At 60.7% G+C, this 119,050-nt stretch overlaps 32 protein-coding genes across 32 annotated transcripts in view; all 32 read right to left on the reverse strand.

The window, feature by feature from the left end:
* Positions 1-1,938, reverse strand: part of LINJ_29_0200 (conserved hypothetical protein) — a gene marked incomplete at both ends in the record, with an annotated part of 3,048 nt that extends 1,110 nt beyond the window's left edge. The window contains one exon of the mRNA XM_001466504.1: positions 1-1,938. This exon is cut by the window's left edge and continues 1,110 nt beyond it. Coding sequence (XP_001466541.1) covers positions 1-1,938 — 1,938 coding nt within the window.
* Positions 1,939-3,195: 1,257 nt separating this feature from the next.
* LINJ_29_0210 (conserved hypothetical protein) lies at positions 3,196-7,941 on the reverse strand (the record flags this gene model as incomplete). Its single annotated transcript, XM_001466505.1, has 1 exon — positions 3,196-7,941. One exon carries the CDS (start codon positions 7,939-7,941, stop codon positions 3,196-3,198), a length of 4,746 nt encoding a protein of 1,581 aa, XP_001466542.1.
* Positions 7,942-8,991: 1,050 nt separating this feature from the next.
* On the reverse strand, positions 8,992-9,795 carry LINJ_29_0220 (conserved hypothetical protein; the record flags this gene model as incomplete). Its single annotated transcript, XM_001466506.1, has 1 exon — positions 8,992-9,795. One exon carries the CDS (start codon positions 9,793-9,795, stop codon positions 8,992-8,994), a length of 804 nt encoding a protein of 267 aa, XP_001466543.1.
* A 1,310-nt stretch (positions 9,796-11,105) lies between these two features.
* On the reverse strand, positions 11,106-14,006 carry LINJ_29_0230 (putative protein transport protein Sec24A; the record flags this gene model as incomplete). Its single annotated transcript, XM_001466507.1, has 1 exon — positions 11,106-14,006. One exon carries the CDS (start codon positions 14,004-14,006, stop codon positions 11,106-11,108), a length of 2,901 nt encoding a protein of 966 aa, XP_001466544.1.
* Positions 14,007-14,981: 975 nt separating this feature from the next.
* On the reverse strand, positions 14,982-15,629 carry LINJ_29_0240 (conserved hypothetical protein; the record flags this gene model as incomplete). The annotated part of the gene is made up of 1 exon (XM_001466508.1): positions 14,982-15,629. The coding sequence occupies one exon, from the start codon at positions 15,627-15,629 to the stop codon at positions 14,982-14,984; it is 648 nt and encodes a 215-aa protein (XP_001466545.1).
* A 1,366-nt stretch (positions 15,630-16,995) lies between these two features.
* Positions 16,996-18,612, reverse strand: LINJ_29_0250 (conserved hypothetical protein; the record flags this gene model as incomplete). Its single annotated transcript, XM_001466509.1, has 1 exon — positions 16,996-18,612. One exon carries the CDS (start codon positions 18,610-18,612, stop codon positions 16,996-16,998), a length of 1,617 nt encoding a protein of 538 aa, XP_001466546.1.
* A 5,173-nt stretch (positions 18,613-23,785) lies between these two features.
* On the reverse strand, positions 23,786-24,745 carry LINJ_29_0260 (putative thymine-7-hydroxylase; the record flags this gene model as incomplete). Its single annotated transcript, XM_001466510.1, has 1 exon — positions 23,786-24,745. The coding sequence occupies one exon, from the start codon at positions 24,743-24,745 to the stop codon at positions 23,786-23,788; it is 960 nt and encodes a 319-aa protein (XP_001466547.1).
* Positions 24,746-25,487: 742 nt separating this feature from the next.
* Positions 25,488-27,341, reverse strand: LINJ_29_0270 (conserved hypothetical protein; the record flags this gene model as incomplete). Its single annotated transcript, XM_001466511.1, has 1 exon — positions 25,488-27,341. The coding sequence occupies one exon, from the start codon at positions 27,339-27,341 to the stop codon at positions 25,488-25,490; it is 1,854 nt and encodes a 617-aa protein (XP_001466548.1).
* A 929-nt stretch (positions 27,342-28,270) lies between these two features.
* Positions 28,271-29,575, reverse strand: LINJ_29_0280 (conserved hypothetical protein; the record flags this gene model as incomplete). The annotated part of the gene is made up of 1 exon (XM_001466512.1): positions 28,271-29,575. One exon carries the CDS (start codon positions 29,573-29,575, stop codon positions 28,271-28,273), a length of 1,305 nt encoding a protein of 434 aa, XP_001466549.1.
* Positions 29,576-32,186: 2,611 nt separating this feature from the next.
* Positions 32,187-33,662, reverse strand: LINJ_29_0290 (D-lactate dehydrogenase-like protein; the record flags this gene model as incomplete). Its single annotated transcript, XM_001466513.1, has 1 exon — positions 32,187-33,662. One exon carries the CDS (start codon positions 33,660-33,662, stop codon positions 32,187-32,189), a length of 1,476 nt encoding a protein of 491 aa, XP_001466550.1.
* A 1,316-nt stretch (positions 33,663-34,978) lies between these two features.
* Positions 34,979-36,130, reverse strand: LINJ_29_0300 (hypothetical protein, unknown function; the record flags this gene model as incomplete). Its single annotated transcript, XM_001466514.1, has 1 exon — positions 34,979-36,130. One exon carries the CDS (start codon positions 36,128-36,130, stop codon positions 34,979-34,981), a length of 1,152 nt encoding a protein of 383 aa, XP_001466551.1.
* A 1,203-nt stretch (positions 36,131-37,333) lies between these two features.
* On the reverse strand, positions 37,334-38,347 carry LINJ_29_0310 (conserved hypothetical protein; the record flags this gene model as incomplete). Its single annotated transcript, XM_001466515.1, has 1 exon — positions 37,334-38,347. The coding sequence occupies one exon, from the start codon at positions 38,345-38,347 to the stop codon at positions 37,334-37,336; it is 1,014 nt and encodes a 337-aa protein (XP_001466552.1).
* A 3,411-nt stretch (positions 38,348-41,758) lies between these two features.
* Positions 41,759-42,130, reverse strand: LINJ_29_0320 (conserved hypothetical protein; the record flags this gene model as incomplete). The annotated part of the gene is made up of 1 exon (XM_003392634.1): positions 41,759-42,130. One exon carries the CDS (start codon positions 42,128-42,130, stop codon positions 41,759-41,761), a length of 372 nt encoding a protein of 123 aa, XP_003392682.1.
* A 1,437-nt stretch (positions 42,131-43,567) lies between these two features.
* Positions 43,568-44,626, reverse strand: LINJ_29_0330 (conserved hypothetical protein; the record flags this gene model as incomplete). The annotated part of the gene is made up of 1 exon (XM_001466516.1): positions 43,568-44,626. One exon carries the CDS (start codon positions 44,624-44,626, stop codon positions 43,568-43,570), a length of 1,059 nt encoding a protein of 352 aa, XP_001466553.1.
* Positions 44,627-45,382: 756 nt separating this feature from the next.
* LINJ_29_0340 (conserved hypothetical protein) lies at positions 45,383-46,552 on the reverse strand (the record flags this gene model as incomplete). Its single annotated transcript, XM_001466517.1, has 1 exon — positions 45,383-46,552. One exon carries the CDS (start codon positions 46,550-46,552, stop codon positions 45,383-45,385), a length of 1,170 nt encoding a protein of 389 aa, XP_001466554.1.
* Positions 46,553-47,714: 1,162 nt separating this feature from the next.
* On the reverse strand, positions 47,715-49,001 carry LINJ_29_0350 (conserved hypothetical protein; the record flags this gene model as incomplete). The annotated part of the gene is made up of 1 exon (XM_001466518.1): positions 47,715-49,001. The coding sequence occupies one exon, from the start codon at positions 48,999-49,001 to the stop codon at positions 47,715-47,717; it is 1,287 nt and encodes a 428-aa protein (XP_001466555.1).
* A 1,618-nt stretch (positions 49,002-50,619) lies between these two features.
* On the reverse strand, positions 50,620-54,594 carry LINJ_29_0360 (conserved hypothetical protein; the record flags this gene model as incomplete). Its single annotated transcript, XM_001466519.1, has 1 exon — positions 50,620-54,594. The coding sequence occupies one exon, from the start codon at positions 54,592-54,594 to the stop codon at positions 50,620-50,622; it is 3,975 nt and encodes a 1,324-aa protein (XP_001466556.1).
* A 1,177-nt stretch (positions 54,595-55,771) lies between these two features.
* LINJ_29_0370 (conserved hypothetical protein) lies at positions 55,772-56,296 on the reverse strand (the record flags this gene model as incomplete). Its single annotated transcript, XM_001466520.1, has 1 exon — positions 55,772-56,296. One exon carries the CDS (start codon positions 56,294-56,296, stop codon positions 55,772-55,774), a length of 525 nt encoding a protein of 174 aa, XP_001466557.1.
* Positions 56,297-59,917: 3,621 nt separating this feature from the next.
* LINJ_29_0380 (protein kinase-like protein) lies at positions 59,918-64,570 on the reverse strand (the record flags this gene model as incomplete). Its single annotated transcript, XM_001466521.2, has 1 exon — positions 59,918-64,570. The coding sequence occupies one exon, from the start codon at positions 64,568-64,570 to the stop codon at positions 59,918-59,920; it is 4,653 nt and encodes a 1,550-aa protein (XP_001466558.2).
* Positions 64,571-66,278: 1,708 nt separating this feature from the next.
* Positions 66,279-69,206, reverse strand: LINJ_29_0390 (conserved hypothetical protein; the record flags this gene model as incomplete). Its single annotated transcript, XM_001466522.1, has 1 exon — positions 66,279-69,206. One exon carries the CDS (start codon positions 69,204-69,206, stop codon positions 66,279-66,281), a length of 2,928 nt encoding a protein of 975 aa, XP_001466559.1.
* A 1,642-nt stretch (positions 69,207-70,848) lies between these two features.
* LINJ_29_0400 (putative RNA binding protein) lies at positions 70,849-71,631 on the reverse strand (the record flags this gene model as incomplete). Its single annotated transcript, XM_001466525.1, has 1 exon — positions 70,849-71,631. The coding sequence occupies one exon, from the start codon at positions 71,629-71,631 to the stop codon at positions 70,849-70,851; it is 783 nt and encodes a 260-aa protein (XP_001466562.1).
* Positions 71,632-72,515: 884 nt separating this feature from the next.
* Positions 72,516-73,016, reverse strand: LINJ_29_0410 (conserved hypothetical protein; the record flags this gene model as incomplete). Its single annotated transcript, XM_001466526.1, has 1 exon — positions 72,516-73,016. The coding sequence occupies one exon, from the start codon at positions 73,014-73,016 to the stop codon at positions 72,516-72,518; it is 501 nt and encodes a 166-aa protein (XP_001466563.1).
* A 618-nt stretch (positions 73,017-73,634) lies between these two features.
* LINJ_29_0420 (conserved hypothetical protein) lies at positions 73,635-75,371 on the reverse strand (the record flags this gene model as incomplete). The annotated part of the gene is made up of 1 exon (XM_001466527.1): positions 73,635-75,371. One exon carries the CDS (start codon positions 75,369-75,371, stop codon positions 73,635-73,637), a length of 1,737 nt encoding a protein of 578 aa, XP_001466564.1.
* Positions 75,372-76,422: 1,051 nt separating this feature from the next.
* LINJ_29_0430 (conserved hypothetical protein) lies at positions 76,423-77,637 on the reverse strand (the record flags this gene model as incomplete). The annotated part of the gene is made up of 1 exon (XM_001466528.1): positions 76,423-77,637. One exon carries the CDS (start codon positions 77,635-77,637, stop codon positions 76,423-76,425), a length of 1,215 nt encoding a protein of 404 aa, XP_001466565.1.
* Positions 77,638-78,946: 1,309 nt separating this feature from the next.
* On the reverse strand, positions 78,947-80,641 carry LINJ_29_0440 (conserved hypothetical protein; the record flags this gene model as incomplete). The annotated part of the gene is made up of 1 exon (XM_001466529.1): positions 78,947-80,641. The coding sequence occupies one exon, from the start codon at positions 80,639-80,641 to the stop codon at positions 78,947-78,949; it is 1,695 nt and encodes a 564-aa protein (XP_001466566.1).
* Positions 80,642-85,685: 5,044 nt separating this feature from the next.
* LINJ_29_0450 (conserved hypothetical protein) lies at positions 85,686-86,825 on the reverse strand (the record flags this gene model as incomplete). The annotated part of the gene is made up of 1 exon (XM_001466530.1): positions 85,686-86,825. The coding sequence occupies one exon, from the start codon at positions 86,823-86,825 to the stop codon at positions 85,686-85,688; it is 1,140 nt and encodes a 379-aa protein (XP_001466567.1).
* Positions 86,826-87,845: 1,020 nt separating this feature from the next.
* LINJ_29_0460 (conserved hypothetical protein) lies at positions 87,846-89,795 on the reverse strand (the record flags this gene model as incomplete). The annotated part of the gene is made up of 1 exon (XM_001466531.1): positions 87,846-89,795. One exon carries the CDS (start codon positions 89,793-89,795, stop codon positions 87,846-87,848), a length of 1,950 nt encoding a protein of 649 aa, XP_001466568.1.
* Positions 89,796-93,062: 3,267 nt separating this feature from the next.
* On the reverse strand, positions 93,063-95,258 carry LINJ_29_0470 (conserved hypothetical protein; the record flags this gene model as incomplete). Its single annotated transcript, XM_001466523.1, has 1 exon — positions 93,063-95,258. One exon carries the CDS (start codon positions 95,256-95,258, stop codon positions 93,063-93,065), a length of 2,196 nt encoding a protein of 731 aa, XP_001466560.1.
* Positions 95,259-99,251: 3,993 nt separating this feature from the next.
* On the reverse strand, positions 99,252-100,598 carry LINJ_29_0480 (conserved hypothetical protein; the record flags this gene model as incomplete). Its single annotated transcript, XM_001466524.1, has 1 exon — positions 99,252-100,598. One exon carries the CDS (start codon positions 100,596-100,598, stop codon positions 99,252-99,254), a length of 1,347 nt encoding a protein of 448 aa, XP_001466561.1.
* A 1,584-nt stretch (positions 100,599-102,182) lies between these two features.
* On the reverse strand, positions 102,183-103,139 carry LINJ_29_0490 (conserved hypothetical protein; the record flags this gene model as incomplete). The annotated part of the gene is made up of 1 exon (XM_001466532.1): positions 102,183-103,139. One exon carries the CDS (start codon positions 103,137-103,139, stop codon positions 102,183-102,185), a length of 957 nt encoding a protein of 318 aa, XP_001466569.1.
* A 1,398-nt stretch (positions 103,140-104,537) lies between these two features.
* On the reverse strand, positions 104,538-105,632 carry LINJ_29_0500 (conserved hypothetical protein; the record flags this gene model as incomplete). Its single annotated transcript, XM_001466533.1, has 1 exon — positions 104,538-105,632. One exon carries the CDS (start codon positions 105,630-105,632, stop codon positions 104,538-104,540), a length of 1,095 nt encoding a protein of 364 aa, XP_001466570.1.
* A 5,448-nt stretch (positions 105,633-111,080) lies between these two features.
* On the reverse strand, positions 111,081-114,671 carry LINJ_29_0510 (hypothetical protein, unknown function; the record flags this gene model as incomplete). Its single annotated transcript, XM_001466534.2, has 1 exon — positions 111,081-114,671. One exon carries the CDS (start codon positions 114,669-114,671, stop codon positions 111,081-111,083), a length of 3,591 nt encoding a protein of 1,196 aa, XP_001466571.2.
* Positions 114,672-119,050: the final 4,379 nt, after the last annotated feature.

Raw genomic sequence — 119,050 nt, forward strand, 5'->3', positions numbered from 1 at the left:
ACCGAGCCCGCCCTGGAAGGCGGATGATGAGTTGAAGTACGCTTGGGTCCGCGCGGCCGCAGACACGGTGCCGGCGGTGAAGTGCGAAGCTCGGCCGTGCCCCCCCACGCCTCCTCCGTGAGCAAAAGTGTCGGCCGTCACCACCTCGTAGTGGGGTCTCGCCGCCTGCCACGACGATGCCGCCGTTGGGCGCTTCGTCGACCTGACTCCCTCCTCCTCGTACTCACCCGCGGAAGAAGTCCCGGTGCCCCTTGCACGCTCCTGTAAGAGGCCGAGCACGCAGTCCAGCACGGCACCTTCGGCCACGCTCTCGCTGTCTTCTCGGCGAGGGGCAGACACCAACGGCAGCGAGGCGGCGGCAGCCGAGGTGGAGGCAAGAGTGGCCGCCGACGCCACTCCAGGTGCACGAACGCGCGATCCGCGAGACCGGACAGTGTCGCGCACCTGCACAGTGGATGCAATCCTAGCCTGACGAGCAGAGGCGACGACATCGGCTGCCGCTTTCACTGAGGCCGGTACACCGTCAGCGAGGGGGCGACTTCTGCTTTGCGCCTGCTCGAGACGGTTGTATCCCTTCAGCATCGCGAAGGCCTTCACTAGCCTCTCCACCGCCTCCGACGCCTCGCGGAGCGAGGATATGCGCGTCTGTTCTGCAGTGGGCCGAGGATGCTCGTACGGCGGGGGCAGCGGGGGTATCTGCTGAACCGCCTCCTTATCTGTGGGGCTGGTGCGGTACTGCACACCACCAATCATCCACCCGTGTTGCATGTCCGTCGCTTCCTTCGCCGCCGCCGCCGCGGGTAGGACGGTGAATGGCGTCTCCATACCAGCGGTGGCATTGTTGGGAACAGTCGTAGAAGACCATCCCGGTGGCGGCAGAGCTGGGAGAGAAAGAGAAGCGCAGGCTTGCGGCGCTGGTGACGTTGTCGGCCCTTTAACGGAGGCAGGCGGCATTGTGGGCAGGGCGGTTGCAGGCGTTGGTATTGAAGGGACCACTGGCGCCGAGTTGACCGCTGGCGCTGGCGCAAGGGTCGTTTGTGGCTGCTGTCGTTGCGGCTTCTGCTGCTGAAGATGCTGTGAGAGGGTGCTGAAGACGCTGCTCGCAGCCACGGAGGCCGCCTTCGACGCCACAGTTTTCTGTGGCAACTCCGCCTGCTGCGCCGATGTTGACTGGGAAGCTAGAGAGTCAGCAGCTGGCCGCAGTTCCTCTCCCTCCCTCGGGCTCTCGCCTTCTGCCTCTCTCTTGGCGGTGAGCATCCTGCCCAGCGGGGATGAGAAGCCTTCCACTCCCCTTCCGATCACGGAGCTATGCCGATGCGACGTTGGCCCCGTCGTGCTGTCGGTGCCGCTGCCACCAAAGGCCACAAAGTGGGAGAGGGCCTCGAAGTCAACGCCGTTTAGCCCTCGACGACTATGGTCGGCATCGTCGCTGGGGGTCCCTACGAATTCTCCTTGAGCAGCGCACGATGCCTCGAGCGTGGTGGGGTGTTTAGCCCCGGCGCTGTCAGCCAGACTCGCGCTCCGCTCCTCGCTCTCTATTGCCCCGACCGTCGCGCATGGAGCGAATCCAAGCGGCTTCTCAGAAGCCAACGCGTTTTGCACAGACCAAATGGACGACGCGTGCAAGCCGCTCTCGCTGTCGCCCTTCAGCGCCGATGCCGGCGAAGAGGTGAGTGTCGGCACAGGTACCGGTACCGGCACTGGGGATGCAGGCAAGGGTAGAGCCAGATACCGTGCTGTCGGTGACAGTGTTGCGGCGGAGCTCAAAGTCAACACGTCGCTCATTCCCTTGCCGCCAGAGACGGCATCACCTACGCCGCCAGCGTCGACAGAGCCACCTGAAGTGGCGGTCGTTGAGCTGGTGCGCACCGACATGGTCTCTTCTTCTTCATCCATCATCGTGGTGGTACTCTCGAAGGAATCCTCGTAGTGCTCCATCGGCGCAATCGGCAGCAGCGTCGATATTCGCAGCGTTGTCACGGTATCCGTGGTTGAGTCACTCCCTCACCCAGCCGCTACGCCTGGCGCCTGCGCAGCGCGCGCAACAAGCGAGCAGAAGGAAGCGCAACCTCACAGGTTGGCCGAAGGCGCCCACTACGCCGCTGCGAGAGAGAGAGAGAGACAGTGATCTTCGTTCTCAGATGCAGCGCTGCGAGGGGAGGGTGTGCACGTCAGCAGCTCTGTCTCTTCCAGAGACACCGCGATCGCGGCAGCTTCTTGTCCTCCTTCAGCTGAGTGCCTCTCTTCTTCGCCGTCTGCGTACACGCTTGTGAGGGAGTCTGTGCGTAACTCCGTCTACGTCTATGGCAAAGATGGGCGAGGAGCGAGAAAGGGCAGGGGAGTTATGTGAAGCTAACGCACGCCCCGTCCCAAGCCTCTCTCGCGGCCCTGTGGTGGCGCTCTATGTGGCGAGCGTGCGCTTCTTTACTGTGAGGACGTGCGAGTGTACGTCTTCCGGCACTTCAAATCTGCCGTCGACTCGTGTGTGCGCAGGTGCAGCGATGCCGCGCACGTGTGTTCAGACCCAACGAAGTAGTCGAAACTTGAAGAATGGACGCGAGGAGAGAGGAAGATGAAGGATGGGTTTGCCCCGCTGCCGCCGGTGAAGCCCCACGCAGAGACGCGCACAGAGCACCACAACAGTTGTGGGCCTTACGTGCTGGTCAAGCAGCAGCACAACGCACGGACGCTGCAGCCGTGATGATGCCGACCTCACTCATAGGCGCGGTAGATGAGACAGACGAGTAGGAAGAAGTGGCACGGGCAGCCAACCACAGCGTGCTTCACAGCGGTGGCACTGAGGTATAGAGCCTTTCGAACCCTGTCCCGACGACGCGCTGCGCGTGCGAACAGGAGATTCTGGCACGGACGCCTTCGCTGCTCAGTCTCCCAGTCGCGCTTCTACGCAGATGTCTCGTCTCTCCGGCCTCCCCCCGCGCTCCACCTCGCTTGACGCTCTGCTCCCTCTGGCTTTCAGGCATTCTCTCCTTTTGCATGTTACACGAAGTGATGTGAGTCGACGCGACTGCTCCTTAGGTGCCGAACCGGTATGCGCACACGGGGCACCGCGCGCGCATGTCGCTCAGCGCCGCCTCGCACTCCCCTTCCCCCTTTCACCGACCCATCCACCTCTGTCGAAAAGTGTATGGAGGCCGCTGCCACACACACACACACAGGGTCCATCAACCCGCCTTGCTACGATATGACGCGCACCTGCTGAGATAGCTCCAGTAACTTCTTAAAGAAGATGTCCAGCATGTCGGTCATGCGGTAGCCGGTCATGGTGGTGTGGGCGACCTGCGAGATCCAACAGGACAGCGGGGGCGGCGGCAGCACCTTTGCACCACTGGCCGCGTCCTCGATGTACACGGTGAGCGTCTCCGCGCTGTGTGTGCCATACACTTCGCAGAAGGCGATCCAGTACTGGGCGGACCGTTGTTGTTGCACCGCCTCGCTCTCCAACTCCTCCGCCGTGGGGGCGGCCCGCTCCAGCGTGTTGCCCGCCAGCTCCTCCAGCCACGTCAAGGTGCCATGCTGGCCCCGCGTCACCTCATCTCGCTCCTCCGCGTCCGACTCGCCTCCGTCAGGGAAGCTTGCGCGATCGCTGGAGTAGACGGAGCTGAACGAGCTGGACGAGCTGTGTTGAGCCGAGAAGGAGGACGACGAAGAGGCAGAGGCGGCGCGAGAACCGCTACCGCTGCTGCTGCTGCGGCTGCTGCCCATCAGGTACGCTAGTGGGTCCCTGTGCGCCCGCTGTGTGCCGGCGGCGCTGTCGCTGTGAAAAGACGACGATGACGTGGACGCGCTAGACCGGCTTCGGCTCCCAGACGAGGAGGAAGCCGCCATCAGCAGGGAGGTCAGAGAGGCAGCATCGTCGGGATCGCTGCTCACAGCGCCCTTCTGCCGCGCGACCGCACCGGACCCCAGCGCCGCACCACAGGCCGCCACAGACATCGAAGAGGCATACGAGGATGGTAGAGGCTTCTGACGGCAGTGCTTCAACAGCCGTTCCACGTAGAGAACCTTGACGAGGGCATCGCTGGCGAAGCGCAGAAGCTTGCGCCGTGGCGTCGGGCACTCATCCAGCAGCAGCTCGTGTGCGTAGGTCAGTCGTTCGCAGCGCGCAAGGTAATGCAACGCCGTGGCAATGAGCATGAGGGGCATAGCCACAAACTGCGTGAGTGTGCTGGGGTGCACAAAGTCGGCAAACGCCTGCGCAAGGCGCTGTCGCAGGTGCTCGCGCACATTCGTGTGCGACGCGAGTCGGCCGTTGGCCAGCAACACTCGCCGCAACGCCTCAACGTCACCGCCGGTTCCCATCTGCAGCCCGAGCAGCCGTACCAGTCGCGGCGGGTACTCGCTCAGGAAAGCCTGCACCCCCTCCTCCATGGTGCGGCGCACGAACTCGAATACGGCCTGTGACGTGTGCACCTCCCGCAAGGCCGCACTGACATCAGCGCACTCGGCCGGCGAGAAGGACACGGCGAAGCTCTTGGTGATGGAGAAGGCATCGAGCAGGTTGGCCACCACGGAGAGCTGGTAGAGCACGGTCTGCTGTTGCGTGCGGGGGTCGGCACGCACCTCGAACTCGGCGTTGTAGTGGCAGCGCGGGCACTCCAGGTGCGTCGCGTCGAGCCGTTGCAGCAGCGGGCTGCGGCACCGCGCACAGCCGTACATGTGCTGTCCTTGTCGGTAGGAGGGCAGTCGGAGAAGTTCCGCCACTTGGGCGAGCGGCAGCAGACCTTCCATGTGCGCCCTCGACGCTGCACTGTAGGCGCGCCCCACGCGCATTTCTTCGCGCTCCAGCTGGAGATGCTGCGGCGGTAGCGCGAAGCCCTCGTAAGGGGGCCACTGCTCCTCAAGACAGCTCGTCATGGCGGTCAGCACGGACTGCGCCAACGCCGCAAGCGCCTCAGCGAATGCGCCGTCGTCGTCCCACCTCGAGGGCGCGCGACCACCGTCCTCTCCCTCAGCCGTCCCCTCGTCCTCCGCGCTGTCGCTATCGTCGTCGATTCTGCCTGGCGTGATGCCCAGCAACGTCGCCAGCGCTTCCAGGGCGGCCTCGCTAAGGGCGAGGCGCCCATCCACGAACCACAGCTTCTGCAAGCCGCGCAACAAGCAGAAGCCGACAAACGGGCGGTCGCAGCCCAGCTCCGTCGCGACGTACGTTGCCTCTACGGACGACATGGACTTGAACAGGGAGACCGGAGTGAAGAGCAGGGCCTCCTCGAGAGGGCTTCGAGTGGGCAGAGCCGTGTCTCGTGTCCGACGTCGGGTGGCAGCAGGAACACGACTGGCAAGATAGGTGCGCAGCTTCAGGTACGAGCTGCTCTGCAGCAGCGTGCGGAACAAGTCGGCGGCGCCGGCCTGGTAGCAGAGCAGGAGCACCTCCGCCAGGAACCGCGGCGGCGGACGTTTTTCCAGCACCGGTGCGAGAAGCGGCTGTAGTCGCTGACACATGCTCTGGTCCAGCGTGCGCACTTCCGATACCGTATCGCTTTCACTGACCGCCTCCTCACGGGCGCGCAAGACGTGCGTGATCACGAGATGGGCTGCCTGCCGCGCCGCGTCCACGAGCTCTGCCTCGCACGCGTCCAGCAGACTCACGTCCTCCCGCGCGTGCGCGGGAGGAGCACCTCCGCTGGGCATTTGCAGCGGAATCGCAACAGACGCGCGCGACTTGTGCGCTGCGTCCTCAAAGCGGCGCCCGCGTTCGCGAATCACGTCATCCTCGTTATGAAGCAGCAGCACCGACTGCGGGATCACAGTGTAGAGGTAGGCCTTTTCCTCCGGGTGCGCGCGCAGGACACGGGCCGCGATCGGGCACTGGGTCTCGCACACCTCAAGAGCGTACTCCAGCCGGCGACTGCTCGCCAGCGTCTCCTTCAGCGCCGGCCGCGACTGCTGCAGAGTCGCCTGCTCATCTGTGGCGAGGCTCGACCCATCATCCGGTAGAGGGACTGCGCACGGATAGCGGAAGTAGCTGCGCGTCTGATGGCGCTGCTGCCGGCGCGGGTCGCTGATGTCGGCGATCTTCTTCTGCAGCCACGACCTCTGCAAAGCGTAGGCAAAGACAATGTGCTCGGACGTGCCCCACGTGGCCAGCCGGTAGATGTTCACCGGCCGCAGCTGCCCGTAGCGATATAGTCGGTACGTGGCCTGCACGTCATCCGTCGGGTTCCAGCTCACGTCGAGGAGGATGCAGTGACTGGCAGCGGTGAGCTTGATGCCAACGCCACCCGCGCGGACGGAGCACAGCAACACACGACACGCGTCATTGCTTTGAAGCTCACTGATGCAGCGGCACCGCTCTGCGTCAGAGGCGGCCCCGGTCAAGGATGGCGCCGAAATCCCTTCGCGTGCCAGCAACTGCCCCATCAGTCGCAGGTGACTCAAGTATTGCGAGAAGATGACGACCTTCTCGCGCTGCTCGCGCACAATGTGCACGGTAAGGTGGAAAGCGAAACTCAGCTTCGGGGACACGGAAACATCCACGCCGGTGAGGGCCGCCGCGGGCAGGGTCGGAGGGGCCGCTGGCGTTGCGTCCTCATCCTCGTCGTCACCGTCCTCCTCGCCGTCCTTACAGGAGGCAAGGGTGGTGCTGCTGCTCGGCACCTCCAGTTCCGATAGGACGGGATGCAGGCATATGTGTGACGCGACGTGGTGCAGCCGCAGTACCGAGTCTCCCTTTTCTCCAGCGGCGACCTGCGTGTGGAAGTACTTCAGCATCGCCCTGTACGCCGCCTCCTGCGCTGCGGAGAGCCTGAAAAAGAATAGGAACTCGCGTCGCGGCGGCAGGGTGGCTGCCAGCACCTCCGGTCCGCAGTGGTGCGCCGAGTCGGCGAAGTACCTGCGCAAAGACGCCACGCACCGCTGCATCTCGAGAAACTGCGGGTACGTGGCGTCCACGCACTGTCCTCTCTCGATCGGTGCGATGAAGTGCTTGTGAAAGAGCTGGGTGTCAAGCTCGCGGCCGGTGATGATGGACTGCATCGTGTTGTACTCCTCGAGGTGGTTCTGCAGCGGGGTGCCCGTGAGTGCCAGCCGAAGCTGGATGTTGCGGATGTGCTGCGTCAACGCCGTCACCAGGTTCGAGCTGCTGCGGCGTAGCCGATGCGCCTCGTCGAGGATAACGAGGTCAGCGGTCTCAATGATGTCCAGTAGCCGCACCTCCTGAAAAAGCGGAAGATGGAGTCGCAGGCGATCCAGCAATGACCACACGCGGGGCCATTTGTTGGTGGGGTTGCTGCGATACTGCGTCTGTGCGTACTGTAGAATGCGCTGGTACTCCTCGTAGCCTAGCAGCAGCAAGCCTCCCTCTTGATAGAAGGAGAGCAGCACGTCCTCGATAGAGCGGCCGCTGGTGCCACGGTGCGTTGCACTGAGGGAGAAGCCCATCGCACTGGGCACGTAGGAGTTGATCTTCATAGTTCCCGCATACCGCGGCTGGATCCACTCCGAAATGGATGCCTGCCAGTGCAACACGCAGCTGCGAGGGCACAGGACAAGCACACGGAGTGCAGGGCACACGGCACCTTTCAGCGCGACGCTTGAAGCGGCAGCGGCAGAGGCGCTCCCGAGCTGCTGCTGACGCACTCGCTCGCGCTTCATTGCCATCAGCAGCGCCTGTGCCTGGAACAGCAGCACGAAGGAGAGGGAGGTGAGCGTCTTACCAAGACCCATCGAGTGCGCCAGAATGGCGCCAAACACTTCTTGATAAAGCCGAGTGCGCTGCTCGATCGTGGAGGAGAAGGTTCGAGCAGCCATGCGCAGCGCGCCGTCCAGCACGAGACGCCTCCAAATAAATTCCAATGCACTTACCTGGTGAGGGCGCAGCACGCTCTCCATCACCGGGGGAAGCTCCAGCGCGCCATGTGGAGGCCTGCTGCCGTCGGCGCCGCCGCTCATGCTGCTGCCAGCATCGGTGTCGTTAGCGCTCATGCCAAACTCGTGGCCCACGCCCTCTTCGCGGATCAAGAGATCGAAGATGGGAGAGGCACAGAGCAGCAGCCATGCACGAGCAACACACAGAGCGAGGAAAGCGTCGGCCAAGTTCGCAGAGATTTAGTGCAGTCTTACTTGGCAATGAGGAGAGGAGCGGAGCGGAAGCGAGGGAGAGTCGGAAGGGGGGAGGGGGGGGGGGGGTAGAGAAGAGAACAGTGAACAGCGGGAGGCACAGCCGCCCAAGCACGCATGCGCATGGCGGAGCCCTATGCACTACCTACACAGCAAAAGAGAGGGGGGCAGCATCTATTCGGAGGGGGTCGAGTTCCGCCTGCTTGAGGAGCTTAACGGGAGAACATGGCAGTCAAGCGACAAGGTCGCAACGCACACATGCGAGCGGGCGCGACAGAGCCGTGAATCGCCGCCGTCGCCGTGTGGAAGCATGGGCACACGCGTGCGGTGAGGCGCTCGTTGTGTCGTCTGCGCTTCGGTCTGTCGGTCTAACCGAGAGACCGACAGAGACAGCATGTGCAGGCCCATCCCTTCCCAAACGTGTACACGCGGCTTATGCGTAAAACTCAAGGCACCCCCGAAACACAGCAATAACGAAAGAGAGAGGGAAGGTGGAGCGCCTATGCACAGCGTGCGTGCGTTCATCGGGGACTGTGGGACAGCGACAGCGAGAGACAACGTGTCTGCGGAGGCGGAGGGGTGAGAGGGGAAAATGGGGTGCCGCAGTCCATCAGCGATGGTATCAAGCACGCCCACCTCTTGCGCCCATCCACTCAGCCTTTGGAGAAGCGGCGTTTCGCCGTCCATCACACCCTCCTCATCTCTCCCCACCCCACCCCCGGGACAAGTCGGCAGCTTCACAGGGACGTTCCAGATAGGAAGCACGGGAAAAAAGAAAAACAGAAGCGTGAAGCGGCTACACCGCACACGAGCACCAAAGTGTTCGTTGACCCCCTTCTGCAAGCTCATTCGTTCTTACGGGCCCTCCCTCCGTCACGGGTCGACAGCCCTGTACATGTTCTTTACCGATACGCGTCAGTCCTGATGTCGGCGCGCCTGTGCTTGCTGCGCAGCCGCCTGTAGCTGTGGCCCGTAGTGCCGAATCAACAAGTAGAAGGTGAGCGCAAGAACGATAAGAGGCAGACACATCACCACGACACATGCGGCGTAAGCGACGGCGCCAGGGACGAGGTCTGCAGCGCCAGCGGTGTACTCGTACACGCTCCACGGCGCGGCCCACAGCGCGTAGTAGAGAACCGCGAAGGGGTAGAGAATGACGAAGCCGATGACCCAGTTTCCAATAAAGCCCATGATGATGTCGGAGAAGCTCTCCGCTTCGCCGAGGCTGAAGAGGGAGGAGTACCACGCGTTGTCGTAGCTGAGCGATTGCACGGTCTTGATAGACTCCGAGATGGTGCGCTTCTGCTCCTGCGCAAAGTGCAGCGAGACGACGCCGTAGAGCGGCTTCAGCTTCGCCATGATGAGGCGCTCTTGCTCCTTTAGGGCCTTCACCTCCACCAACGTTCTGCGGTAATCCTCATCAAGCAAGCGTATCGTCGCCTTGTCCTGTGGTCGTGTGTAGAAGAAGCCCTGCTTGGCACGGGCAGACTCCAACGCTGCCTCCGCCTGGTAGAGTTTGTTGTACGCCCTCGTCAGCTCGCCCTGGCGGAGGATGTTGACCTCACGCTCCCAAAACTGGATTTGTTCATGCTTCGCACGCTTCGCCATGGCCTTGGCGTCTTCGCTGCTATCCCACGCGTCGACTGAGCTTGCGCTTGCCAGCAAGCAAAGCAGCAGTAGCAGCGTCGCCACAGTCGTCGGTCGTTGTCTGGCCATCATCGCGCCTTTCCTGTTAGCCTGTGAGTGGGCGCCTTTCCGATGGTGTTTGCTATCACGTGTGTGTGTGTGTGTACGCTCCACAAAGATGTACGCGTTGTTGCGGGCACTGCCACGGCTCCTCGTGCATCACGCGCTCGTGAATGCAACTTGGTCGGTTGTTTTGCGGGGTTTGGATTTTGGGTTTCCCCGACGTGCATGTTTAGACGCGGGTGTGCGCATGGCGGCCAAGTGCACAGAAGCGGCATGCCCCATCGTTGGGAGAGAGAGAGAGAAAGGGTCAGAGCAGCAAGATAGTAGGGGTGGTGAGAGAAGATATGGTGGCAGAGAACAGGCGTGCAGCGTGTTCCGTATAGCTGAGCATGTCGATCGATGCCGCACATCTGCGCGTGTGCTCGTGCGCATCACCGAAAGCCCTCCAACGGGCTCAACTTCACGCACACGCGCACATGTAGTCCCTAGTTGTTAGCAGTCGCAGTGCACGTGAGAGAGAACAAACAGGTGGCGTGCGCAAGTGCGCAAGCCCTGCACGAGACGTACGCACACCATCACCGATGGGACTGTCAGGTGAAGACAACGGCGCTATCACAGATGCTACGCAGCCGCAGCTCCGCTCGGCTACCACGTGCCACCGCACGGTAACAGCGCGTAGGCGCTCAGAGGCAGACGCTAGTCCGCATCTCTCGTGAGCAAGCCCCACATGCAACACCTGGATGTACTGTCTTGCTCTCGCAACGTTACATTTACTCCGCAGCCTCCTGTCGCAGAGCTGGTGCCTCCGTGGGGATGGATCGTTTCGAGCATGCAAGCGTGTGCGTTGTGCATGTGTGTCCGCCAGTGGGCCTGTACGCCGTAGCACAAGTGCCTCCCCTCCCTCACCCCAATCAGAGCACAGGACAAGCCCATATACAAGAAAGAAGAGAGGGCAAGACGCCTGCGTATGTATATATAAAAAGAAAGGAAAAGATGTGCCCGAGCGCATCCATCACACACAGACAAACACGCACGCACCCGTGAGAGAGGGGGAGAAGGCTCACTCCTGGGCGCGTGCCCGACGTCCGGTACACGAACCGGTGCGCTACAAACGTCATGCGCCCATCGCGAGAAGAAACGGAGAATCGGCACATCCGACACACCACGCCGATTTAGCCAGCACCCAACACTCTACGACATACTGCCCATCCGCAGTTGCCGTCTGACAAGGCGGGTTCGCACCGCCTACGCTTCGGCTCTGCGCGCCTCCGGCTTCCACAGCGGGGCGTTTCATATGCAACTTTCTACCTCTCGTGAATGATGTGTACTTGAGGAGGAGTCTACTTGCCGACGCTCACAGCGTCCCACACCTTGCGCAGGTAGGACCCGTAGGCGATTAGGTTGCGCGTGTTGTCCTCCCCCATGCCGCGCTTCATCATCGGCTCGTACGTGGCGTTTCCTTGCGCGCACGGCTCCATGACGGCGGTAAAGACACTACGGTTGATTTGGCGGTGCGTCCAGATGAGGTCTTCGACACGTTGCCGCAGAGCCGCCAGTTGCTCTGGCGACACGCTGAGCTGCTCCTGCTTCTCCGCCTTTTCCGGTGTCATCTCGCCGGGGTCCACCCCGAACAGCTGGCAGATGGTCGGGTGAACGTGCTTGCCGAACCACAAGACGATGACGGCACCGACGTTGATGAGGTAGACGCCCTCGCGGTGCACGCACTGCTCGGATGAAAAGATGGAGGCCGGCAGCTGGTCGACGTCCTCCTCCGGCGCGTACACAACGTAGGTCCACGTCACATACCATGGCACCATCGCCTCGATGGGGCACGACATCACCGAGGACATGGAAGCAACGCGCTCGTCCGGCGGCAGCGGGCGCACCGTCGCGAGGCCAGTCGCCGCGCACCGGAAGAAGCCACAAAGCAGTTGCGGAATGAAACGCATGCTCTCCGGGATGAGCAGCTCACCAGCACCCGGCCGCACTCCCTGAGCCGCCATTTGTTTCAGGGCCGCCTTCCACGCGGTGGTCAGCTTCTCGGTTATCTTTTCCTGCGCCTGCGAGAAGGGTCCGTTGACGGCCATGTCGACGCACATCTTCGAGAGAAAGCACGACATGCCGAGGGAGTTGATCGAGTTGATGACCGGTCCAATGGTGGAAGACACCGGGATCTGGACCGTGTGCACGCGAATGCGGCGCTCCCGCGAGCGCGTCGTGTAGACGACAGCAAACTGCACGTATGCGAACTTGGCGGCGTAGTTGGGGCCCATCTTGAATTCGATCGAGTAAGAAGAGTCCTCGTCGGCAATGGGCAGCACCAGCAGATCTGGCACCCGCACGTGGCAGTGGCCATAGAAGTTCGGCACAATGAGCCCCTTTGACGTGCGCACCCGCAGCGTGCAGTCGAAGGCGGTGAAGCGCAGCAAGGACCGCTGCACCTGATCCGCCAGGCCGCTCATGGTCACGGCCGTTGCGCGATGGATAGAGCCGGAGGTGAAGCGCGAGAGCGGGGCGATCGTCGTCAAGTCCACGTCCTTGTTTGCACCAACGAAGAGGTCGACCGAGATGGCACTGTTTGAGCACGCCAGTGCGCGTTGTTTGTACCAGTCGTTGGCCGCCGCACACATCGTGTACTCCTTCGGCTGATTCGACAGCTTCGCCGCATCGAAGCGGTGCTTCAGCTTGCCATCCCCCTCCGATGGGATGCTCGTGATGCTGGCAAGAATTTTGCCGCCGTTCGCATCCAGCATAGTCACAGCCGCCGCCAAGGAGGGGCCGAATGCGCAGCCGACCTCCTTTGTGGGAGCAAACACGTTTGGAATGGACTCGAGCGCCATGCGGAGGAGGTGATACGACTCCTTCACAGACACCACCAAGTCGCCCGTCGGGCACGGGAGCTCGACCTTCTCGAGCTTGAAGTCGTCGTTCACGTTGGCGATATCCTTGACCGTGTCCGGGGACGCCATCATGCGCGGCGCGCGCAGGGAGGAGCGCAAGTTGAAGAAGTAAACAGTGCTGTCGTAGCCCATGATGCCCATGTACAGCGCGTCGTCATCCTTCATGGAGTCCAGAGCCGTCAGGGCCCCGCGGCACATCGCCTCCAACAGGCCCGAGGCCACAGCAGAGAAAGAGCAGTCCAGCATCAGCAGGAAGACGGGCCGGCGCGGCGGACGCTTCAGGAACTCCGGCGTCGCGTAGAAGTCGACACTGCAGTTTAGCAGCTCCGGGCGGCTCATGATGTCCTCAAGCTGGCCAGTCTGCGGGTCGACGTGGCTGAAGTAGGCGCGCGGCGTCACGTTTATGTGCTTGCACAAGATGCACTGCCACCGCGAGCCGTCGTTGGCTTCGGTGAAGGTGGTGAAGGGGTTGATGTAGGCGCCGCAGGCCTTGCAGCGGATCATGGCGTTGCCCTTGTCCGACAGGTCCACCTCGTTCAGCCGTGGCTCGGCAAAGGGACGAAAATTGATGCCGAGTGGGAGGCCGAGGGAGTCCGCGAGCTGCTGCGTCTGCGGGAAAGTGCCCATCGTTGGTCGAATGCAGAGGCGGTGGGTTGGCGTGATGTGCACCGGCGCAGGCATGCGCTGCTGAAGGTCCTCTTCGATGTCCTGCGGCATCATACGCGGCACGCTCGGGTGGTCGTAGAGGGCCCCGGGTTTGTTGCTGCTCTTGCGCAGCTGCACCTGAGTCACGCGAATAAAGTCCGGGTTCAGCTGCTGCGGGTAGCCGGGCATGCCGTACGGCTGCAGCGGCGGCGGCGACTGATGCATCTGTGGCTGATGGCCATACGCCGCAGGCGGCTGGGCATAGTTGCCATACTGTTGCTGCGGAAACTGAGGCGGCGCGTTGTACTGCTGCTGTTGATGCTGCGGAGGGGGAAGAGGTGCGTACGAGGAGTAGCCCTGCTGCGGCGGCGACGCGGCGTAGACGTTCCCATACGGATTTGCCTGGCTGTACGAGGACACAAACGACGGCTGCGCCGGCTGCTGGCCGTAGGGACCGCTGCCCCCCATAGGGGGGCAGCCCGCAGGCGCACCTTGCTGCTGCGGTGGATGCGAGGATGGTGGTACCGGTGGTTGTTGGCCGTACCCCAGGGCGGGGGCCGTGTGAAACTGATTGGGGTCCTCAAAGGTGTGGTGGAGGTTTTGGGGAGGGGCCGGCTCCTCCCTCGGCTTGGCGGCCGCGGCGGCCGCCTGATTTCGGTAGATCTCCGCGTACATAGCACCGGCGGAGTACATCATTCTCTCAAAAAAAGAGGGGGTGCACGTCGGTTAGGGGATGTCTGTGTGCGCCCCTCAAGGATACGCCTGCGCGTACGCGTGCCTGGCCGAGGTGTTGGGAGGGAGGGGGCACGAACGGTCGCTGGGTGAGCGCCGATAGGCGAACCTGGGCTTATGTCAGTCACGCGCAGGTGAGGATGTGAGAGGCAGTGCGCTTGCGGCGGGCCTGCACGGCAAAGAGGTGGTGGTGAGGAGGAAACGAGCCAAGACGCAAACGCCAAAGACTCGCCGACTGCGAAGGCAAGCAACGCCGAGCAACTAATACACCAGCTGAGATGTCCCACACGTACACGGAGCGAAAAGCCCCAAGGAGAAGACGCGCATGTGGGTGCGTGTATGCAAGTGCATCCCAGGAGCGTGCACGCAGGGGAAGGAAAGGGAAGACACCGGGGCCGCAAGAAAGAAAAAAAAATGAAGGAGAAGGCCTGCAACGATGGAAGGAGAGACAAGGTCGCGCCAGTTGTTACTCTCAAGGCATGTCCGCCGGAGATGCCCTCTCCGTGCAGAGCACCGCCCGCGTGGATTCGCCTCGGCTCCCCAGACGAGCGTGCGACCGCGGTCCTCGATGCAACCCTGCTACGCACACCCGCCACCAAGCGCACCCGGCACGGTGCGGGCAGAGCGGGCAGTAGAAGGGGTGAAGAAGACGCCGTGGCATGCATAAAGTGAGAGAGTGCCGGGGTGGCAAAGAGCAGGCACACAGGCAACGCCCACCGATCCCCTGTAGATCTCACGCACCTCGACTCCTTGAACGGGCACGGGCTTCGCTTATGTTTGCATGCGCGCCGATGTGAGTGTGAGAAAGAGAAGCGCAGCCCCGCTGTGAGGCGCAAGTTTGCCGGCGCGCAGGGATCACTGGAGAGGGAGGGAGGGAGGGGGAGCAAACATCGACACGGCCGACATTTGCGCAAAATGCCGCGGAGAGCACGACCCTCGTCACGATCGCGGAGTGCGTCCGAATGGGTCTGCCGTCGCTGCAGCCGCAGCCTTCCTTTGTCTCTGCACCTCGCCAAGAGGGCGTCCAAGCGGGCGGGCGTGGACGCGACGAGACGCGCCGGTCTTCAGCTGCTCTATGGTGAGACTTGCAGCTGGGGGAGGGCGGAACCAGCCCAGCTTGCGATACGCTGGAGCCAGCACGTAGGCGAAGAAGGGGTACCGCGCGTAGACAGACAAGTCGTACATCACCAGTGCGAAGAATAGCTGCCCTGCCAACACAACAGCCCAGTTCGAGAAGGACCACATTCGCACGTAGTGGTCGTAGGGTACCAAGCCAGTGGGAACGAGGAGGTAGTACGTTGGCTGCAGGTAGCCCGCGACCAGCAGTACAACGAATGGGACGAAGACAATGCACGTAATGCCGTTCTTGACGTGACGGAAGGACGGATGAAGCTCCTTCGTGACGGGGCCGTCAACCTCGATGGCCAAGTAGTCGATCGGGCGACGTCGGCTCATGAAGCGCATGAGGGCGTTGTCTTTGCGCTCGAGGTGCCGCATCTCGCTGCGCGTCTGGGCCAGCACCTCCGACCCGAGCTTGGTCTGGCTCAGCCTGTGAAACAGAAGCCGCTGAGACGAGAGGCGGAACATTGCCACGCTGCACGTGACTCGCTTCTACAGAGACCGCCTTCTTTTTCCTTGTGTTCGGCGGTGCTTGTGTGGTTGAGCGCGAAGGAGGGCTGATAGAAGAAAGAGATAGAGAGACGACGTCGCACGTGCGTTGGCGGAGGCCTTTGGCCGCTCGAAACGCTGTCGTCGACTTGCCTGCCTGCCTGTGCGTGCGAGGAGCAGAGGAAGGAGAGAAAGAGAGAGAGCAGAGCTGCTCGTGCACGTTCTGAGCACAGGCAAAGGAAAGCAAAAGCCAAGCGGCCGACCCGACAGCGCATGCATGAAAGAGTTGCACAGAGGGTGAGAAACTGAAGGCACCCATACGACAACGAGCTAAAGCAGCACTAGACGCCGCTGAAGCTCCCAGACTGTGGAGGGGGGGGTGGGGAGGAGGCAGAGCGTGCAGGAGCTGCAGTCCGGCCAGTCTGAGTGCCGAGCACGCGCGCACACACTTCCATGCAGTTGAGCAGTTACGCAGATGCGCACGTCCTGCTGAAGGTCATATGACGGGGGCAGGAGGCGGAAAGTGGTAAGGGGGAAGTGGGCTGGTTGGTTTTAGAGCAAGGCCGTCAATCGAACAGAGAGGGAGCGGGGGAAGGACATGGGGAGAAGACAAGCTGCGTTCCACCGAGGAAGGTCACGCAGGTCGGCAGTGCAGATGGGGGAGGAATGGACAAAAGAAAAAGAGGGACGGCGGAAGCGGAGGCGGAGGCGATAGGCGGGGGTAGGGCGGAAGGAGGGTGCCTGGTGCGCGCCTTTTTCTCGGCTCCTCTCGTTGCCTCCCCCTCGTGACGCAATCCCGCCGCCTTCTTTTTCCTTCGGTATAACACGACATTCACGCGGGCGCACGCGCACGCGCGACCTCGCGCGCAACTTTGCCCCCCCCCCTCCCTCGCTCCCTCCCTCTTTCCTCCGCACGCCACGTTGTCGCTTCATCGATGGTCCCTCTTTCCGATTTTGACGCCTTCGGGAGGCGCGCGAGTCTCATACGCGCGCGCACACGCACAGAGACACAAACACAGGATTGCACCCACTTACACGAATGAAAAACACTTAGACAAACGGTGAGGGACCAGCAGCAGGATTGGGAAAGGCGACAGCACACAGCAGCGAGCTCACATCCGTGGCGGAGATGCGTGCGCGTGCCTCGTCTCCTCACAGCGGCACACGTCCGGCACAGCAGCAGAGATGTACACAAGCGATAGCGAGAACAGTATGCGAGAAACACAAGCTGACCACACCGGCACCGTGCACAGACAGAGGCGGTGCGATGCCAGCCCCGAAAGCGTGCGAGAGTTTGGCGAGATGCTCCTCTTCCCCTCCGTCTCTCTCCCTCGGTCTCCTCGTGTTACTTTCGCCCCTTTTTCTTTCTGTTGGCGTTGTTCTTCTTCTTCTCGGCACGCTTCTCGCGGTTGGCCTCCTTCACGGCCTTCCGATGCTCCTTGCGCTCCTCCTTGGTCATGTTCGCTAACACCGCCTGCGGAGCCGCCTTCGCCTTCATCGGTGAGTCGGCATCGTCCGCCTCGGAGTCCTCGTCGTCGCCATCTCCATCGCCTTCACCGTCGGCACCGCTGTGGTCCTCTGTCTGTGCAGCTGCAGGAGCGGCCGTCATGCCCTCAACAAATACGGCAACCTCCTTGTTCGGTCCGGCACGGTCGCATATCTCGTTGAGGGAGCGCGGCACTGTGATGTTTAGGAAAACCTGCTCATCCACCTTTGCCTGCTCCGCATCGACGGGCACGGCCCCGCCTTCCCCGTAGTCGTCGCGGATTTCCTTCAGTCGTGCCATGAGCTCCTCGTCGTTCGGCGGGCCCTGGCAGCGCTGCCATCCCGACTTCGCCGGATCTGCCGTAATGAAATGAAAAAGGTCCTGCAATGTGAACAGCCCCGTCAGCCCTCGCGAGCGGAAGAAGCTGTTCACGTTGACGATGTCGCGCCGCAAGAAGCTCATGGAGCGCGGGTGGTCGTACTCGACCGACTGCGATACGTCAATCACCACGACGCGGCCGCGGTACAGCAGCAGGTTGTACTCGGAGAGATCACCGTGGATCAGATGACTGCGCGCGTACATCTTGCGCATTGTGCAGCACAGGTCCAGGTAGCACTTGTCTAGCGCCTTAGCGGAGGGAAATGTCACCTCCTTCAGCCGCGGCGCTGGCCATCCGTCCTCGCCGAGGAACTCCATGATCAGCACGTGCTGCCGGAGCAGCTTCACTGCCGGTGCAAGGACACCGCCGTCTTGCAGGCGGATGAGGTTACGTGCCTCCTTCTCGGCCCACGTGCGCACCATCTTGCGTGGGTTACTCTTGCAGTAACGCTGAAAGCGGAACTCGCCTGAAACATACTGGTCGCGGTCTTTGAAGGACAGAATCGACGTCTTATATACCTTCAAGGCGGCTGGACTGCCGTCACCGCTCACGGCGTAGTACACGTTCGCCTCCTTGCCAGTGGAAACGCATCCGTTGATCTCGCTTAGAATGCCGGAGTTAACGAGCTTATATAAGATGAGGCGGGTGCGGGGGTCGAGCACGTTTTCCACCGTGGCGCGCTCGGAGCGGTCGACGTTCTTCGACGCGGCATTCTGAGCGAAGCGACTAGACATGGTCATATCCCGCAGCTCATTCAGGACGCGTTGGTTGGACTGCGCACCACCGCTCGCGCCGCCACCGCTGCCGTGTCCGTCGTAGTAGTCATCGATGTGTATTCTGCCGAGCACCTTCGCATCCGCATTCTTGTGCTGGGCGGGCTGGAACTTGGAAAGCGACGTCGCGACACCTTGCGCGTTCGTGCCGGTCCCAGCGGAGCCTTCACCCGGCACCACGCCGGAGACCCCTTCAGCTTTCGCCGCGGGTGCGTCGAAGTACGCGTCGTAGTCGTCGGCATCCTCCTCAGAGGACACAATATCAGCAAGTGTACTGCCGGGCACCATGTACTGGAGAAGCTCAGCATCCTTGGCGAAGCGCATTGTCTTGCGTGCCAGTGAGGGCCAGCAGGGGCAAGATAAGAGTAAGGCAGGGCGGAACGCCGAAGGAAAGAAGGGGGAAAGGCCCTTGCGTCGTGCAGTCGAGTAACAGAAGACGCTGGGGGATGGCACCAATACACAACCGTGCACGTGTTGGGAGAAGCGCGCACGTCGATGCAGCGCTCGCGGAGAAGGAAGCGGGGGGAGCGAGGGATTGTGACACAAGGAGGAGGGCAGCAGCAGAGGTGTGTAGGACTAATTGAGAAGAAGGGAGCGCGTGCGTGATCGCGCTGATGGCGGGCTCGGCGACCGCGCACATGCGTGCGTATGTGAGCATCTTCGTCTGCGCCTGTTTTGAACGACTAGCAGCCTCGTGTAGAGTTTGGACGTAGCCGGAAAGCGCACTCTACATGTCCTTTGCGGGTCACATTCGGGTGCACATCAACGGCGCGCTAAGATGGACAGAAAACACCCTCGGTGTAACTCGATGCGCCACAGCGTCGCCAACCCCTTTTCATGTTGCCCTCTTTTTTGCCTAGCGTTATCAGCCCCGCACGTTGCGCGGGCCCCGCAGTGACGGAGAACTCTCTGGCGGCATTCGCTACGCTCTTTACCGCTTGAGATGGCCCCGCTGCCTCGATCTGGACGATCCGCACGTCGACCTTTCACCTTCGGGTTGGGGCAAAGACGCGTAGAATGGGGTGCCCAGCAGCCGAGCCTGTAGCCACCTGCCTAATTCCAGACCTCACACTCGAACCCGTCGGTAGGGCACTGGAGCTGCAAGATCCGACCGGTGTCGGCCTGCAAAGAGAAAAGCGGTCTCAACTCCACTGGGATAGGCACCTGGAAAGGAGAAGCCTGTAAGGTTCGTGACCCCCCGTCCTGATCCCATGCGGGGCACGTTCCCATGAGATGGCGTTTAGATCGAGTCCGGCGCCGCCGACCCTCAGACGCCATCCACTTCTTCGTCGGGCCAGAGAAGGAGCTGCCTCGGTAGACACCCATGTTTCTCATCGAGCACCGTGAAGGCGGAGCCCGCCACTCTGAGTTCTGTTGCGGAGGGCTCCGAGACGTCCGCAGGCGTTAACGTGGCGGCGTCTGCAGCGGAAAGGGGCGCGGAGGCATTCGTCGGCGAGGCTCAGAAGCTCCTGAACGCTTTTTTTTTGTTGTTGGCTTTGCCGGTTCCACTGCTGCAGTTGCACGCAACAGGTTTGGTGCACTCTTCTTGTGTCCCCGGCGACCGTAGGGGCTCACGCCTCGTCCATGAAAGGGGGCGGGCCAACGACTCGATCCCGAGGTGACGCGCCCCCAGCAGCTGCTCCCCGGCGTATCGCTCTGCCCGATCCCTCACGAAGCGTAACGTTAGGAGCGTGCGTTTCGAGTAGTGACACGATCGAAAGAAGGGGTCGGGGCTTTGGGAGGATTTGCAGCGCATGCATGAGCACCCGCTTCACTTGATCCTGTGCGCTGAGCAGTCGCATGGGAGAAGGAGCTCCCAGATCCTTGCTGTTGGGGACGGAAAGATGGACTCATCCCGCCTCTTTTCCCGTATCGTCTCTGCGGTCCACGCCGGTCAGTGCTGCCACACCGTCGCCACACACGCCGCCGAAGACGTCTGGACGGAAGGGCCGCACCCCGACTTGGCTTCGCCTCCGCCCCCTGGTTAGGCGCTACTTTGGCGCTAGAGACGCTGAGGAAGCTCTGCGGGGTCAGACGGCAGACTTCGTCCCAGCTGCTGGCCGTCTTCCCAGCGAGGAGACGGCGATGATTCATGAAAGGTGTGACGTAGCGGGAAAAAGGGTAGCAAGCCGGACTGCGTCATCCGCCGTGCTGGACGCAGCGGGAGGAGAGCCCCTTCGGCCCGTCATGCCGTGTTGAGGGGCGTCCGTTCGCGATTAGCCCCCCCCCCTCAGTTGGCGAGGCAGACGGATCCAACGGCGCGCATATTTATGTGTGTGTGTGTGCCATACTGCGCGTAGGCCGATAAGAACGAGCCAAACTGACGCCCCAAAGCCCCCAGCNCNCNCNCACACACACACAAGGGCAGAGAGAACTAAAGAGAGCCACGCTTCTTCTCTGGGATTTGAAGGCGTTGTGTTTTCGATGATATAGAAAGCAAAGGGAGGCGCCTCTGCAAAGGCAGAGAGAGCAAGCGCGGGGTGCTCTCTCCGTCCTGCGTCGTATGCTTCACCGCAGCAGGGAGGAAGCATAAGGGGAAGAAAACCGACAGCAGGCAACACGAGCATTCGGCAAGCACTGAGCTGGCACGCACCGAGTCACGAGATGCGCGCACACATACGCCCATCCCACTATGCCGGTCGCCACCGGGTGCATCTCCCCCGGGGTGGCACTCCGGCGCCCCACACCAGCCGTCGGCCCTGCGAGGGGCCGGGTGGGACACACGCTCGAGTCACGCGGGCACTCTGCCTATCAGGTGGGTGTGGCACAGACCTCTTCACGGTCGCGGGGCGCTCCGACGCCACCCCACCCAGGACCGGGCCGCCGACGTCAGCAGCGATCCATCGCTCTGTCCTCCACACCGTGTCGTGGGTGCCTGGCCCTGTCACCACCAGAAGTGGTTCGGCGTTGGCAGCGATGAGGGGGGATAGAGGAGGGGCTGCCCAGCCCCCCCCTCCCCCCGCAGACAGAGTGGGAGGTGCACTGGGCCCTGCGATACCGCGCACGGGGGCGTCCTCCGTGATCGTGGAAAACAAGTATTGGCATACAACGAAGACGCATGCCCTCCTACACAGACGTGAAAGGAACTTCCAGGAGAGAGAGAGGGATGGGCATCTTCACTGAAAGACGCGAAGCAGATGAGGGGATGGCGTCACACTGTGGCTGCTACCGAGAAGAAGAGGACAGAGAGGCAGAGCCGCGGGGAGGTGTGTACGAGGGTGCGGCGATGGACAGAGGGGGAGAGGGAGGGGAGGAAAGAAGGGGGGAACGAATTTGTAGTGAACGGTGGGGATAAAACACCTGGGTGCCTCCCCGCGCCGTGTCTCCTTAACAGATACGCACGCTCAGACAGTCGCTCATTGTCGTACCTGCCCCTCTTCCCGCATGATCTCTACGATCACCACTCCGCTCCGCGAGGTCGCCTCAGAGATCTCTGTAAACATCTCTCCCAAGGCTCACCGACCAAGCAGTATGGGGTGGAGGGAATGGAAGCAGACACGCACAAGCAAGCAGGCAAGAGGTGTTCCACGCTGCAGCAGAGGTCATGCAGACCTCTCTCCCACACTTCTCTTCTCTGCCTTGTGTCTGTCTGTCCGCTTTTATGGTTTCTTTTCCTGTGCTGCGTATCGCTGACGAGCCAGCACACCGCGCGGCCTTCTCCGTCGTGTATGTTCTCTCTCTTCTGTGCATCGGTTCGCTCTTCATGCCGCATGGAGGCAGCGAAGAGAGAAGGAGGCGGGGCAGGGAGAGGGGGTACGGGTAGCAGCAGCATGAAGGATGGCACTGAAAGTAAAACGGAGGGGGTAGCTGGTATGGCTTGTCCACGCGCTTTCTCTCCCACCACCGTCTTCTTCGTTCTACGCCCACTGCACAGCGTGCCGTGAAGCTTTCTGAAAGGCCCCCTTCCGTGGCACACACACACGCACTTGGTGCGCGCCCCTTCTAGTAGACTTCTTAGCCGCTAGATGAGCAACGGAAGCAGCACGCACTCTCCCTCCGATGTCCTGTCACCTCTTGGAGAGACACTCGACATGGTAAGGGCACCTAGGAAGAAGAGCAGCTCATGAGAGAGAGAAAGAAAGAGCATTACGGTGTCCAGACGTGCGTAGCAGGGCTGCGGAAGCGGCCAGGCGACAACGGCCGCAAAGTGCGGCGGAGGTGTGCTCCGAACCGAGAGAAGGCAGAAGACATCAACGTCTTCGCCTCCCTCTGAAGAATGTAGGGAGAACAGTCCCATGGAAGATACGGTTGGGGAGAGGAGGAGGGGGAGGAGGGCAGGAGAAAAGAAGAAGGGGAAGCGGAAGGGGCAGAGCTGCAGCTAAGGGGGGATTCAACGGCTGCAGCGCTGCTTGCAAAGAAAAGATGCATGCAATGCACGCTTCAACCAAGCAAACGTATATATATGCAAAAGACAACGACGATGTGTCACAAGCGGAAGCGCCGCAAAGCAGAAGGGGCACACGCCTACCCAGGCACACAAGCATGATCGTGTGTGTGTGTGTGTGGGGGGGGGGGGGCATGAGGAAAGGGCACAAGAACTCAACCGCGACGAGTAAATGGGGGGGGGGGGGTGAGGCGCAAGGGCTAGGTGCATGGGTAAGGGGAAAGGAGACCAACAGCACCTTCCCGACCCCTTACTCGCCTCTTACACCGATGCACGCATGACACGCACAGCAATACCGAAGAGAAAAAAGGGGGAGCAGCGTCACGCTCCTGATGCCTCGCAGCACCCACGCACGTCCTTTTTTTCGCTTTGCCTGTCGCTCTCCGTCTCGTTGCGTGCCTCACGTGTGTCCGTCGCTTGAGAACCCCGCGACCGTCGAAGCGGGATCGATGCCCTTTTCAGGTTCTGCGAGCTCGTGGCGCTGTACTACTTGTTCTTCGCGCGCATTTGCAAACATGTGTGTATATAGATAGAGATGCACGCGTGGATGTCTGCTCATCGCCAAGTCGGAGGGAAAGGAAGAAAGGGCTCACCAGCACGCACAGCAAAACACGCGTGGCCCCTCGGCCCCGCGGCTCTCTTTCCTTCTTTGCAGAGGAGGGGGCGAGGGGAGAGGGAGGGAGGGATGTGATGGGAGACGAGGCAGCACAATGCAGGAGGGCATCGAAGGGGCAGCGCCTTGTGTTTCTGCCTCCCTCTTTCCCGCCGTTTTTTTGTTTGCTCTCCATTCCATGTTCTCCCACAACCCGTCATTGGGCCTAGCGTGTGCCTGCACGCGTTGTCCTGAGCGTCATCGCAGCGGCGGCGCAGTCGCATTGGCCTTAATATCATTAGAGTGGTCAACAGGGGACGCGTCCCTCGAACCTTCAGATCTGCGTGCGTGGGCGTAGCGGTGCCATCACCCCAGCGCTTGGCAAAGGACGCGAAGAAGGGGATGGAGCATCCAGCAGCCCTGCACGTGAAGTGGAGCGGGGGGTGGGAGAGAGCAAAAGGGGGCAGGCGGACGTGCGGGTGGGGCGTCGGCTGAGTGTGTCAGTTGCTCCACAGCCCACCCTATTGCGACTTCAGGTCGTCCGCGCGGTAGGCATACGTCTGTTGAAAGCGCTTCAGCAGCCAGTCGGCGGCCTTCACGTCCGGAAACTTCGAGGGGTTCGCCTCGTCGAAACAGTTCGGCAGGCAGGAAATCGTTGTCTCGGGGTTCGGCTCGCAGAAGAATGGCATCGAGATGCGCTCCACGCCTTGGTTTAGCACACGGTGCGGCGTGCTCTTGTACCGCCCGTTGCTCCACATCGCCATCATGTCGCCGATGTTCACAACGTAGCTACCCTCAAGTGATGGCGCGTCCATCCACTCGCCCTGCAGGTTCTGCACCTGCAGGCCCCCGACCTTGTCTTGGTACAGCAGCGTCACGATGCCGTAGTCCGTGTGCGCACCGCACACCACACGGCCCTTCTCTTCCGGCAGTGCGGGGTAGCGGATCATGCGGAACACGCTCAGCGGCTCGTGAAACTTAGACACGAAAAAGTCCTCGTCAATGTCGAGTGCGAGTGCCAGCGCACGCAGCAGCAGCAGAGCTAGGCGCTGCATATCGCTGTAGTGCTGCTCCATCAGCTCCGTCCAGCCCTCGATCCACGTGGGGTGGTTGTTCGGGCCGCGCAGCGGCTTGCCGGCAACAACAGAGGGGTGGTCCAGAGGCAGGTGGAAGCCCATGTCGAAGGTCTCTTTCCAGTCACCAGGCTTGCTGGGGTCGAGCTGCTCTGCAGCACACGTGCCGTAGCCGCGGTGGTTCGAGGTCTTCTCAATGTTGATCCGCAGCTTCTCCTCCTGCGGTAGAGCAAAGAACTTGTTTGCCATCTTCGTCAGCTGTTCGCTGCGGTCCTTCGGAATTTGGTGTCCGGTGATGTAGAAGAAGCCCCACGTGCGGCATGCCTCGTCGATCGCGTGTGCGACGCGCAACAAGTCCGCCTTGTTGTCATTGTACAGCGGCGCAATATCGATCACTGGCAGGGGCATGGTGGCGAGGGGGTGGTGGGGGCGAGCGAGAGAGTGTGAGGACAGCAGAGGTGGGGTGCAAATGAATGGCCTGCGAGGGCGTTTATGTGTGCGCTAGTAGCGGAGCAGTGGCAGTTGGCGGGAAGAAGTGGGCAGGGGAATAAGCAGAAAAGGCCGGCAAGGGTAGATCGCAAGAGCAGGGAGGAGTCATCAATGATGGGATTTGTGTGTGGGTGTGTGTGACTATGCGTGTGTGCAGGTGCGAGCATCGAATGCGGCGAGGCAGACGGGGGTGGGAGAGGGGGAGGAAGGGTGCTACAGGCGCATGCGATACCGCCCTTAACAGCACCTGTCTCACCCTTACCGGCCCTGTGCCCCTCTCCTTCCGCACCCCTCGGTGCCTGGCACGGATGCACTCACGATGGTGCTGGAATCAATTGCAAGCGTAAGGGCAGCGGGCATTGTGGCGACGGCGAAGAATGGAAGGAATAGGCGGGGTCTGATCTTGCTAGGTCTTGCGCAGGTGCATGTATGCATGTGTCGCTGAGAGGAGGACAGCTCCACGTAAGTGCCGCCAAGGGTGTGCCAACGCAGATGGCACGGTGCTCAAGAATGCGCTTCAGTGTCTCCCTCCCCGGTGGGCGGCGCACAGGAGACACAGACTCGCGAGGGTGGTATTGCCGTGGGCGAGGGGAAGGGGTCGTGGATGGAGTCGAGCAGCGGCAGCAGCAGCGGGGGTGGAGGGGGGGGGGGAGATGCGGGCTCAGGGCAGTCGCCTCGACAACTCCACCATGCGCTGCTGGGCCGCTCTTTCTGCTGGCAGCCAGTCATCAATGTCCGCCCCGTCCCCGATCCTCTCAGTATCACCTGTACCGCAGCCCGCACTGTAGTGGGGGAGTAGGCGGCGAAACCCGAACGGTTCCGCGGCAGTCCCGCGCATTAGCATATCCGCTCGCTCCTCCATCCATGCTTTGGCATCGCCTTGCATGCAGGCCTCGTACCGCTGCGGATTGCCCTCGTGCTGCCCCCAGGGGGGTATGTGCGTCTCCAGCAGCCGAAAGGTGTCGCGCAAAACGGCACTCTTTACGGCAAAGTCGAAGGCTGTGTCGCAGAACAGCGACGGGGAGTGGTTCACCTCCATCAAGACCGGGTGCAGGTCCGCCTCGCGCAGCATCACGTCGAAACCCAGCAGCTCGAAGCAGCTGCGACCATCGGCACGGTAGCCTCGTGTGCCGCCAGCGCCGATCAGCTCACGTCGCAGCACCTCGACACCAGAGAGAATGGTGAGGGTGATGCACTCATCTAAGCTGCGTCGCACACGCGGCCACCCGCCCGGGACTTGGAGAGACTCGATGAAGGAGGCGAACGCGGCGAGGCTCTGCTTGTTGCTATCCTCCCGGTCAGCTGGCGCCCTTGGCTGCCCCGGAGAGACGCCCACATCGACGTGAGGTTCAGCGCCGTCGTCGTGAACGGCCGGCACGTACAAGGACGATGTTCTGTTCACTGCGTAGTTCGTCAAGTGCCGCGATGCGTCGCCGCAGTTTCCGTCGGTCGGCGCTGCGTAGGGTTTGGCGCAGACGCGCACAAGGCCTTCACGGTGCACGTACAGCTCCACGCCTTGTACATCGCGCGGCACCGCTGTTGAGTTACTGTAGCTCTCGTTCACTGCGGGTTTGGAGATAGTCGGCACGTCACGGGAAGCTGCAGGCGTTGCTGTCGAGCGGCGCGACTGCTGCCGGGGCACTGTCGCGACAAGCAGCACATAAAGACGCAAGTCGAACTTCCTGCCGCCCATCAGCAACGGACGATCCACGTACAGCTGCACGACGCACTCCCTCTTCTGGTCCCTTCGTTCCGCCTCGGTCAGATCCGCCTCTGGGGAGGTGGTGAGACGGATGCCCCTGCCCTCGCACCCTGTGTTGGGTTTGATGATGAAGAACACAGGGCGGGCTTCGGAGGAAGGGCTGGCGTGCTCCGCCAGCTCCCGTCGAAACGCTGCCAAGCGGCCGAGATCCGTGAGGCTGGAGAAGCTCGCTGGTACCGACAGCGCAAGAAACCGCTCTAGAGTCGATTCGGCACGATTCGTGCCGTCCACCGCCGCACCGCCACCAGGACGCTTCGGCCGCGCGCAGTCCGCCGATTGAAGCCGCGACAGCTGCATGAGACGGCGAAACAGGAGCGCCTTTCGGGCAATCACGTTCATTGCGGCATAGTGGTTCAGGCGCTGGTAGCACGCCAGTTCTGCCACGCGGGAACGCACAACGCTCTTGTCTACCCACAGGACCTGAGGTACATGCGGCGGTGTGGCGACTCGCTCTGGAGACTCGAGCGACACGCCATGAAACAGGGGTGGTGGGTGCTCCTCAGTATCGGTATCGTACACCGTCCACTCGACCATGCGCGCCGCGGCACGCACGACGTGGTAGCGTGTGCTTCGGCAGTCAATGACAACACCGCCAGATGGCTCCCTCAGCAGCCCCCCAGCCGATGGCACGGGTGGCGGATGTTGCGCATGGTGCATGTGGGTATGCTTCTCTTCGTGCGCACGCATGCGCTTGTGCAAAAGTACGAGGTGGCCACGACAGCGAGAGAGGCAGGGTGAGGGAGAGAAGCACATGGGCAAGGTTCGCCGCTTGAAGGGGAGGCAAAAACAGCTGCGGCCACGTAGATCAGCGCATTGCCATAGCGACCACGCGAGAGCTGCACCGTGGCGTGTGTTGCAGGCACGCACACAAGACCACGGAGAGGGATATATGCCGCTGCAGAAGAAGATGAACCGGTACACAAGGCGGAAGACCGCCTCCCCATGAACTGCACTAGCGCGCTGGCGCGATGAGTGGGGTGGCCAGAAGGGCTGCAGCATCCACCCCACCCCCACCCCGTAGCGCTCTCGCACCCTCTCCTCCTCTCCCCGCATGTTGCTCAGGTGTGCATGTTTGCCGATTTGGCAGGCGTTTCCTTGTCTTCTTCGCCCTTTCTCGCTTTCTAGGGGACCCCCGCGGAGAGGCTCATCCGTGGGACTGATAACAACAAGTCCGGTCGGAGGGGGTTCAGTTGGGGGAAGGGGGGGGTAGTGCACCCACATCTCCCGTGTTGGCCCGGATACGCTTCCGTGCATGCAGAGACACGCGTGCACGGGGAGAACGGGATGAAGAGCACAAGCCCCATGAAGGGGTGGGGAGAGGGAGGCGGCGGAAGGGGGTGGTGAAGGATGGCCGATGCAGGCGCACCGCCCATCCACCTATCCAACTGCCGAGCGCCGACGAGAAGGAGCACGAGCACACAGTGGAGGAAGAGGAGGGAAGACGAGGATCTAACGTACAAAAAACAAGAGAACAACACACAGCACAAAACACACACAGCAGCATGACGGGTGGCTGTCCCTCTCTCTATGCGGGTTGGTGGGGCATAGAGGGGGTCAACCGGCACATGCAGTGTGCACAGAGACGACGGCGTCTGCCACCACCGTCACGGCCCTTCAGACTCTCTTCATCGCAGCACTGCAGTCGAACGCTACTGACCAGGATATCGGTCTCGCTGCGCGCTCTACGGGGAGCCGTTGATGGCGCTGAGGATATCAGCCTTTGTCTTGACCCCCTTCAACTGAATTGAGTTGTCCTTGGCGAACTCCTTCAACGCGGCGAGGGTCCACTTTGGGCTCGGCGTTTTGGAGGGCGCCGTCGCGGCCTTGCGCCGCGAGTTTGAGCGGGAGCGAGAACGCCGACGGCGGGCTGACGTCTTTGCCGCCGGCTTGGGCTTCGTCGGCGAAGGAGAGCGCGCGCGGGCCGGGGATCGGGAGGCGGCCTTCTTCGGCGAGGATTGCTTCGATGAAGACTTCTTGGGAGAGATCTTCTTGGGCGGCGCCTTCTTCGGGCTTGTCTTGCGCGGCGTGCTGCTCGCGGAAGTCATCGGCTGTGGCTCTGGCGAGTTGGCACGCGCCGGCGACTTGGCCGGCGATCTGGCCGCCAACTTGCTGGCGTGTGGCGAGCGAGACGCGGCCTTGCTGGGAGAGTGCGAGGAGTCCTTCAGGTCTGCCTCCTTCAGCGGAGTTGTCAGCTTGGCCCCGACGGACTTCAGCAGAGACGCGTGCTTCTTCTGCGACAGAGGTGGAGATTTTTTCGCGTTTGCGGATGCTTTCGAGGATGTAGATGATCTGCGCCAGGCGGTGGCCGCCATCGCCGCTACGTTGTCATCCCTCATCCTGCCCTCATCGTCGAATAAGCGGTACTCCGCCTGCGGCAAATCGTCATCGTCCACCTCCGGCTTGGTATAAATGTAGTTCTTCCAGAACGGCATTCTCCGCTTGCGCTGAGGCGATGCGTGGAGCTGTGTAAGAGGTGGTCGAGGAAGGAAAGGTTGGAGCAAGCCTGTGAGGCGCACAGGCGAAACAAAGGGAAGGGAAGGGGGGGCGAGAAAGGTCAAATAAACTGCCAGTTGCGACGCAGTTTCGTTGGACGGGTCTTGTCCGGTCGTGCTCTTCGCGAGAGCAACAGGAGAAGAAAGGGGCGACGGGGAAGAGGCCAGAGAGAGAAAGTGAGGCGGTGTATCCGATGTACACCACGTTGGAGAGCACAGAATGAAGGCAGATGAGGCACGCGCATGGGAAGCTAGATCACCAGCAAAGATCACAGGGAAACGGCCAGCGCCACCGCCGTCAGTCGGGCTGCGTCGTCGGCCTCCTCTTCGCGAGTGGCGAAGTACTTTGTTACAACAGCTGCAAGCAGGTGCATCGGAGCGACACTTCCGCGCCAAACGCCACCGGGACAACGTCGCGTGCACCGACAAGACCGACGTTTGCCGCGCGTCGATGTGCAACCTCGCGTGCGAAGCGGATCCCCTCCACGTCGTCATTCCTCCCTTTCCCGCAACAAGGACGACGCAAACACCGAAGAACCGCAATCGGAAAAGACCGCGAAGACGAACGCCGACTGGTCGCTCGGCAGCCTAAGCAACGGCACCGAAAGAGCGAAAGTGGAGCGCTGACTCTTCGGCAGCACGAGCATGAGCAAGCAGGGCCCTCTTAGCAGCAGAAGCACATGTCCATACGTGCAGCACGGCTCACGCCAGCAACGCCCACAGCAATGCACAGAAGATGGCCAAACGCGCACAGAAAAGGCGAAGAAGACACGAGCGATATCGTGTTCGCCTTGCGCAGCGGCTTACGCATCGCATACAAACTTGTTCAGGTACTCACTAGCACGCACATGCACACGCATCCATGCACAAGACCGCGAAGTGAGTAGCTGGCTCAGTTTGCAGAGGTCGACACATGGGTGTGCCGTTGGGAAAGAGATCACAACGGCAGCAAGAAAAAGAAATCGAAAGACATCGGCGTGTGCGCAATGCTTTACTTGCGTAGCGACGCCACAACCAAAAACAGTTCTTTTCGTGTCCATTCGCTCTGCCACACAGCAGGAGGTCCAACTCCGCGTGACTCCTCTCCCCCTCCCCACCTCCTCCCCTGGCCTGTCACAGGGCCCATCGCGCGGTGCAGAGCAGCCGTAGACACACGCCGGCACAGCAATGCGCCGACCCGTTCATCGGACAGCACGGCCCCGGCGCCTAAAAACTCTACCCACCCCACTATGCCGGTCGCCACCGGGTGCATCTCCCCCGGGGTGGCACTCCGGCGCCCCACACCAGCCGTCGGCCCTGCGAGGGGCCGGGTGGGACACACGCTCGAGTCACGCGGGCACTCTGCCTATCAGGTGGGTGTGGCACAGACCTCTTCACAGTCGCGGGGCGCTCCGACGCCACCCCACCCAGGACCGGGCCGCCGACGTCAGCAGCGATCCATCGCTCTGTCCTCCACACCGTGTCGTGGGTGCCTGGCCCTGTCACCACCAGAAGTGGTTCGGCGTTGGCAGCGATGAGGGGGGATAGAGGAGGGGCTGCCCAGCCCCCCCCCGCAGACAGAGTAGGAGGTGCACTGGGCCCTGCGATACCGCGCACGGAGGCGTCCTCCGTGATCGTGGAAAACAAGTATTGACATACAACGTAGAAAGGCGAATAAGACCACCGTTAGAGATATGACGACAGCAAGCGAGAGAGCGGAGATAAACATGTAAAGCAAAAGAATCGGCTCGAGCAGAGAGAGCGGAGCGAGGCACAGGAATAAACGTGCCGAATCCGCTCCTGGTGCTGCACTAAATCGTATGCATGTCGCATACCCTCTGTGAGGGTCGCGTGATTTGCGCGTGTGTGCTGTTGCCGTTCGATACCACACCTCGCTCTGCGCCGGTGCGTATGCGTCTCTTTACATTCAAACCGACAAGAGAGAGAAGTCCACAGCATAAAACAAATATAAGAAAAAACATAAGTGAGCGTGAGCTCAGGATGGTCATGATGTCGTGCGCGCTTGTGCACGTGTGCGCCAGCGGACTTGTGGGCTTCTCTTCCTCTCCCTGTCTGTCCGGTTTTCAGGCAACCATTCCGTGTGCGATGCGGCGTTAAATCCATGATCTTTATTGATCGTGCACAAACCCACACATTCCCGCGGACATCGGCGTTGTATTTTCGCTGGGGAATGCAAAGTCCAGGGGCATAAGAAGAACGGAATGACACCAACCAACCAGCCACACGTTCAAGGAAAACGGAGATGAGGAATGGATGCGCACGCCTACATCATACATGAAAGCATGTATACGCATGTGTGTATATATATATGTATAGAAAGAGATGTATGAATGGATGTATATGTAAGCACTTGCATGTCTTTCCCTCTTTCGCACACGCGCACGCACCGAGAACGGCAACACGCCTTTGAGTGGTGACGGGTGGCGCGGCAGGAGAGGCAACGAGTCGAAAAAATGAGGTTTCGTGTGGGCGCCGGGGCTGGCAGGGGGGGTGGAGCAACGATAAGGGAAGTGCACAATGTTTTTTTTTTTTTTTAAGGGGACCCTCATCAAAGTCTCCGTGTGCGGCGGCACGTATGCCGGGTGGAGGACCGCATTGGGAGCTGCTGCTCATGCACCCCCATCTTGTGCGATCAGCTTCTCTGTCGATTCCACCGCACCACAACGTCCACCATCGTAATCATCTGCTGCCCGAACCCTCCCCATGCTCATTCTCCCCATCACGGACGCCATAGAGCCATGTTACGGCCTCGCAAGAGGTAGATTATACGTGCGCCCGCGCGAGGGAAAGAAACGAGGAGCACCACTTGCGGCACGTGTGAGAGAGAGAAGCAAGATGGACAAGAAGCCAAGTCGGAGAACGGCGAAAAGCAACCAGCTTACGGCACCTAAGGCACACGGGAGGTGAAGAGAGACAGAGCACGCGTGTTTGTACGCCTTCGGGCAGCCACCAAACAAAAAGATAGAGACCTGAGCTCGGGAAGACACGATAGGAAAACATAGGAAGAGAGAGGGGGAGGGTAGAGTAAAAGGGTAGAAACGAGAAAGAACAGGAAGGAGAACCTTTGGAGTATGTGCGCTAGCAACCACAGACGGAGAGGCATGCGCTATAAGTGCGCGGTGGGGTACATGACCTGCTGGAACGGGTAAAAGCAGCCGGGGTTCATGATGTTGTCGGGGTCGAGCGCCTTCTTGATCGTCTCCTGCACGCAAATGTGGGCCTCACCGTGCTCTTGCGTGACGTGGCGCACCTTGCCAATGCCAACGCCGTGCTCGCCCGACACGGTGCCGCCCATTTCGACAGCGCGGCGCACCATGCGAATCTCCAGCTCGCGAGCACGCTTGAGGTCCGCCGCGTCGGTGTACGGGACCAGTGTGTGGAAGTTGCCGTCGCTAATATGGGCACAGATCAGGCACGGGCGGCTGTTCTGCTTGAAATCCTCCTCTGTCGCCTCGACACACTCCGCCAGGCGGCTGATGGGGACGCAGACGTCTGTCGCGATCACTTTCTGAGCACTCTTTGTCTTGCCCGCGTGCATGGCGGAGAAGAAGCAGCTACGGCGGGCCTCCCAAACGGTGTCCATGGCCTTGCCGTCTTTCAAGTAGCGTATCTCCTTGGCACCAAACTTCTTGAAAACTGCGGCCACCTTCTTGTAGTCGCCGTGGATGTGGCGCCGCCCCTCGTTGTCGCAGACAAACTCAAGCAGAACGCACGCCGACACGCGCAGGTTCGTTTTGTTGTACGAATTGGCCGCCGCTACACTCTCCTTGTTGAGCAGCTCGCATCGCAGCAGTGTGTGAGGGACACCTTGCTGCTTGAGCGCCACCACCGCACGCACTGCCGCGTGCGTCGTGGCGAAGAAGCCCACGCCGCCGGAGCTGCACTTCTGAATGGGAAACAGACGAAAGCATACCTCACAGATGACGCCGAGGGTGCCTTCGCTACCAATGTACAGCTGAGTCAGCTCCAGCCCAGCCGATGACTTGCGCACCACCTGCCGCGTCTGCACAACGGTGCCCTGCGGGGTGACGACGCGCAAGGACAGCACGTTCTCGCGAGTGGTACCGTAGCGCAGCGTGCACATGCCGCTGCCGGAGGTGGCCACCATGCCACCGACGCAGGGGTTCGAGGACGGGTCGGGGCCAAAGACGAAGCCGTGCTTGGCAGCTGCCTTGTTGAGAGTCATTTTGCGCACCCCAGCGCCCACCCACACGCACGAGTTGTCGAGGTCGAAGTCCATCCGAGTCAAACGATCCGTGTCGATGACGATGCCGCCAGCGTATGGGATGCACGCGCCCTCGATGCCCGTGCCGGCACCACGTGGCGTCATGGGCACCTTGTACTTCGCGCACACCTGTACCACCGCAGCCACCTGTTCCGTCGAGTTCGGCCGGACGGCCGCCACAGGGACGGAGCCGGCGTGGCTCGACTTGTCCTTGCTGTAAAACTTACGAAGAGTCACAGCATCCGTTACCATGGACTTGGGGCCCAAGTTGAGCCCCACAAGCTCATCAAGGCATGCCTTGTACTTGCTCTGGCGAGCGGTGAAAGGCTCGAACTCGAACTCCTCAACAGCACTCATGATGACGCGGGTAGGGGAGAATAGAGGCGGTAGATGGTGCGCAGGCTGGGGCCTGAAGGACAACGCTGCGCATATGACGGTAGTTTCACAAATCGCGTAACAGTCCACAATGACGAACGGGAGACGAAGATGATGACGGAGCCGCGGACACAGAACAGCAGCTTCCCGAATCGATAGGGACAAGTAGAAGGCAAGTGCAGGCGAGAGAAAAAGGCTAAGACTCTGAGGGGAAAGGAAGGCACATGTGCGATGGAGCCGCAAGGTAACAAGAGCGAAAGAGGTGAGGGGTTGAGCTGGCGATGATGACTGCGCGGTGGATGGAAGTATGAGCATGAGGCGCCTGCTTTGGCCTCAACCCTAGAGAGCATGCGGGCAGCCGACCGGGGAGAGCGGAGGAGAATACGGAGACGTGCGATCTCACACACACACACACAGAGTCGAGACAAAGGCGATGCTGAGGCAAAACATTTTGAATACACCCCCAAGCGCGTTTTATGCCTCCGATCTTGCGCTCGCCTCCCGCTCTTTTCCTTCACGGCAGCCAGTCCCACATCGGGTACGATGATGCAACACGCCTCTTACGCACGCGTGCATCGACACTGTTGGGAGAACACCGCTGCGGAGTGGAGAATAACTCGCCAAGCGCACAAGACGACGAGTGCGGTTCGCTTCTCTTGCTCTTAGCAAGTACCACACTCGCAGACGCTCAAGTACTTCGCACATGGCGAGGACGCAAAAAAAAAAATGCAGCACCACCCGGAGAAGGCGAAGGGCCATGCGGAGGAGCACACACGCACACATGCGTACGCGTACGCAGAGGCTGTAAGTCTCACGAGAGGGTGAAAGATGGAATACTAGAAACGGAGAAACAAGAGCGTGCGAGGGGTGGGGCGTTGTATGGCAAAGGGGGAAAGGAGATGAGTGGTTGCTGTCGACGTGGATGAATGATGCTCGTGCAGCCACTGCTGACACGTTGCATCAGTGTGAGCCGCAACCCACAGCAAAGGCAAGGGGAGGGCGACGAATGACTTCGATGTGTTCAGTATAACATGCGCCCTTCTACACGTAAGAGAGATGAAAAACAACAGAAAACAGAAGAAAATGCATGCGACATCAGCGTTGATCTGCACAGATTGCGCACGCACACGCGCACACGCACACGCACACGCGCACACGCACACGCACACGCGCACACGCACACGCGCACACGCACACGCACACGCACACGCACACGCGCACACGCACACGCACACGCGCACAGGTAGATGAGCATCATGTTCACTTTGCTTTGTTGTCGTGCGCCACCGCCGGCGCCGCTACGCCGCACGGCCCCCCTTCGACTTGCAAATCGGAATGTGCCGTGCCGCGACGTCATCGGAGAAGTGCCGCCCGCATGATGGGCACGGCACCCGATCATCGTCCACCGCGACGGATGCGCCGGCCATGGCGTTGCGCAACTGCGCACTTTGCTTCCGCCACTTCTCTGGCTTGAAGGCTGTGTCGGTCGGCCAGCGCTGCGGCCCACCCGGTGCGGCACCGGGAGCGTTTGCCGTGGCATCCGCAGAGGCAGCGGCACCATCACCGCCTGCGGTTCGGTCCGGCTTCTTGCGACCGCTGCGCGCCCTGCCGCTCTTCATGTCGCCCTTTGTTTTGGGCAATGTGTTTTTGTGTCGCTCGCATGTGGCCACGTGCCGCTCCAGTCGAGCCGGAGCAAACGTGCGACCACAGTGCGGGCACGGCTCCAGCTCCACGTCCTTCATCTCGTCCACGTCGACGGGGACCTGCGGCTTGCCGCAGGCCATCGCTGGGCGCTCATCGATGGCGGCCGCAGCAGCCGCGCTGTAGCTACTCGTACTAAACGGCGCCAACACGTACGCGTCCTCCTCCGGCAGTGGGCCAGATGGGCGCCTTTGGCTGCTGTTCCCGTCTTCGCTCGGCTCAGTCGTGGACACGGCGACGAAGTCCGTCAACTCCGACGCAGGCGCGCCGCGGCGCTTCAGCACTGCAGCTGGCAAGTCCTCAAAGGAGTGCTGATGCACAGTCGGGGGTGTCACGGCGCCGTGAGATGTCGCCCGCATGAGCGCATCCTGCCTTGGCAAGGTGCCGAACGATGTGGTCGAGTGTTCTAGGATCACGTGTTCCGCATCGTAGGTGCTGAAGGATGCGCCCTCCACGCTGCTGGCAGCGGCCGTCGATATCGGTGCTGCGGAGGCAGGGATGCCACCTCGCCCCTGCCAACGCGCCGTGTTTGGGTTCATACTGTCCGCAGCCTCCCGCTGCACTCGCTGCCAGTAGTTGCGCTGCGCAGTCGCTCGCTGCTGGGCACTCAGCCGCAGCTTAAGGAACTGAATAAAGTTGATGTCTGCCGGCGTCGACTCCCGCAGCAGCTTCGTTTGCTCTGACAACAGCGAGCGGCCATCGAAGCCGCCGTCAGAGTGCGAGCGTGGACCGTCTCGTGTCGCAGACATCTCGGCACGCGACTCCCCTCCGGTGAGATGAAGTGGTTGACGGATTTAAACGGGGAAAAAAAGGGGGAAAACGAGAGGGGGGAACGGCTGCTCACCGACGCGACAATGCCAGGGGTGGCAAGTTGGGTGTGTGGCTTTGCGAGAGAGCGTAATTAGTCGTGGAAAGGGAGGAAGGCAACAAGCAGGGAGAAGGAAAGAGAGAGTCGGCAAGAAGAACAACGGGCAAAGAAGAACGATGTAATGGCCCAGGATTGTGTCGCGGATCGATCCGGTCGATGTGCTCTAAGCGATCCACAGGCACACGCACGCACAGGTACAGAAAGAGGGCAGGTCGTATGAAGGGATGTCGGTGCGTGCGACGGGGAAGAGGGCGCTGGTAAGGGCAGAGAAAGCATAAAACACAATGAAAGGGAAGGGAGGGAGAACTAGCTCCCATATATCGCGGTGGGCGCCACAAAAAAAAAGGGGGGAGGGGGAGGGGGGAGGCACTGATGTACAAGAGCACGTTGGTCATGCAGTGGCAGCGCTGCCCGTGCTGGAGAGAAAACTCTCACGGCGGTGTACAATCTATGTTGGATGATGGGGCGTTGGTGTCCGCGTGTGTATGTGCTTGCGTGCCTGTATACTTGCCTTGTGCATGTACGTGAGGAAGAGGGAAGAAGCCTAGTACAACAAGCACTGACACGTCACTGCACGCACGTATGCACCGCATAGAAGTTTGAAGAGAGAGGAGGGTGCGATTTGAGGGAAGAGGAGGGGAAGTGCATGGGAGAGGGGCAAGCGCGGAAGAAGTGGATAGAGAAGCGCCGGCAGCCCGCAGCTTCGCTGGGTGGCAAGAGGAAGCCGTGGAAAGGTGCGTACAGCTTGGGCGCTGCATAGGCAAACGTCTCAGGAAAAGAAGAAACCGCCACGGAGAAGAAGCGAAGAGTGCACGGCTCTTGCGCAGCAGTCGTAAAACGCCGGATAGCACAACAGTGGTAGCGACAGCGCTTTCTCTTGACGAGAGGAGACAGCCATGCCCACCCCCATGAGCGCGCACGCGTGTATTGTTTATCCTGCCATGTAGTGACTTCATTGTTGCGGTCGATGCTATCGGTGCTTTCCGTCAGTGTCAATGGAGAGCTGAAGCGTCACAAATTATTCGGCCTCAACGCCTCACACAGCCCACGCGTCGAGCCCCATCCAGCGAGATGGTCGCAGCAGCTACGCATTGCGCATCACCACGTACTTGCGCGTTGAGCAGCCAAACTCCAACACATCCGAGTCAATCACCGTCGTCGCCTCCATTGCCGGCACCGCCTCGCCATTCAGCTTTGTGTGGTTCGTGGACCCCAGATCGATCAGCTGCAGCTCGGCTGTCCATACCACAGCCGCGTCACCACCGGCAGAGGTCAGGGCCTCCTCCAGCATTGCCCACATGCCAGTGCACAAGGATCGCAGAGCCTGCGTGCTCTGTGCAAACGGAGGCACATCCGCTCCCGGTGACGACAGCATCGGTGCGTCAGGCGACAATGCCTTCACCCCTTCCGTTACGTAGGCGTCCAAAGCAGCCTCGTCCGCCAAGACGAACCGCATCTCCATTGAGGCGTGCTGGCCAGAGCAAGAGGGGTGTTCGAGCGGCACATCATTCACATCTGGATCCTTTCCCAGCAGCCACACCGAGCGCCAGGTGATGTTGGCGTACTCCGCCACCTTTCTGTCGTGCTTCATGACCAGCAGCTTGTAGGCGGGAATGAAGAAGGTACTCGAAGACGACGAGCCGTGCGCCAGCGCCGAAGATGGTACCGTTTTACCGCTGACGAGCTCGTCTCGATGCCACTGCAGTATCCCTGTGTAGAGGGCAGAGAGCTGCTCGCGCGATGGGCCTGTGAGGGCAACTGCTTCAGTAGTCCTTTTCGGTGCCGCTGCTACCGCCCAACGGCGCCACCACTGCACAAGGCACTCGGCAATGGTGGCTACGCGCAAGTATGTGATCAGTGTGGGGTCCGAGGAAAACGACGTCGTTGTCCCGGGCACGTCACTATCCGCAGCTTCGGTGTCGTCTTCGCGGCGCAGCGCATCAAGTAGTTGCTGTGGTATGGTGAGGAGAGAAGGATACCACTTGACCGAGCGGGGCGCCGCCGAGCTCCCTGGCAGCAGCAGGCGGGGGCGCGTGACGGGCAGACCACCGAGACGGGAGGTCAGCAGTCCTGTGCGGCCGTAATTTGGAGCTTCCATGGTGACTGCTCTGCTTTTTTGTCGATGTGCGCTCTCGCACACCTGCGCACGTGCAGGCACGTTTTGAAGAGGCCGGTGGAGAAGTAGCCAACCACAGAAAAAAAAAGAGGAGCGGAGGCGACACACAGTAATGCAATCCCACACGCATTCGCGCAGAGCGGCCCTGTTAACCTTATTCGCGCAGCACACAAACCTTGTCCTCCCGTGTCCATTCGCTCTGCCACACAGCAGGAGGTCCAACTCCGCGTGACTCCTCTCCCCCTCCCCACCTCCTCCCCTGGCCTGTCACAGGGCCCATCGCGCGGTGCAGAGCAGCCGTCGACACACGCCGGCACAGCAATGCGCCGACCCGTTCATCGGACAGCACGGCCCCGGCGCCTAAAAACTCTACCCACCCCACTATGCCGGTCGCCACCGGGTGCATCTCCCCCGGGGTGGCACTCCGGCGCCCCACACCAGCCGTCGGCCCTGCGAGGGGCCGGGTGGGACACACGCTCGAGTCACGCGGGCACTCTGCCTATCAGGTGGGTGTGGCACAGACCTCTTCACGGTCGCGGGGCGCTCCGACGCCACCCCACCCAGGACCGGGCCGCCGACGTCAGCAGCGATTCATCGCTCTGTCCTCCACACCGTGTCGTGGGTGCCTGGCCCTGTCACCACCAGAAGTGGTTCGGCGTTGGCAGCGATGAGGGGGGATAGAGGAGGGGCTGCCCAGCCCCCCCCCTCCCCCCGCAGACAGAGTGGGAGGTGCACTGGGCCCTGCGATACCGCGCACGGAGGCGTCCTCCGTGATCGTGGCGCCCACACAGGTACCCGGGCAGTGAGTTCCGCGGCGCTTTATGAGAGCGGCAGAGGGGGAGGCCGTGAATGCCCAGCAGAGACGCGTCACGCATATGCAAGCACAGAAAAAAAATCACAACGACGAGAGCAGTGCGGCCTTGGAGCGTGCCTGCCAGCCTTTTCCACAAGTGAGGGGAGCAGCGCTGTCATCCATCCTACCCTCCATCTTACGCGCGTCATTCGCCGCTAAGCAGGTTGCTCTCACTCTGCATGCCTCCCTCAGCATATAAGGGGTGGGAAAGAGGGGCGAGCGCAGTGAGCAAGCGTTGGGGTCTTCAGCACGCGTTGGCATTGCCCTTCCCCACCACGCCAGACAGCGGTGCACGTGCAACAGGTATACAGAGACCTCCACGAGTGACCGGGACTTGGCTCAGTTATGCGCGTGCACACATGGGCTCACGCACATGTGTCGGGGGGGGCTGGTGGCTCCGCAAGATGAACGCCACCTCCAGAGACGCTGTGCTGCTGTTGGGCCCGGTAACTTTTCTTGGTTTGCGTTCGGTCATGTGTCTAACAACATGAGGGACAGAAGATGCGTCACAAGTGCGAGATGGAAAGAAAGAGAGAGGGGAAGGGTACGGCTCTTTAGCTGCCATGGTGATGATGACCGCAACATCAATGGCACCGCGGCGGAGGCGATGTGGGAGCGGGGCGGTCGCCGGCAAACGCCACAGCACACAGCGACACCACACATCGTATATCCCCATCGCGTTCTCTCTTGTTTTTCTTTCGGTTCCGCCTGTAACCACCACGTCGCCGTCTCCTGCACCACCACCCACCCACCCACCTCTGCCGCCTCCCTTGAAAGGTAACATCAATCACAGTAACTGTGGCAGCGGAAGAGCACACACGAAAAGAGGACCACAATCCACGGCAGATGCCACGACAAGATGGAGACGCACGAGACGCCGAGGATTTGATGGGCAAGCATGTAGAGTGTTGTGGCAGGGGTACACTACTGGGACATTGCCAGGCAGCGACGAAGGTGAGGAGAGCGAGACAACGGCCACATCAAACCTGCGAAGACGGGGAGGTGGCATCGAGGGAGAGAAAAGAACACGAAGGTGTGGGATGGAAGGATGGATATGGGCAGTCCAAGTGAAACATCGGCCAGACGCGCAGGGGCAAGAGAGGAGTAAAGAAAAGAAAAACAAGAACAGAAGTGAAAGAAGCGTCCGTCGTGTGCGTGGGTGTGGGTGTGGGAGGTGATGTGTGTGAGAAAGAGAGAGGGAGGAAGGGAGAGACGGAGGGACATGTACAGCGCGCCCACGCTGAGACCCGAAAACACGCACACGACATACATAGCGATGGCTCATACATGCAGACACACACACGCACATGCACACACTTGCATACAGTGGCAAAAGACAGAGACATGGTACAAGTGGAGATGGAAAAGAGAGGGAGCAAAACAAAAGAGGGTGCGTATGAACGCCGTCGAACGCCTTCGCATACGCACACACACAGGCACAGGCACAGGCACAGGCACAGGCAGACGGGCGGACGAGTGCACCAGGGGGGGGGGGGAGGCACACAGTGTACGAGGGAGAACTCAGACACTCATGCGACAGTGCGGTTCATTTGAGAAGGGGATCTGGCCTACTGATCTGCCCGTCACCATGACGATCACCGAGATCCCCAAACAGCAGTTTCTGTGTATCACAGCATGGCCGCCACGCTCCTCCGCTTGTGTGCGCCTGTGCAGGCGTGTGTGTGTGTGTGTTTGTGCCCGTAAGCATCCGACGGAAAGGGAACAGAAAGAAAAAAACATTCTAGTACAGAGGAAACAACACAACACAACGCACAAAAGAGAGATAAGTGAAGGGAACAAGGCGAAGGTGCAGAGGTGCCGCCACCACAAGCGTCCGTCTCCCCCCCTCCCAACAACACCACTGCATCCGCCGCTACCGCTCTCTCTCTTTGGATAAGTGACATTCATTAACGCCGTCTTTCCTGTTACCCACATAGGAAACTCAAACCTATGCATAACAGACACCTACAATCTATAAGAGCCCATATCTCAAGCAGTCTTTTTGCCACTGAAGTCCCCCTCCTCCCCCACACGTCTCTCCTTACAGCTCATCCTCCCTTCCCTCCACCACCACCCAACTCTGTATGATGAGGCTCTCATTGCAGCCCCTCTCTCTTGCTTTCATCACCGCCGCTGACCCTCTTTCCCCGCTCCATCTACAACGCATACGAATGCACGCCGTATCTATAGGGGATACACAAGCACGTGCACCCTCGTTAAGCCCGAACAGGCACACAATCACACAGGGAGAGATGCAGAGAAAATCAGCAACACCGCCAGATCGGAGATCAGCATGGAAGATACACCCCCCACGAACACCAATAACGAGACGTACAGGTACACAAAAACACAGAGTGTTGTGCGGGGAGGGACAGGGATGGGGCGATGAGCAAGGTGCCGTAAAGGCGCGCCATTCAGCGCAGGAGGGGTTTAGAGGGCAAGGGACGTGTGGAGGAGCTGGTAAGTGAGCGAGAAAAGACGAGGCGTGACTCGTGCAGCACCGACCAACACGCTTGCGCACACCGTGGCAAGTGTGCGCTCTAGTGGCTCGCCTTGTACGACTTGTACATGTCCACGGCCCACTTGGCCCAAACGATCATCATCACTTGGAGCATGATGACTGCGGCCCAGTAGCCCCACAGGCGCACCTTTTCGTTCCGAAAGAAGCCGCGCATGCCGCGAGAACGACGACGGTGCATCGCTGCCATCAACTTAGCGTCTGCCTCCCACATGGAGATAGCAGGAGCCTCCTTCGGAGCCCTCACCTCCTGTGAAGGGGGAGTGCTGTTGCTGCGGCGGCGGCTTCGAGAGCTGGCCGGGGTGCGAGCGCGCGCGGGAGTGCCGGAGCGGGAGACAGAGCGGCCCTTGCGGCTGCGGCTGCGGGCCGGCGAGCCGTTACGCTTCGAAGGCATACTGTTTTTCCGCTTTCTTCGTCGTTTGAGTGGGTATACGGTAGCGCGTCTCTCTCTCTGTGTGTGCGGGTGTGTGTGTGTGTGTGTGCGTGTGTATCCGGGAAGTGGGGAGGGCAGTGGGAGGGCGGGCGTTGCGTTGGCTTGCTTCCTTTTTGAGTGAGAGAAGACTGTGCCACAGCAGCTGAGGTGTAAGCGCAGCAACTTTGGCGATGAAGGGAAGACGCACAGGCGAGAGAGAGACGTGAGCAAGCAAGGCAGTGAGAGAGAAGCATGTAGGCGTAGAGCGAAATGAACAAGTACGCGGACAGGCAGAAAGAGAGAGAGGGAGACCAACACGCTAGCACACAGACACCGACTCCCCCCGGCCTCCGAGGCGCTGCTCGCAGAGCGGAGGGACTCCAACAAGGAAGAAGCTGGCAGCCTCGAAGAGATGACGGCACAGCAAGAGATATGCTGAGCAATCCCGTCACAAAAGCCAGATCCGTGAAACAAAAAAAAAAAACGAGAAGCCCTGCGCAGTATTCCGCGTCACGCTTGCAAGCACATATCAGCAGTCGCGCCTCGGCGCGGGTGATAAGCGCGACCGCTAACTAGGAGAGACCAGCCAGGTGCCAGCCTGGCATGAGGCTAGCCAGAGGAGAAGATGTGCTTCCATTCCACTCGCCCAACTACGTGCGCACATCCGCCTAGCAAGCTCTTGCGAGCGAGACATAGAGGGCTGTTGTCTTTTACCTCTGGATGAGTCCTTGCCGTCTGCACTCGCTCCCTTTCTTGCGCAGACTGTCGGGCGTTGCGACGCGCCTATACGAGGTATTTAGGAACCAGAGGAGATAAAGGAGTATCGCGATTCGGCCACGGTGCTGAGACATGGCTGCCGTCCACCTTCCGCAGAGACCTGAGCGAGGGAAGGGACCGCAAAGAGCAATAATGCACACACCCGAGCCGAAAGAAATACTGCTGGCCGGTGAACAGGCGGTGCAAGTACCAACTCCATCGCCAGCCCCCCCCCACACACACACACACAAACACGCGCGCCAGACCTCCATGCTGTCGCGTGGCGAGAGAGAGAAACACACACAGACACAGAGGGTGGTGGAGGGAGAGGAGGTGCAGTGCATGTGTGCATCAAAACGACAAGAGAAGCATGAAAAAGAAAAGGCGAGAAACAAAACAAGTAAAGCGTTAGAAGAAGCGATATACAGAAGCGAGAAGGCGTGCAAGAGAGGCGAACCAGAGGGGAGAGAGAAGGCGCAGGGGGCACAGATAACCGAAAGAGGGAGAGAGAGGATATGCATGCGATGGTTTAGATGCCACTCCTTAATAGACGAAAGCACGCTGCGGTAAAGCGGGGGACCACGGCTGTTCGATCAAGTGCATTCCACGCTTGGTTCTATTCTCCACCTTCCTCGAACTTGGTCTGCCGTGCCACCTGCAGTCTTAGTCGAGATCGTCTCTCCGGGTTGAACCCGACGCGCCGTCAGCAGCACCACGGTGAGGGGGCACGCCACCAGCACCCTGAAAGCCACCCGGCATCCCGCCACCCATACCGCCCATGCCACCCATGCCACCCATGCCGCCTGGCATACCTCCTCCGCCCATCATCTTCGCCATGATCTTCTGCATGACAGGGCCCACCTTTGGGTCGTTCATCATGCTCATCGCGGCCATGGGGTTCTGCATCATCTGAGCCAGTTTCGGCGCCACCTCGGGGTCCTGCATGGCGGCCATGATCTCGGGGTCCTGTAGGACGGACTCCATACCAGGCGGCATCCCTCCCGGCATCCCGCCAGGCACGCCACCAGGAAAGCCGCGAGGCATGCCACCGGGCATGCTCCCCGACGCCGTCTGCGCCTCCGCAGCCGCTGCAGCCTTCTCGGCTTCCATCTGGCGCTGACGGCGCAGCTCCTCCTGCCGTCTTGCAGCGGCCTCCTCCTCAGCGTGCTGCCGCAACAGTTGGCGCCTGTGGCGGTGTGTGGCGCGGGACTGGACGTACTTGAGCGTTTCGTTCGTCTTGTCATCGTAATCGATCGCCTGGGCGGCGCTGAGGTCCTTCAGGGAGTCCTCCCAGTGGCCAAGGTGGCGGTTCACGGTGCCGCGCACACGCAGCGCGCGCACGTTCTGCGGATTGAGCTCGAGAGCCTTGTTGGCGTCGTGCAGGGCCGCGCGCGGCTTGTTGAATTCCAGGTGATACAGCGCGCGCATTCCCCAGTACATGGCATTGCTGGGGTTGTACGTTAGCGCCTCGCCCATTTTGGCGATCGCCTCCTCCTGCTTGCCTTCGCCGTGCAGCTCCACGGCCTCGCCCTTTGCAGCCATGGCGGCATCCACGTCTGCATCAGACGGCTCTCCGTTCTTCGCAGGGATCGCCTCCGGCTCCCCATCGCTCAGCGTCCAGCGCTCATCATCGGACTCGCTCTCGGCATCGCCCTGGGCAGCGGCCGCCGCAGCCGACGCCGGAGGCGCGGCAGCAGCAGGAAAGCAGGCGCCGACCTCCATCGCCCACTCTTTGAGAGCGATAAGCTCACGGAGATGGATGTCGTCGGGGTGACGGCGCAGCTCCTTCAACATGCGGTTCAGCGCCGCCACATCAGCGTCGCTGTAGGCAGGCATGGCGGTGAAGAGAACGCGTGCGTGATGCGTGTGCTTCGGATGTTGTTTTCCCCTTCGATCACGCACGTGGAATGAGCGAAAGCCGCTTAGAGAGAGTATTGTGTGCCTGCGTGCGGCGGGAGAATTATAAAGGGTCGACGCACAGACACAAAACGGGTTGATTGGCTGCTACGTTATCCTGCGTGGGCACACACAGTTGAGTCGGGCCCGGAGGTGAGGTGGTAACGAGGTAAGAAGGGGTTCCGGAAAGCGAATACGTCAGTGCCTCATCTTCTCTGCCAAAGGGGAGCGGGGACCAGCAGCAAAACCAAAATGCATCAAAACGCGCGCCATGCTCATGCAGCGACACACACATGGAACGAAACACGTCAGCGAGCACCCCTTGAAGCCGGCCGCCTCTGCCCACTCTCACCGGCCTCGCCTAAATTCACTCTCTCTCTCTGCATGGGTACGCAGCACAACACATCAGCTACTGCTGCAGCCGATGCACTGCGTTAATGAACAACGTGAGCTAGTGATTATGCTTTTTTTTTCGTTGATTGGGCCTTAAAGACGAAGTGTACACGACAGTCGCAATACCTGCTAGCGCGGACACGCGCGCGCTCACGCAGCCGGGCAGACGACACCGAAGGAAAAGAGAGGCTACACTACAAAGGAGGTAGCCGAAGCTGCCGCCGGAGTCGCCTCTGCTCCGCCCATCTGCGGACGCTCAGCAACGGTGTCGTTGGGGTCTGTCAGAGGAGTGGCAGTCGTGGCATCGCCTTCCTTTCCCCTCTCATCTGCACTCAGCATCTCCCCTGCTGGCGCCGCCGCCGCTGCTGGCAGGGCCTCTACAGAGGAGAACACGGCCAGCGTGCGCTGCCACCGCGCCTCGTACTCCTCCACTGGCACGTTCACCATACCAAATGTGCCGTACGTCGGCTTCGGTGCCGACGCCGCGGACAACCTGGCCGCGTCCTTCCTCCTCGACGAGCCCCGCTGCATTTCCGCGGCGGCATCGCCGTAGAGGGCACGCATGGTATCGCCTCTCTTCCCTGTAGCGACGGCACGATCGATCGGCACGGCATCAGAGCTGCTGCCTCGCGTGGGCGAGGTGACAGTCCCCTCGGCTGCCGCTCCCGGCTTCGACCCCATCTTTGGCCGGCCGTATCCGGTGTCCTTGTACAGCCTCCCCAGTACGTCCTTGAGGTTGTGCATGGCAAACTCGCGCTGCTCGTACTTGCGCTGGATGAAGGACCTGACAGCGTCGTCCGCCGCGGCATCCGCGCCGCCAGAGGGACGCGCGCCAGTGGGAAGGCGGGCTTCGTAGAGGGTCTTCGCCTTGGCGTTGCCGATCGCCTCCATCAGACGCACCTCTGCCAGGGACCATCGGTCCATGTTTGTCGACTTGACCTTCGAGATGTGCACGCCCAAGGAGCGATGCACGCCGGAGCAGCGAATGCACACGAAGACTCCATGGTTGACGGAAGTCCAGCGAGTACCCGTCTCTCCACAGTCGGCGCAGACGTTGTTGGGGTACTGTGAACAAAGCCGCTCCACAGCGGCGCGGTTCGCCTCCCAGTCCTCATCATCCTCATCCGCCTTGGTGCCGCGGTGTTTGGGGGGTTCGGACAAGGTTATCGGCAACGAAGTCGATGCATCTGCGTTGGCGGCGCTCTTCCCCTTTTTCTTCTCGTGTGCGCGGTGGTGGTGGTGATGGCCACACTCCGTTGAGGCCTCCTTGGACTTCTTGTGCCTCCTCTCCTTCGACTTGTCTGCGACTGGCATTGCTGCAGCCGTCAGCTGCGCCTTCTCTGAAGCTGGGCAGCTCATACGCACACAATGCCTGAGCACAATACGCCACGCATGAGGGCCCACAACCCTGCTGGAGCACAGAGAGATAGACGAACGGGGTGTGGTGTGTCTCGTATCCGGTGTGTGTGTGTGTGTGTGTGTGTGTATGTTGAGATGCGTGGGTGTTCTACCGATCCCCGTGGCACATGGCTTAGATGCTTGACGGGATGGATAAGAGAGATGGGAGGCAAGCTACGTGTAAGGTGTGTGTGTGTGTGTGTGTTTGTGTGTGTCGAAGTGTTGTAACAGTAGAACGAAGAAGATGAGGATGAGGAGTCGTGGTGGCGGGGTGCACGTCCACCGTGTGGAGGGAAGAAGGGGAGAAGAGAAGAAGTCAGCAGACGGGCCAACAGACCGAGACGCGTGCGTGACGAGGGCGCATCACAGCATCGGCAGCAAACCAATGCGGCGGAAAAAATGCGAGCGCGCGCGAGAGAGAGAGATAGAGGCAGGAGAACATTATGAACGGCTGCTCTTCACCAGCTGTAGTGCATGTATGTTTCTTCTCAGCACAAAATGAATGGAAGACAAGTCCAGTGGACGAGCGCCCAGCAACACACGCGGCGCATGCATCGACCGTTGGTACAATCACCATCACACCTGCGCGGCATGGGACGCAGAGCGTTTTGATGCAACATCCTCACCCCGAACCTTTCTATCGTGGGCCGCCTTTGTGCGTGGCTGCGTTACCGCAAGGAGCAAACCTTCAGTACACCTCCGCAGGCACCTGGTCGTGAAAAGCAGTCGAGTCCCACGTGATGTCGACGGCGACAAGGCAGTGAAACGTACTCTCACACACAAACGGCCAGAAGCTTCAGCAGACACGCACATGCGCGAGCGTCTGATGGCACCTAAAGACCAGGTAAAGGCAACGCAAGCAGCGGCTGTCGTTTTGTGCGCTCTGCGTCTTCTTTCAACGGATAGGAGCAGAGAGCGACCCAAGTGGCTCACGGGAAGATTTGCGAGCACGTGTGTGGTCGCGTGTACCCAGACGCAGATGGAGTGGCGAAAACAGTGATTCGGATGTATATATATATATATACGCGTCAGTCGCAACAGCTGCACCGCCGGCAGCGGCCGGCAGCAGCAGCAGACTCCCGGAGACTTCCTTCTCGCACAGCAACGAAATGCCTTCGGCATGTCACGCATTCACGCGAACCATCAAGACATCGCCGCTCCGCACGCCGTCCCACGTGCTCAGCGTGATGCCCTCCATCTCCCCGGCAGTCATGTTCTTTGGAGGAAACCCACTGAAGATGCTAATCCGCGGCGGAACCGCATAGCGCGTGGTGTCCTCCGCGTACAAGAGATACGCCAAGTAGTCGATGAGCCTCGCTACCGGGGTGTCAGGGCGCAGCTGCAGAGTGGAAGACGAATGCGGCAGTCGGCATCGCAGTCGAAAGACGCTGCTTGCATCGCCGGTGGTGCCCTCCGGGACCGTGTACTCGTCCAGCGTCACCGGGGAGGGAGCGACGACTGGACCCGGCTCGCCAACCTCCAGCGTGCTCGTCGTGGAAGCAACCGCGCCGGCTACGCTCCGTGATATCGTCGGAGGCGATACCATCTCGGCCTCGCTGTCTCCCTCGTCGACGTCTACCACGGCCGGCGCCTTCACGCTTGCACTCGCGGACGCCGACTCAGCGCTATCGCCACCGCCGCCTTCGTTTTGCGGCTGATCATCCGCGCCGGCAAACGGATCGTGCGGGGGGTCGTGGTTCGTGATGAAGAGCATGATGGCATCCACTACAACGGCACTGTCAAACTGCCACACCTCAGAGGAGATGAGCGGCAGCTCCTGCACCTTAAACTGAGTCACCGGATCGACCATGAACATGCGGGGCAGATTGCTGTTGTCGACGTGGTACTTTTCGGCCAGGGCCATGCCGCGGGTGTGCGTGACGTTGATCTCATAGCAAAACAGGCTGCCGCTGGTGAGGGAGCGCATGGCGTCGCTGGCCCAGATATCGCGGGTAAAGCACTCGCAGGGGAACGAGTTGTCCACGACGGACACGACGACCCAGCAGTGGCGCGATGCGGCCTTCTCGCACTCAGCGTCGAAGGTGGCTCTGTCGCTGCCCACTACGTAGTCAGGACGGGCGAAGAGGCGCTGTATCGCTTCGGCAGTCGAGGAGGCAAGAGCTCGCTGTCGCGGTGGCGTGGGTGGACGCTGAGCCGCCTGGGGGAACGCAAAGCCCTCCACTTGGTGCGAGGCCGGCGATGGCGCGCTCATGGGTGACCCTGTGTCGACGCTGGAGTAGTGTGGAGAGTCCTCTCGTGTGTGCGGCGGCGAGGGATGAGGATTGTCTACCTGAAACGCCACGACAGCATCCTCCAAGTTGAAGTTGTACGTGGAAAGGTAGTGGATGGCTTGATCCTCGGTGGCCCCCGTCATGACCACGAAATTCGCCACCACGTCCACGTCGCTCATTTTTGCTTCGCAGACGATTGAGGTTTGTAGAAGAGGAGGATGAAGAGTGGGGGCTGGACAACCCGAATATCGGCGCGGGTATGGGCGTGTGTGGGTGAGGTGGGTGTGGGAGACGTACGTAAAAGATGTGTGTCGATGCAGTCAAGGATGGCGGTGTACGCGTCACTGCGTGCTGAGTCGGCAGCGCGCCGTGGCCGTTGCTGTGCGCCGCTTCGGCGTCTGAAGCGCTCAACACAAGGCGGCAGTGCTCAATCTTCTCCCACGCTGCCGCGGACGTCAGTGCGAGCGAGGTGACGAGCGACAAAGGGGAACGAATAAAAGTTGTGTGCAGTTGTGCTGGGCCGCTTCACAGCAACAAGAAAACGACACGACTAGAGGAGAGAAGCGGGACGGCGGTGTCCGGCAGCAACCGCAACACCGAGCAGTACACGTCGAGAGAAGGGAAGAGAGATGGGAAGGGAGAAGGGGTGGCGCACCAGGAGAAGAGTGACGAAAGAGAGTGGGGGGGGTTCAATTCAACGGCAGCGCCCCAGCCGCATCCCTCGGATTCCTTGCCCCTGCCTGCAGCGATGGCCGTGTGCGACTGGCGCGAGCGGATTCCCAGTTGTGCCCAAGACACTCCGGCCCGGGGGAAGGAGGCAAAGACATGGGCCAGCGATCAATGCCGCGACAGTGTCCACGTCGGCTGGTGCAGCATCTGCTGTCCGATAAGGTCCGCTCGAGCACTTCAAGGACATACACGCACGCCACACACCGATCCCAGTGCATCCAGCTAGCCAGGTGCATCAACAAGCACTGCACCGTACCGATGCACCGCTGCCCCATCTCCGCTGCTGAGAAGGGGGGGGGGGTGAAGGATGCAGTGAAAGCGCAAAACCGTTCACTTTTTCTGCGTGTGGGTGTGCTTACATGCCAAAGAGGAGGAGAGAGACCAACAGTCTCACAACGAAGCACAGCGGTACACCCGAGGCCGTCTGAGGAGCGTGCCCCACTCAACGCGTGCGAACACCATAAAGATGGGACGCAGGCTGATTGGGAAGGAGACGCGCAGAAGGGAAGGCGCCGCATACACGCAGCGAACTCATGTGCGCAATAGTAGCCGTGCCGGGTTCCATGCAGAGAGAGAGAGACGCACGCAGGCGGGCAGGCAAGACCGGATATGCGTGCGCTCACTTGCTGCCCGTCCCTCCAATCAAAAAAAAAAATAACAAAGGGCATTTCAGAAAGTTAACAGAAAATGAGGAAGAGAATGACGGGAGGAGGGAGGGAGCTGTGCGTGTGTGTACATATTCTGCTTCCGCACACGAACGGAGGCGTCACGGGTTGTAAGTGTGTGCGCGTCTGCCAACTACAGCGTGGGCGGCGGCCTCGCGTGCGTGCCACTTGAACGTCTGGTGGTGGAGCGCTGCACTCGCCACAACTCGGAGTTAAGATGAATGAAATAGAAAGTGATCGCGTCTGGGCGAAAGCACGCACGCCCACAGCTGCCTATACATCCAGGCTCTGCCCCAAGAGCCGAAAGAAAAGACGCGCAGAGGAAAGTGGCGCACGCCGAGAGAAAAAAAGTGTGCTCACGGTGAAAGGAGAGCTCGATGCCGCCCGCTACCAGCGCCACCGCTTACGGCGTCTGCGCATCGGCTGGGGTAGAAGCGGCAAGCTGCCCACGTAGCGACACCCTCTGCTGGTCCTCGGCCGACATCAGCGACAGACGTCGCTGACGCTCTTCGCGCGCGAGAATGCGCAACAGGAAGAGTGTGCGCTCCCGCATCAGCATTGTACGCTGGAGATGCTCCTCGCCCTTGAGCTCGGACTGAAGCAGAAATGGCTTGTGGAACTGGGCCTCGAGCACACGTCGTGCACGGGCTTCGTCCTCACACAGACACGGATCGCAGTCTTCGTAGCGCATCTCCCACAACAGCGACACTCGCTCGCTCCACTCTTCTGCCTGCGTCGCATCCGCGACACCGACTGCGAGCTCGTCACACGCGCGCGCGAGAGATCGCCGCACGTGCTTGTCAAAGTACAAGGAGGACAGGCACGGCTTGTACAGCTGCGTTGCTGCCTCTTCCAGCTCCTCGAGCCCCACTGCCGCACGCGCCTGCACCTCCAGCGCCGCCACCTGCGCGCGCTGCGCTGACATGTTGCGCCTGCATTCCAGTTCTGCCGCGTATTTTCTCCACATACGCTGAATGCGCAGCGCAAAGTAGTCCTCACTCAGCTGCCGGCGCCTCTGCTCCAGCAGCTCCTCACGCGTGCGGCGCCACGCCTTCTTCAGCACCTTCCGCTCGTACGACTCCTGCTGCCAAATCAGCGCCTCGGTGTTGACAAAGTTGCGGCGAACTTCAACCAGGTGGGCCTCCGCGTTGCGCTCGAGAATCTCAAAGACGATCTCCTGCAGCGACTCGATCTGCTCCCGCTTACGCGGCTCCTCGAGTTTCACGAGAATATTCAGCAGCTGCTGCACCCCCTCCTGCTGATCCTTCTGCATCTCCATCATCAGGATGTCAAGCTGGCTGCGCACACGCTGCGTGTGAAGCCGCTGCGCGATCTGCTGCGAGCGCATCTGACGCTCCTCACGATGACGGGAAAGGTCGTCGCGAAGCCGTTGCCGGGACACAGACCGCCCTATCTCGCCGTTACGCAGGGCGGTGTACCACGTACTAATCACGTTCACAGCGCCGCGGCGCACCATCAGGTCATGCAGTGGGCCCGAGAACAGAATGTGTACCTCCTGCTCCGTGGTGGCCCACGCTGCGGCCTCCTCGTGCAGTATGCTGGCGCGGTTTTCCGTTTCCTCGATGCAGATCGCTTGCTGGTGCACCCTGTTAAGCTCGACTTGGCGGCGCTGCTCAAGGGCGGACGCGTAAGCAGCACACTGGGTGGTGGCCATAGTGTCGATCAAGTTGCGAGCAGCCGCCGCCTCCTCCTCCTCAATGCCACGCCGCATCGCGCTATCGCCCACCTCGTAGCCGAGCAGTCTGACAAGGGCCTCGCTCATGCGAGCGACGTGCATCAACATGGCGCGCTCATGATGACGGCGGCTTTCCTTCACTGCCGCCTCGGCAAAGGCGGCCCGAGCATTCTCGCGTGCTGCCTCGCGCACCTCCTCATCGAGGCGGTGCACCTCGCGCTCATCATACTCGACGCTGAGCAGCTGGTGCCACGACGCCCGCTCTTCGCGCACATTAGACTTGCGCCCAGCCCTCTCCTTCAGCAGTGTGGCCTCCTTCTGCTCAATGATACCGATCAAAGCCGCGTTGGTGGCAAGCAGAGCGTCTCTATCCAGCTCCTCCTCCACCTCCAGCTCCAGCCGCACTTCGCTCTCGGCCACCACCGTCCCCGTGAGCAGCGGCGCGTACACCTCCTCGATGTGCAGCAGGTGTGCTCGAGCGACGTCATTGCGACTCCACTCCTGCTCCGCGCACACCGCCGCACGGTCGCCAGACTCATTGGCGAACAGCTTGTACTGCTCACGGAGGTGCTGCTGCGCCTGCTCCTCGCACAGCTGCGTCCTCTCGGCCAACAGCACGTTCTTGAAGGACTGGAAGGCGAGTTTGCCGGTGGCGATCTTTTTTGCGTTCCGGGCGTCGTTGATCTCGCGTCCCAATGCTTGATGCGTGAACCGCCACCCGAGACGCCCGCGCAGGGAGCGACGGAACGCCTTCTGCAGCACCTGCAGCGCCGCGCACTGCGCAGGGGCGGTGCTCACGTGCCACAGAACACGCAGCTGCGCCATGCCGCCCGTCAAAGTCGAGAGGAGATGCTCACGATACAAACGCTCCGAGAAGCGGCGCTCATCCGCCTCCTCAGCAATGACAAGTCGCCGCCTAGCCACTGCCTCTGCCGTCCACACCTTCGAGTTGAGGGCGTCCATGCAGCGTTCCTGCAGGGAGACGTTGTTGAAGACGTCGCGCAAGTCCTCACCCGCCTGCCTTAGCAGCTGGAGGGATGCGTGTTCCTCGTCCTGAACGGACCTTCGCACCGTCTCCTCCTCCCCTTCCAGGATCTTCAGCAACAGCAACACCTTCTCATCCAGCCGCAACACAGGGGTGACGGTGATGAGCGCCTCGACCTCCTCCTGCAAGACGGTCTCGCGCTGGCGCCGCCAGTATAGAAGCCGTTCAAGGTGCATGCGGCGCCGCTGCCACTCGAGCACCACCTGCAGCTCCTCGTAGAAGGCCTGGCTCATGTCGGCGCGGCAACGCTCCTCAGTCTTGACGATCTGCTCATAGTATTTTGTGCTCTCATCGAGAAGGGCGATGTAGTCAGCGATGCCGACGGCGTTGCGGCGTGGTGCCTGCGCACTGGCGATGGGCGGCAGGATCAGTGTAGATGACTGGCACACAGTGTCACTCCTGTCGCCGCAGGGATAGGCCGAGGCCATCGTTTGTGACCAGTTGTTGTCATCTTGAGGCATCGTAGTGCATGCGCCGACGGCGCTCAGCGAGGTGCCGTGGCGCTGTAGCACATACCTCCGGAGTATGCGCCGCGCCTCGTCGCTGGGCACGCCAGCGTCAAGCGGCAGCTGTGGCGACGTCGCTGTCACTGAGGAAGCTGTGCGCGCATCCAACGAGAAAGACACCGGCGAGACTTTGCTTACCCCCTCCGACTGAACTGGCACCGCCGCTGACGCCGGGGCCGCGGTTACAGGAGTCGCGTGAGTCGCTTCCGCTGCTTCCTCTACGAGCGCTGTGGGCCGCGGTGCTGCCGACGTCAGTCCCAGAATGCGGTCTAGCTGCAGCATGCGGGCCTTCAGGGCCTTCTTGCCCTCCTGCACCTGCAGCGCGAGCGGGGAGTCATTGTACATATAGAAGCTGAGCCGATCCTCCTCCTGCGCGATGGCCTCCCGCTGCTCCAGCTCCTCTTTGCGCAGAACGTCCATGGACGGCTTCAAGACGAACGTTACGAAGTTCACGGCCATCATCTCCAACACCACCTGCTGGTCCCACCTCTCGTACGCGAGCACGTATTGGCGCTCCGCCGTCTCGAGCTCGCACAAGTAGGCGCATTTCTCCGCCAGCGTTGGCAGTAGATCCATCGGCGTTGAGGCGGCCAAGGTGCGGGGCTCCAACGGTGCTGCCACGCTCGAGCTGGCCATCGAGCCGCCCCTGCTCGTCGGGGCGTTTGCCGTCGAGCACCGGAAGAAGGCGCGGTCCGTCACATCAAGCATCTCCCACCTATGAGCGTCTGTGAAGCCGGTGGACGCGGACGGCGCTTCTGTGGAGGCCTCCGTGGTAGCCTCGGCGGATTCTAGGTGACCGACGGCGCCCCCGTGCTTCGGGCCCCCTGTGACGGCAGCCGCTGAGAGACAGGCCCCTGCGCTGCCGCCCCCCTTGAGCTTATGGCAAATCGCCATTCCGCGGGAGAACTTTGACATCTGTGGGTCTCGTGGACGCACAATCGAGGGCAGCTGCGGCGGCAGCACGAGAGGGCGCAGTTCCCCCTGCGACGTGTGCGCAAAGCGATCCTCGATGTGCAGCAGCACACCCCGATACGTCTCGCGCTCGGCCACACCGCATGTGATGTGTTGGACGCGTCGGCCCGCTTCCTGCCGAAGCCTGTTGCGATTGATGCCGTCCTCGGTAGATGCCATCGCTGATGCGACTCCGGGGATAGGGCGGCGAAAAGGTGGATGCGCGTCCGTGGTTGTGTAAGGAGGCGCCGTGCGGGGCTTCCTCTTGCGCACAGGGGAGGAAGGGAGAATAGACGGAAGCGACTCCATCCTGTCGTGGGCCTCTGTGCGCTGCTAGGAGCTGCACACGTGTGTGTGTGTGTGTGTGTGTGAGAGAGAAAGAGAGGGGGGAGCCAAGAGGTAAAGGCGGCAGCAGCCGTGGAACGGAAAGAAAAGGAGAGGAGAGGTGGGCTCGTTGGAAAGTCGCTTGCGGATGTGCCCGCAGAGAAATGCAAGTGTGCGCTTCCGATTTAGCCAGTTCTTGAAAGTACCCCTGGCCTCGGATGCCTCGCTCATGGAATATACTTCCGCAGCACAGGCGCACGCGGGCAGACACACACGCAAACAGGGTCGATCGTCCTTTGCGCGCTTGCTGCCAGCACACCCCGTGGGACAGTAGAGTACAGCACGAGATGGGAGTAGGCAACAAGTGAAAAGCACGCAGTGAACAACGAGTATAGCGGCGCGCGTAGACATACGCACGTACATCTGTGCGAGGATGCACCAGCGTTCGGTGTGCAGCAGACCTCACATGAGGTGTTTGGGGGGGGGGAGAGCAAGTGAGCACCCTCAAAGGTAGGTCGCTTTCTTTTTTCCGATGGCTCGAGGCGCACCGCACAGATTATGTCACGGCCACCGCGTCCAGCACGCATCCTTCCCTTCCACCACCACCACCTTTCCAACGTCGCACTACAGTGCGCCCCTCGACCTGCTGAGGAAGTCACCACACCCGCTCACTCCTAGCTTGCAGTTGTACGGAATCTTGTTGTACGTGCCCGTCTAATCGAAGCATTTCCTTTCGGGCAGGTTGCTGGTGCGCTCGTGAGCCTTGTGTGAGTAAGTAGCAGAACAAACGGCAGCGCGCAACGTCCATACGCGGCACGAGCATCGGTTAACGCAAGAGACAAGAAAACGGACAGGCGTGAGGCAGGAGCCTGAGGGCAGGGGCTCTGCTGCGCGCACACGCACATGCACAAGACCGACAGAGGCGCACGGGTGTCACACTGCCTCTCAATGCGTCTATGTACGGGGTGCGCTGAGGTCGACCCCACGCCCCACAAACACCAACCTACACGCTCCTTTCTCATGCACACAAGCGTTACCACTTAGGAGAAGCAGGCCACCGCTGATCACGAGGCTCCTGCACCTCCTGCTTCACTGTGGGGCATTGAAGCGGTCGGTGCCACGTTGGGGTCTCGGTCATGGTGGCTTGCCGGTACACGCGCCGCGCCTCGTCCAGGGTGCAGCCCATCTCGTGCGCCTTGGTGGGCAGAACATGCTGCTCAAACCACTCCCACTGCTCGTTGGACGCCTTGAGGTAGGCTGGCTCGCCCGTTTCCTTCCACCAGTTCATCGTCTCGACCCACCGAAGACGGTTCACGTGCAGCTCGCTCTCTTTGTGCGCCTCATAGTCTTGCTTGTAGCGGAACCGTATGTGGCACAGCGCGCAGCTGGGCTGATCGCCAAAGTACCAAATATCCTTGCCGTTGTGCGGTACGCGCGTGCTGCGCCGATCGATCCACTTGCTCTTCTTTCGTATCCGAATGAGACGGCCGCTCACAGACGCAGTGGTACTGTTGATGGTCGTGACCTCCGCCAGAAGCGTGCGGCCGATTCGGAGCATGGCGCTCAGCAGCAGCCACTTGCCTCTGCGCTCTTGCTTCGGTGAGCGCGTGTGCGCGCAGTCACTCACACGATTGTTTCTTCCTTGTTCTCCTTGTCGCTCTCTTGCGCGTTCGCGCCGACTCGATGCGCCGCTGGCGGGGTTTCACGGCGGTTGTGAGGCACAAAACGAAAACGTGCGCGGGTGGCGACACGTGATGAAGCATCGCACGCGAATACGAAAAGGGGTGGGGCAACCGCACATGGTGAATAGAGTTGTGCGTGCATGTTGATGAGAGGCAGAGAGAGAAAGAGAGGACGCACGCAAGCAGAAAAATGCAGCAGCGGCGGCAGAAGCACCGCGCAAGCGACGAAAGACTGCAATGGCTCGGGAAGCAGGGCAACAGCACAGCCGCCCTTCCCCATGCCGCCCCCGCTACGCTCAACGACCTCCACCCACACCACCAATCCCCTGGTCAGGATGCGAGCAGCGGCAGAGATGGGAACGGCACGTCGGCAAGTGCGCCATGTGCCGGTGCACAGCAGCCGCTGCTTGGTGGCTATCCAGCAGAAAAGGCGACCCATTCGTATCACAGGCGCAGAAGCGTCGGAGAAGAAGAGAGCCGAGCAGGCGGTGTCAAGTAATCGAGGGGACAGCGCAGCCGCCCGCTTCCGTGTGTGTGTGTGTGTGTGTGTGTGTGTGTGTGTGTGCGTGGAATTCCCCTGCCGTTACACCGTGATCGAATAACACGAAAAGCGAAAAGGCGAAAGCGAGCCATGAAAGCACACGCACACGCAGGCACACACGCATGAGCGCACATCGGTGCACCGACATCAGCGGCAACAGATAAAAAGCGGCAGAGATACATACGCTCACACACATGCACCATCACACATCAGAAGAGTGAAAGAAGAAAAGGAAGCCCACAGACAGCACAAATACCATATACACACATATATACGTGTATGTGTTTAAGGAGATCCGAATAGGAAGAAGAAGGGGGGCGTCGAAACGGCGATTCGGAATAGAGGACGTAAGAAGACAAAAAAAAGCTAAACAGAATGGGAGCCGACAAGCCGGGAGCCCAGGCGCATCATAAACTCGGCAGCGCACACGCCTTCACGCATAGAGAGAAACGACGTTCTCTGTGAACCACACAAGCACACACGGACACACGAGAGAACAACAGCAGCGGAAGTAGGGTTCCAGAGTTCCAAATCTTGCCCTTCTCTCTCAGTAGTCCTCCTTACAATAACAATAAGAACAGACATCCATCTCCCAGGGTAGTAGTCCTCACACACACACACACTCCTCCCCCGCCGCCGTCACTGCCTCAGCGCATCCAGCGGCACACAGAGCGTGACAAGAGAACGCGAAATACCGACGGGGGGGGGGGTATGAAGCTAAAATAAAAGGTGGGGGGGGGGGGGGGGCAAAACGCAGACAAGACGACGATCCAAAGAGCTGCCGCATGTGTGGCACACACATCTAGGCTCTCTACGGAAGCAGGGCTCCCCATATATTGGGGCCTGCACTTCTTTTTTTTTGCGCATCCACTACGCACTTCAGGGCTGTCCTGCACACACATACCCACATATATATCCATACATATATGTATGCATGTATGTGGGTGGGTGGGTGAATGGGGAGGGGGTGCGCAGGTGTATAAGAGATGTGCAAAAGAATGCTCAAGATCGTGCTTGCTCTGCTGGTGTTGCGCCGCACCCGGAAACTACAGAGAAAAACGGCAAGCAAGGCATAAAAACGAGAAATACAGACTGTGGGAAGAACGACGAGTAAGAGGAGAGGACTGCGCGGCACTCGCCTACCAGAGTGGGTAGATGAAGAGGGCCGAGGCGAGTGCAAGCTGCTGTTGAAACGAGTCAGGAAAGGAAAGGACACGCACCATCTCCTCACGCGTCACCGCTAATAGGGCGGCGAAGACGCACACAGACACACATGGATATACATGACAGGGGTGCTGCTCGTAACACAAAAGAACAATGAAAGAGAAGCACACCTGCGCACCAGCGGACGACCGATGCTGATGAGCGGATGGAGAATGAGGAAAAGAGGGGAGGGGGCGGCTGTATGTGCGTGCGTGTGTGTTTGAGTGAGGAGGGGATGAGAAGTCGATGAGTAGCCAAAGAAAAGAGGAAGAGGAACTATTAACAGGAAAAAAAATAGAGGACGTAAAACACCTTCAAAATAACAGACATACGGGCACGTTCAGCTATGCCGGCTTACGCAGGCGCAGACACAAAGAGACTTCGCAGCCACCACTGAGCGCAGCACGCAAGAGGAATGAGCACCGGGTGGAAGAAGAGAAAGAGAGGGGGTGTAAGACAGTTACATGTGATCGTGCGTATCTGCTCATCCAGAAATCACATGCCCACCCTCTGTTGCCTCGCAACTACGAAAAGAAGGAAAAGGAAGACGCATCGCATAGGAAGCAGTCGGCAAGGGGGAGCCGGAAAAGATGGGCATGGTAGAGGACTGTGCGCGCGGTGGTGGTGGTGGTGGTGCGCCGCTTTGGGAGAGCAGAGTCTCAAAGAGAGAAATGGGAAACGACTCAGCGATCTCGTAGTCCCGCAAGCGCGTTTACTTAGCACGCACCGACACACTTAGACACGTGTGCATATGCACACATACATGTGTGTGTGTGTGCATATATATACATACATACGTGTACACACACACATAGAGAGCGAGAGAGATGTCCACGGGAGGGGGACGCAAGAAGAAGCGCGAGATGACGAGGAGCGTGGCGGGTTGATGGATGGAAGCCCTCCCCTCCCACGCTCGCACGAAAGAAAAAGCGCGAAATTCTAAAGTAGAGCAGAGCACGAGGGAGGCGGAGGTGCTCCGAGCGAGAGAGAGAAACGGAGAGAAGCCGTCGTGGGGGAGGAAGGAGGGGCACTCCCCAAGGAAAAGACGGCATGCAAAGGCGCAAGCACGAAAGAAACGGTTCCATGGGTGAAGTCGGCACGGTGCAAAAGGGGCAAAAAGAGAGAACACAAAATGGAAAAGGGCCGGAGGCCGAAACAAAGGAAATGCGCAGCGCTCCAGAAAAGCGAGCGCCCTTTATCATTACATACGTGCCTCTACCAACCTCTGCGCGTCTCTCCCTCCCTCCCTCCCTCTCGCTGCATGCGTGCGTGGAGAGGAAGTGAGGTAGGAGGAACGCACACAAATGCAAAGAAGAGGAGAGACGATTAGCCTGCTTGTTCGCTAATTTCCACACAAGCAGTATACATCATCGTAGCACAAGATGCAAGGGAAGAGAAAGAGAAACCGCCACAAGGCATGACAGAGAGACACGCAGGCGCGCCCAGTTGTCATCTAGAGCAGCGGAACGATGAGGGAGACGTACGAAGAGGGAGCGCCTCACCGCCCCACCCACCACCACAGCTCACCCACCCACCAGAGCCCCGGACGTGCTCACCAGGCATGCGCACACTCAACACGAGCGCACACCAGCACACATTCCACAATGGACGCACTAGCAACACCCACACACACGTGCACGCGCATCAACACCAATACATATGCAGAGTCCAAGCTAAGCCGAAGAAAGCACCTGCGGCAGCAGCCGAGGTGCGAGGAGCGTGCTTTCCTCTTGAGAACGCATAAGCGTAGTGCTTAACGATGACACCAGAACCGCGACTTTTTCGCCTGTGCAGGGGGTATCTCAGATGTCGACTTCAACGGTGATGGGCACGGAGACGAGGAGCCACCACAGGCGGTGCTGTTCACCACCAGATTGTTCGACAGCGGCGACGACTTCGAGGCCCGTTGCTGCACCGGCGACTCCGTCTCGCGCGCCTTCTGCACCAACTCTCTTGTCGCGGAGAGGTTATCGGGGCTTCCGGGAGCGATCGTCGAGTCGCCGTAAGGGACGCCAGCCACAGATTTTAGGTGCTCACCTCTGCCCTTGGGTTTCACGTGTTGGGCGACTACTTCCTGCAGAGAGGCCAGCGGCCTCACCGCACTCGAAGAGTGGGCCGAGCGCCCACTGGGCGGCCGCAGGGGCGGCTTTGGCAGCTGCGACGCTTTATCGTTGATCTCCTGCTTCCGCCTCTCATCCTCGCTGTCGCCGCTGTCTGCCACGTCGTTCGAAGAGCCCCAGTACGAGAAGTTACAGCCAGCACCACTGCTGCCGTCCCCCTCGCATGGCTCCTCCTCGCTGCACCGGCGCTGCACACATGGTCCCACCGCCGCAGTGTCCTCACGAGCCCCCCTCGCCGCTGCGACGGAGCGCGGCCGCCCGGCTGAGGACGTCGCCGGTGGTGAGGCAGGAGGCGCTGGCGCGGCAACGGCCGCCAGAGCAATGACGGCGCCAGCAACATTGGAGCTGCGTGACTCCTCTTTGCCGCTCTCATCCTGTTGATCCTCCTCATGGTCCTCCGTGCCAAGGTCGGGAGTGCTGCTGCCGGCGCGCGTGAGGAGACAGGGCAGTGGGGAGGTGAAGTCGGTGCAGCTTGTCAACTGAATCCCCGGCGTCACGACGCGATCTGGCGGTGACTCCTTGAATGGGGTCGATGTCGAGAAGAAAGACCGGTTGATTGGGCTTTGGATAGCGCTGGCGCTCTGGCTGGCGAAGCCCTGCTTGTACACGAGCGTGTGCTCCCGCGGCCTGCCCATATGGCCAGTAGCCGTGAAGGAGGCTGTGTGAACACTTGAAGCGCCGGAGAAGGAGTGTCGCCCCGCCGGCGAGGAGTTCGGCCAGGCGCACTGGCATTGGAGGCGGGCCGCTTGAAGTGGTCGTATCTCCGGCCACATCTGCGGCGCCGCAGCTTCCGCGACAGTTGGCTTAGAACGGCGCCCAAAGCCGGCGCTGGCAGCCGGGGGGCTCAGCGAAGCCATCGAAGTGCCAGAGCTCGCGAAGATGGAGGAGGCCTGGCTACTACCTGCCATGGTCTGCAGCCGATGGCGGTCAAGCACGGCCTCGCGCACCGCGCCACCTCTCGTCAACGGCGATTTAGAACCCTCCGTGCTGCATCGGCGATTTGCAGCAGCGCTCACAGAAGCAGCACCTTCGCGCGACATCAACGGAGGCATGGCGGCGCGCGCCGCCCGCGACATCAACGGTGAACCTTCTTTGTCGGACACTGGCCGCGAAGCCTGGCTACTGTGGTTCGGCCACCATAGGGTGGGCGCCGAAGACAAGTCGCTATGAATTCTGCTCGGTGGGCGTCGACCACGCGGCATCTCCACGCCCCCTGTGGCCGACGTGGACGGCTTCGCACCCACGGCCGCGGGTGTGCGGAACAGCGGGTGGCGCAGCACCGCTGAAAGCGGCAATCGCTGCCGCGGCTCTCGCACCAGCAGCTTTGTGCAGAGCTCCACCCACTGGTGGTAGTCCGTCTCCGTCATCCCGACCCGCTCGGGCACCTCCTCCAAGGCCGGAAACGACAGCGCCGAATTCAGGATCTCGCTGAACGTTTCACTGATCGTCGCCGCCGCAAACGGCAGGCGGCCGAAGATGACAGAGTAGAGCACCACTCCGAAAGACCACGCGTCCGAATCGTAGCTGCAGGTGCTGCTCATGATAAGCTCTGGTGCCGCAAAGGCGGGGGTGCCGATGGCTGACCGATTCCCTTTGAGCCGCCCCTCCACATCGACGCCGGCGGCCAAGAACATGGACGAGTCCGGCAGGAAAGACGTCTCTGCCATCATCTGCGATGTGTTCGCGGTGTGCCCCGCCGGGCTAGAGCTACAAGGCGAGCGATCCGCCGTGCTCAAGGTTGCCCAGCTGTCATTGGCACCGCGAGACGACTTCCAGCGGTTATGCGGCACCAAGACACTTGCGTTGAGCCCCTCCCCCCCAGCTGCACCGATGGACATGTGCGCCGCCGGCATCTGTGGCAGCTTCTTGGAAATCAGCACGCTCTCACCGAAGTCTGTGAGAAGGATGTTGTCGGCCTCCGTGAGAAGAATGTTGTCCGGCTTCACGTCGTTGTGCACAATGCGCTGACGGTGCACGTAGATGAGGGCCTCTGCGAGCTGGTGCAGCAGACGAGCGCACCGCGAGAATGGCCGTACAACGTCGCACGGTGCACAGCCGAGAGCAGCGTCGAACCCGTGCATCACGGTGAGCGGGCCGTTTTCGGCGTACGTCATGACGAGGTGCACCGAATCCTCCTTGTCGTCGTCGATCACCTCCTTCAGCTGCGCCACGTGCGGGTGATTGCACACGCGCCGCATAACGCGAATCTCCCGCTCCACCGCAGGCAGCTCACTCGAATGCGCTGACTTGACAGACTTGACGACGCTGTCGCCGCCGACGCTTTCGCCCGCGTTCGTTGACCTCGACACCGTCGTGTGCAGCCCGGCACCGCCTGCACAGATTTGTAAGCTGCTGCCGTTCAGGTGCTTGCTGGAGCTTGTCTGCGGTGGTGGTTTCTTCGATGTGTTTGGGGCCTCGACGTCGCCGCTGCCAGGCGTCATAGCCGAGGAGGACGCGGTCACGCTCTCCACGAACGGGATTGCAGCGTCACTTGGGTGGCTCGTCGCGGCCACATGAATGAGGGAATCGAGCGCGGCCTCGCAGAGGCTCACATCCATGCTGTCACGCGTGCCTTCTCGCCGCGTAGCTGGACGCACTGAGGCAACGCTCATCGAGAAGGGCCGCACAAGAGCAAGAGGGGCGTTAGTGGTGGTGCTACTGCCGGCCGCGTGCGCAGCGGCGCCGTCGATGTGCACGGCCCTCAGCATAGAGCCCTCCAACTGCAGCGCCTCACTGTCTGACGCGCTCATCGGCGCCAGCGGAAAGCGGCGGCCGACGGCCCTGCGGCTGTGCCGCGGCACAGTTTTCATGGCAAATGCTTTACAGGTATGCCTGTCTACTGCCAGGTACACGCGTCCCGTCGCCCCGACTCCGATCAGCTGCATCACGTAGTAGTTGTTCAGCACCTCGATGCACGCTACACTGCTGCTGCAGCTGCTCACACTGGTGCGTCGGCCCCGCTCGAAGGCGTCCTTTGAGCGTGCTGCAGTAGCGGCAGTCAGCGGCCTCCAGCTGAGAGGCGGCAGTTGCGAGTTCCACGGCTGCGTCGTGGATGACAATGGCACGCCTTTGGTGTCGCTGTTGCTTTCTTGGGTCCTCAATGCGGGGCCGGGAGGGATGCTCGATGTGGACGATACGGACGTCGACGAGGGGGTGGAGACTTCGTCGTACGGTAGAACCTTCACCATTGAAAGATGGCTGCGGTCAGCCGTCGCGCCTGGCACATGCGCCAGGGTGTACATGTCCCTCAGCAGGTCGAAGAGCTCACGGCAGCGCATCAGCAGCCCGTCAAGCGCCACGGCGCGGTCAACTTCACTACTGTCGGCGCAGAGAATCATGTGACGAGCCTGCTCCAGGTACCGGTCGAAGGCGGTGGTCACGCCTGGCGGTGCCTCCGCGTCAGGCGCCTGGCTGAGGCAGCGAGAGGTGCTGTTCAGCCGCCGTGGCCCGGCAGCCGGCGCCGTCGACGGGCGATCCTCCTCGCTCTCCTCATCCTTGCCGTTCCTCTCCAGACTGCCTGCATTGTTGTTGCGCCTACGAGACGCCTCGGACGAAACACTCACAGCGCTGGCGCTGACTATTTCGTGAGTCACCGAGGCGTCACACGACTTTGGAGAGCGCACTGTCTTGCGTTGCCGCGCTGCCTCAGCAGGGTCGGGGAAGAGAACCTCCCGCCTCTGTGGATCCCTCGACTGTTGCAGTGACGGCGGTAGGGTCCCCGGCGGCTCCGGCGATCGCGGTAGCTCAGAAGAGTGGTAGCTTTTATGCTCTGCGTCGCCGTCGACTCCTCGCGAGCTCATTGCAGAAAACGCGGTGCGATCGTCCGTGTGGAAGCCCGGCAGCCGCACTACAAAATCGTAAAAGTCGCCCAGTTTTGTAATAAGGGCCGCCCACTCAGCCGAAGCTACCAGGCTGGCGGCACCGGCAAAGAAGGGCGAGCCCGCGGTTGTGGCTGCGTCGTTGGCTTGTGAGCTAGATGAGGACGACTGCGTTGGGGTCGGCACACTGCCGTGCTCAAGGCCTCGCCCCTGCTGCCGTTGGTGACCTGCTTTCGGTGTCATGCTCCATGGGGCTAGCGAGGATGTGGACAGAACGTCGCGGCGGTTCAAGCCAAGCATGGTAAGCGACGCAGATGAGGTCGGCCGGGGAGTTTGCCAGACCAGCGGTGAGAGAACGCCGGAGTTGCGGAGCCCTGCAACGTTGACGGTCATGAGAGAGCTCACATCGATGCTGGACTGCCCACCGCCGTACCGACTGTGCACGGAGGAGTGCTGCGAGTCGCCCATGTGTGGTTGGACGAGCGAAGGAGGGAGGAGGAGTGGCAACAGTGGCCGGCAAGCGGTGAAGCGCGCGCACAACTCCAAAGGAAGAAAGAGGGAAGAGGGCAGCGGTGCGCACACGAGGCGGAAGGAGTTTGTGGAAAGATCCGTGTGCGTGAGGACGGTGACGGCGTTCGAATACGAGCGAGCAGCGGCGGCCACGATGGAGGGGCGTCGGCAAACAAAGAAGGGGGAAAACGAGGAAGGGCAGAGAAGAGAACGAGCCGCGCGTTGGGGCTTTTTGTGGGTGCGTGTGGTACTGATTCGCCTGCGCGCCTGGGGGTTGCGGAGGCAGAGGGGAGGTCAGGTAGAGAAAGAAAGAAAGCGCCTGCGGGCTTCCTCGCTTCGTCGCTTCAGCTGTCGACGCACCCGACACCCGCCTCACCTCTCGGCAGAGGAAACTCGTCACAACACACGCGTAAAGAAAAGGGGAAAATGAGATGTCGCGCCCTTCCCCGACAGCGGAGAACGAGGGAAAAAGGGCGCGACGGCTGAGGAGGCGCACTCGAAGAGACGCGCCGCAGCAAGTCCTCGAAAGTTAACAAACAAGAACACCCGCCAGCGCAGGTGCTGCCGGCCACGCACTCGGGGCGTGCCCAATTACCCCCAAAGTTCCTCCACACTCTTTTATGGCTCTGTGCTGGCGCTGCACGGACCGTGGCTGTGTTGGTGCACGGGATGACGACGCGGTACGACAAACCGGCTCTCTACACGGAGCGGCGTTGCCCAGACTCTACCCGGCCCCGACTCTATGCCAGAAGGACTGCCGCGCTGTGCCGCAGAGAAGGGTCGTCTGAGCCCGCAAACACGCACGCAAAGGCACACAGACGCGCGCCACCCGTGAGCCAAAAGACAGCAAAAAGGCAGATTCCGAACACTGCGACTGGCCGACCAGTGGTGGTGGGAAGGGAATGCGGAGGGCGTGAGCGGGCGAAGAAGCAGAGCGGAAGAGAAGGGGCGAAAAGAGCGGGAGAGCGAGGGAGAGAGAGAGAGGGAGGGGGGAGGAAGAGAGGCAACGGGTGTGGGGAGGTGCATCATGTTGCCGGCAGAAACAGGCGTGAGCACTGCAACGAGGGGGGGTGTCAGCGCTTCGTTGTGCGCATGAGCACGCGCGCGCGCGCAGCCGCCCGCACGGCTTTGTGTTTTTCCCATGTTTTCATTGTCTCACATGTCGCGCTGCTTGTCCAAACGCGTTGCTGTCCTCTTTAGGTTCGGCGTAGCTGTAGGTCTATGGTGAGTCGACGCACCGTCCACAAGTCCCCTGCCGTCACCCACGGGGCACCATAGAGAAAGAGACACTTCTCTGCGCTCCTCACGAGTCCGTCGAAACTCGGCCAATCCACACGCGTCCGTGTGCACTTTTTGAGGCATTCAAGCGAGCACCCGCTTACCTGGTCAGCACGTGTGTGTGTGTGCGTGCGTGTGCGTGTGCGTGTGTGCTTGTATGCTTGTGCGCGAGTCCACATACACGACACGCTCTAAAGACACAGCATGCGATGCGCCACCCCACACATGGCAGAGAGGCATAGTGAAAACGGTAAACGACGGCAAAGCCATGGAAAGCGAGAGCGGCACCCGCCACATCTCTAAACACGACGCGCGCCACAAGCGGCGATGCTCATCCGAGCGCCACACACCCTTCGCTCACGCACGCGCGCTCACGAATGCGGCTACTTCACACACCGGACACCCACGACAGCCCAACGCTCAGCGTGCCCTGCGGATGCAGCTTCTCCGTGACTCGAATGGTCGCATGCGGCGAGTTGAGCAGCGGACGCAGCGCCACCTCCACCACGCCGAGGTTGGATTGCACATTGGTCGCGCGCTCATCAAACAGGACGAAGCTGACGACGCCAAACGCCACGAACCGGATCAGCGCCGGATCGACAATGACACGGTGATCCACCGGCATCGCATCAAAAACAGGGTCTGTGGTAAAGGCGCGGCTAGACGGGTGCACGACAGTGTCCCGCACGCAGTTGAGGGCCCCGAGAGGCGACGTGGCTGTATAGAAGACGTAGGGCTGAGGCGCCGTGCCTGCCTCTGCGGAGCCGCCCAGGCCCTCGGCGCGGAACACTTGAATGCGCAGGTGGCACACAGTGCGCAGCGCCACCATGGCCGCTTTGATCTCTGGCGCAGACAGAGTGAAGGAGGTCGCCCCGGCACGTGGGTCGGAAAGAGGGGCGCCTAGCAGGATGGGCAGCACAAGACGAGCGCAGCAGAACTCGACCAGGATACTCCCCACCTTCTGTCCCTCGCCGTCGATGAGGTTCAGTGTGTCTTCCACCGGGACCTCGCGCGCATTCAGCAGCGACGCTCCAGGCAGCTCCGCCATGGCTACCAATCGGCTCGTCTCGCCGGCGGCGCAGTGCAACTGGAAGCAGAAGGTTGTCTGCTCGATGGCCGCCAGCGTGACAGCGTCCTTTGCGAGACCTTCGTATTGGAAGCGCACGTCCACAACGTCATCGAGAGCGCGCAGCGTCGGCCCCACCATCGCCTCGTAGTCCGCCAGCCCCTCCAGCGTGAAAAAGAATGAGACAGGGGCTTTGAGATTGGCAATGCCCAAGGAACGGCACATGGCCGCCTCCTGACTCTGCAGCCCGCGAATGGAAAAGGTAATCAGTCCCTCGGCGTCGAGCCCGCTCGCTGTGGCGGCTGCCCGATACGCCTGCAGTTGCTGTTTGGCGAAAATGGTCTGTACATGCGTCACCCGACCACGAAGGGCAATGCTCTCCTCGAGCAGCATATCTCGCTCATCGCTCACCTTGCGCAGCATCTCGCGAGACTGCTCCACCTGCTCAGCCATCTGTTGACAGCGCGTCTCGGCCAGTTCCAGGTCCATCGCAGCGGTGGCCAGAGCCTCGCGCATCTGGCCCTGCTCCCAGTCGCCGTCCCACGACAGGGCCTCGAAAAGATCGAGCGCTTCCCTCGCCTCCTTCGCCGGGGCCGCACCAGCGGCGTCGGCCTCACCGCGAGACGTGGCAGCGGCGCCTCCATCAGCAGTACCACCCACGTCCGCCTCACGCTTCGGTATCCGCGATCCCCTCTTCTTGATTGCCGCCACTGCCAGGGCGCGATGCACGTCGTCGTCGGTGAGGTCGGCTCCTGCTGCGGCGGCCGCCGCGGCTGTGTGCCCCGCGAACGCAATCTGCGCCGACATAGCACTCTTCTCCTTCTCTAGCTTTGCTACCTGACCGCGGTAGAGCTGGAGGTCCTCCTGCGTGCCCTCCAACCGACGACGCAGCTCCGCAAGGTCGTGTTGGCAGTTAAGCAGCTTTCGCTCCACCTCCCGTCGTTCTCGCTCCGCCGTGTCGCGCATCTCCTGAACCTCCGTGAGACGACTGTCGAACTCAAGGCGAACCGCCGTCTCCGTCTCACGCTGGCAAGCCTGCAGCGAGCCAACGAGCTTCAGCAACTCCTGTTCGATATTTGTGCACTCCGCCGTTTTGCGCTGCAGCGCCAGCTCCAACTCGTCCATCGACCCGCATCGCGTTCGCAGCGACGCTGCCTCGTGCTCCACCGTGAACAAAGCCCTCTTTGTGTCCGCATGGGCTGTGTGCGCCTCCTTGAGTTCCTCGATGAGCCGGTTGCACTCACCCTTCAGCGTCTCGACCTGTCCTTGCGCATACTGGAGGCGACTGTTCAGGAGAGTGGCCTCGCTCGCCTTGCGGTGCACCTCCCCTTGTAGGGTCACCATCTCCATCGGGTCTGGGCCGCCCGCCTCCACCGAGTTTGTGGCCTGCCTGTCTGCCTCCATGAGTCGCACCTTCAAACTCAGTTCCTGCTTCTCACGAGCGAGGGTGCCAATAGAGGCGCGGTACTGCGCCTCCAGCTGCTGCTGCAGCCCCTGCACGGCTTGGCTGGACTGCGCCTGCAGCTGCTGCTGGCCGAGTAGGGCGGCGTTGAGCTCCTCGCGTACCTGCTGAAGCTGAGAACGGAGCTGTGCTGCCTCCTGCTTTGCCGCTGCCAAGGTGGCTGCGGAGGCGTCAGCTGACTTGGTGGTTGCGTTGCTCGAAGCAGCGAGTGCAGTAGTTCGCGCCTTGGCAGCGGCAAGGGCAGCCGCGCGCACCTGCTGGAGCTCCAGCTGCGCATGCGCGAGCGCTGCTTTGCAGGCCGCCAGCTCAGCCTCGCTCACACCCGCAGCGGCAGTCGCGAGGTTCGGCGAGCTGCCCTGCTTCTTAAACTGCTTCGCTGTGTCCGAGGACGTGCCGGTGGGCGCGTGAGCAGGCTGATTCGGGTTCAACGGAGGCAGCAGCCCCCTTAGCGACGGCGTCGCAGACGAGCCTCGAATCGCTGCCTCGGCCGCTGAGTGGGGTCGTGCGGGTAGTGCCGCCGAACACGGCGATGACGCAGGGCCGGGGGATGCCACTGCGCCACTCTCCTGCGCCCGACGCCAGTCCGCGACAAGGCGGCGAAACTGCGTCTGCACCTTCTTGAGCTTCTCCTCCAGCTCATTCTTCTGGAGCTTCAATATGCTGTTCTCGTGCAGGGCGCGCTGAAGGCGATCCTCCAAGTCGCGCTCAGGCGTCACCGTCGCCGTGGCGCCGTGGCGTTGCACAACGCCCAACGCACAAAATTCGTGTGCTTTACTACGTGCGTGCATGTCGTATAGAGATCGACAGGGGGGGCGGGGTAGGCTATGCGGCACGCCTGCGGCGGCGTGCCTTCAATACGCTTGTGCGGGTACAACTCTGGGATCTATCTAGCAGTGCATATATAGCGTTCACTTATCTATGGCGAATGTCTATCTTTGGATACACGCGCGTCTACGGCCCTGCCGGTATGTATGCCGGTGCTTCGGCGCGCCTGTGAACGGATATGATCAGCAACGAGTTGGTAAGCGCGCAGCTGAGCAAGAAAAAAAAAACGACGAGGAGACAGCTCTGCCGCACTGGATCGAGTCGACAGAGAGAGGGGGGAGGGAGGGAGGGAGGGAGGGAGGGGACGAAGGACCGTAACAACGCTCAGATTAACGCTCACGAGTGGCGCAAAACTTCGATGAGATGCGTCAGGAAGATAGCAACAAAGAAAAAGATGGGAGATGATGATCCGCTGCCACGCTGCCAGCAGCTGCGACTCAGCCGCACACCCGATACGGCGCGGCAGCGGCAGAAAGAGGCAATACGCAAAGTCGGTATTGTGAGTCACGCGAAAGCGGCACGGACAACGCAATCGGCGGAAGGAAGAGAAAGAGGAGTTCAAGGTGTGTGAAAGAAGAGGAGAACAGTGAAAACCCCGAACGCCCGCGGAAGGCGCCGTGGTGCGCATGCAATGCCTCGCACCAGCACGCAGAAGTGCACATCTTTATTGATGTGTCCATTTGCTCTGCCGTAGAACAGGAATTCGACTCCACTCTACGCCCGGTCTGTCACGGGGCCCATCGCGCGGTGCAGAGCAGCCGTCGACACACGCCGGCACAGCAATGCGCCGACCCGTTCATCGGACAGCACGGCCCCGGCGCCTAAAAACTCTACCCACCCCACTATGCCGGTCGCCACCGGGTGCATCTCCCCCGGGGTGGCACTCCGGCGCCCCACACCAGCCGTCGGCCCTGCGAGGGGCCGGGTGGGACACACGCTCGAGTCACGCGGGCACTCTGCCTATCAGGTGGGTGTGGCACAGACCTCTTCACGGTCGCGGGGCGCTCCGACGCCACCCCACCCAGGACCGGGCCGCCGACGTCAGCAGCGATCCATCGCTCTGTCCTCCACACCGTGTCGTGGGTGCCTGGCCCTGTCACCACCAGAAGTGGTTCGGCGTTGGCAGCGATGAGGGGGGATAGAGGAGGGGCTGCCCAGCCCCCCCCTCCCCCCCGCAGACAGAGTGGGAGGTGCACTGGGCCCTGCGATACCGCTCACGGCGGCGTCCTCCGTCTCCCCCTCCCACCATCAAGGGGGGCGAGACAACTGTCGAACGACGAGAAACGGGCATGCTGCCGTCGGGGCTCATTCGCTGGGCATGGTTGGGGGATGGCAGCCTCATAGTGCAGTCACTCCTCCCTTACCCAAGGCCCTTGCAAGGGGCGGTTCTCAGAGCGAGTTGCTTGTTGCATGATGTAAGCGCCTTCTTGCTAGGGAGTTGGATAGTAGCCGGAGAGGTCGAAGGGAAGGCGCGGGCGACGGGCAAGGCGAAGGCACGCCGCAGCCCTCCCGAGACCCCTCCCCTGTGTGCGCTAGTCACAGGTGCAGCGCCTAAACACGCACAGACGCGCAGGCATACGTCAAAAATGGCGTTCTCTCCTGCTCTCAGCGACGCGGGCGGCTGTACACATTCACCTTCTCCGCCCATGACGCGTCCTGCACACGGCTTTGCTGCCGCTCCTGTCGCACCTCCGCCATCTCCTTCGCCACCATCTCACGGTAGCGCCTCTCCTCCTCGCGAATGAGGGCGGCGTTCGCGCGCTCCTCCTTCGTGCCGTGCAGCCGCCCGCTGCCGTCCTCCATCTGTGCGTAGTGCACAGAAATGACGCGATCACGGAACACCTTCTGGTCCATGTCTCGAATGACGCGGTCGCTTGCTTCAAACGTCTTGTACGAAAGAATGACAACGCCGCGAAAGTTGCCGACGGAGTCGCGCAGCATGCGGGGCGGGGCAGCGAACTGGCCGAAGCTTTCGAAGAACCGCGTCACGTCGAACTCCGTGACGCGGTAATCGACGTTGCGTACCACCACCTTGGCACCCACCTCGTGCAAGCCAATCACCGCCGCCCCGCTCCTCTGTGTGCCCGCTGCACCACCCTGCGCCACCTCGTTACTGGCGTGAAAGACGCGCAGCTCCTTATTGAACAGCTTCACGCGCGCTCGGTAGAGAGCCTCGAAGCAGTACTTGGCGTCCTCGGCGTTCTCGAAGTCGACGTAGCAGCGCGAGGCGCGCTGCGGCATCCCGTTAATGTTCACCTCGGTCGGCCAGCTAATATTCTGGATGCGCCCGAACTGCAGACACAGCTCGTACATGATGCCCTCATCACAGTGCTCGTCTAGGTTGGTAAAGCTTACACGCCGCAGATCCTCGCGTTTGTACGTGGCCATGGTGAAAAGCGGGAGGGGAGGGTTCAAAAACGCTGAACCAGAAACAGTGTGAGACCCGATACTTTCATTTCGCGCGCGTGTGCGCGATTAAGTCACCACGCACGGTCATGCGAAGTGTGTGGTTGGCGGGGGTGAGGTGGCGAGAAGGCGAAGGGTTTCAAATGGCAGTAGTCACCGCAGAGGTAGAGAACGATGAAGAGGGGGAGGGGCAAGAGAGGGTGTAGAGTGGGAACGTGAGGAGCGCGCCGGGCACACCCCTCACAGGCGCGCATGCATTCGCGTGTACGTTGTGCGCAGCCATGCTCCTCGCGTGATGTAGGGCGCACACGACGACACGAATAGCAAAGGCACTTCGCCTGGCGCTCCGCTGACGTTCCCCAGAGGCCACACTGCACTATCTTCCATGTGAGAGAGCCAGTTCTGTGTGGGGGCCTTCTAGTATTTCTGAGCGTAGGTATGTGCACCACTCAACCTCAGCTGCGCTCTCCACTCGCAGTGGCACTTGCAGCAAGAGCAGCATTTGGGGCGTGATACAAGTGACTGCGCGAAAGCTTAGCATCGATCCCACTTTCTTGTTCTGCCGCCCGAGGCGCTGTTTAGCGGAGCCGTTATGCGTACGAGAGCGAGAAAGAGAGGTGGGGTGGTGCGGGGTGGTGTGGTGTGGAGACACCATCCGTGATGGTGTCTCCACACCGTCCCTCCCTCCCTCCTGCAAACAAATAAAAAACGGCACAACGACGCACGCCACTTCTGCACGGCGCCGCGGCGCACGCGCACGCACCCATGCACATCCAAGACACACGCGCACACACAAAACTCCACGCTGTGCCGAAGCGCTTGCGCGCCAAGCATGAGGGAGTCGTGTCCGAGCGGGACGGCAGCGGTTAGTAGGACAGCATGCCTAGTATGTCGTCCAGCTCCGCATCCTCGAAGCGGTACAACGACGGGATCAACTCCACCGCCTCCCTCGTCGTGGTCGGTCGCAGCGTCGTGAGAGCAATAATCTCGAAGGGCTTCATGCGCTCTGTGCGAGACCCAGGTGATGGGGCAGCGGCGGACGGTGCAGTGCCCTCAGGCGGCAGCACTGCGTAGCCGTTCTCGTCAATCTGGAGCCCCGTCAAGTGGGCATTTGCAACGCCACCGCCACCGGCGCGCAGTCGCAGCCGTTTCCCGTGCAGGCTGTTCACCATACTCTCTGGCGCACAGTCCTCCTGTAGGATATCGACCGCCTCACAGCAGGACTGAATCAGCACGCCTTTGATCTTGTCTGTGTCCTCGGCGCCGATACGTTTCTCGTGAAGAATACGCGCTACAATAGGAAGGGAAAGCGGCTCGGCGTTGTTGAAGACGGGGCCGAGGTTACCCTCGACGTAGCTCTCTTCCATCGGTATGCTTGCGTGTCTGTGTGCGTGTGTGTGTCGATGCGCGTATGTATCCTGCGGTGGTGCACGACCTGTTCACGTTACCTGTTGTATGTGTGCGCGGCATTCTCACCACAGCGGCACACGAAAGAACAGCAAAGAATACAAAAAGAGAAGAAGGGCAAAGTCAGACGCGGTGCGGTGAGAGAGAGAGACGGTGGAAGGAGGTGTGAGTGTCAGTGTGTGTGCATGTGTGCCAGACGAGCCTCTACCCCACCACAGGGAGATGAAGGATTCACACCACGCCCTCTCTTTCCTCCGCGTTTGGTGCGTACGGCCTTCCTGCGCACGCCTACCGCATCTGCACGCCTAATGCTCTGACAAGACACTGAGCCCGCGTCGTTTTTTTTTGGTTGTTGGTGTCGCTTCATCTTTAGCGGATGTTGCAGTTGCACCTCGAAATGCACGTGAGACGGCTCATCTAAAGCACGAGCACGCGAGCGAGAGAGGAAAGCGCCACAAAGTACGGCGAGGGCGGTGTGTGGAGAGGAGGGCGGAAAATAGGCGGCACTGACGTTGTAGGCTCTGCTCGCTGTCCCATCCCCTCCGTCCTATCCTTGTTCAGCAACAAGCGCCACGCCCTCAGGCGTGCCGCGGGCGTTTAGGACCCAGAACGGGCAGACGGATGCGTACGCCAACTACCATCAGGTCTGAGAGAGGCTCAACTGCAGCTGTGCCGCTGCTGCCCTCAGCACTGTGTGGAAAGGTGGAGTGTCGGCGCAAAGGGCGGGCACTAGGCAGTACCGCAGGCGACCCGGCCGCCGGGCGGTGTGGAACAATGCGATGAGGGCGCAGCGGCTCCGAGCCAGTACCTCCATGCTGGCGGTCGTGCTGAAGCGGCGTGGGTGTACGGAGCATCGGCCGCGTCGCCACCTTCTGTGCAAGCAGAGACACTCGTTCCTGTGCCGGCGGGACGTGATAAGCGTCGACTGCCTGCCTTGACTGCCACATTTCCGCCAAGGGCGCTCGAAGAAGTGACCTCTCCGACGAGGCACGACGGCCACGGGCGGCTCCCACACCGCTCCCGGCGGCGAGCACCTGAGGTGGATGCCGCGTGTGGTGCTGGTGCTGCCAGGGTATGGGCGACGACAAGGCTTCAACGCACGGTGTGCCGACCTTTTCGTAGAGCCCCGTCACGAAGCGTTTCGCAAACTCAGACATGGGGCGTGACGCCGGCGGCGTTTCAGATGCCGCACGGGTCGCTCCACCACCTGCGAGCAGCCGAGCAGTTGCACTGTTGCGCGCGGCGAGCGCCTCGCTGGCCGGGCACGGCATGCGGCCAGCATAGGAGGGAGTGAGCGGAGTATGGCGCGGTCGCAGAGGGGTGGTAGCCTTCAACTCGGCACGTCCGCCTTCACCTGCAGCAGGCGTCTCGTGGGCCGTCTGTGCGGCGCATGTCTCTTCGGTGAGGGAAGCGTGGGAAGGAAGCAACACAGTGGCTGGCGCCTGCTTGTTTTCGGCCTGCTTGTCGTCGTCGCTCGGGGGTAGCTCCTTTCTTGCCGAGGGCGGAAGGGGCGAGTTGGCCCGCAATGCATCGGACCCGTTACTCATCGCATTCCTGTCAACCCCCACGGCAGCAACATCGGTGGCAGAAGCGGCAGACACCGCGTGCCTCGGCACGGGCTGGGCCAACGGTTGGGGCGACGCCGCCGTCTCCGCACGGAAGTAAGTGGACCCCTTCCACTCGCCGGCACCTGGCAAAATTGGCACCGGGATGCTCAGCCAAGGCGGAGGCGGGGGTGCTGACCCCGGCAGTGCGGGCGAAGGTACGGCGGTGGTGGCGCCCATCCAGTTCTGATGCATAGCACCGACGTCTGAGAGCGCCGGATGATCATGTTTGTGTGGTGGCTTGATTGCGTCAGCCACAACAGCGGCGGCAGCATGAGCGGGAGCCACTGTTGGTGGCTTGGCCCTGAGCGGGGAGAAGTTCCCATCGACGGACTCGTCAGCGCCTCCCTCGTGCGTCTCCTCGAGCAGCAGTCCATGTAGCCGCTGTAGCGCCGTGCACTGTGCCTGCTCCTCCGGGCGGGCGCAGTGGTGTAGCAGAAAACCGAGCGCTGTGTTGTCCTTGGCGGGTGTCGACACGGACGGCGTGGGGGGCTCCGCTGCTTGCCTCTCAACGCGGGTGCCTTCGGCAGGTGCGACGGTCGGAGCGGCCAGTGGTAAAGAGGTGGGTGCCTGAGTCGCGACTGGGGTGTGCGCCGCTATGGAACCGCCGCCGGTCCCTTCTTCCTCCGCGCGAATCAGCTCATTCAGTCGCACGAGCTGCGGGAGGTCCGACGCGTCGGCGCCACATTGATCGATGAGAAGCGACAGCATCGCCTGTGGCGCCACTGTCGTCTCTCGGTGTACGCGTGTGTCTGAGTATGGTAGTGAAGGGTTGCACGGTGCGCAGGGAATACATGACGGGTGGTCGCTTGTTGTCCTCCGCGGACTCCACAAGCCAGCAAATCTCGGAGTGGGTGTGGTGCACTGCCCGGAAGAAGGAAGGGGCGGTGAGAGAGATGAGGTAGAAAGACGGTGTGTGCGTGCAGGAGAGCGGGAGCAGCAACACTATGCAGCCAGGTAGTGAGCTGAACGGTATGTTCACACATACAGGCAGGCGTCGGCGCGATGTCGAGTAGCTGCACATCATGGTGCGCCCGCATTACATACCTCGGTGCGCGCGTGCGCGTACGCCTGCCCTCCCCCTCCACCCCCCACCCTCTTCGACACACACGCACGCACACACCCTGCTCGAGAGGCATAAAGATAGGCAAAGGGCAACTGGTCCCTAAGCGACTCCAGAGAGCACAAAAAAGTCAGGATGCCGGGCCTCCGTCGGGGGTGGGTGGCAACAGAGCGAGGGACGGAGACCGTGCACTGCAATAGCCGACGTGGCAAGTCAGACTGTCCCACGTACTATGTCGGCTGCGAAGCGCCTATGGCCACCTCCAGCTTAAGGCCAGCACACACTGGCGTCGTCAGAGCACGACGCGAACGCGCACAGAATACACGCACGCACACTCAGAAATCGTCGACCGCAGCCCACGCCGTCCCCACGCTGTCACTGCGCCACAAGCCCGAGGAGTTCGGCCTTGACGTCGGTCCGCGAAGTAGCGACTACTGTCCTCTCACACTCACCGTCCGACTCGTCAGCGCACCTCATCACAACTGGCATCGGCACAGGCGGAGGGCATGTAACACACACACACACGCACCGACTCAGACACTTGCGCAACACCTAAATCACAGTTGCACGTGTTGTGTGCGCGCACGCCATGCAGAGACTGCGCAAGCGCGCCTCTGCGTGAGTTACCTTATTCTTTCCCTTTCTTTTGTTTTCCCATGTGCCACGTCCGTCTTCATTAGCGAACCCACGCACGAGCTGTTAGGAGAGGGGCGGTGCCGGTGTGCTGTCGGCTTCCGCGTCCGCACCCCCCGCCTCATCCAGCAGCAAGTCTACAAGGGTGAGCGGCGCTGCCCTAGCACCAACACCGCCGGCATCAGCCGGCGTCGGCGCGGTGGAGAACGCACGAGGGTCGGCAGCCGCGACGTGGCCAGCTGCCTCCTCTTGTGCCTGCGACTGCGCGGCCTCCAGGAGCCGACGCATAGAGGTTGCGGCGGCCGCAGTGGCGCGGTCGGCGAGTGAGTGGTAAAGGTCCACAGCACTACAGTCCTGCCACAGGGGCTCACCTAGTAGACTCTTGCCGGCCACCTCAACGAACTCCGCCAGCGACGCTTTCAGGGGCTGCTGCCAAGAGTAGGCTCCATCGGTCAGCGTCGCCCTCTCCTCCTCTTCCGCGCGCTCAGCCATCTCTCGAAGCCACGCAGCGTGCGGTTGAGTGAAGTCGACGTCGTCATCCGCATCAGTGGGTTCGGCGAGGTCACTGATAGCGCACAAGGCCGCCTTGTTCGCCAAAGCGGCGGTAAGCGACACCAGGATCGAGCGCAGCCCCTCAGCTGACACCACCGCCGGCGGTGGTGCCGAGGCGTTCGAGGACGGCGCCATTGACCCCAGTTCTGCTGTGTCAGTCGAATCCGCGACCTCCGGTTTCACAGAAGCGGCGGAGGCAGCAGAAAGTTGCGCTGATGCCGCTGCTGGCATAGTCTTGTCTTCCTCCCCACGCTGGCCCACGGTTGTGGCGGTGTACAAAGGTGACGCGACCTTCTGCGGCCACGACGAGCTGGAGGCGGCGTTACCGCCGCGCCCGCCTGCCTCACCCGCCGCAGCAGCGCTACTGTATGTGAAGCCTCCGCTGCCGTCGGCGTTGAGGCCGGCCGGCTTACCCGGTGTTCCCGGGGTTCCGCCGCCGTCGCTGCTAACGCCGAAGTACGGAATGACGTGGGCGAAGGAGCACGCGGCATGGTTGTGGCAGTTGCCCTGTCGCCAGTTGAGGCACAACTTCATGGAGGCATCCAGCTTGCCCTCGCGCCGAAGAGCAAAGGCTGCCTCGCTTCCCTGCGTGGGGCTGAGGTCATCTTCGGCTACCTGAATGACATTGTTTGCCGCTACCTGGACGGCAATGTGGTCGGTGATACTAGTTGGCTGCAGTAGACTCTTCGTAACATCTACCGCCTTCGATCGCGGCTTGTTGCGGCCCATGTTTACTTTACTTTCTTTTCTTGTCTCGGCTCCCCAACCAAAGTGCGTGCGGGGGGGGGGGGGGGGCGCACGGCTGTCTTCCTCCTGCTTGCGCGCGCGCGCGCCTGTGCGTGGGCCTTGGCTCACCCTCGCTTTCTCACCAGCACTGCGGAGGCGCGCGGCGGTAACGCGGCGGAATGTACCGCGAGCTCTTCGCTTCCGCTTTCGTTGCGAGCCTTCCTTGCCTACTTCCCTTGCTTGCACGCGCACGTTGGTGTTCTTCCCTGCAGCATGGCGTGCAGGCAGCACATGCGAGAGGGAGAGAGAAAGAGGAAAGTGGAAGCAAGCACGGCAGCGTGGCAGTGCAGGGTTGTTGTTATGCACAACCCACGCACACGCGCACGTTGCACCCAGACGGCAGGTCACCAAAGAGCAAAGGAAAGACAGCACAGGCATGCAGTGGGGCACACGCAGCCGACAGCGGAGAAAAGGCAAGAAGAAGGAGAAGTGACAGGGAGAGAGAGTCATGAGTGCGTGCGAGCGTATGCCAACGCATGTGCGTGCCATGTGGGGCGTTGCACAGAGAGCCTTTGCAGCACCGAGATCAGAGACACGCACCAATGTGCGTGTGGATAAGGCGCCGATGCTGCAGCGATGCAAGTGGCCGCCACTCCGCCACCGCATTCCGTTTCGCGTGCGCTTCACTCGCCACCACCACCACCACCCCAGCACCGCATCTCTTCCTCTGGTTACTGCACACCACTCTCAGCTATCGCACCTCTACCCGGCAGCTGACAAGCATGCGACAAAGGATTGTGCCACGCACACCCACACACAAGCATGCAACCGCCGTGATCTCCTCTTTTACGTCGCTGTTCGTTGTTGAGTATCCTGTGTAAACGGCAGCGTGTCTTCGCAAGACAACCACCGCCGCGTCGACACGCGCACACCACCCACACGCCACCGTGAGTAAATCCACGAGAACCGAAAAGGAGAGAGGGAGGGCGAGAGTACCGCATGAGGGACGCGGCAACGCGCCTACCCCGGCGCGTGCCAACTCTGTCTTTCCGTCCTCTCGTCTCGCGTGACTGAGACGTCGGGGGCGCAGCATATCATCATCACACCCACTGCGCCAACAAAGGCACACACAGAGCGGCACAGATGGACAGCGGCGCCCCTTTCACCACAAACTCACTGTCCCCTTCCCCGCTCCTCATCACCACCACCACGTATTTACGCCCAAAATCTGCTATAGCTGCCCCCGAGCTACTCACAGTCAGCCCAGTCCAGCTCACAGACACAGACATGCGCACACGCACGCAGTAGCGACCTACTTGCCCTCCTTCGCTGTGAGGGAGCCCTCGTTGCGGTGCGTTCGCGACACCTCGACCCGGTGGCGCAGGCGGCGGCCACGACGGATCGACTTCCGCACAAGCGCCGCGTCCTTCTCCATGACCTCCTTCCGATTTGTATACTCCACCTCCAGATGCGCGCGGATGCCGATCTTCGACACATCCGGGTGGTTGATTCCGTACAGCTGGTCATACCGCGTCTCCGGCACCTCGTTCATCCACGTGCTACTGCGCTCGTGGATGCTCTTGGTATCATCGTAGTAGATGTCGCCAGCCCGCACGTCGTCCATGCGCTCACGCTCCCTCGTCACTGAAAGCAACGACTCCAGCGCGTTGCGCTCCCACGGGTGGCGCTCCGTGAAGAAGGCGGGCAGTTCCACCATGGCGGCGCTGGCCATGGTGTTGTCCGGCTGCGACGGGTCACGGATGGGCGGCAGCATCTTGGTTGTGTTCTTCATGAGATGTAGGTCGTACATCCATCCGTGGCGGCGGCGGAACTCGATGAAGTCGAACTGCTTCACCGCTCGGCCCCACTCGTAGAAGCGGTTACGGTAAATGGAGAACTTGCGCAGCGCATCCTCCACCTCGTCACGCAGCGGGCCGGAGAGGTGCGTGCGCGGGATGCCGAGCTCGTCCATCTGCGTCAGCACGATCGGCACCTTCTTCTTCTCCACCACATGAACGCTGCCGAACCGCTGCAAGCCCTCGGAGGTGGGGGTGTAGGAGTGGTCCACCACGCTGCGGAGGTACAGCTCCGCCGTCAGTGGATTCGCGCGCGGCCAGCGGCGGTCAACCAGCTCCTGCCACAAGCCATCACAGCGGTCGAAGAGCCTTGCCTCGCGATTGCCGAGCAGCAGAGCGTTGTAGCCGTGAATGGTGACGTGCTCTGCGTGACGGTGGCGCACAAAGCGAAAGACGTCTTCGGCCTCTGCGGCGTTTCCTGTGAGCGCCAGCGCCAAGATGACGTGATCGTACGTGGACGCCGTCGGGCTAATGCCACGGGCACCCATACGATCATATACGGCGTCAGGAATGGCTTTCACATGCGTGTAGCCGCACGTCATGAGGGTGCGCATGAGCGCGTTTGTTAGCTGAGACGCGGCAGGGGTCGACTCAGGTCGAAGGCTGCCGCACTCACGCGCTAGGGCAGACATGGCCATGTCATACCACCGGTACGCTTCCGTCGCCCGCTCCGCGCCTGCGTTGTCACCAAGCAGCTTGAAGGTCAAGGCAGGGTCACAGGCCGCCTCGCTGTGCAGGATGCAGGTGCCAAGATCACTGGCTCGCAGGGAGCTAATCAGGTGGACGTAGTCCATGGCGCGTAGCTCTTTGCCGCGATGCATTGCATCCACAAAGGTGGCTGCTTCGTTGTGCATGCCGCAGCTCGCCAGTTTAGTGGCAAACATCAGCCGCTCCGGTAACGACGCAAGCGGCTTCTCATGATGTGCCGCGTACTGTCGGCGGAGGGAGGCGACATGACGGTTGTACTGACGCAGGTACATCTCCCGTTCACGCTTGCGCTGCAGCAGCACGACGTGCTGTTGGCGCTTCGTGATGCCGCTGTAATAGTATACGCCCTCCCATTGATTCTGTGGCTTGCGCTGCGGAAGGTTGGTGCGGATGTGGTAGTACGAGGGCACCGTGGTCCGCGCCACATTTTGGCTGAGCTGCATTCTTCGGTAGCAGAGCACAGCACACGCAAGGGGTGGTGGTTCTCCGACTCTCCGCACACCATGCGAAGCTACAAAAAAAAAAACGACTTGACCGATGTAAGGTTCAGCCACCGCCTCCGCGTTTCACCACTTCGGCGGCAGCACAAGGGGTAGCTAGTAGCTCGAGGCTAACAGACCTTTAGAAAGTGAGAAAAAGAGGAGATGACGACGCTTCCGGGCGAGATGGAGTGCACCGTGGACGAACGAATGTGGCAGCTGCATTCCTCAGGTGCGGCAATGAGGAGGAAGCGGGAGAGAGGCGCACAGGCACGCCACAGAATACGGGAGGCGAGCGCGGCATGGCGGTCGCCGCCACACAATAAGAATAGAGACACCCCCCATATGAGCGGGGTGGAATGCCAGCAAGAGGGAGGGCGAAAGACACACCTGTGGAAGACGCTAAAATAGGAAAGGACGTCTATTCGTTTTTTTTTTGTGGCTGCGTCTCCTTGACATGCGGCGCAGGCTCGAGGCCTCACGTCAGGCGCATCCCCTCCTGAGGCGGCGGCGAAGGCGCTAGCAGTGGCCAAGGAAGACGGACGAAGGACATACAGAGATAAAAGATGAGTAGCGTGCCTGCATATGCAAAGAGAAGGGGTGCACTCGCGCCCCCTCCCCCCAGATCCGTCGACCCGACAGTGTTCCTCCACCCCTTTCGCTGCGTGTCTTGTGCTCTCATCGTTTTACTTCAATGCAGCTGTCCTAAAGATAGCTCTTTGGCCAACGCGTCCAGTGGAACGCGAACCAGTTGGCAGACCTGCACATACACAGCCACAGCCCGCCTGCCTCTGCTGTGCCACGGTCGAACTCTCGTCGGCTAGGACGAGCCGTCTGTCTTCGGATTGAGACATACATCGAAGCGGCCTCTTCTAACCTTCCTCGTCCCTTCTTCCGATACGCGCTGCGCGATCGGCACCGGACGGAGACTCAGGTGAGCGGCGCGACCTGAATGAAAGCGAGCCGCGGCCCAGGGTACCGCGCTCAAGGGCAGAGGCGGTGGGTGCCTTGCGTGCGGAGGTAGCAGGGAGTGGTCTAGGTGCATGCCAGAGCCCGCTGAGACGGTGTAAATCCTGCCCGTATGCCATGCTTCGCCCACAGTCGCCTCAAGCCGTGGCATCCCATAATACGGAGACTCTCCATATTCACATCTGGAGGACCCCACAGTGCAACGAGCGGTGTTCTCCTCATGCTCCTGGCATCCGCGCTGCATCTGCCGGCCCGGTCGGATGCAGGAGATGCCGCGCATTTCGCAGCGCATGCACTTTGGGGGCTGATTCGTGTGGATCTCTTCGTGACTTTCTCGTTCAACACTCGTTCTCTGCTCACCGCTGAATGCCTTGCGTGGATGCGATACGCCATGCCAGCTATGCAAGGCAGCCAGTGCGTGCAGTGCACACATTTTCTGCATGGTGGGGCCTGTTCCGGGACAGCGTTGTTGCCGGGGGAGGGGGCATGCCCGCATCGTCCGCCTGCATGTGCCGCGACAGGACTGGGTGTGTCGAGCGAAAGGGAACTCTCGGATAGGCACGCGCCTGCGCACAGAGAACTGAAGGCTTGTCCTCGTGAGAAGGCATAGGGCGTGAAGGCGGCCAAAGATACCCTACAGTTGAGGAGCCCACGCAGCGCGAGCGAGGTATGCGCGATCCCGTTATTGCGTGCACAACTATAGCGTGAAGTGCGGGATGCTTCGCCCTCCTCCCCCCATTGAGCAATCCGCAAATCACGCGTAGCATATCGGGCACACCACCGGGAGGGACGCCCTCATAGCACGCACAGGCGGCGGATGGGGTCACCACAGCGCTAGCTCAGCAGTAGGCGGCACACCATCTGCATGCCACGTTGCCACTGATCGTCACCTGCCCGCAGCAGGAATCTGGCTTGAACAGAGAAAACCCGGAACAATGCAAGGTGGTACACAGAATACATGCGGTCACACTGTGTGCGTGCATGTGACCACGCCTATTCTGCCTTAGGCAAGACGGCCGAAGGAAAGAGGGGGCAGGGCACCAGTAAAGGTGGCGCAAGAAGAGCGAGCGAGGTCGGCAACACGGTAGAAGGAGAGGTGGGGCTGTCCTTGCTGATCAGAGGCGTCGGCGATGCAAAGGAAGGACAGCACGCGCACAGGCAGCAGGAGCGTCGTGTGACGGCATCGTGCCATCCACAGGAGCACAGCAAAAGCACCGGCACAGGCATACGCGTCCGAACGGCATCGCGAGAAAAAATTCCTCGGATATTAAACCGGCGCACCAAAAAGAGAAGAGAGACGGGCGGCAGCCATGCGAAAGCTGAAGACGTGGCTGCAGAGATAGCGAGGCGCACAGCAGCAGATGGTAAGAAGGGGTAGGGATGACAATGAGCGTAGTCCGAAGCAACACCATTATGCACACGCACCCGCACACCACCAACGCTACCGCTACCAACGCCCTGCCGTCACCACCATGTCAGCTGCTGCATCTTCAGCGCACTCTCCCATCCAGAGCGCACGCACACCCTTTCCAGAAGGAAAAAAGCGAGACCACATCGAAATATCAACGGCACAAATGCTCAAAACGCGCGACAAGACTATTTCCGCGCGACTGGGTAATGAGATAAAAAAAAATGAAGGGAGGCAGAGAGTGCGAGGCGCACTCATTGCTAGAGCATCCGGGCTGGCCGCACATGCGCTTTTCAGCACTCCGCCGCATTTCAAAGAAAAAAAAAACTTCACTTCCCCCCTCCCCGCGAGTTGCATGAAGTCGGTAAGCAGACGTGTGGCTAAGGGCCAGAGCTCGGCCCTCCCCCTACAGTTGTACTCACCCATGGGGGCGTATGAGCTCTGCACTTCGATCGGGTCCATCTGCGCGCGTGTGTGTGTGTGTATGCGTGCGTCGCACGTCGGCGACGGTCCTCCCAGGATCGGGGTGAGCAAGGAGACTCGAGGAAACAACCTGGCTGGCCGCCTGTGCGTTGCCCGTCGTCTACTGCATAGCGGATTGCTGCCAGGCCAGTAAAAGTGGCGGTGCGTGGGGATCTGGGGAGTGTTTAGCGGTGCATGGCCCGACACCGGTCCAAAGTCCAAGCAGTAGCCCTTCCTCCATAGCCGCGCCCGAAGCTACCCATCCTTCGGCGAAAGCTGAAGCAAAGAAGAATATCGAGGGAAGTTTGCCACCACCCAGGCCGCCTTGTGGCAATCGCGTGGGCGGCCTCCGCCGCTCTCCGGCCTTGCAGTTGAGTCGCCACCGTTTTCAGGGCGTCACCCTGCTTCTCCGTTCCCGTCGTGTGCTGAGTTGCGACCGTGTGCACACCCCCACACCACACCGTAGCCTCTGGCGGTTTCGCAGTCACCTGTGTTGTGACCCTCTCCTGCGCTCCCAATCCGCTTGACACTGCCCCCCTCCCCATGAATTTGGCACCGGCGCGGTGCACTCGACCTACACCGAGGTACAGCGGCAGGCCGGCGGCCTGCATTATGCGCCTCCACAAGCGCCTCGAGAGTCCAACCGCGTGCCCACAGCTCCCATTCGGGCCTCACGGTAGCCCTCCAAGCTTCCAGAGGCATCCGCCTCCCGCGTCGCCCGGATGAAGAAACGGCGTAAGCAGCCCGGAACTGTTGACGCGCACCACCGTTTGCACCGGCGTGGTCATCGGAAAAGAGCGATGTCACCATGAATGAGCCACAGCCATTGCTAACGCGCGCTTGCTTTATGCGTCGTACCCATTGAGAATAGAAAGGGGCGGCCACACTGCTTGCAGACCCCGGCGCACGTCGAGTTGTACAGCATCAGACTGTGCGGAAGCGAACACGGTAAGCTCGTAGGTTCCCTCCTTCATGCTCCACGTCAGCACACCCCCAATGCAGCACTGAGATATAAAAAATGGAAAGCAGACGGCCACATGCTGCCGCGACGATGGTTTTATTGGCTTGACTCGCATCTTGCTCGCGTACGGTACGGTGTCGCACGTCCGTACTGTCCCCTGTGAGGAGCACCGCTGAAGGGTCGCATCCAGGTCCTTGTTGGACGCCTGCCCTGAGCGCATATCGCCACCTCACGGCTCCGCTTGATCTGGTCGGTCCGCTTTTGAAGTACTGTCTTTCTCTCCAGCAGACCCTCTCAGCCCTGTGTACCTGCCTCGCCGTTAGGGCATTCCGCTCTGGTCGGCGTGTTAACCCCTGCCCCCGTCCTCATGCGTCATGAATCTGTCGGGGTCCTTGAGGCTACTGTTGCTGCTGGCGTTGCCCTCCACTGCGGTCCCCGCGGTTCCGCCTTGACTGTTGTCGTTGTTGTCTTCGCGGCGGGGTCCTGCGGTGGCACAAGCGCTTGGCGGCCCCTTCCACGTTCGTCTTGGCCTGGGCGATTTCTTGCCCGATGACAAACATGTGTGCGGTCGTAGACTGGGGCAGGTTTCGCGCGCCCGAGCATGAGTGGTGTGCTCCTGGCGCGGAAGCGCTTTGCCGTGCGGCGCTTGAGGCCCTCCCTCGCCGGTGATGCCAAGTGCTGCCTCGTCGTGCAGTTTGGAAACTCGTGTCGTCAAGTTCCGCTGTCGGGAAAAGCGGATGCTCCCGCCGCGCAGTGCCTCTTCTCTGCAAAGTGCTCGAGGGGCGACCGTGTTTGGAGAGCGACAGGGCTGCGCCACTGCGTCTGCACGTGTGTGTGGCCTGCACAAGCATGCAAACAGAAGGGTGGGAGGGGACGCGAAGGGCGTGAAAGTTCCAGCTCGCTTCACTGGCGCACTCATGTGACTCCGCGCGCGCGCGCGCATTATCCCAGACCTCGCCCCGGACCGGGCATCGGCGTCCTCCTTCACGAGATCCTAATCATGCGTGATCCGATGGATCCGATTCGCGTTCGGGTTCCGTTGCCGACCTTGGCGATAGGCTCTAAGCTCGCACGGTTGTCCGTATCGGGCCACAGCACCCACACACACACACATACATGCATAGACATATATATACAGGCACACACACACCAGCGTCAACAGCCTTTGCTGTACGCACACGCCGAGCAGGCTGAAGGGGGCATGGCCGTTAAGCCTCTGTCGGAGTAAGGAGCGTCGCGCGGACGCCGGGGCCGAGTGGATAGTGCGTTTGGACGCGCTCTGCCGTGCTTCGGACGAGCTTCTTCCGTTTTACCTTTTTCAGCATCGGTAGGAAGCTGACGAACGCCTCGTAGCCGCCATTCTCGACGTATCGGCTCATGGCGACGTCGATGGTCATGAGCTTGCCGGCACACCAGGTGCCCACCTTCCCGTCCTGCATGGCCGTGTGGCCCACCACCATGAGATTGATGTCCCTGTTTTCCTTTGCCTTGAGCGCCGCCATGCCGGCAGAGAGAGGGCCGCAGTTGCCGCCCATAGCCGCCCGCACAACACTGTGGTCCCACAGCGGACTCTCCTCGTCGTGAAAGGGGTGCCTTGTCAGGTTCAAGGCAGCCCCCTCATACCACTCGGCGTTGAGTTGGTCGACACCGCGGCGGGCGTACGCGGCCGTCAGCCCGCCATGCACAAACACGATGTCCGAGACGATCACCACGGCCAAGTTTTCCTCGGCCATCATGCGCCCGTAGCGTCCGCCAGGGCCGTACAGGTAGCGTACGCCGACATAGCCGGCGGACAGGTTCAGCAGCCGCGGATGCACGTATTCCAAGACCCCGGAAAGGGTGAGCAGCTCCTGGCTTCCGCTCAAGGTGATGAGGCGTCCACCTGAGACGAGAGCCTGCGGCTTGAGCTCCGACAGCAGCTGCAGCATCTCCGGCACATCGGGGCCGTAGCCCACAACGTTGCCTAGCTGCACCACGACATCGTTGCACCCCTTCCGCCAGGCGTCCGCGTCCTTCTCCAGCACATTCGCAGCGCGCAGGGTGCTGCGGAGTCGGTCAATGTCGCCGTGGAGGTCCCCGATAGCGATAATGCGTTGGTTGTACGCACGAATGATGCCACGGCCGGCTGGGGTGGTAGGCGTGGGTGGGATACTCTGCTTTGGCGGCTCGCGGTGTTTGCCCTGCTGGAATCCGACTGTAGGTGTGTAAAGGCCCAACGGAATTTTGGAGACGACGAACGTCCCCGCGAAGACGAGGGCTAAAACAGTCCAGAAGAAAAGCCCTGACTGCACGCCCTTGCGCGAGTAGGCACGCGCCACGAACAGATCTACCTTGCGTGGAGACGCCATGCTCGCAAAGCCAGAAACACATCCAGACGCTGCGACGGAGCTGAAAAAGTGGTCAAGCGAATGAGAGAAGCACCCCGTACTGGAACGGCAAGCTGTGAGGGGTGGACGGAAGCAGTGCGATGGCCGCGGCGGGGAGGATGCGCATGCAAAACAAAGAACGACGAATAGCTGGGTGGCACCTCTACGACTGCAGCGACAGCGGTGGCGTGTGCGGATGCAGGTGGAATCGCAGTGTCGGCGGTTAGTTTTGCGGGTTGCTTAGCGGAGTTGGGCGAGGCTGGTGAGGAGACGCGGAGCGAAGAGATCAGCGGACATGCATGGACACCTACGCATAGAAAGAGTGATGGGCGGATGCAGGTTGTGTGCGTAACGAAAATTTGAGGTGATAACCTGGAGCGCGGGCCTCGCCCCCTCCCCCACCCGTCACATTCCCCTGGCACAGACACTCACATCACAGAAAGAGGAGAGGCTGAGCCAGAGCGCGCCAAGAGTAGTCTCGGTGTAGCCCTGCAGGGTATGCGACTACCAGCCAAGCTGTTCGGCTTTCATTCCCACCGGCACACATGAAGAGCCAGGAGTGCATAGAAAGGACGAGGAGGCGGCGAACGAGAGCGGCGCCGCATTCTCCCACACAGCCCATGGGGTGCCCCCCACCCGCCCGCCCTCTCTCTCTCTCGCAGACGGTTATGAAAGCTTTTTTTTTCTCTCGTCGTCGTTGATCACCAACCAGACACGTGCGTCCAAGCACGCCTAGGCGCCCGTGGCGGAGAAAAGGTGCAAGATGATGTGGCAAGAGCGCCATGGCAGCCGTAAGGTCACCGAAGACAGAAAAAGATCGCAAGCAAGAGGAGCGCATAGCAGGGTGGAGAGGAGGGCAGAGCACAGACACACGTACACGCCCTCGCGTTCGGCGAGACAGAGAGAGAGAGAGAGCACTCATGTAAAGCGCGGGCAAAATGTTTTCCTGCCTCTTTCCGCACCCCTCAGTGTCACGCACGCGCTGCCTCTCAGCTTCTTCCCTCATGCGTCTTCGATGCCGTGCTCTGTAATCAGGTAGCTAGCCTGCGCAGGCGGATGCGAGGGAGCGTGGTGCAGCACAAGCTGGCGCACACCGTGAGAAAGGGACTTGCGCAAAAGCACGCGACAGTGTGGCGCGGAGGCCCAGGAGAAGCCAAGTGCGGGTACGACAGTGCGAGCCGAAAAGGATGCCGATGCCGCAGAGAAAGTCGTGGGCGAGCGAGCACGTTTGATCGGTGCCAGCGCGCACTGACGTTGACGGTCAGTCGTTGGGATCGCGCGCACCTGGTTCGTCACGACAATGCACCAGTTGTGTGTCATGACAGCTTGCCGGAGCCGCAAACTGAGGGCCGTCACAGTCGCGTCGGCCTGTGCCACACCTTGAATGTCCCACTGCCCCGCCACCACTGCAGCCGCGACGGAGTCCAGCACCACCAAGGCACGGCCGTGAGAGCCGGCCAGGACACGCACGGCCTCAACCAAGCTGCTGCTGCGCGGTCTCTGGGCCCTGTTGGGGATAGCGTTGGTGAGAGAGGTAATCCCTGAGGCCTGGGCAAGCCGTGAATGCGGCAGAGGCTCTAGCAGCCGCAGCACCTCCGCCACTGATGTAACGTGGCGAATCTGCAGACTGGACAAAACCATCGGCACAGTGCATGTGCGCTCAACGCAGCCCCACACTGTCTTCACAGCACAAGATGGCAGCTGATTGACGAGTGGGTGAAGCCGCACAGCGCGAACAGCCCGCCCTACAGCTGCGGCGGCCAGCGACCCCAGCCGGGAGGTGGGCACGTCCTCGGAAACCAGGTACACCACAGCACAGCGCGCTGCCTCGACAGCATCGCGGTCAAACACTTCCATGCACTTCACAGCAGGGCTGCTGGAGCCGCACATTCCCGCTGCCGTCGCCATGTGAGCAAGGGACGTGAGGTCTGCGTTGCTGGCTAGCGCCAGGGCTACGGCCGCGTGGCAAACATCTGTAGCAGCCTGCTGCAGGAGGCACTGAAGCCCCAGCTGCGTCTTGCCTGCCCCAGCCTCGCCGTACACCTCGGTGACCCAACCACTGCGGAAGCCCCCACCACCTAGTGCCTGATCAAGGCCCATGCAGCCGGTCGAGCACCAGTACGCGGACGCATCAGCTGCTGCGATGGCGGATCGAGACGCTGCCGTGTGTTCAGTCCCTGCGCGCAGCGGCTGGTGAAAAAGCGAGCTGGTGCGGAGAAGAGAGAGAGCCGTGCACGTCTGTAGCACACGGCTAGCAGGCGTCTGCACCTCTTTCCTGTCCTTCCGTGCATTGCTCCCTAGGTTGCGGTTGGCCAGTGCAACGCTGGCCGCGCAGCGAATGAGAACTGCCAAGGCCTCATCCTCTTCACAAGCGGCGCGCGCCTCATCACACGCCTCTGGCTCTGAGTGGGTTGTCGCGTCATCGCGCGGAGGCATCGGTAGGAGTTGACGACGACGGCGGCGCAGGGCTGCCCGCAGACTTGGCCCCTCCGCCGTGAGGTGCAAGAGCAGTGCGTCCACACTGAGTCGAGACCTGGCGCTCTCCACATCCTTTGGTGCTTCGTCTTGCCCGTGCCGTGCGCTCGAAATGCCAACGTCGGCCGCGACAAGGTCAACCAATGTCCCCAACGCCTCCCGCGTTTGCTCCGTCCTCCACGCTGACGGCAGAGGGGCGTCTGGGAGTAGCGAGGGGGAGCCAGCGCCTTTTTCTGTCGAGCGAGAGAGGGCTGGCGCACACGTGCAGGTGGCAAGGGCACCGCGCAGTACATCGAAAGCGCTGAAGCAGCGAAGAGGGTCCAAAGGTTCGACGGCGGCGTCTGCGCCCGACGACGCACTATACCCCTTCTCCTCCTCCCCTCCATCCCCTTCGCAGGGGTGCAAAGTGGATACGTGGCATGGCGCGCAGCCGCCCGTGCCCTCGTGCGCGTGCGCAGCAGGCACTGTGGCGCTCATGTTGGCATGGGAAGGAGGGGTGATGCTTGCCTGTCTCCCCTCCAGTCCTCGTCGGCTATGCGCGGTGGACGCGGTCGACTCACGGCAATGGTGAAACGCCCCGTTTCTGCGTACGCACAGATGTGGACACACAAGCACAGAAAGAGAGAAAGGCACTTAGCGAGCGGTCTACTCGCATGAGCGGTTTTGTGCACAGCAGCAACAGGCATGCAACTTGCAACCGTGTATGCGTGAAAAGGGGGCGTCAAGACACGGAAGAGGCCGCGTGCGTGCGAAACAATGATGAGATACAGGCGGGCCAAGGCGATGACGTAAGCATGCTGTGGTGATCCTGGTATGCACAGGCGCCTCATTGTGGGCATGGCGACAGCGTCGAGCGGCCAGGCAGCACACTTGAGGAGAGGGAGAAGTCGTGGCAGAATACGCGCCAACGCGAAGACCCCAAGCCAGACAAGCCGCAAGAGTGAGTAGGAACGCATCACACAAGCCCTTGACGAGTTCCTGCAGCCTGCGGAAGGGCCCGCTGCCGAAGCGGCCGTGTTTGTGTGTGTGTGTGTGTGTGTGTGTGTGTGTGTGTGTGTTTACGTGTGCGCACACGTTCGCGAGCAAAGTCATGCGCTAACCACGCATGTCCCCTGTGAACAGCTTTCCTCTGCCACCTCTCGTACGCGTCATAACTGAGAAAGGGCCGCATTACTCCTGTTCGCGCACTGTGTCTATGGATAGCGTGGAAGACACACTGGCGGAGGGGCAGGGGCGGCCGGGGTCAACAGCGGCGGCGGCGTATGCTGCAAGGGACGGGAAGGGAAAGCCACGAAAAGGACGAGGAAAGAGGACAGCCAATACCACCACCACGAGGGGTACCAGGAGATAACGGCGAGATAAAACAAGAAGCAGAAGTAAAGCTCACACGCACACTACCATCAGCATCATTCATTACATGAGCGATGTTGCTGGCACAGAGAGAAGTGACACAAGCGAAGTTGACCGGACACATGGTTTTCTTTTCTTTACCTCTTCCTTGATGCGTCCATTCGCTCTGCCGTAGAACAGGAATTCGACTCCACTCTACGCCCGGTCTGTCACAGGGCCCATCGCGCGGTGCAGAGCAGCCGTCGACACACGCCGGCACAGCAATGCGCCGACCCGTTCATCGGACAGCACGGCCCCGGCGCCTAAAAACTCTACCCACCCCACTATGCCGGTCGCCACCGGGTGCATCTCCCCCGGGGTGGCACTCCGGCGCCCCACACCAGCCGTCGGCCCTGCGAGGGGCCGGGTGGGACACACGCTCGAGTCACGCGGGCACTCTGCCTATCAGGTGGGTGTGGCACAGACCTCTTCACGGTCGCGGGGCGCTCCGACGCCACCCCACCCAGGACCGGGCCGCCGACGTCAGCAGCGATCCATCGCTCTGTCCTCCACACCGTGTCGTGGGTGCCTGGCCCTGTCACCACCAGAAGTGGTTCGGCGTTGGCAGCGATGAGGGGGGATAGAGGAGGGGCTGCCCAGCCCCCCCTCCCCCCGCAGACAGAGTGGGAGGTGCACTGGGCCCTGCGATACCGCTCACGGCGGCGTCCTCCGTCTCCCCCTCCCACCATCAAGGGGGGCGAGACAACTGTCGAACGACGAGAAACGGGCATGCTGCCACGCGCGCACGAGAAAACGAAGCGATGACTGAGCTTTACAAGGGAGCGGCAACGGCAGCGGAGAATACCGAAGAGAAGCAAGCAGCAGCGGTGACCCTCCGCCCATTGGACAAGAAGCGACAGCGGAGCAGAAAGAGGGGAGCGCGGGTGGCCCTTGTGCCCAAGTGCGCACGCGGCAGAGGGGTAGAGAAAGATGCATAAAAGAACGCCATCGAAGACGCACACGCACAAGCCGGTGCAGATCGCGCCACGACGCACACTTACGCTAGACCGTGTGTGTGTGTGTGTGTGTGTGTGTGTGTGTTTGTCGCCCAGAGCGTGCCGACGCGGTCGTTAGCACCCCACCATGGGTTTCAGCACGAACACGAGCCAGAAAGCGGAGTGCGACGCCGGGCATCCACGAGTCGGCAGCGAGACCCGAAGAAGCGCGCAGAAAAGAGAGGCAAAGTACAACCTTCCTCTTCCCCCTCACCCAATAACTACTTCGCAGGGCACGCGCATGAGAAATGAGCTAGGCAAGAGGTGGAACAAGGAGGGGACGAAAGCGGGCCGCAAATACAGAGAAGCGGAAGCAGCGAACGGAGGCGTTTGGGGACGCGGGCGTTGTAACACGGCAAAAAAAGGGGGCAAGCAAAAAAAAAAGAGGTGGGAAGCGTGGCGCGCTCACCGAGAAGGGGAGACACACACGCACCGTCTGTGTGCGCGCCACGTCGATGATAATACCGTATTCACCTCGAGATGGCGAAAGGGGAAAGGTAAAGAGAGGAAAGAGGGATGATGGTGACGGCGGTGCGCATGTGTTGGCGGCACGGCATAGTAAAACGCAGAGAGAAAGAGGTTCACGCCAGTGAGTGGAAAATATGCACGACGCCGCAACGACAGGTGCACAAACAGTGCGACGCGCTCAGCGCTCGCCCACTCTCCCAGTCCCACGGAGCCCCAGGCGCATGCTGCTGCACAGAGAGAGAGACATGTGCACATGCCGAGGGGCGCTGAGCACATCTCCGGTGAGGGGGCAACACACACACAAGTCCAAGCACTGCAGATCGACATGAGAGGTATCTAGTGGGCGTGGCTGTGCGAGAACGATGGAAGGAGAAGAAAATAGAGGTCGTGGAGAGGTAGAAGGAAGCACAGCAACCTGCCCAGAGATGCGCAGATGACGGGCACCACTGGGGAAACAATAGAAAAGGAGAAAAGCTCAGCGAAGCAAGCGGAGGGCAAAAGGGGAAGAGGGGCACACCCCCACACATGCGCGCATACGTGCAGCGAGGAGGGCAGCACGCAGACACCACCGGAACCCGACAACGAAGAGAAAAGGGAAAGGCAGACAAGAGAGAGAGGCATTGGAGCGCAGGAACACCTCCCACGGCGGTCGGCCCTGTGGGCCTTCTTCCCAATGTGGCTACACGCCCCCTGTACTGCTCAAGCCCTTTTCACGCACCAACGACGCCTGAGAGCCACTGCAGCCGCCTCGTGGCAAGTCCACGCTCACTGCCACCTACTGGCCCGCCGAGAGGGGGGCGAGATCGGCCGCAGGAGGCGTCACGCCAACTTCGGAAGAGGGGGTGAGAGGATCTCGGCAAGCAACGCGAAAGTTGCGGAGACATACACCCACCTAGCCGCGCGACGGAGTCAAAGTGGGTGTGGTACTTCTCGTGCCGCTCTTGACTGCGTTGCCGCTCGTTTTCAGCGCTGCGTCGCGCGACGAGGAAGTCGGCGGGATAGAGGAGAAGGACGTCTGCCCATCTGAGCTGCGCCGTGTGTCGCTCTCAACGTGGGAGGAGCGGCGCTCATCGCTGGCCCTTCGAGCGTCGCGCAGCGCCGCAAAGACCGACTCTCTACGCTGGCGCAGCTCTTGTGAGTTCGCGCGACCTTTCCGGGCAGCCGCCGTGGCAGCGCCCATACCGACAGCATCGGCTTCCCGATTCGCACGGCGCAGAACCGACGTCGGGGCGCCTTCGCCACAAACGTCCCCCGCGGTCGTGCTCGCCCCACGCCGCACGCCAGCACTGACTCCTTGACTGAAGCAGTGAGAGTAAAGCAAAGTCCGGCGCCCATCCGCAGTGCCGCCACCGTCGTCACGCGTACCGCTCTTCTCAGCCCGGCGCTGCAAGCGTGTCTCGCGATCCAGCGCCTCGCGGGCGCGCAGTTTCTGGGTGAGGTAGGCAACATTCTCCAAGAGCTTTTTCTCGGCCGCGCTCTGTCGCTGCGACTTTTCACGCTCTGCGCGCAGTTCGCTCTCAAGCCGCCGCGCGTCTGCCTGAGCACGGTCGAGCTGCCGCTGAAGAAACGCTAGGTTAGAGTCCGCAGGCTCAGCACAGCCACCACTGCCTCCTTGCCCCTCTGGTGAGGTGGCGCTTGCGGAAGCCGGACCGGACGACTCCGCCGGCTGCGGCCGGGTGGCTGCCTCGGCCTCCGCTGCACTTCTGCGGTGCCCAGCGCTGCCGCCCTCCACGGCGTTGGTGCATGCCTGCTGCGCTCGAGCCTTCGCCGACAGCATCCGTATATCGTTCTCGAGAGAGTCAGTGCAGCAAGCGACGTCTTTGCACCGACGCCGCAGCAGGCGCTGCTCCGCGTCAGTGGGGGCGCATCTCTCTCCGTGCGACTGAGAGATACCAGCTTCACTGCTTGCAGAGCCGCATGCGGCGGCGTCGGCCCGCGACTCCCCGACGCCAATTGTCAACTGCTGCAGCTGCTGATCTAGGTCAGCCTTCACCTTTACCGTGGACTGAAGCGTGTCGCAGGCAAGTTGCAGCTTCCGAAGCATCCCCTCTAGCTCGCATTCTCGGTGCTGCGTCGGGGAAGACGGGGTGGAAAGGCTGCCGTTGTTGGGCGCCCCGGCACTGGCCGGGGCCGCGATCAACGCCGAATGCAGCTCCGTGGTTGTGATGGTGCCCTCATCCCTGCGCTCCGGCGCCGGCGGCGACGCGCTCGCCGAGGCATTGGCACTCCTCGCAAGACTCAGCTGCAGCTCCTTCTCCTTTTCTTGCAGTTGCTTCGACAGCGTTGCATTGCGCTGGCTGAGCAGCGCGATCTCCGTCTTAGCAGCACTGAGCTTGCGCAGCGCCTCCTTCTTGGCGCCGTGCAGTTCCTCGTTGTACTCATCAGCTATGCTGAGCTGCATTCTCAGCACCTCGACGGTCTCTTCCCGATGGCCGACGGCACGCTCGAGCACGGCAGCGTCCTCGCTCATCTCTGCCAAGTCCGTCTCCAGTGTGATGGCGTCGTGGAGGGCAATCAGGAGCTCGCGCTGCGCCTCCGCTGCGATGCTGCGAATCTCATCGACTGACGCCCGTTCTAGCCGCCGCTGGCGCAGTACCTCCTCGTCTATACCCTCACCGTTAGCATCCATGCTTATCGCGTCAACCGGCGACGGATTGCGCGTAAAGTCCTCCTCCTTTATGCTGTCGAGAAAGGCGCGGATTCGTCGCGCAACGTGCGAGTTGTACACATCTTCGTCGTCGCTGTCTTCCACGTACTCCTTGCCACGGACGCGGCCTCCGTCCTCGGCGCCGCTTGTGTCACCGGCACCGCCGGGGCTTAGAGTTCTTGAGGGACGTCGGCCTTCGACCTCGCGATACGAGGGACCACACAGCTCCTCCTCTTGCATTAGCTGTTGTTCGCACTTCTTATTTGCATCGCGCGCCAGCGTCTCCACTCGTGAGGAGGATGCAGGCAGCACCCTTTCAGCGCCATCGCGAGTGATCGAGGCGCTAAGCCGGGTCCCCATGCTGCGCGTCCGCTCCCGCTGCAGTCTGATGCTTGGGCTGGGCGAGGAAAGATCCGACGCCCGCAGAGGCGGGCTCGCCATGCTGAAGCAGCCTGGCCCGTGTGGCGAGAAGGGGTCACACCTCTCCGAGACAGACATATTTGCGGTAAGAGGTCGCTGTGGCGGCTCGTGCAGAGGTGAGGCGCAAGAACGCTTTCCTGTGTCTACCTGCGTGTGTGTGTGTGCGCGCTGGCTACGGAGGAGTCACAATGGGAAGAAAGAAGCGAAGCAGAGGCACAACGATGCGAGCCATAAAAAGAAAGAACCACGCAGCACGCACATCTAGAGACACACGTATACGTGTAGAGAGAGGTGGGGGAGATGCGAGGCTGCAGACCTCCCTCCTCCACAACGCTGGCGTGTGCAGCAGGCAGACGGGATAAGATGGAGGAGTGGGTAGTGGGTGAGGGTGGCGTGTAGCCGGAGACAATCCTTGTTTTAGCAGCGCCAGCACCAACACCCGCATCCAGGCACGCAGGCAAGAGAGAAGTCGAAGGCAAGACGAAAAAGGAGGGAAGAAAGAACACAAGCTGCAGGCAGAGAGAGAGAGAGAAGGCAGCGATGACGAGCACGCACACGCACACGCGCCACGGAGCAAAGAAAGAGAGTAATACGGTGGGGAGGAGGACGGTGTAGCGAGCGCGCGGCGAGCAGGCGAACACAACACAAGAAAAACCACGGTGCACGCAGTGGAGAAGACAGGCAAAGAACAGAACAAGGATACACAAGCACGCGGTGGGGCGTATGTCGGCGTGGGCGTGGCCAGCGCGTTCAAGCGATACCGCCACCTCTAATGGGTCTACAGCTGCAAACTGGACGCGCGTTGCGCCAATCTCACTCTCTTGCCCTCGCTCTATGTGCCAGTCTAGTATATATATATGTATATATTTGGGGGTGGGGGGATGTGTCAGTGTGTGCGTGCCGTACGCGTGCGCCGTCCTTGATGGTCTCAAAATTCGCCTCAGTGCGCACGCCCTCGCTTCACGAAAAGGTGTTCTCAGCGACGAGGTGGGGCGTTGCGGGAGAAAGAGAGGGATGCGGTACCTCCGCTGCGGAGGTGCCGCTCGATATTCTGTGCCTCTGCCTGGAAACGTGGACAAGTAAAAGATTCACACATGTGTGTGTCGGTGTAGGAAAGAGCAATGGAGGGAGACGGCAGCACTCAAAGGCACGCGTCAAATCACCCAAAACACCACCACCTCCAACACCACCCCTCCAAAAAGTCGAAGAGAGTAATTGGCCGCGCACAAGCGATGCAGAAGGCCGCCACGTCCGAGCGGATAAAATGGAGAGGGAAGGGGGAAGAAGAGCACAGAGAAATGCTTGGCAGCAGTCAGCGGCAGCGGCAGTGGCGTGGGAAGAGGTGCAACACCGGCAGCAGCGACACACACACGCACGCGCACGCACTGACAGAGAGGCAGAATGAGGGGAGGAGTGCAGCGAGACAACAGCGGCGGCGCGGGCCAAAGACAAAGGGCGGAAAAAGGATTTGAGAGAAGAAAGCGAAATGTATTGCCTGCGGATGATAGTCTGTGTCGGTTTGCTGTGACGCTGCCCAGTGCGGGAGTTGCGAGGATGGGAAGAGGGAGGAGGGGCGCAGGGGCGGTAGGGAAGATGCCGCGATGACGCTTCTCTTGAGTGCGATGCTGACAGAAATAGAGAGACACACAGGCAAACGCCCCTCTCCTTCGATGCGCTGTGGGGGCACAAGAGTACAAAAAGCAAGTCGCGCAGTGTGTGAGCGTGCGGGCGTCTGCGGCTGACAATATGTAAGCCGGGAAGGTGCGCAGACGTGTGCTACGCCTTCTTTTTTGCCGATAGAGACTCCGACTGGACTGGACAACGCCTAAATAAGAAGCTCAGGACTTGCACGCGATGACATGGCGTGTGGGTTGTGTGTGTGTGGGGGGGGGGGGGCGACCGTGATTTGTTCACACGTAGACGCATACATGCACCGGCGCCATCATGTTACACGTGACCGTGAGTGAGTGTAGTCATGCATCGACGAAGATGCACAGCATGCGCATGTAAGAGCGGGGCACGCGTGAGTCGAGGTGCAGGGCAGCATCGTACGTAGAAAGCGTGAAGCAAGTAAAAGCAAAGACCCAGAGGAGAGGAGACAAGGAGAGAGGCGTATGTGTTGATGCCAGACATGGTGCACCGCAGCAAGCAGCTCTCCGTGGCGGCGACCGGAAAGCATGGGGGTGGGGGGTGAGAAAGCTTGAGCAAAGAGGCAGCTGCAAATCGACAGCACGAAGCGCCTGCGCCGTCCCCCTCTCACACTCCTCCTCCTCCCCACCTTCCCCGAGGGCCCTCTCAGTGATAGCAGTAGCCTTTCTTCACACGGACTTCGACACACAGACACACACACACACGCACGCACTCTCTCTGGCTAAGAATGGAGGGTACCACCAGTGCCAGTAAAGGAAGCGGTGGATTAACACACACGGGCAGAGGTGGCCGAGGAAAGAGGAAGAGGAGGAGGGTGCACGCGTAAAAGATGGCTCGTGTGAAAGTGCTGCTTGAGCTCTCTCTCTCATCTCCGCCTTCTCCATCTTTCTCCGTCCCCGATCCCCACTCAACGCCCGACGCTCGGCGAAGAGAGGAGGGGGTCCGAGGAAGGCATGGTCGACGCGTCGAGTTTCTCATCTTCCTTTTGTATGTGATGCTGCGATGACATTGGCGCGTGCGTGTGCGTGTGTGTGCGTGCGTGTGTCGGTCTGCGACACTCTGGCCCTCTCCTCCTGCCCTTGGTCACGTGTCGGACGTAACCGCCGAAAACGAACACGTTCACGCAGGCATGAGTACGTGCAGCAGTCGATGGCAGATCCCCTCTCCCCCTGGCAGTAAAACTGTGTATGAGCACGCAGTTGGTGAAGAAAGAGCACTGGACACGAAGCAGGAACAGCAGGAACAGGAAGAATAATGAAGGAAGACGAAGGTGATGATCGCGGTGGCAGAAATCAGCTTGGAGCGAGTCTACAGACCAAACACGTGAGATGAGGAAGGAAAAGGAGGAGAGCACAGACACGCACGCACGGCAAACGATGACACAACAACAAAGAGAAACATGGCAACAGCAACCGCCGTGTCGGTAAGCAAGAAGGAGCACGAGATAGCCTCGGCACGCAAAGACGGAAGGGGCGAGCACACACGCGCGCATGCAGCGAAAGAAAGGATACAGAAAGGCAAACGCACAGACACGCAAGCACCGTTTTTCGCTTCGCTCTCGTGCGCATGTGTCCGTAGGCTTGTATCCGAGTAGGACACGCAGGTGAGCCGCAGTGTGGACGGGTGCGCATGCGCCTCCTCTGCGGCTCCTTCCTTGCCTCCCTGCTCTTTGAAAATAAAAAAGAGAGCACTGGTGGCGGGAGACAACACAAAAAAAAAGCCGAGAGAGAGAGAGAGAGGCAGAGAGAGAGAAAGAGAGCCCAAACGAAAGCGGACGTGGACGCGGAATTACCCCTCCACACACACACACGCACACACAGACGCGCGTACAGCGGTGGGCAACGCCAGCGGCTAGCAGGTACACTGAGCACTCGCAGACATACAGGCAGGCGGAGACAGCGGCGGGTTGGAACAAAAATCAAAGGCAAAAAGAGGTCACGCACATGAGAGAGAGCAGAAAGTAAACCACACCGTGCACAGGCACAAACGCATGTGTCCTGATATCACAGCACTGGTGTCGCGAAACGTGATGAGAACCGAGAAGAAACGCACGCGAATACACAGACATGCGCAGATACATGAACCAGTGGGCGCCAAAGAAGCAGCTGGATGCAGCACCGCCCAGCAGTGTGCGCTCGTTCCCTCCCTGCCCGTTTCGGGTACAGAATCAAGGCGCGAAACCTCACAGGAGAAAACGAGAGACGTATATGCAAGGTCGCAAGCCTTGCGTGTCTGCGTCGCACTCATCAACGACACATAAGCATGCAACATACATCTACCAAGGCATGGCTGTCCGCCATGTACGCACAAGGAGGCGCCCGTTGCTTCAGCGCGCCGCATCGGTCTCGCCCGCGCATGCGCACGTTACGCAAACAAAAACAGTACATCGCTGTCCCCGCCACACTTCTCCAGCTCCCGTTGGAGCTCCTCTGCCGTTGACGCCGTCACGTACTGCGCGCGGCCCTCAAAGCGCTCTGCTGCCGTCGTCGCGGTCTCTGCATCGACTGCGTCGCAGAACGACGAGGGAGCGGAGGAGAGAGAGGTGATCATCGCAGCGTCAGCACTGACGGGATCTGCTTCCTGGAAGGAGGTTCCGCTTGACTGCGCCCCACTGCTACAATCACCGTGAATGCTTCCCTTCTTCGAAAGCACCGCCAGCGACGGGCTGAACCGCAGGCAGCTGCGCATGAGCGGCGCTTGGCTGCCGTCCTCGCCATCGATGCTCGCCTTAGTGTCCGCGGACGACTCCGTCAGCGATATAGTACCAGGCGTCTCGGAGCGGACAAAGTCTAGCCATACCGGTTCGTCGCCCACCTCTGCGTCACCATTTTCAGAATCCACCTCCGTGGCCTTCGCCGCGCCACCATCTCTCGCACTGGTATCACCGGTATCCTGCAGCTCTTGCATCGCCTTTAGCGCTTCGCTCACCTGTGCGGCTGCAGATGCCGGAGCGATGGGCGACGCCTCGGCGAGCTCCTCCATGGACATGAACACGGCGCCGTCCTGCGTATCGTGCATCCGCAGTGGGGTGAAGCGGCGAAGCGCCGTCGCCTGCTGGCGGCGACGATCGTCCGGGCCCTTCTTGTCTCGCAGATAACCTGGAACGTAGCCTCCGCCAACGGAGCAGAGCACAGATCCAAACGCAGTCCCAATACCTGGCATCACCATTGATCCCACCGCCGCTCCTGCTGCGCCGCCGGCAACGGTGCCGACGCTTGTGTACAGAGAAGTGAGCAGCTCGTAGCGGTATTGCCGAAGCGACATGCGGCTGTCCTGGTCACGCCATAAGGCGGCGTTGCTGGTGAGAAGGGTGCAGGTGGTCATTCCGATCTGTAGCGCGGCCGTTGTTATTGCCGAGGCGGCCGAGCCGTGGAGACCAAACGAGGTTACTTGATAGAAGAGGGACCGCTTCGCCAGAGAGCTCAACGCATCGGTGGCAGAGAGGCTTCCGGCGCAGTCGCCGATGAGGTTTAGAAGCCATTGCAGCTGCTGCGGCGCGCGCATGGAGATGCGGACGACGAGTAGCCGCACCGCCTCTCGCTGCACGTGTCCGCGAATCGTCGACGAAGACATAAGCGCCTCGCCTACGATCTCCGGCGTCAGCTTCCCGGCCGCGGCGGACATCAACACGGCCTTGGCCACCTTCGAGCCCACATACGTGCCTACCAGTGTGAGCTTCGACGTGTGATGGCGAGAGATGCATGTCCGCATGGTTGACATGTGCGCGTGTGTGATGTGGTTGAGGCGGGGTGCGGGTGGGAGTCGTGGATATGCAGTCAGCACAATGCGGAGCGACGCACAACCTTCTCAGGCAAAATTCACACGCCGCACACGGCGCAGGAGGCAACAGAAGCCAACAGACCGAAGAAACCGGGGCAGGAGGCCGAACAGCAGAGTCAAGGCCCGAGAAGGATCGCGCGAATTGAGCCTCTAAATGAAAGCTGTGTTCGAGAGTAGCTTTTTTTTGGGGTACACTGCCAAAGCAGGCAAGAGCTCGCCAGTCTAAGCAGCAGCAGCAGGGGCCGCGTGTGGATTCGCTGTCCACACACACACACACACACACAACAGATGGAGGGAGAGGGGAGGGGGAGGGGGGAGTGACAACGCTGCCAGACTTCAGAAAGGAAAACCAATCAAGTGTGTGTGGGGGGAGGGGGAGGGGGGAGGGGGAGGGGAGGGGTCCCGTGATGCGATGGACAGTGACAGCAGAGAAAAAAAAAGAGCAACGAGGCAAGAGAAACGCGTTTCGCAGAGATGGAGGACGAAAGGCGGCGGACTTCTAAGTTGAGCAATGAGAGAAAGAGAGCAGGGAGAGCCGTGACGGTGTTCACCGATGCGCAGGGGGAAGCACAGCGGCAGAGGAGAAAGATGCAAGGAAAGAAAGAGGCCGGGTGCTGCTGAGCTTCTTCTGGCTCGTGTGCGTCGCTCTGCCGGTGCGCAGCGGCAGAAACACGATCCTCGAGTGTGGTTGGCTGAGTGAGCTGGTGTATGGCTACTGGTGCGCGTGTGGGTGCAAAGTGGAACCTCACTGCGATGCTTGTGTGCAGCTTGCGTGAGTGGGTGGGTGCCGCAGTGCCCGCGATGGGCAGATCAGCGCACAAAAGAAGCGGGAAAAAAAAAGGCGAGGCACATTTAGAGAGTAAGAAGAGAAGACGTGTCATGTGTGGCTGCTCAGGCACGACAATGCCGCACACGAGCGCGTATGCTTGTGGTTGACGGCCATCGTCACTACAGAAAGCGGCGTGCACACAGGGGATACTCTCAGGCATCAGCAGTGAAGCACCACCGCCACGATCAGCGTGCCACCGCAGTTTCTCCCCGTCTCATCAGCTGCTCTTCTGCTCGGCCGAGCGCACAGGCGCGCATCGCACTTGAGTGCGCGTCTTGCGTTTCGATCATGAGTTGTGGGTACGCCTCCTTGGGGATAGGGAGGGAAAGGGTGCAGAACACAACACAAGCAAGCACAGGCAGAGACACATACACAGGCATGTACGTGCTCAGAACGAAGAGGTGCGAAAGGAGGTTGTGGAGCGAACAAAGTCGAGACACATAATATCGAAAAAAAAAAAAGACACGTGATGTATCACGTGCGTTTTACGTCTATATCTTCCAATGTGCTGTAACCTGCCACACACATCCCCTCGGGTGTCAGCGGGGAGGCACAAATCTAGTACGTGCGCACTTCTATCGTGTGCCGCGCACACGCGCATACAAGCTCGGGTGTGCCCTGCGCAGACCCACGTTAACAACGTCCAAGCACGCGCGCTCGCACACCCATAAGCGTTCCCTTCGGCACTACTTGGAGCAGACGCAGTGGTGCGAGGGCGACTGGCGCCGCTGCCGTTCTGCCCGGTTTATCTCACTCACCACACGCACATCGCGGCGGTTTTTTGCCAACAGGTAATGGCGCGGCTCTCCTGCAGCGCGGCGCGCCGCGCCCTCTCTGTAGAACTCGCCCTGCATGAGGCGCGTCATGATCGGCTCACCTTTGTAAAGCTGCTGGCGGTGCGGATTGTCGAGTACCCATCGTCCGCCGTTGCGTTCTACGAGTCGGTCCGCTGTGTACGTGTTCGGCACCACCAAGCACACATCCGCCTGCGCGCCGGTGAGATGCACGTACGGATCGACGACGCGCCGACGTGGAATCGTTCGCTCGTGGCGCAGCACGGCCTGCTGGTGATGATACGCCCTCCGCTGCGCTTTTCTCGCTTCGTAGGGTGTCAGCGCCGCGTCCGCTAGCGATGTGTCAATGCCGCGAGCGTGCTGAGCTTTTTGGACCTCGAGGCGGAAGCACGAGCGACTGGCGCCATTCACGTCCTCCAGTGACACCGCACCCGTGGGCTGCTGTTCCGGCGCAGCGCCAGCCAGCAGAGGCTGTTGATGCGAAGGAGGCAAGGCGCCGGTGTGTTCGGCCGGCTTCATCTGGCTGCTGGCGCGCGAGGGTACATCAAGAGAGGAGCGAGAGAGAAGTCTGCCACAGCGGGGATCGCACCACGCCGGTCGTACGCCCCTGTCGTCCCTGCCGACGGTGCCTACCAGCGCTGCTGCAGAAGTAGAGGACACACGAAACGACGGTCCCGTAGACTCGCACCCGTCGTAGCGATCACTCCCCGTCCGTACGGTGGCGCGCTCACCGTGGTCGCGATGGAACTGGGCTGCGGTGCGGGCACGCTGATCGGCGCTCCTGTCGAAGATCCTCTGTACAGCAATGCCGTTGCGCTGGCGAGCCTCGTCGCCGACGCGGTTGCGCATGATGCGCACTGCGCACCGAAGGAGCGTCGGTGTATGCGTCGGCCTGCACGCGCGCCTGTCCGTTTCCGCACACGTGGCCGCTGGATCAAGTACAGACGGATAAGAGGGGGCCGGCGGGGAGGAGGGAGAGGCGTGACCCGGCAAGCAGAGACACAGCCCGGCTCCGCACACACCCCTGTCTCTACACGTAGCCAAAAAAAAAGGCCGCTGCTGCCGTTCTGAGAGATGGCAGTGCAGCAATGCGACCACCGTCAAAGACGGGAAGTGAAAAAAGAAGAGAAGAGGGGCGGTGTCGTGAGGACGGAATGCACGGGAGGAATCTCGAGAGCCAGCAGGTGATGGAGGAGCACAGCGGTGACAGTACGGTTCACGGCGCATTGGAGGGAGGGGTGAGCGAGCAGAGGCGAGGGGAAAAAAGAAATGGTTAGCGCGGTACGGCGCATGAGGAAGGGACGAGAAACCGCACACCAGCTCGCACGCACGCACACGCGCGCGCAGAGAGATAGAGCAGTAAGCCCGTCTTGTGTAACGTGTTTTAGGTATTGAGTCCACCACCGCACTCCTTTATTGGCAGCTGGCGTGGCTCTGTGGTTGCGTGAAGTGAGGTCGTGCACGAACGCAGGCTTCTCACATCTGCGCACCCCTCCCTTGTGACGCGGCCACACCAGTATTCCCAGCGCCGCACGACGAGAGGACCCTCTCGTTCGGTTTTGTGTTGTTCACTAACGGCTAGAGACCGCAAAGAAAAAGGAGGAGGGGAGAAGACATGCACGGGCAAGAGCCAAGAGCAAACTCATTGCACGCCACCACATCGCATCGGTTCACGCCGCAAGCACACACACATATGCGCACACGCCTATGCACATATACGCACGCACACACCCACACCCACACACAAACACAAACCCAAGCGCACACGCGCGCAGGCGCAGTGACAGCAGAGAGAGCATGTAAAGCTGAGGAGGACAAAACGATAGCACCGCCACAACAGAGAAGACAAAGCAGGGCGGCTTACAGGTCAGCAACAGCGTCACGGCAGCAGCTGCATAGCACGCGCCGCTTACATCACCGATAGAGCCGGTCAGTCCGTGATGCCAGCGTGAGCCTACACTATGGCGCGTGTAGGAAGGCAAGCACGAGGAAGTTCACTCGCGCGCGCCCCTCAACCCTCTCCAATCTTCTCCTCCGTCCCTTCGCGAGCGTCGACCCGCATGTCTCGGCAGAGCCGGCGCTTCATGTGCCGCTGGCGACTCGTGATCTCTACGTGTACTTGTTTTCGTTGCCGGAGTGTCATCACCACGGACATCTTGGGTTGTTTCACTTCCGTTATTTCGACTCGATCCTTCACCTCTTCCTCCATAGCAGCTGTGCGTGTGCGTGCGTGCCTCAAATCCGCATCTAATCCATCGCGTTACTCCGCATCTGCGCGTTAAGGACCTGGGGCATCTCCCACATATCATTCTTGACCTTCCACGGTTTTGCATTGTAATTCTGCGGCGCCTTGCGCCAATTGAAGTACGGGTTCGGGATCTTGATACCGCCGCGGGCGAGGGGCTGGGTCTCGTGCGTGCAGTTGCTCCAGACCGTGTCCTGCAGGGTGCCAGAAGTGATGCGAAAGTACTTGAACTGCGCGACGCTCTCGTTGCGGTTCGTGTCCGGGTCCACGAGGTGCTTCAAGTTCGGCGCCAGCGAGCCCCAGGCTGCCTGGCGCTGGGAGTCCTGGTTGGCCAGGTAGCTGTAGAAGAGCCGAGAGCCTGACAGAATGTTGCGGCGGGCGTACTCGTAATACATGCCGGCGCAGAGCGTGGTCGTGAACCAGAAACCAGACTTCTTCCAGCGGCCCATGAAGAAGGCGTACCCGAGCGCCGGGAACACGCTCGCAGCTGCGCGCGGCAGGTAGCACTCCTGCCCGTCATCCCAGGCTCGCTTCCACCCATTGGGAGTCGGGTCGCGGATGCGGAACGGCTTCGGGCCGTGGGTGTAGAGGTACTCGTAAGAGTAGAAATAGCCGCCAACACCGATGAGGCCGGCAATATTCACGCGGATCATGCCTAACATCATCGCTATCGTCCAGGCAAATTTGGTGCGCGGGTTGCCGGTTGCGTTGCCGGACACCTGCGCACGTGCTATGAAGTAATTCATGTACCACACATTCAGCCCCACCATCCACAGCCGGAAGATTTCGCTGGTGTGGTGGCTCTCTGTGTAGGGCACCTCCTCATGAGTGCCGATAAACTCATTGAGCGATAAGAAGCCCACAGCTACCTTCTGCACACCGTAGCGGCGGGCCTGGTGCGTCTCATCGAGCGCGTTGAACGGCGACGACACATCTACCAGAGGCCGCTTGTGGTTCTTATGCTGCGGGTCCACGAAGTTGTACCAGAATCGCATCTTGTACGGCTCCGCGTTGGCCTGCTCCACCTCCGTCATCGGCCTCGGCACGTTGTGCCCCTCTGACTTGAGCACATCCTCGTTCACGCCTCTCGAGAACATGGCTTAGACGAAAAGGGAGAAGGGAGTTTTTCTTTACGCCGACGATGTCGCACAGAGACACACACACACGCACACCATGCGCAAGAGGCACAACACGAAAACAAAACAAGGGGTCGCTTCCTCTCCGCACCAGCACGCGCACAAGACAGGCAGCACACAGCCACTCACACTAGAAAACAAAAAAAAAGCACAACCGACGTAGCCGCTGTAACACCGACACCCATACACACACAGGCAGACACACAGACCAACAGAGGGAGAGAGAGAGAGGTATGCACGTTTTCCAAATATACAGTTGCGGTACTCCGTTCCCTTTCGCTCCCTCTTTTTGTTTGTTGCGCGTGTCTGCGCGGGAGTCTTTTGTTTTGCCTCGCACAGCGATGAATCGGAGCAGCTCCTGTGTTGCCTGGCCCTGAGGGGTCCGCTTGCGGAGGGGGGGGGGCTCGACTTTCCTCTCGACTCGATCGCACTCGTTGGCGTTGTGGTATGCACACGGAGCACACTTTCGCTGTGCCGCAGCCTCGGAGATGATAGAGAGCGAGCGAGTGATGGGCTGGCGGCGCTGCCGTGCGAGTGGCTCTGAAACAAAAGGAGGGGAAGCAAGAGAGATGCGTGTAACCTAGCTTGTTCGCTAATACGACTACCCGTAGGCGGCAACAAAGAGAGACACACACACACGAGCGTGTTGTTGGCGCACAGAATCGATGGATTGGATCGGTGCCTTCCAACTTCTCTGGTGGGTGGTCCGTCGGTCTAGCCCGATACTTCTACTTACTTATTGCCTTGACGCAGAGGTGTGCCTGTGTCTAACGTCCCCCTCCCAAACTGTCGATAAGCGCGGTCTATGTGCGCGCTACCCATAGGGTATAGCGGAGTCCGAGTCCGGAGGTCGATGTCCCCGCACTCGCGCGTGGGCCGACGCAAAAGCGTTGACTCTCCCTCTCCTTTCGAGCTGAGTGACGTAGACGCGAACGGCGGACAGCCTACGAGTGCTGCTCGGATACGCCAAAAAACGGGAGTACGGAGCGGAGCCCCACTCCGAGGAAGCGCGCGCACACAGATAGAGAGAAGCAAGGGCAACCAAGAAGCGTTCGGGGACGAGAAGAGATGCAGCAGCCACCCGTGGTCGTAAAACCAGTAAAACACACAGCGTGCACGCTGAAGCGAAAAAACCAGCCGCGTCCACAGGGAAAAGAGAATGAACGAAGGAGTGCCAGCAATATTACTAGTGGCAGCGGTGGTACTAGTCGTCCCTAAAGAAACCGAGGCAGCTGAAGAGAGAAGGAGATGGGGGAGGGGGAGGGGGAGGGCGGGCAGACCGACAGGAAGTGCGACGAGGCGGAGGAAAACACACGCATCGACAGAGGCGTGCGCACCTGCCTGAGCACCGTATTGGGGCCGAAAGGGCGGAGATGGCGGAGACGTGAAACACAACAGTGCTACAGGAAAAAAAAAACAACAGGAGGAGGGAAGATGATGATAAAGCGCGACAAGCACACACGAGAGAGGGAGGGAGGGGCGTACCTACACTAAAGGGGGGAGGAGAGATGGACAGAAGTAAGCAATAAAGAAGATCCCTACTACGCTGATTCTAAAGCCACACACGGGGACACGGCAGGGGAGAGGGGGGAGGAACAACAAGAAAGCGAAAAGCCGTAAAAAAACACAGCGCGACGAATGAGAATGCAGAAGAGAGCGGGAGGGAGGAGGGCCCTCGCGCACCGTCCCCGGGGATGGCTACGGATACAGAGCTCCCGTCTGGCACGAAGAATAACGGCAGCAGCACCCAGTGCAGCAATACAGATCCGCGTCTCTCTCTCTCCCAGCGCGTCTACGCGGGGGGGGGGGGGCCTGTGGTGTACAGGGATGGGGTGCGCCTATGCGCAGGTGCTTGTTTTGCTTTCCCAAGTCTGTGTCCGAGTGCAAGTGGCAGGGCAGGAGGAGCGAGGGGGAGAGCTCGATATCAGGGAAGAGGAAGGGGGAGTTACTCATTGTACTTCTTCTTTTCTTGTGTGCAGGCGCTCGGTCCCACGCCCCATCACACACATCCTCACACATCGAACGAGGAAATGTGATGCATGGAGAGAGGGATGGCGAACGGTGGCGGTCCAAGCACCGCTGACATGAAAGGCGCTCGCGTGCACACGTACGAGCCAGCGCCGCGCATGCGTGCCGGTCGCGCAGCTGTTGCTTTGCCCCTTCGTACATCCTTCGTTTTTCTTGTCGTGTTTCATTAAGGTGGTTGGCATTACTCTATTTTCCTTGACGCCCCCCCCCGTGCAGACGCATGGGCTCCGCCACTTCTCTGCGGTGCACCGACACATAAGACTTACCGCGAGAGAAGCACACACGCTGCTCACGCCCTAGACGAGGACACACTTGTGTCTTCGGTGTCCGCGCGTGGCAGACAAAGTCCAAGCGAAGATGCCGAAGGAAACGAAAACGCAAGGATTGGAGGGTGACACCGTGATGCGCAGCGTACCGGTGCAGCGAGAGCAAGACGAGGGCTAGCTGAATCGGAGACCCCGTCAGAGACGGGCGGCAAGAAAGGATGCCGTACAGGAGCGAAGGTAAAGCGTAACAGGCATGTGGGCAAAACAAACCCAAAGCCTACAGAGAAGCCGTGTAGGAGAGGGAGAGAGAACAGAGAGGAGGTGGCGGAGACACCCGCGAGAGAAAGGCGCGACCACGAAACCGCCGTGGACGTCTCCTTCCCCTTGTCCCTTTCGTCGGAGCGTATGCGAGAGGTAAACTCACAGAAAAAGAGAGAGGCGGGCAGACACACAGTCACGCATCATCATCATCGCCCTTGAATGTGTGCAGGTGTGTTTGTGTGGGTGGGTGGCGAGGCTGCTCTCTCTCTCCTTTGCTATGTTCTCCGTCCGCACTTCTCCACTCCCTTATCCCTGCCCCCCCTCCCTCCCTCCACAACTGTATGCCTCACCTTCTCTTATGTTGCGTATATCCTCATAATCCTCCGCCTCCCTCCGCGCCGCTACGGCGACAGCGCATCGTGTGCACAACGCGTCGCGAGTCGAGCAGAGGAGGGAGAAGAACGGCAGAGAAGCGGAGAAAAAGAGAGAAACGCGCCTCTAGCTAGGTTGAGATGAAAAGATTTGAGGTTCAATGGAAGAATGACAAAAACCCAGAGACTAACGAGCCGAAAGAAAACGAAAAACGAACAACTCGGAGAGATGAAGGAGTTGCTCAGACACGCTTGAAAATGCCAAGCAGACACTCCGGCGCTCGCGCCTGCACACCACCTCACAAGGAAAAAGGGAAGAATGCAGAATGGGAGAGTGCACACCAAAACGAAATCACCGAGGCTCAATGGGGTGCGTGTTCTTCTCACTCGACCCTCCTCGTGTCCGGCCCTCCCCTTCCCCTCTTGGCTCTCTTCGTCTGTGACGTCCATGAAGAGGCCTGCGAGAAGAAATAAGGCGAAAGGGGACAAGATCGACCACACGTGCATACAGGGGCGAGCAAGCACCTCCAACTGCGGCACGTGCATGCGCATACACGGAGAGACACACACACACAACGGAAAAAAAAAAACGTGACGCCTATAGGCGGTCATTACGTGTGTGTGTGTGTGTGTGTGTGTGTGTATGTGTATGTCTACGTGTGCGCAACGACAAAAAAAGAAGGGCGAGAAAGGCTACGCGTGAGCGCACTGGTATGGCGGCAGGAACAGCAGTAGCAGCAGACGTGCTGCGTGTGCCGAGCGGAAAAGAGTGCGCAGCGAACGCTGAAGCACCAAGACACAAAGACTGAAAGAACCAAACGGCAAACAACAAAGAAAACAGAGCGGACGCCGCGCTTCACTCAAGAGTACACAAGCAAGAGAAACGAGAAAGTACGAGGAGAAGAGGCAGCAGGGAAGAGGCGGGCGCACGCGTCCACAGAAACACGCAGCGAGCGAGGTGGTGTGTGCAGGGCCTGGGAGGGAAGGGGAGTAATACAAGGAAGAGAGAACTGAGCCGGAAAAAAATGAAGAGAAACAAAAGAGACTCCAATCACAAAACCAAAAAAAAAAGGGGTGAGGGCAAGACGAAGAAGGAAAGGAATAAGCGTCCATTTACACGCACAAATGCAGCCGCACAGAATCATGCGCACATGCACGCGACGACAAGCACAAGTGCATGGCGTCCCTCTATCTACGTCCACAGACGCTGGGACTGGGTCGCTTTTTTTTGTGGGTGGGGGTCTATCGTCTGTGTGCGTATGCAGGGGTAACGTTTCTTGGCACGGCACGGAGGAACGGGAAGAGAAGGACCGCAAGGTCGAGGAGGTGGTGATGCGGCCCCTCGCGTTGGGACTGCCTCTCACTGGCACAAAAAGTGCCTCCTTGAATGGCTGCGTGCAGGAGTGCAAGCATGCGAGTGCAAAAAGAAGGGAGAGAAGAAACAAGCAGGCGAACGAGACAGCGAAAAAAATGAAGAAACACGCGAAGCGAAATTCCCGTCTTCGAAAGGGCGGCAGCGACCACAGCCGCCATCGCCGACCGATGCGCGAACGTTTTGAGAGCCCACACACGCCCGCACGTACAAGAGAAACACACCAACAAAGAAAAATGAAACCAGCAAGGCAGCGAGTGAGTGCGCGAGCAAGAGAGAGAAAAACAAGAAGCAAGCAGCGGCATGAGAACGGAAAAGGAACCATAAAGACAACAACACCAAAGAAACGTGGCATGGATGACGGCGTTCGGATTGGGAGGGGGTAGGGAGGGGGGTGTCAAGGAGCGAAGCAACGATCACTACACGGCAAAAATGGGAAGATGATACACTCAGCAACGCAAAGGAGAAACCACAAAGCCTCCCACCATCATCATCACGAAAGACAGCCAGCTAGGTGAACACCAAAAGCAATACCCGTACAGAAGCACAGGAGCTCTGCACATGCCCACCCCCACCGCGACCGGCGGAATATAAAAATGGGTTGCGTAGGTGGGCGGCGAGCTACATGAGCGCCGCGAATCGTCAGGAGTGGCCCTCCACGTCGTCAGAGCACACCTTTTTCAACATGCTTACGCGTTGGGCGCGGTTGTGCCGAAATAAGAGAGGCGAGAGGAACACAGAGAAACGAGGATGATAGACCACGACACGAAGGCGGCACGACGCATCGGTACACATGCACACCCCAGCGAGAGAGCGCATGGAGGAAGCGAGGAGTCCTCCGAGACAGCTGTCAAACGGCCCGACCTCAGAGATATGCTCATCAGCTCGGCTCTTCGTAAGTTACTTCCAAGGCCAGCACGCCGTTTTCACCACCTCTCGGCCCACCCCCGACATCACTTGGCTTCGCCATTCTGTCGCTAAGCATTGCGTGAGTGCGTGCATGTATGTGTTGAGGGTGCGCGAGAGAGAGAGAGAGAGCAGCGCCGATGCAGCGAGAAGAGTCGTGCTCGCGTGCAGGACGCAAGGGGGACACACTCGCACACAACACCGCTCAACGAGCGTGCGCAGGTGTGCGAGCGCCAGTGTTGATGGCCGTCAAAGCAAGAGGGGCGGCAGTCGGTGAAAGCAAGTCTTCGAGAAAGGCCCGCACGTGTGCGGCGTCGAATTCATCAGTCGCCGCACCCACCAATGTCGCTTCATCGTCGCCGTCGCTAAACGCCATGCTCGCGACACGCGAGACGTGTCCCTCCGAAGACGTGGAGGGCCCTGCACCGCTCGGAGCTGGCAGCCACTCTCGACCTGGGAATCGGGAGCGTGGCTGCTGGCTGCCAGGGATCGTCGATACTGGAGAGCGCAGCAAGGTGAGAAGGCCCAACATCCTCGCCGCCCACGCACGATATAGCGGCACGAGCTGGAGCGACGGGAGCGGTGGTGTGCTCGCGCTCGACGGCAGCGCCAGTTCCCCATCGCTGCTGTCGTTGCCACCGGAAGCCGCGGCGGTCCCTACGGAGGCGAGATCTAATATTCCCTCAGCCGCCGTCGCTGATGCTGTTGCTGATGCGTCCGCCTCGGTCGAGCTGGACGCCATGGCGATGGCGTCTTGCAGGAATCGCACCCGCAGCGCGATGTCGTTCGGGTCCATGGTGAGCGTCATGATGCGATTCAGCTCCATGACGGCAGCAAGGTGGTAGCCGCGGTCCATGGCCATGGCGGCACGCATCTGGTAAGGGTAGGACAGGGTCGGGTGCTGCTCCGTCGCCTCCGCTATGTCAGCGATGGTATGCAGGCACCGGCTGCGCTCCACGAGCAGCTCCGACGGGATGAAGCAGACTTCCGGGCGACGATCGCGCCGGTGCAGATATGCAAGCACGGTAGCGCTCTCACGCACAGGCGGTGCCTGCTGGTCCTCTGGCGCAACGTCGAGCTTCACCTCCGCTGAGCCGCGCAACCCCAGCATGCTGAAGCGCTGTGCCCACGCGTGAATGCTGTCGGTCAGCACCGCATTCGCCCTGCCCAGGCCCTCCGCGTCACGCGCGTGCATGCGCGCAAGCAGCAGAGCGGCCGTGGGATGCAGCGGACGCAACTGAAGAGCGCTCTCCAGAAGGTTCTGGGCAAGGTGGCCTCGGCTCGTTCCGTGAGGCAGGGCCGGCCGCAAGTCCTCGCTGCGCACATCAGCGTTCGCGTACTGCATCGACAGCCGCACGAGCCCGTCAGCGCGACTGTTCGCGGTAGGACCGAATACGATGCTCAGCAGTGCCGTCTGGCACGGCAGCGGACCCATCAGCTCTTCGTAGGCGAACCACCGCACCTCACAGACCAGCCAAGCCACCCAGCGCACCTCCAACGGCGTGGTGTGGATGTACGCAAGAGACTCTGGGGCCACGTCTGCCCAGTCCGTGATGGTTGCGGTGGACGCTGGCCCGTCAGGAGGAAAGCAGTCCCGCACCCACGCCGCCGTCAGCGTCTCGGCTGCGCTGCGCACGTGCAGGGGGAGCAGCGAGAAAGCATAGTCGGCGGTTGCGCAAGCCTTCTGGGCGCTCGTCACCTCCTTGCTCTGCTGCGCGGCGGCCACCTCGCGGAGCGCCGTCACGAGCAGCTCCTCCTCGGTGCCAGGGGTCATACACTCGGCAGCGCGGCACAGAAGGTGCGTCAGTGAATGTCGCAGCATCCGCTTGGCATACATGTAGAAGGTGAGCGCGCTGCAGAGGCACAGGGCTCGATTCTGAGGGAAGAGCGTCGGTACCTGCGCGATAATGCCGAGCAGCGCCACCGGAGTTGCGACGTGCGCTGCGTCGTTGCACCGCTGCAGCCACGTTGCAGGCGACTCCTGCGCCAGCTCCTTTCGAGCACGCAGCTCGGCAAGGTCTGAGGAGGCGGTGCTGTCTGGGCAAAGCATCCATGCCACCGATAAGTCGGTGAAGGCGGCCAGAACGTAGAGGTGGCCGCGGTGGCGACAGAGCGACGCACGCCGCACCAGCGTCTCAGCCAGGTGTGTGAGGTGCTCCACGCTGCGACAGCTGCCGGCCTGGAAGAGAACGTGAATGGCACGACTCAAGGCGCCGTACGCAGCGTCCCAGGCACCGCCTCGGCACAGCTCCGCGCGCGCTATGTTTGACAGCGCCTTCAGCTGCGAGAGGCTGCGCTGAACGCGGTTGATGTGCAGGTACTGCGTGAACGCCTTCCACGGGAACTCCGGCGCGCTGTGCAGCACCGTCCGCTCAGCAGTGGCCCTACACAAGGTAAAAGAGTAGACTGCTGCGGTTGATATGGACGCCTGCTCAGGCAACCGACCATTATGAGCAGCGCTGCTGAGAGCGGCCGCCGGCATGGGCGAGGCCGCCCCGTCCACTGTCACGTCTGTCGCCATCTCCAGCGTGTAGGAGGGGTGGCAGCGCAATGGCCCAGCAAAGAATGCAGTCCGCGACGACGCATCCCCCTCCGCCGTTGCCTCAGCGCCTGTCACCGAGCTATTCAGCTCCGCCGGTGAGGGCGGTGGAAGGCCCTCCTGTGCCGCGGCCCACCGCCGCGCACGCCATTTTTCTCCCGACAAGGTGCCCGCGCCGTTGTTGGTGACGGCGGTAGTGCTGCGCTGGCCTTCCGTGAGAAATGTCAGCACGGCTGAGTGTGGTGGGGCGCACATGTTAGGCTGCTCCGCCCCGCATGCGGTGGCGGCGGCTGCAGTGACCATCGAGAGCAAGGGCGCAGGACTCCTCCCCGCGGCTTCTCTGGGTAGCGGTGTGACGCTCGATGCCTCTGAGGCGTCTGCGGCTTCGTCGTCCTCGGGCGGAGGGGACGACACTGGGCTGGACGGCGACGGCATTGCAGCGGCGGTTGCCTGCCATAGGAATCGGGCGGACGTGCCAGACGGCAGAGCACGTAGACCAGATCGATGGGGAGCGGAATCCACCTCCTCCGCCACAGCGGCAGGCGAGGCAGGAGCGGAGGCAGCACCTGCGGCGGCCACCGCCGCCGAGGATGGCATCGCAGCGTCCGTGTACCGTGGCGGTTGCGTTGTGTCAAGCTCGCCTGCGCCTTCGTCGTTGGAGAGAGTGTCAAGCTCGCCCGTTTCCGCTTCCTCGCTGGATGCGTCCTCATCGTCCCCGGCGGCTGTGTGCGCAGCCGTTTCGGCCCGGAAATGCACGCTGCGCTGAGGGGTACGGCTATTCGTCCCAGTCAGCAGAGGCAGAGGGCTGCATGAGCGCAGGCGCTGCGGCGTCTCGGTCGGCCTCTCCTCGTCCCATTCCCGAGCAGCCATCGAGAATGTCTGCTCGAGCGCAGCTGGCTGGATAGAGTGGTGGTGTTCTGCGAGCGACCGCCAGACCCACGTCTGCTGCGCCGCGCCATGCGCCATCCGGCAGACCTGTGAAACCTCGATCACGTCTCTCACGCGGAGGTAGACGGAGATGTGAAGTGGAAACACTTGTGTCCACAAGACGCCCCACTCCTCTGCAGAACGGTAAACACTACTGCTGCGACTGCAACGGGCACTGACGCTGCTGGCGCCAGTGTCGTTGAACAGGTCGTCGCCGACAGCGTGGATTTCTGTGGGCTCCAGGTAGGCACAGAAGCATCTGGGGCACCGCTGTTCATCTGCAACGTCTTCAAGGTTAGCTGAAGTGCTGTTCCCTTCCCTTGACACCATGCTTCGGCCGGAATCCGGGGGCGACGCGTATCGGACGGCGGTAATCTCATTCATACATGCACAAGTGCACGCACACGGATGCGCAGATGATTTTCCCTTGGCCGGGCTTCGCACAAGCCCCTCCGCGCTGGCACGTAACGGTGACGCAGGCGCCAAGGACAGGCGCAACGGCGGGTGCTCCGACGAGGGAAGCGTCAACGACACGTACACGAGCGGAGCTGGGGACGGCGGGCTAGCCAAACTGTGGCTGTCCGCCACAAACGTGCGCTCCGTGTCAGCACAGGAGGCCAACTCGTCTCGGTAGCTCGGCGACGATGGGGCGGAGGTGCCTGCACAGGCCCTGATGTCGTCATCTGCTCGACGGAGCATGGGTGCGCAAGCGGGGGAGTGTCACTGTTCGCGATTCGAGCTTTTGTTTTCTTTGCTCTGCCGTCGCTCTGCGACCGTGCGAGGACGACTTGTGTGCGTAAATTGCGCTTCCTGGGAAGACACAGTGTATTCGCGTCGAGAGCGAGGGGGGAGGGGAGGGGAGGGGAAGGACGTTTGTGCGAGCAACAGCAAGCGATCCGAAAACTCGCACAACGCAGCCGCAGAAGCACTGGTGCACCTCCAGCCAGTAGCAGACGGTGAAAAGGGGAGGGGAGCACAAACGTAAAACGGAAGAAGAGATGAGGGAGTCACGTGCGCAGACGGCAGACCACAATGGAAAGAGCACAACACAGCACAACACAGACAGGTGAGATGAGGTGAAGCGAGGTGAGATGGAATGAAATGGGAAAACAGCAAGAAAACGATCGAGGCGGCAACACAAACAACAAGCCCGAAAGAAAAGGAGATAAAAATGAGGCGAAGCACAGAAAGATGATAACAGCAGCGGCGGAAACCAACAACGACCACAATGGCAACGGCAGAAAGGAACGGCGGCACACGTCAAGATCAAAAACAGAAAAGAAGAAAGGAGAGGAGAGGGGAGGAAAGAGAGAGACGGCAGAAGATGAAGAGTGGAAGAGGTCTGTGGGGAGGGCGAGAAGCTGCAGCTGTACAGAAACCACTATCGTGTGATGCGCGAGAAAAAACGAAAACGAAAAAGAGCGGTGTGAAGAGGTGGAACACCGAAACAAGAATAAAACGGGGGGAAGGGAGCGGGTGTGTGGTACGTTTCGCCCCTGCCGTTGACCTGGAATATTGGGGATGGGGATGGGGGGACGCGTGCTGGAGGGACAGTGTGCACGCTTGTCTGTATGGCTAGCGTGTCTATCTCTTACTTTTCGTGTACCACCTCCGTTGTTGTGTATGGAGTGTCTCTGCTGCACCGGTATAGATGCATGTGCGTGTTTGCATCCGTGTGTACGCGTGGACCCGAGGTGGCGAGCACTTCGTATCTTTATGTTTGTGTGTAGTCGCTATCTTCTTCTCTTCCCTATTACGCTTATCGTGTTAGTATTTTATCCTTCTCTTTTTCTCCTCCTGAGCCGTTCGCGTGTGGTTCGCGTGTATTGAAAGCGTTGTCTTGTCTATGGTGTGTGTGTGTGTGTGTGCGCGCGCTCCCCGTGGTGGTGTTCGCCGTAGAGGAAAACGCCAATGTGTGTATACAGATATGTATAGTATATAGAGAGAGAGGTAGATATGTATATACATACACAATATGCGCACTGTATATATGTACTACGCTGTACAAGGAGGGGGGAAGCGTGTGCGAGAACGAGGCTTTTTTTGTCGTGTGCCTTGCTTGCCTCTGCGAAGAAGTACAGCCGTTGTGTACGAAGATAAGAAAATCAGCAGAGCACACCTCCAAAGTACGAGCAGGAAAAAAAAAGAGACGGGGAGAGGGAAAGGGGAGAGGGGAGGGGCGGCCCAACGCGGTGAAGCCGTCTTCTGCGCGTGTATACGTTGCTGGGCGCTCGTTTCTTTTTGTTGTTTTCCTTGCCCCTGTTGCGTTGGGTGCTGTTTACCCGTGATGCGCTCCGCTACTGCGCGCTCAACACTCTCCTGCTCTGTGCTCTACGTTCGACGTTGGCGGTTGCGCCACACGGAGAGGACAACCTGACAGAGAGAGAGAAGGCTGGCAGAATGCTTGGGCAACAGGTTCAGCACCGCGACGCGCGTACAAATAGCGCACGCGCAGACCCCAACGCAAACAGCACTAGCCACGTCAAGCCCGGCGATTAAAGCGCCGAGAGAAGAAGTCGAGAAGGCACAGACAAAAGCCGCGCCCGATATGCCGAGGGAGAAATATAAAGAGAAGGGCGTAGGGGTACGACCCGCAAGAAAGGGCGGGAAGGGAAAGGAAGGAGAGGGGGAGGGCAGAGTCCTGCAACGTACACGAGAAAGCTAAACAAAGCCGCCGTTCGCACCACCACGACCGAGGAGAAAAGACATACACACGGCAGACGCAAAATGAAGCGTTGACAGAAAGGCAGTGAAATCCGAATCGAGGAAAGACACGGTGTGGACTTTTCAAAAAAAAAAACGTAAGGCAAGACAGACAGAGGGGGAGAGAGAGAGAAACGCGAAAGAGGGCCTCTTGTGACACATCAACACACAGCAAGGACACAACGTGGCAGAGCTGGCAGCCCTCGGCAAGGAGAGGAGAGAAGAAAGAGAAGGGTATGGTGAAAGACTTGGCACCAGCGGCGAAGCTTGAGATGCAACAAAACAGAAATAAAATAAGTGCAGACACGACACGGGGACAACGACACAAGAGAAGCAGAGCAGTGTTCAAAGAGGTGAGGGAGGGAGGAAGGAGATGGGAGAGCGACAGAAGACGCACGACGGGGGGAGGGAGGTGAAGCCCGTGCTCTACGGGATGCAGCAGACACAGAACTACGGAGTCAGGCAAACACAAAGAGACAGAGAAAAGAAGGCGAAGAGAGAAACAAAAAAAGGGGGGAGGCGCTGAGACACCGAGAAAGTCAAAGAATGGCACAAACGCAGAACACACGCACAGAGAGAGAGACACTACGAAGCTAACAGTCGGGCGTCCCTCGTCTTCGCCTCAAGATGAGATACAGCGGCGGTACAAGAAAAGGCAAGAACGAAACAGCGGCACAACAGCAGCGCTGAAAAGACAAAATCGCGGGTGTTGTTCGTCTGCGGTGTGCGTGTGTGTGTGTGAAAGGAGACAACGGGGGCAACGGGGGATCGAAAGCGAAAGACACAGAGATGCACGTCCTCACGAGCGCACGCCGAATCAACCTCTGCACGGGGGATCACACGCGATTTTGTAATGTTGCTGCGCGGTTCAAGCTCCGACAATGAAGTGAGAAAGTCTCACTACACGCGCACAGGTAGCCTCACGCCAATGGGAAGCAATGTTTTTGTCCGCTTCGGAAGCGACAGCGGTCTGAAGAGAAAAGCCTCTGTGATGAGCGAGGCAGGGAGGGGGGTACAGGTATGCTTCCCGTGCGTGTTTGGTAGTGGATGGAGAGCCGGGTATCGTTGCTACACGACCCAACGCCACAAGAGCAGCGGAAACGGTGAGAAGAATAAAGCAAGGGGAGGGGGGCTTGGCACGTACGCACGTGAGTCAAGTAATGGATACAAAGAACGAACAACGGCACCCGCAAAAGGCAAAAGACAGAAAATAGGGAGAGCAGGGGAGTTGATCCGCTGCTCGCACGTGAGACAAGAATGGGGTGATGCAGGCCCCCTGCCTGCGTGAGCTTGGGTGTGGGTGTGGGTGGGTGCACCTTTGCTCTTGACCTGTGAAAGAGAACGAGAGGCGCGTGCACGCACACGTCACTCAATGGCAGGGAGGGATGGGGATGTTGGCGCACACAGGTGGCCGATAGCGCAGCGGCCTTGTAAACGTGTATCGCTTGCGGGGGAGAGAGAGGGCAAATCTGTGGGAGGTGACGAGAGTGCGTAGCCGGAAAAGAAGAAGGTGGTACACCAAGGGCCAATGCCAACGAGGGAGCTAAATGAGAGCGCGCGCGCACGAAAAAGAACCAAAAAAGAAAAATGGGGAGGGGTGAAAACAATGGCGATGTAGCAGTTTGATGAACGAAACGAAACTAAAGATAAGAGAGAGAGAGAGACGTCAGATACAGGCAAAATACGGGGGAAGGGGAGGAAAAGCAAGACAACAACCACAACGAAGCACACAGAGACACACACACACACAAAGAGGGAGGGGAGAAATAAAATAAAAAGAAACGGCAGGGCGGTCGTGGCGCTGTTGCCGTCTTCTGTCTTTTTTTTCTTTCCCTTGTTTGCGTTCTTCCGCGTGTGTGCGTGTGTTTCGCCAGTCTCCTCGTCGTTGAAACGGCAGGGGCTGTGCGGTGACGGAAAATGAAAAAGGAGAGAGAAGAGGATGGGGCCGACAACGGTGAGAAGCGGGCAACCGACGCGCGAAATGCCGCTTCCGATGTGTGCTGCCG

Source organism: Leishmania infantum, chromosome 29 (genome assembly GCF_000002875.2).
Source record: "Leishmania infantum JPCM5 genome chromosome 29".
Classification (NCBI taxonomy): domain Eukaryota; phylum Euglenozoa; class Kinetoplastea; order Trypanosomatida; family Trypanosomatidae; genus Leishmania; species Leishmania infantum.